Source organism: Chiloscyllium punctatum, chromosome 43 (genome assembly GCF_047496795.1).
Source record: "Chiloscyllium punctatum isolate Juve2018m chromosome 43, sChiPun1.3, whole genome shotgun sequence".
In the NCBI taxonomy this organism is placed as follows: Eukaryota; Metazoa; Chordata; class Chondrichthyes; order Orectolobiformes; family Hemiscylliidae; genus Chiloscyllium; species Chiloscyllium punctatum.
In genome coordinates, this window is record NC_092781.1 from 59,513,280 (window position 1) to 59,657,458 (window position 144,179).

Here is a 144,179-nt window from a genome sequence, read left to right on the forward strand (position 1 = left end):
GACTTCCATTCCGTGTCATTAAAAAGGTGCAAAAGTAATGTTCATGAAATTGGAAACAATGCATTAAAATGGATGCAAAATTGGTAGGAGATCGGACATATGTAGTTATAATAATGTGCTGTTTAAAACAGTTTAGTGGGCTTCAAGAGGGATCAGTATTTGGACAGAGACATTTTGACGGTCGCAAATAATATGTATTTAAGGCGAGTATTTTGTCATTTTATTATAAAAAAAGTGGCTGGACGAGAGGTGAAAAGCAATCTGGTTTAAGCAAGTCGGCTAATTACTTTGGAGTTGAAAAATGTGGCGCTGGAAATGCACAGCAGGTCAAGCATTATCGGAGGAGGAGGAGGGTCAACCTTTTAGGCTGAGCTCTTCACCGGTTTTAATGAGTTGACACATTTTTATTTTGCAGGTTGGAACAATAGAGCAACTTGAATGGGTGGGGTCAAGATCCTAAAGAACGAGGACGACTGGCTTTTGATTTCTGCAGATGCAAGGGATTTCAAAATTGATGTGGAAGCTCGTAAGCCTCACTAATTTACACTGAAGAGGTTTAGATCTATTCTGCTGCAGGAATGGCGTGTGAAGCAATGAGTTTTACAGAATTAGCCTTTGCCAACTGTATATGCATGAGATTTTATTGGAAGAGCTCTTTGGTAACAGTTCAGATAATAAACATGTGTTTTTCTTGGCTAAACTTCGAAATGTTTGACCAATCGAATTTCGTGTGGAATGCAATGCATTCAAATTAACTTTAAAATATGAAACCGTAAAGTATAATGTCTCGCCTACGTCCTGCTGGTATCTTGAGTCGATTTGGTTTGATTCAAAAATAAACTTGGGCCCTGGCGTCTTCAGAAAGTCGAATTCCAGGTTGTGTTTAGGATTATTGGACACAAATGCATTGGATGATAACTGACAGAGTCATAGATTCATAGAGATGTACAGCATGGAAACAGACCATTCATGCGGACCATATATCCAAACCCAATCTCGTCTCACCTGCCAGCAAAAGGCACATATCCCTCCAAACACTTCCTATTCATATACCCATCCAAATGCCTCTTAAATGTTGCAATTGTACCAACCTGCACCACTTCATCTGGCAGCTCATTCAATGCACGTACCACCCTCTGTGTGAAAAAGATCACGCATAGGTTTATTTTATATCTTTCCCCTAAAACCCTAAACCAATGCACACTAGTTCTGAACTCCCGACACCAGGGAAATGACTTTGCCGATTTACCCGATGGATGCCCCTCATAATTTTGTAAACATCTATGAGTTCACCCCGAGCCTCCGACGCTCCAGTGAAAACAGCCCCAGCCTATTCAGCCTCTCCCTAAACCTCAAATCCTCCAACCCTTGAAAGATCCTTGTAAATGTTTTCTGAACTTTTTCAAATTTCACAACATCTTTCCGATAAGAAGGCGAACAGAATTGCACGCACTATTCCAACAGTGGCCTAACTGTACAGCCGGAACATGATCTCCAAAATCCTGTACTCAAAACTCACACCAATAAAGGCAACCATACCATACGCCTTTTTCACTATCCTATCCAACTGCGACTAATCTTTTAAGGAGCTATGAACCTGCATTCCAAGGTCTACTTGTTCAGCAAAACTCCCTCGGGCCTTACCACTAAGTGTATAAGTGCTGCTAAGATTTGCATTCCCAAAATGCATTACCTGGCATTTATCTAAAGTTAACTCCATCTGCCACTACTCAGCCCATTGGCACATTTGTTCAACATCCTGTTGTAATCTGATTTTACCGACTTCAATGTCCACTCCACCTCGAATTTTTGTGTCATCTGCAAACTTTTTGTTTGTTTGTTTAAACTTCGAGATTTGCATTCAGTCACTTCAACAATATCTGTCCTTTTCAATAATGACTCCTTCAGCCGTGCAGACCCTGGGAGTGGAAAACGTCACTTTGGGTATTTTACACGATGGGGGCGCGCAAAGTTTTCAGAATTGTAGGTGGAGTTGCCAATCTCTGCCAGGAATGGAGAAATAACTGCAGAAATGGCTGGGCCTTTAATATTACTTTCTGAATCATTGAAGATGACTACTATTCAATTGCAAATGCAAGAGCGTGAAGTGGAGACAATGGTAAGGGTAAACGTAAAAGAAAGTACACGCCCGGCATCACAAATAGAAAGTAAAAGGGGATATAAAGAAGCTTGAAAACAAAGAAAAAGAGAGAAATAGAAAGGGCGGCCAAAACAGAAGTAAGGTGGAAAGAAAGAATTTTTTACTTCGCAGTTTGTAACTGAAAACAATTCATACAACTGAATGCGGCAAAAGTAGGATATAAAGGTAAAGGTAGTGATGGAAACACTGATCAATCGCAATTCTGTCATCGCCATATGTCAGGCGGCGATGGGATTGGATATGTCTAACAATTGGCTAAAATTCGGAGCAGGTTGTGGGAGCCTTATTCATTTCATTTGACAATGTAGTTGAGCAGATGAATTGGCCCATGACCACATGGTCATTGTTAATTTAAGATAACTTTCATGAAGACCAAGCGTTGTTTGAATCACTATTACAGGAGAAATCTGGGAAGATCAATGAGGGATGAAATATGATCTTAAGTGCATATTTGCTAAAGCAAGGAGTCAAATAAACCATGTGGATCGATAATGGCGTTGAAAATAGATCAAAGGTCTGATGCTTTCTGAGAAACAATGGTTTTGCAAGAGTTCAAAAATTCACTTTCTGAAGGAATGAGAGTTCATATGGAAGATTTGAGAGATTAGATTGCAAGCTTAGCTGCGGAAATATCAGGTGACTGTATGTTCATTCAGAAAGCAAGGCTTGACTTCTGCCATTGATTTCAATCTGTGACGGATAGAAATTATGGAAAGGAGAAATCCTCACGTGGCAAAGGAAAATGAGATCCCATTTAAATAATAAAATTTGCTGTAGGGGAAATAAGGAAACCCGCGAGGGAAAAAGACGACTAAAAATCATAAGATGTTTCCACGGTAAGTCAGTAAATCACATGAAAAACCGATGTTGGTGTTTTAGACAACGCAGTGGTAAGGTGAATGTGTAAAAAATAAGATAAGCCAGTGAATTTTATTGAATGTGGGAAAGGATAGCATAGTCACACGGAAAAGCAAAAATAAAGTCACGACTTGGCCAGAGGATGTTCAAGAAGAATGTGTGAAACCTCTAACAAGGATTTATTTGTGTAGGTAAGGTTAACGTACGAATGACAAATGTGTAAAAAAAAGAAATTGCGATTTTAGCCAAAGAGGAGCAAGTCAGTTGTTGATTGTGAGAGATTAGGAGATACGTCAGTTCAAAGCGTATTCCAAGGAAAGGTAATAATATGTGGAATTCCTGATGAGAAGAGCATTGAGGAGATTGGGAGTCCAGTGAAATGAGTTGATGTGGCGATACGAGTATGTGAGAAATTTCTGGTTCTGGATATGCAGTTGATACTTGGCGAGCTGACATTTGGAAGTGACGGATTTTAAAAGTCACACTAAAGAAGACAAAGGTGGTACGACAGGAAGAAAAGCACGAAGTGCAAAAGACCAGGACAGCACAGGATCAGGCCCATCGAACATTCTAACTGTGCCAATCATCATGTTCGAACGACACTAAAAAAACACACCGCCTCCTCTTATCCTTTCCAAATTCTCTATCACCTCCCTCTTCACAGAAAAATCCAAATGCCTCTGAAATATTACTTATGTTCCTACTTCCACCACCTCTTCTGGAAGTGAGTTCCAGGCTCCAAACACTCTGTGTGAAAAATAGCCTGGCACATCACCCTTAAAATTTCCTTCTCTCATCTTGAACCAAAATGCCGTTTATTAGCCATTCTCTATATGCAGTTCATAATCTTGTCGACCTCGATCAGGTCTACTCTCAGCACCCATCTTTTTAGTTACAAGTATTCTAAACTTTTTAACCTTTCTTCTTAGGCAATGCCTTCAAGACCAGTCAACATCCTATTGAAACTTTTGTTCAATCTCTCTAAATCTCCAACGTCATTCTGGTGGTGTTGACAAAAATGCACGCAGTACTCGTAATGTGGCCTAATAACGTTTTTTGGAGCTGCAACACTGTTTAACATGTCGTCCATGTCCCAGCTGATCAAGACAAACGTGCCATATACCTTCTAAATTATGCTGGCCACATGCGTTGTCACTTTTAGAGAACGGTGGACCTACACGACGAGATCCATTCATATGTTAATGTTTCTCAAGGTCCTGCCACTTACAATACAAATCACACCAGTTTGATATTCCATTATGCATCATCTCGCACTTGCCTGGAATAAAATGCCTCTGCAATTTCTATGCCCAATTCGCTAATCTATCTTTATCATATTTATTCTTTCTTAACAGTTGGCTCTATCAGCAACTCCAATGAATATCTTATCGTCTACGAACGTATTGACCAGACCAGCCACAGTTTCCTCCAGATCATTCATACATACCACAAACAGATTGGAAACTAAAACTGACCCGTGCAGAAGACCACCAGTTCTCTGTGTCCACTCTGATAAATCCCCTTTCACTCATAATCTCTGTCTTTTGTCACCAAAACAGTTTAACATGTGTCTCGATTGCCCATTCAAAATATCATGTGGTATTAGTTTTCCTACCAATCTGCTGTGCGACTTTATCAAATGCCTTACAAGATTCCATACAAACTATATCCACAGCCCTTATCTCATATATTATCCTTGTCGCCTCTTCTAAAAACTCTCGTAGGTTGGTGAGGTGTGCCCTTCCCCAAACTGCCTGTGAGTAACCATTCCATTTTCTTCCAAATGTACACACATCTTATTCCTCTGTATTTTCTCCAAAAGCTTCCACAACACTTACCTCAGGTTCACGGTCCAAGAATTTAATCAATTATGAATAATTCTTTTGTTAAGCAAATGACACGAGCTAATCGCCAGTTGTCTGCAAACTCACCTGTTGCCAAAGAGGCTATAAAGTTATCAGCGAATGCCCCAGTTATTTCTTTCCTTGCCTATCGCAGTAATCTGGGATAACCCCCATCTAGACTTGGGCAGTTGTCTATATTGATTGAATTTCGGAGAGTCATCACTTCCTTCTTGAAAATATTGCCGATTTGTGAGATTTCCCACACTCTTCACTGATGTCAACATGAGTCATAACCTTCTCGTTGGTGAAGACTGATATAAAGATGATTAAATATTTCTCCCTCAATCCTTGGCTCCACGCGTAACTTCCCTCCTTTGCGCTTGTCTGGTATCCTCTTTTATTTTTACCTTCTTACTTTTATTGTAGGCCTAAGAAGTCTCGGGATTCTCCTTAACTCTGTTTGCTAAATACATTTTATGGCCCATTTTAGGATTCGTAAATCCGAATATAAGTTCCTTTCTCATTTTTCCTTCTCTTCGAGGGTTCCGTCAGTTTGTCACTGCCTAGCCCTATATTTCGTTATTTTTCCAACTTTTGACTAAACGTACAATTTCACTTATCATCAAAGGTATTCGAAAGCTGCTTTTCCTATCCTTCTGCTTTGCAGGGGCATGCACGTCTTGCACTTTTATGAACTGGTCCTTAAACGCCTCCCCTTCGCAGCCGTCGATGTGCTCACAATTATTTACTCCCAATGCACATTATATAGTTCCTCATGAAGGACTCGTGCCCGAAACGTCGATTTTTCTGCTCCTCAGATACTGCCTGGCCTGCTGTGTTTTCCCAACACCACTCTAATCTTGACTTTAATCTCTAGCATCTGCAGTCCTCATTTTCGCCCATTCTCCAGTTCCTGTCTAATTTCGATAAATTGGCCCTTTCCCAAATAAGAACCCTCACCCCTTTGTCACTCTTGACCTTGCCAAGACGAGGCAAAGTCTTATGGATCTGTGGTCACTATGTATATGCTGAGAGTTTTCCTCACTGTGGGATAACAAGGTCTAAAATCAAAATGAAGAACATGAGGAGAAATCAGACAGGTAATGTAAAGATTTTCATGCTCAGATATTAGAGACTGCAACTGATCAAATGCTTAAGGCAAAAGAAAAACATTTGGGGAACAAAGTTGATATTTTTGTTCAGAATCAACAGGTTTTTAATGGACAATGGAAAGTCTAAAGCAGTTCGATTAGAACGCAGAATCGTAATAAGACTGTGGACGGATACTAAAGTTCCACTACGATGAAAACGAAGCCTTGGTGAGAAAGTGGAGATCATGCATTGAGACCACCATGAGGATGAGAAATAGGTACAATCCATCAAGTAGCATTAAGGAAGTGTGGCAGAAAGAAGGTTTTGCGAGTAATACATGAATCACAAAAACAGGTCATTTGGGAGTAATGAAAATACAAGTTTAAAAACAAATGCATTTTTATTGTCTTGGACAATGAAAGGATCTACCGTGATTATTGCTGGGCACGCCATATGTGTGAGGTATTCGGGAACTTTTCGGCAGTGTTACAATCGGCATACTTAATACCTTGTTGCATTTGCGAAACGTTTTTTTGGAAAAGGCTTAATAAATACATTAGACTGAACCAGACTGCAGAAAGTGGCATCGATATTTAATAAGAATAATGAATGTGTCTCCTACAATTCTAGTGACCATTTCATTATACAGTATCATGGCTAAAAGTAATGCAGAAGCGTTAATCACGATTTTATTTGCTTAACTCGATACAGACTACTCACAGGAATACAGGTGCATCAAGGATCAAATTTTACATCAAAGTTATTCAACGAAGTTATGAATATTTTTGGAATAAATCAAGTTCCTGGCGTTTGGATTGGAATATCAGAACTTATTTGTAGACGTTACAACTGGGCATGCAACGATTGAAACAACTCGATTCAGTCCAGTTGAATTATACTTTGGACATGAATTGAAAGGACCACTGGAATTAATTCAGAAGGAATTGATAAGGCAAGTTTCACAAATCACATATTTTGGCATTTTGTCAAATGTTTGCTGAAGATTAAATAGAGCGGATGAGTGAGCTGAACAGTATTAGAAATTAACAAAGCATGCGATGGAACTGGAAACAGGCAAGAAATCATAAATTCACAATTTTCCTAGCGTAAATAAAGTGTTAGCATTGCTGCCAGTGAGAGGTAAGTTTTTGTGTGGCTTATCGACATGAAAGTAAACTTTTGCGAGATTAATTATTTGATAAGAGCGCATATAGGAAGAAATCTATCAGATTTGCTGATGTGATTATGCTCAAAGGATTCTTTGATTGTGAAAGAAATCAAAATGAGAATGATGTATTGGTTACAACACAGACTGATGAATTAAGTTCAGACGATACTTAATTCGACATTCCTCGAGTTAAATTGGACAATAAAGAAATTGCCAATACACGGGGAACATATTTGATTATTCCTCCAGAGGAAGTTCAAAATTACCTCAAACTGTTATATCAATTTCATTATGAGATATGTGAGAATAAGCTGGGAAGTATCAATCTAATAAAGAATTCGGTATACATCTATGTATAGAAAAAGGATTTTTTCTGGTTATTCAGAATCCGAATAGACTTCACTCTCTAAAGTTTGCAATGGTTCAAAAAGAAAGTGAACACTTGCTGACAGCCAGAAATATGAAAGTTTATGTAGCAACTGGAGCTCACCAGATTAATGGTTCCAAAATCAAATCCAGAAGGTGGTTCCCAACTGTTCTATGTGGATTATCGCAACGTAAATGCAATTACAATGTGTGATTAATGTCCTATACCACGATTGGAAGAACACATTCAGAAGCTAAAACCGGTTACTTTCCTGCAAGTTGGATTTCCTCGAGGATACACGTATGTACAACTTTTCTGAAAGAATAAAGATAATTTCAGTATGGTGACACAGAATGAACTGTACAATTTACAGCAATGCTATTTGCTATGAATTGTCAGCCACGTTTCAAAGACTGATCAATATATTTATTTCTTGATTATCACATTCTGTGCTGTATATTTGTCGTGATTTTTAGTCGCATACGCAAGGAACATCTCTAACATTTGTGGTGTTTTGTGATAAATATGGCTGAGAGGAGATTTTGGAAAGCACAAACTATCATTCCCTGGGCCATAATTTTTGACATGGACAAACGTGCAAACAGGATGTACAAATGAAAAGCAATTCGGGAGTTTCCGATGTCATCGACGAAGAGTGACGATCTATGATTCCTGGGACTGAGTGACCTTTTTTAACGGAGGTTTACACCAAATTTTCACAATGTGTTTGTTCCACCGAGTAAGCTGCTGACGATGTGCAGAAAATTTCAGTGATCTAAGAATAGTAATAAGGCACAAAACAGCCTGCAAATTGTGTTATTCAGCCCTGTCTACGCAAAGTTATTGAAAACGATTTTCGATGTAAGTGACGTGGATGTCTCTTATACTCCCTTGCAAGAAGAATTAGAGACATAAGAAAGACCTTTGGTTATGTTTTTTCAAGTAAATTGAATAATTATCCACAGAAATATTCCACAATAGAGAAGAAAGTCTTCAGTTTATTATTGGTATTGCACAATTTCAACCTATTTGTTTTTCATAATTTTTCTAAGACATTTTTATTTCCTGATCATAAGTATTTGGAGAAAAAACTTCTGGATGAAAATCCCAATCCTTTAAAATGGAACTTTTTATTGCAGCTATTAAATAGGAAATTAATACACGTGGCAGGATAAGACAATATAATTGATGTCTAAAGATGGAGGTGTGTCATGCTGGGGAAAAAGTGTACTGAAAAACTGTAAGAGTGAATGCGCACTTATAGTCAAATAAAATTATCGTTATTTATTGAGTAATCATTTTTTTCAATGGGGCATTTAACGATAGTATGGCTTTAAGAATTCAGTCTTCTTGATCCTTCAGAATACTTCATACATTGGTTACAAATTGTCTTCTGTATGCCATGAGGGTCAACAACGTGTGAGGCCATGGGGCACTTATTATTTACAAAACGTTCGAACAATAGAAGGAGACTGATTGATTGAGGTCAAGTACAAGCAGAGCAGGTAATTATAGTTACTGGCATTTTGAAGCTGGATGTGGAATCAATTATCCCCTGCTGTGTTACAGTTTAAACTTGGGGCCCTATTTCTGCTCGTTCAAATTGCGTGCGAGATCATTTCTTCTCGTGAATTTACCTTTGCCAAACATGTGCTTATGGGAAGTTACTATATCGGAACAGGTACTCAACAGTACGTAATATATCAATTAACCTGTTCAGAATTTTGCACTTGATACGCACACATACAATGTTTGAGTGAGAAATTTTGGAAAATGAACTCAACATTAAATGTCAGATCAAAGCCTTGTTTTTAGTGTGTGAAATAAACGTACAAACCAATATAGTTAATGGCCGGGCGTGCAAGCAGATATGAACCATTCGCAGTCTTCAAATTCCAAATCATTCCAAAGATAGAGTTGATATCTCGAATTATGCATCCATATTTTCTTCTGAATTACAACTGAACAATTGTGACAGTGTAATTTTCCCATTTTCCAAATGATCTCTACATTTTATATCAATAATCCAAGGCTGTGCAACTGACTGAAGTGTTAATGGTGGAGGACATTGAGACCAGTGATCATAATTCATTTAGTTTGTTCGAGGAGATGGCCTGGTGATACTATTATGAGACTATCTATGTAGAGACCCAGGTGATGACCCGTAGAATCGGGTTCATAGCCTCCATGCTAGATGGTGGAATTTGAATTGAGCAAACGTCTAGAATTAAGGGTCAACTCATCAACATAATACATTCTTAATTGTTGGAAACATTTACGAATAAAACTTAGGGAAGGGAAATGCTGGCACACCTAATCTATCTTAAATGTGACTCGATATGTGTGATTGACTCTTAATTTCCCAATGAAAGATTAGTGATAGGCAATACAGGCTGACCTAGCTCGAGGCATCCATATCCCATGAATGAATAGGAAAATGAATTAAAATCAGTTTGATAACCAAAAGGAATCGCATAAAAGTTACATTTCTTAATTACAGTATATTAGCATGTGAAGGGATGTCTGGTAAATGGGAGGCTTTCCAACGTGAGACAACGAGCGTTGAGGACATTATGTTCCGCTGAGAGTGAACAATAAGGAAGAGTAGTGAACAATGTGTGAACAAAGATATCGTGACTCGAATCAAGAGTAATGGCGAGTGATACAGCAGGTGCAGACAACTAAAGTCAAATGAATCTCTTCAAGAATATAAGAGCGTTAATAAGTGGGAAATTAGAAGGGCAGAAATAGATATGAGATGACCTTAGCAGATAAAAAAAAGGGCAATGCAAATAAATTCTACAATACATCAAGAGGAAAAGTGCATCAATGGACAAAATAGTTCGCCTAAAAAAAAAGGTAATGCATGTTTAGAATTACAGGAGATGGGAGATATAAATTTAACAGTGGACAAAGAAAGGATGTCCAACCAGCGAAGGTAAATAAATTTACGTGGCTTGAAGACAGCTCACAGTGCAGACGAGCAGGTTCTGTAAATCTTAAAACAAGCATGAAAGTAAATACATTTCCAGGAACTGCTTAGTTGTATCCCAGAACGTTATGCATAGTCAGGTAAGAAATTGTGGGGTCCTCGCAGAGTTACCTGTACGATTTATCGCCAGAAGCAAAGTTCCTGAAAGCTTGTGCGTAATCAATACTGAGATTATTCAAAAGAAGATCTGCAGGTCACATGCCAGAAAAGGCTAGTGTTGCTAATATACTGATTTTTATTAAAGAATGTGTGCAAAGAAGATCCTAGGAACTATCGATCACAAAGTCTGACATCAGTCACGGTTGTTTCTGGGGGTTATCAGAGGTAAGATTTGCATGCAATTGGAGAGGTAAAGACTGATCAGGTGAAGTTAACATAAATTTGTTTCTTGGAAATCCGGCCTGACAAAGTTGGTAGATTTTATTTGTGGACATAAATAAAAACGATTCTTGAAAACATAGTGGTAGCAGTGGTATACATTGAGTTTCGTGCAAACTTTAACAGGGGTCTGCATTTGTAGATTGCTTAGTGAAGTGAGATCACGTGGACTTCAGGAGAGCGTGCCAACTTGGAAGAAAACTAGCTTGACAGTAATAGACACAGGGTGATATGGAGGGTTGTTCTGCGGACTGGAATCTGTGAGGAAAGATTAAGAATGGATAGGTGCTTTAATTTTTATTTACATCAACAATTTGGATGATAATTGAGGAGGCTTGTTTAACTAGTTTGCAAATGACATTTGGCAGTGAAGAAGGTTATCAAAGATACAAAGAGACCTTGAGCGTTTGGGCTCATGAGCCGAAAGTGGATCAATGTGACGTGTTGTATTTTGGTGAAACAAACAAGGACAATGGATATACAGTCACCATTAGTGTTACGGAACGGGGTTAAAACCCCCTGCTAATTCAAACCAGCAGCACAGAAACGATGCACCCCATAATGTAATCTATTAAAGTTCAAGAAGCAATGAACAATCCCACAGGTCAAAATTTAAATTAAAGTTAACAACATTATTCGTTAATAATAAAATCAAAACTATTTACAAGTCCTTTCTCCTAAGACTATATTTTTACCCTCCCAATCTACAAAACTAGTCTGATAAAAAAAGCTTTTGATAAAAATTTAACAAAAAAATTCAAGTTTCAAAACCAGTCAGCTTTTTCTACTCTCCTGTGTAGACTGCCCTCTGTAAGGTCGGTTTCGATGTTGTCCTGTGCAAACCCCCTTCCATACATCGTTACCTTTCTGAGAGCTCTTCAATGAGCAGTCTGCTTGTGTTGGTATTTTAGCAGTTCCCTCTTTAGCTCTTCAAAATTGCTGGATTTGTCACCCACTTTTTATGGAATGTTTCATTGGTTTTAATATTATCAAAATACTAAATTCAAATTTGATGGGAATTTGGTATTTGGGACATTACTGAAACCGATTGGCCGAATTTGAATTTATTTTTTGTTTCATGGCAACTTATCTGCAGATATTAGTTTCAATAAAGTGGTGCATTCTTACATTATTCAGGACTCTGCGCTTTGTCCGTCCTTGATCGCTTTTCAACTCTCTTAAAGGTACACCATCTCTACACGTACATAACACTCCTACTCTCCTCTCTCAACCCCATCCTTCTTTCTTCTCCCCGATAATCTCACTGTCCATACCCAACTCTATCTCGGCCAGTCCCTCTTTCTCTGCACTCCTTAACGTTCCCTCGCGCTCGTTCCCTTCTCTGTCCGCTCTACTCTCTCTCCTTGACTCTCTATACCCAATCCCTCCTCCCCTCTTTCTCTCTCGTTTAGCTCCTCTCTCACAATCTCTTCCGCCCTATCCCCTTCTCTATGCCCCCTCTCTCCACCTCGCTATCTCGGTCTCGTCACTCCCTTTTAGCCTCTCTCTCCGCCTCGCGTTTCGCTCTCTCACTCACTCTCTCCCCACTCTCTGCAACCGACTCTCTCTCCCTCCATACTCTCACTCACATTCTGTCTCCCTCTTCCGATCTCTGCCTCTCTCAATCTCTTCCCTCTTATTCTCCATTCCCTCTGTCACTGACGCTCCCACTGTCTCTCCCTTTCTCTTTGTCTCTCCCCATTTCTCTCTTTGTCTCGCCCCATTTCTCTCTCTGTCTCTCCACCTCTCCCTCCTGTCTTCCATCCATCTCTCTCTCCGCCTCGCTATCTCTCTAATTCCTCTTTAATCCCAGTGTCTCTCTCCCCTTCCTCTCTCACTCTCTCGCCGCTCTCCCTCTCTCACTCCTTGTCTGTCTCTCCCCTTTCTCCCGCCAACCTCTTTCTTTCTAAATCTATCATTCCTCCCCTCTCTCTCCCCCTTTGGTTCTCTTCCTGTTTCTCACCAGTCTCTTTATCAACCCACACTCTTTCCTCCACTCTATCTCTCTTACTTTTCCAAACTCCCAATCTCCCTTACCACCACTCTAGCTCTCTCTCCCTATCTCTCTTGTTCTTCCCCCTCCCTCTCACTCTTCCATACTTCCTACCTCACTCTCCCCTCAGAATACGTCTCCTCCCCTCTCTCTGCCTGTCTTATTTCTAGCCACCTTTACTTTATCTCCTACACGATTTCAGTCTTTCCTCCCTCCCTCCTTTCGCCTTTCTCGGAAACACTCCATCTCTATCTGTCCCGCCCATCATCCACTCCATCTCTCACTCCTCTTCCGACATCTCCCTTTGACTCCATCTCTCCCTGCCCCTCACTCCACTTCCCTCTCGATAAACAACCCATTATATGTCTTTCTACCCGAACTTCTCTCTTCCCACTCCATATCTCTCTAGCCCCTCCTCCTGACTACATCTCCACCTCACCGACTTCCATCAAATCACTCTCCCCCCTCTCCCCATCTCTCGCTCTCTCCCTTCCTTCCGTCAGTCTCACTCCCTTCCCCTCTGTCTCCCCACCCTCTCGCAATGTCACCCCTCCCTCTCAATGTCTCACTCACATCCCCACTCTCAATACCAACTCTCTCTCTACTTCACTCTCTCTTTCCTCTCGCACTTTCCCAATCCCTCTTCATCTCTATCTCGCTCTCCCATGCATTCACCACTCTCTGACCCCCTTCTGACATTCTCTCCCCGCCCTCTCCCTTCACCCTCTCTTCTCCTCTCCCACTTCCTATCTCTCTGTGTTGCCTCTCACACTCGCTCTCTCCACATTCCTTCAAATCAAAGTCTCTCCCCCAACCTCTCTCTCCCTAACTCTCTCTTGCTTTACCAATCCCTCTTTCTCCCACCATCCCACTCTATTTCTCTCCATTTCAACTCTCAATCTCCCTGTCTTCCTTCCCTCTCTGTCAACCTCCCTCTCTGTCCCCCACTCTCTCTCTCCACTCCCTCTCTTACCGTCACTCTCGTTTAAAGACCACACTCTTTCACACTCCTCTGGCTTTCCGTCACTAGCTAACTCGCGCTCTCTTTATGCGAACTCCCTGTACCCCTCCCTCTACCCTTCTTTCTCTCACCGGCTCCCAGGCCTTCGCTTTTCCCCTCTCAGGCTCACTCCCTACATTTTTCTCTGTCTCACACCTTCCATCTCCCTCTCTCTCAAACTTCATCTCGCTCTCCTTCATCTATGTCTGTCCCCCTGCCACCTCTCTCCTTCTCCATCTCTCTGTACCCCTTCTTCTCTGTCTGCGCTTCTTTCTCACTCTCTGCTTTCCTCACTCTCTCTACCCCTTTGTCTCGGTACCATTGCAACACGTCTCCCTCTCCCCTTCATCCCTCTCCCCATCCCCTTTCTCTCCCTTCCTCTTTCCCTCCGCTCGCTTCTCACTCACCCGATGCCCTTACGATTTCTGTTTCACTCTTTCCTCACGCTCTGCTCTTCCTAACTCCAGTCTCTCGCCACGCTTGTCTCCACCCTTCCTCTCTTCCTATTCCCCTGTCTCTCACTCTCTCCAGATCCCACTGTCTTTCTTTTCCTTCCCTCTCTCTACGCCCCTCCTTCTCTCTCTGCACCTCTCCCACTCCCTCTATTTTCTCACGGTCGCTACCTGCTCCCTCTCTCTCGCCCGTCTCCTTTCCATATCTCCCTCCCTCTCACCTGTCCTCTGTCTTCCCACTCTCTCTCCCTTTTTTCTCTCTTGTCCTCTCTTTCTCTCCTCATCTCTCTCATCCTCCTTTCTCTCTGCCCCCCCGCTCTACTCTGTCCCAAATTCTGACTGTCTGCCCTCATTCCCTCTCTGTGCCTACTCTCTAATTTTCTTCACTCTCCCTCTCTCTCTCTTTCACCCTCCCTCTCCCTCTCACACAATCCCACTCTTTATCCCAATATAATCTCTCTCCTTCCCGTCTCTCTTTCTCTCTGACTCCTACACAACCAATTTCTCTATCTCGCCCCTCTCCTCTCTCCGCGCCATGGTTCTATCAATCACTCTTACGTCTCTCTGTCTCACTATCCCCCTCTCTCTCTCTGACTCTCCTTCTCTCTTTGTCTTCCTCTTTCCCTCCCTTCCCATCCCTCTCGCCCCACCCCTTCTCTGTCTCTGATATTCTCCCTCCGTCCGACTATCTCCCCCTTCCTCTCCCTCTGCTTGACTCACTCTCTCCCTCTCTGTGACACTCTCTCTCTCCCTCCCTCTGAATGTCTCTCTCATGCTGTCACTGTCTCTGAAACCCTTCCCTCTACCTCTCTCATTTCCTTGGTATCTCCCTCTATCTGCCACTTTCTCTCTCCCTTGTTTCCCTTTCCCTCTGACAAAATAGCATTCCCTCCCTCCTTCTCAATCTGAAACACTGTTTCTCGCTTGTTATTCTCTCTTTCTCTGAGTAACAGACCGGAGATGGCGGGAGAAGCTGAGCTGATCTGGGTGGGTCGATGGAGGATAGAAAGACGTGCGTAGTGGGAGGAGGGAAAGATGAGGGAGAGAAAGAAAGGAAGGAACACGTCAGCGGCAGCAGGAGAGTGAGGGAAATGTTGTGGGATAGAGAGAAGAGCGGAAGTGTGATACACAATGCGTTGTTAGAGAGAGAGAGGAGGAAAAAGAGACTGAAAGGGGGAGGGGAGAGAAAGAGATAGTGTGCAGTAAGAGAGGGAGAGAAATGAGGAGACAAAGAGTACGAGAAAAAAACATGGGGGAGCGTGCAAGAGAAGGAAGGAGGAGGGAGGAGTTGAGAGTGGGAGATGGAGAGACAGAAAGACATCGAGAAACGGATGTAGTTTTTTAGCGATGGGGGAATATTATAGAGACGAATTCTGCCGAAGATTAAATCTCACTGTGGGAAACAGAATTGAAAGCAAGGACATAACTGCATCGTAACCACTGAGTTCAGTCCCCGGTCCCCAACCCTGCCCTGATGACCTGGGCCTAAGGCTTTATATGTCCAGCAGAGTTTCTTCAACTCCAACAACCATATTGTCCAGTTTTCTGCTCGGCACTTTTCTATTTTATATTATTATTGTTCACAAATTGAAGTCATCGATACAGTCAGTGGAACGGTATCTATTCCCACCCGATCCCCGATTTGAAACTATGTCCCTGTAACTATGAACTATGCCCCTGTAACCCCACCATCATAACCCCCACTACCGCCAACCTGTGGGAAAAGGTTAGCCAAATAAGCACTACCATCAGGTTGTTATCATAATGACAGGCGAATTCATTGCTGAAACATTGAACTGAGATGAGAAAATCCCGGATGGATTCATGAATGTGTGATTTTCACTGATTGAAGAATTTGGTTTAGAGGATATTTCAGCATATCTTTGAGCTGCTGTCTGAACTTAGTCTGGATCACGACATAAATTGCGGTATTTGTGCAGCAACTGAGGAGCAGCAGCATGAAGCCCAATTCCTGTACATAGAAATCTAGAGACACAGACCTAAACCCAAATTCATGCATCCGCCTCCATATAGAATACACCATTAACGTCGACCACAGCAGGATAAAATTGGCTGAGACCACAAACAGTAAAATGATGGACTTTCTTCGGTTTCTCATTTCCGTGTCAGTCTGTGCATCATCATTGGTGTGAGCCCGGAGTCTCCTGCGGGCTCTGCTGGTCAGTAAAATGTATCTGACGGTGAAAACATTGAGCAACAGAATCAGGAGAAATGGGACACCCGGGGTTAGAATGTGGTGGAGGAACTCAATTGTGATCCAGACAGGGGAGAAGCGAATATCGATTGTTACATGACAAAACCAGGGAATGTTGCCCAGCACATACCGAGCTGTGAGCATAAAATACCAGAAAATGTTCTTTAAACAGCTCAGCACAGTCACTGATCCTAGAACCACAGACGACGTTTGCTCACTGCAATATTTACTTTTAAGCTTCTGGCAAGAAATGGCCACAAACCAATCAAAGGTGAAAATGACGGTGAACCAAACAGAACAGTCAATAGCTGTTAAAAGCAGGACGGCATGGATATTACACACAGGGATGGAGGACAGGAAATAGAATTGTTCCTCATAAACGATGGGAATATGTCTCAATATCAGGTCGAGGATAATGACCAGTAGGTCTGTCACTGCCATCGCCCACAGGTAACGTTTGACACATGGAGATAATCCACAATCTTTATAAAGTAGGGCGTAGATCGTCAATGCATTTACTGTAAGAAAGAAAAACAGACATTTTGTAATCACCTTGGAGGCAAAGTTATCAGTTTGATTGATGACCCGGTGAGACTTTCAAATGCGTCACTTCACTCAGAGATTTACTGAAATAATTGCAGCAAACAAAAAACAAATGGCAAGATTAGAATTCCTGACAAAAATGTGTCATGAAACACAGGAAACCATCTCTTCCTAAACACAGAGATGCATCCATAAGAACAGATGTTTTCTCATGTATTGCGACACACTCGTTTACACAACAGTAGAATTGAGGCTAGAGTGGTGCTGGAAAAGCACAGCAGCTCAGGCAGCATATGAGGAGCAGGAAATTCGACGTTTCGGGCAAATGCGCTTCATCAGCCCTTCATTAATACCACTCTAATTTCGAATCTGATCTCCAGCATCAGCAGTCCTGACTTTCGCCCATTCAGGAGCAGACTCGGGTCAATCTTTACGGTTCCTAATGCGGAGGGTAAAAACGTTACTGTCCTGAAGATAAACGGATGTTGGTAGTTTCTGTTTTTTAGTCTCAATTGTCCTCAATCCTGTGTCGTGGACAAATGCAAACTCAGGGATAAAGTCTTCACCCCTTGAACTGCATGAGGAGACTTCGGAACAGTATTTCCTTCTCCCTGGAACGGGTACTATTCCTTCGGGATTTTATCCGTTGTTCAAATCAGGCCGTTCACAAATTATTTAAGTAATTGAATATTCTGGAGAATGTCAGTTGTGGAATGCTTCCAGGAATGTCAGATATAGAATGTTCCGGCAACGGTGGGGTATAGAATTATATGGAGAAATTTGGTTACAGAATGCTCTAGGGAATATCAGGTAGAGAATGTTTGGTACAGAATATTCCGTGGAATGTCAGTTATAGAATATTTCTGGAAATGTCGGATAGTGAATGCTTGCTATAGAATTTTCTGGGGAATGTCAGTTATACAGTGTTCTGGAGAATGTTATGTATTAAATATTCCATACAATGTCGGTTACAGAATGTTCTGGGAAATGTTGTTTGTACAATATTGGGAATGGAATGTTCTGGCTAATGTCAGTTATAGAAAGTTGAGTGCAGAATATTGTCGGGAGTTGCAGCTACAGAATGTGGTGTATAGAATGTGCTGGGGAATGTCAGTTATACAATGTTCCTGGGAATGTCAGGCACAGAATGTGATATCCATTCATTCGTTTCTATAGTTTCAGAGTGTCGACACGGATGCCACCATTACATTTAAGCACACCACCCACCTTGTCGGTGAAAGGTATTCATGTGAGTTGATGAACGTGGTCTATCTCATACACTGCATGCAAGGATACCCTGATCATGGTACATTTGTGAGATTGAGCAGAGGCTGCAGCAAAGAATGATTGGACACTGCAGACCAATCACAAGGCTTAGAGTGTTCCCTCCCAGTCACGAAGCACTATTACAGCGAACGGCATTTGGCCTCGGACCTTCGGGTGACTATCCTCCAAGGCGGACTTCGGGACAAGCAAAACGCAGAGTGGCTTAGTAGAATCTGATTGCCAAGTTTGGTCCCGATGGGGATGGCCTCAACCGGGACCTTACGTTCATGCCACACTACACTGAACCCACTACACTGTACACACTCTCACACAGACACTCTCTCTCACACAGGCTCTCTCTCTCATATGCTCACATATGAGAACCCTATAGTAACACCCACACGCGCACTACCTCACAGGCACTCACACACAGGCACCCACTCGCTTAAATCTACACCGAACCACACCCCCCCACACACACACACAGACACCCAGATGCACACACTCACAGGGTCTCCCCACGCACCTGCACGCATATCAGTTTGTGGGGTGAATTTGTACTTGCACAATTACGTTTTACTTTGCTCAAAACCTGCATGAATCCGTTCCTCTTACTTTTAGGTACAATCAGTCTGACCTAATATTGGGACACAGACAAGCTTTAACTTCATATCTTCAGTGCACTGTCTGGACTGAGATATCACCTATTGTTAAAACTTAGCACGAAATTGCAACTTCAAAAAAAGTTCTGATGTCTACATAAAGTCATAGAGTCATAGAGATGTAAAGCATGGAAAGAGACCTTTCGGTCCATCTCATCCATGCTGACCAGATATCCCAACATAATTTAGTTCCATTTGCCAGTACTTGGCCCATATCTTTCTAAACCTTTCTTGATCATAAGTCCATTCAGATGCAATTTAAATGTTGCAATTGTGCCCATGTCTGCCACTTCCTATGGCAGCCCATTTCATGCTCGCATCACACTCTGTGTGAAGATGTTTCCCCTTAGGCCCCTCTTCTGTCTTTCTCCTGTCACCCTACACCTATGACTTCTCGTTCTGACTCCCCCAATCCAGGGAAACGACTTTATCTATTTATCCTCTACATGTCCCTCGTGATTTTTATAGTCCTCTAAAAGGTCACCCTCAGCCTTCCACACTCCGGGGAAACAGCCCCAGCCTCTTCAGCCTTTTCACATATTTCAAATCCTCCAACCCTGACACCACCCTTGTAAATCTTTTCTGAACCATCTCGAGTTTCACAACGTCTTTCCGACAGGAAAGAGACTAGAATTGCACGCAATATTGCAAAAGTGGCTGAACAAATGTTCGACACATCTGCAACAGGACCTCTCAACTCATATACTCAACATTCTGTCCTCGAAAGCAAAACATACCAAATGCCTTCTTCACTCTCCTATCTTTCATGGAACTATGAACCCGAACTGCAAGGTCTCTTTGTTCAATAGCACTCCCTAAGACTTTACAGTTAAGTGTATAAATCCTGATAAAGTTTGCTTTCCCAAAATGAAACACATGGGATTTTTTTAAATTGAACTCCATCTGCCACTCCTCAGCCCAATGGCCCATCTGATAAAGATTACGTTAAAATGAATGTTAACATTTGGTATCTTCTGAAAACTTACTAACTATTCATCCTGCGTTAATATGCATGTCAATTGTATTAATGACGAAGGGAATTGTTCCCACCACCGGTCCATGTGGCACTGTATTCATCAGAGCGCTCCAGGTTGAAAAAGAAAAACTAACCGTCCGCCAACAACCTTTGTCTTGGATCTTCCATCCAGTTCTGCATCCAAGTGTCTAGTTCTCCCGACATTCCATGAGATCTCTCCTTCCTAACAAGTCTCCCATGGGGAACCTTGTCGAACTTCTTACCGAATGTCATTTGCATCACGTCTGCCGCTCTGTCTGCATGAATCGTCTTTGTCACTTTTTTGAAAAAAAACTCAATCCAGTGCGTGAGACATAATTTCCCACGCACGAAGTCATTTTTACTATTCCCGAATCCTTTCTAAATGCGTTTGGATCCTGTCCCTCGGGATTCTCTCCAACAGTTTTGTTCACCACCGACGTCAGGCCCACCGGCCTATAGTTCCCTGACTTGTCCTTACTATCTCCACACAAAGGCAGTCTTGTTAAGCTTGGAGGGGCACCATTCACTCACGACTTACCCTTTTGTCTATAATGTATTTTTATATACTCGTTGGATTCTCCTTAACCCTAAGTGCAAAAGATATCTCCTGTCCATTTTTGCTCGACTGATTTCATTCTTTGCCTTACTCCTTCTTTCTTTATACTCTTCTCAGCATTCTCTCGATCCCTCCTGCCTATACCAGACAAATGCTACCTCCTTTTAATTAACACAAACCGTGATATATCCAGTCATCCAGAATTCTCTGCACCTCCCATTCTTTCCTATTACGCGAACAGCAATATTCTGTCTCTGGACTGTCGTTATCGCATTTCTAAATTCTTCCAAGTGTACAGCCGTCACTTCACCTGCGAACATCTGCACTTCATCAGTTTCTGGAAGTTCTTGCAGAATACTGTCAAAATTAGATTTGCTACAGTTTAGAGGTTCAACTGTTAGATCTGCTCTTCCCTTTTTCATCACTATTTTAAAGTAAATAGAATTATGGTAACTGGCCATAAGGTAATCCCCTACTCACATCTGGTTCATCTACACTCTCTTATTTCCCAAGAGTAGGTCACGTTTTGCACCTTCTCCAGCAGGTACATCCACATAATGACGCAGAAAATTTTCTTTTTCACTCTCAACAAATTCTTCTCCATCCAAATGATTCACACTATGGCATTGTCAGTCGATTCTTGGAAATTTATAATCCTTACCATAAATGCACGATTATTCTTGGAAATAACTGAAATCACCTTACAAATTTGCTTCTCAATTTCCCGCTTACTATTTGGGAGTCGATAATTCACTCCCAATAAGGTGATCATCACTTTCTTATTTCTCAGTTCCGCCTAAGTAATTTCACTGGAACATTTCCAGCAATATCATCAGTACAGCTGTAATGCTAAACCTTATCAAATACGTCACTCCCTGTCCGCTCTTGACTCCCTTTGTATCCTTTATATCACATTTGTATCCTTGGAGCATTAAGGTGGCAGTCGTGTCCATACCTGAGCTACGTTTCTGTAATGGCTATAAAATCCCAGTCCCATGTCCCTAACCATGCACTGAGTTCATCTGGCTTCTCAGTTAGGTCTCTTGAATTGAAATAAAGTCAGATTAATTTATTAGTCCTACTTTGTTTTCTGCTTTGTTGCTGCCTCTCTTGAGTATTTGGCTCGTTTCGTTTCTCACCTGCACCAGTCTCAGTTTGATCACTTTCCTCAGTATCTACCTTCGTCTCACCACCACACCCCCTTTCTATTTTAAATACTCCCGAGCAGCTCTAGCAAATCTCCCTGCCAGTATATTAGTTCCCTAGTTCAGCTGCAGTCCGTCCATCTTGTAAAGGTCACTTCTTCCCCTGAAGAGATTCCAGATATCCAAAAATGTGAATACTTCTTCCATACACCATCTCTTTAGCCATGCATTCATCTGCCCTTTCATTCGATTCCTACCCTCACTACTTCGTCGCACCGGGAGTAATCCAGCTACCACGACCCTCTCGGACCTCTTTCTAAATTCCTGCCTAACATATTATGCTCTCTTCAGAATCTCATCGTTTTGTCTTCCTATATCATTGGTACCAATGAGTTCATTGACCTCCTCCTTGTACCTCTCCACTTTGATACCATTCCACATCCTTTCTGAGACATCCTTGATCCTGACAACAGGGAGGCGACACACCGTTCTAATTTTTCCCCGCTGGCCACAGAAACGTCTATCTGTGCCTCCGATTATACAGTCCCCGAACACAATCGATCGCTTGGAACCTAACGTAACACTCTTTACATTAGTGTCTGTCTTAATACCAGTAACTTCGTACATTCCCCGGAAAGTCCATCAATACCTATATTTTCAGAAACAGCTTACTTGTTATTAATGGGAATAACCACAGAAGACCACTGTACTGCCACCTACATCTCCTACCTTTCCTGGAACCCACCCATCTGCCTGACAGCATGTGCCCCTTTCTCCCTTCCTATAACTGCCATCTATCACATCCACTCGCTCTTGTAAATTGCATCTACCGGACGCTCCAACTAGTCCTTTCCTTCTAACAGGATTCTCAACCAATGACATCTCTTGCAGTTATGATCCTCAGTAACACCTAAACCCTCCCGAAACTTTCACATCCAATAAGAAGTATGAAGGAACCGAAACTACAATGGTCATTCTTAAAGTTTAAAGATTTAATTTGCATTCATTCAATATTACATTCCGTGACATTGCAATCCTGGTGCTAGAAAGTCTGTATCTTATGATTCTGCTCCACAACAAACTGCTGAAGAAGCAGCGTTTCGAAGGCTTGTGCTTCCAAAATAAATTGTTGAACTACATCCTGTTATTGTGTGATTTTTAACATTGTCCACCCCAATCTAACACCAGCACCTTCAAATCAAAAATATCCACACAGTTTGTCATTCTCCTTTCCATACACTTTGAGTAATTTTGTTTTGATTATCAACACGTTAAATTTAGCAGATTATAGAAACGTGTTGACTTGATCCAAAACTGATCCTGACGCGTCTGAGACCTATGTCACATCTGTTGGTGTGACCAGTGGAGAGGTGGGACTAGAAATGGAAACAGGAACAGGAAGGGAACGATCGACTGTTGAGCCTAACGTCAGTGATGGATAAGTTATCTGAGGCCATTCTGAGGGTTAGGATTTATATGCCTTTGGAAAAGCAAGGACTGATTAGGGGCAGTCAACATGGGTTGGGCAGTGGAAAGCATATGTCATTAAATTGATTTAGTTTTTTGAAGGGGTGACAAAGAAGATTTCTGAAAGCACTTTGGCAGACATTGTTTAAGTGAACTTCAGCAAAGTGTTCTTAAGATTCTGATTGGTAGACAGATTAGAAACGATCGGTCACACAGGATCCGGGGAGCGAGCTAATGGGATTCAAAATTGGCTTCAAGGAAGAGGGTCGTTTTTCTCAATTGAGGCCTGTGACCAGGGGTATTCTGCAGGAATCAGTACAGAGTTCACTGCATTTCATGTTTCATGTCAACTATTTGAACATGAATATCGGAGGCATGGTTAGTAAATTATCAGATTACATCAAAATGGTGGTGTAGCGGACAGTGAAGATGATTACCTCAGTGCAGAGGTAATCACATGGGCCAATGAGACAAGGAGTGGCAGTTGAAGTTTATTTTCGATAAATATGAGGATTTATATTTTTGAAAGGCAAATTAGAGGAGGAATTATACACTGAATGCTAAGGACATGAGGAGTGTTGCTGAATAAATAGAAGATGGCTGCAGACGTACAGTTCCCTGCAAGTAGAGTCGCAGGTCGAGAGAGTAGCGATGAACACATTTGGGATACTTGCTCTAATTGGTGAGAGTACTGACTATATGAATTGCTACGGCATGTTGCACCTGTATAGGACGTTCGTGAAGCCATTTTAAGATTATTTCACACAATTAGGTTGCCTCTTCTAAAAGAACAATGTTATCATACTTGACAGGGGGCAGAGAAGATTGAAAAGAACGTTCAAGAACAGGAGGTTTTGAGCTACAGGGAGAAGCTGAATAGGCAGAGGTTTGGCCCCTGGAGTATCGAAGGCAGAGGAGTGACGTTATAAAGATTTATAAAGTCACGACAACAAGTTTTGTTTCCCAAGAAAGTGGAGTCCAAAACCGTATGCCATAGGTTGAAGCTGAGCACGGAAAAATTTAGAAAATATATTCGAGAAACTTTTTTCATGTCGAAAGTTGTGCTTGTACGGAAAGTGCTGTCAGAGGAAACAGTGAAGGTTGACCCAGTTACACTTGGAAAAATGATTACGACAAATGCCCCACACCTCTCTCGGCGCCATGTTCACAAGCCTCATTCCTGGAGAAAGGTTTTTGACCGAAACTTCGATTCTCCCATTGCTCTGATGCTGCTTGGCCTGCTGTGTCTTTTTCAGCACCACACTCTCGACTCTTATCTCCAGCATCTGCTGTCCTCACTTTCTTCTATCTATTCGTCATGCACAGGTTGGACGAAAGGATCTGTTTCCGTGTTGTATGCAGTTCGGATTCTATCAGAGGGTTACAGTGAAGTTCTAAAAGAACCATTGGAATACAATTCTCTTCCCGAGATGTTTATCTTGCATCTGTGCTAAGATTGATTTAAAACTGCATAAGTGAAGTATTTGACATGCAAGTGAATCGCGGATTCACACAAGAAAGCTGGCTGAGCGCACAATCTGATCAGCCACGATCTAAGTGCCGAGTTGAAAAGGCGGAAAGTGTCAAGTGACCCACTCCTGCTCCTCTGTGTTATGTTCCTGGTTCCATTCAGCTGCGCAATCCTGCTAGATGGGAGCAGTTGGAGTCCATTTAGTATTATAGTCTGATGCACATAAACAGACCACTGGACAACTGAAGACTGTAATGCACGGTTTAGGGTGATTTATAAAATGTATTTGGAAAATCCAGTCTGAGAATGAAAGAAGCGTCTCATCTCTCCTGACAGAGCTTGCCCGTCCGAAACTTGTGCTTCGTTTGTTGATCATACTGTGGATCCAGATTCACGATTCTTGCAGCCATCATACGTTGCCAACCGATGGCTCATATAATTCACTGGTCTCCTTGATTTCAAAATTCAATAATAGAACTTCAAGGAAACAGCCCCCACCAAATTTCCAAAATGAAAATACGAGAACATCAGAAACAGGAGCAGATCTTTTGACCCCCAAGCCTGCATTTCCTATTAGTAAGATCTTTACTAATCCGCTCAACACCTCAAATCCGTTCTATTGCCCCATTTTTATGGTCCGCAACTCTCTGACAAGTCAACATCCATTTCCAACCGCTTTACGCATTTTCAGTGACCGACCTACACTTAGAATGTGGACTAGAGAATTCCTGACATTCACCACTGTATGTTTTTGAAGAAAGCACTCCCTACTCCTATACCATGTGTTACTTCTATGAATAAAAGCGGTGTACACAAGGGTTCGGGTATGAGTGACTGGCCCTGACATCAAAGCAGTCGTTTACTGAAGCTGATGTCAAAGAGCTAAACAAAATTGGAATGAATGGGAATCAGTGTAAACTCCCCACTTTTTGGAGTCAATCGTGGCACAAAGGAAATTGTCCATGGTTGTGGATGTCAATTCTCCCAGTCCCAGGACATCTATTCAGAACACCCCCAGGGTAGCATTCTCAGCACAAACATCTTCAGCCATTTCATGAACGTCTTTCGTCAACAAAAAGATCAGACGTGGGGCTGGTCACTGAAGATCACACAATGTTCAGAACAATGTTTTAACCATGAGCTCCAGAAGAACTCTGAGTCCAAGTGCAGTAAGACCGGGGCAATATTTAAGCTTGTGCTCTTAAAGTGCCGTTAACATTCATGTAACAGTGCTGCAAAACACAGCAACATACCACAATTAAAAATGTAGAGTTTAATCAGCACACTGAAACCATTCGACAAAAAGAGCAGTAGCCCATTCAGTCCCTGCAGTCTATTACACAGGAAGAGAAAAAAATCTATTGTTATCGATCACAGTCCCTTAAAATATTTTATGACGGTAGTCTAGAGGCGATTTGATTCGTATTTTAAAGGTAAACGTGAAGTGGCTGTTACAGATTCAATGTGACTGGTGAAATGACTCAGCATAAAGCAAAACACCATTTATTTAAGTACCACAGATAAAATGCAAACAATTAAATAGTATTTTAGATTAAGGAATTTCGATTGGAAAACGTAATAGAATAACGGATACAGTATCTATTACGAATAAAACTTCCAATCAAGGGACCTCCCCTAAACACACCACTTCGCAAAAAGAAAAACTCAGGGACGTATTCTCACAAACCGTTTTTCAATCCAGGAGGGAAAAATTCAAAAGTAAATTCAGAGAGAGTAGCAGCCAGGAGACATTAACAGATAATGGAGCAGAAGCTGCAGAGAGAGACTGCTCCACGTTTTTTTTTTGCGTCTCCAGTGTTCTTGGTGCACACATGGACTTTAACGTGGTTTCCTGGCTGTAAGGAGGGAAGCAATATTTTTTGTGTGAATCCTCTAGGAGGTATATCCCCCGAGAAAACAGACTGGTGATCTCCATGTCGGTCAGAAGCCGGTGGAAATGGCTAACTGTTTCAGAATGAAGTTATTGTGGCTGCTGTCAGGACTGTGAAAATACATGATGCTCATTGCAGACTGACACACACTGAGTGCATATTAATGTGGGGAGAGTTTAATCAGAGCCTCTACCTCTCTCAATAACCATGGAGCTCACAGAGCTACATAATATTAGGAAATCCGATTTAAACTGATGAATGAGACTCTAATTGCAAATAATGATAGTATTGTTCATGTTGATCTTGTCTAGTGCACGTTTTTGCAGTGTAACTATGTGCGTTACTTTGTTCAAATTTCTACTCACCCTATGACCTATATATTTTTGCTGACCATGATCTTCCTATCCTGCTCACAAGCAATGTACTTTTATCACGGCATTCGGGTACATGTGACAATAAATCAAATCAATCATCCTCAGAAAAGTATTGAATTTCTCATCGTATCAATGTCTCTTTTGGAAATACATGATCCCCAGCAACACTCAACATTCAAAGTATCCATCTCTTCTTCTCTCACAGGGCTACAGGTGAAGCATTCAGTTTCTTTCGTCTCTCCTCGTGGCACGAATATCAGTGACGATGGCAAGGAGATAACTGTTACAAACGTGATCAAAAATAAAGTATTCGCCACTTGGTATTCATGACAGCCTAAATCCCGACAACTCACACGAACAAAAAACCCCATACCCATCATGTGCAAGACTATTTAAAAGATACCATGCAAAGACTGCACGAAACACTACAAAGGGTAAACAGGTAGGTAACGAGCAATCCGCAATCACGGTGAGCGACGAGCGACTAAACGCCACGCTCAGCTGTCCCGAGTCACCATACACTCAGATGACAAGAACTACAAATTAGATTAGAGTAGCAAAACAACTGTAGGACGAGCTAATCCGAAAACTGCCAGAGAATTCCGAAAAACACGGCACTCATCCACGGACTCCATCAATAAACACAGACCCATACCCATTATACTGGCAATTACAATGAACAAATGGAACCAGCAACAGGAAGCAGCGGTAACTTAACCAAATAAATTCCAGAACACACAACACAGTAGTGCTTCACAAAAGGCGGCATCTCGACAAATATATGCACAACCATGGTAACAAGCACACGAGCGACAAATCTTTGCACAAAACCTGAAGTCAAATCTGTGTGCAGTGCCCCAAATAAACGCTCATCAAGGTGCAACAATTGCAGGAATGCCGCTTGACGTATGTACTTCAACCATCTTACAATGAAGGACAACATAACACATAATGTAAGGTTTATGAAGGTTTGTAGCTCAGGTTGAGGTTTAGGGGGTAGGTTTGCTTGATGAGCTGTAGGTTTTGTATCCAACTGAAGCGAAGTTGTTGTCTCCTGCTTTCTATTTATATCTTTTTCCTGGATGGGATTCCTAGGTTTTGTGGTGATGTCATTTCCTGTTCGTTTTCTGAGGAGTTGATAGATGGCATCTAGATCGATGTGCTTGTTTATGGCGTTGTATTTTGGAGTGCTAGACCTCTGGGAATTCTCTGTCATGTCTTTGCTTAGCCTGTCCCATGATAGATGTGTTGTCCCAGTCGAAATGGTAATTTTTTTTCATCCGTGTGTGGCTATTCAAGAAGAATGGATACTCAAAAAATACAGTGCGCAGATTCCTCAAGAACAAACCACGGCAAGCAGACAAAGATCAGCCAGAAACCCTAACCACCTTACCATATATCAAAGAAGTTTCAAAAATGACAGCCAGACTACTAAGACCCGTCAGAATCCTAGTAGCACACAAACCCACCAACACTCTCAAACAAAAACGAACAAAAGTAAAAGACTCAGTACAACCCATGGACAAAACCAACGTCATCTACAAAATTCCATGCAAGGACTGCCACAATCACTACGTAGGACAAACAGGAAGAAAGTTAGCCACCACGCTACACGACCACCAGCTAGCCACAAAAAGACACGATCCTCTCTCCCTCGTAGCACTGCACACGGATGAAATAAAAACACCATTTCGACTGGGACAACACATCTGTCCTGGGATAGCCTAAGCAAAGACGTGCCAGAGAATTCCTAGAGGCCTGGCACTCCAGCCACAACGCCATAAACAAACACATAGATCTAGGCGCCATCTCTCAATCCCTCAAAAAACGAACAGGAAATGACATCATCACAAACCCCAGGAACCCCATCCAGGGGAAAGATATAAATCGAAAGCAGGAGACAACAGCTTCACTTCACTTCGAGGTCGCCACTGATGATGTTACCTAACCAGGTAATGAAACGTCTGGATATCAAACCTACAGCTGAGCGAGCAAATGTATACCCTGTACTACATAATGCACCAAATACTTACAACCCGATCTGTACGGTTTTTTGATGACTCATGATCTAGGACATGCATGTCCATTTGAACAACACTTTCGAACCTCGCACCATTTAATCAATACGAAATGAGATGGATACTATCTGCTGCTCACAACCAAATAATGCATCTGCCTTTCAAATTGCTGCGGCGCCAACACTGATACATGTGATATCCAATGAGTAACTGCTTTCAGTCCTGATCAGGGTGCTGTTATCTGTAGTTTCCCCATTAAATAATTCTCACTTCCTTTCGTATGTTCCTCCTTACCCACTGGCTTTCTCTCAACTGTCAGCAACCATGTGAACGTATTCTGTAAATTCAAATGCAGCACTCCTACTGCTTTTCATTTGTTGATGATGGAACTACGACAAACTCCACGTGTTTCTGAAAGATGATTTCCGTTTTGTGTAGTTAAGCTGACTCTGCCACGTCATATCCTGATTGTCCATGTGTCTGTTTTACATATTGCTTCGAAAATATTCTAATATTTTGCTCATAACTAACATCAAGCTGTCCAATATTTAGTTTTGTTCAGCTTTCCCACCCATTCCCGTTTAAAATATTTCAGGATACAACATCTTGTTTACTTTTTTCTGGAACACGAATTTCCAGAATCTACAGCTCGTTGAAGGATGTTCCACAATTCTTTCTTACATCATTAAAAACAAACATTTGGATAAGTCAAGGAATCTGAAAATTTTGGAGGGATAAAGGCCAAGTGCAGGCAGGTTCGTTTAGGATTATGGTTATTATGAACTGATTGGATTAAAGCGTCTGCTTCTGTGCTGTGTGAATCTATTACTCTGTCGTTAACTCAATTGCCACCTCCCTGAACACTCGGCGATGGGGTGCATGCGGTGAGTATCTTACCCAAGCTTGAATTCAATTAGTTTTTGGACAGCTTTTCTTTTGTATTTCTAATCTCACAATTTCTAATTTTCACCAGTCACTCTATAGGGTCAAACTTCTGGCAGATGTGCTGTATCTTCCTTTGCGGAGCTAGAACTATTGTTTTCCCGTCAGAGAGGGGCAGCAATAGACATCGTGACCGTGTGAATACATCAAAGCACTCCATCAGCAAGATAATGTCCATGATAACCACTACTGCTCGGAAAATTCCAGGATCTCAAAAGTTGAATGAAACTGTTACTTCATGGTCGCTGACAGTACAGTCGTCTGCCTCGTCTGAGGTCACAGTTAATGCTGAAATAGAAGACACAAAGCTGTGTCATTGAAGAAACAAACCAGCTTCACAGTTTCCAACTGGTATTGTTCCAGGGAGAGACATGAATAAGTCTGTGATCAAAGTATTTAAACTGGGGGAGTGACCAAAAGAGAACTGCAACAGCAAGTAATAGATGATGATTTACTTACGAACAGCACTGAAGCAGTAGTGAAGACTGGGAATATTGTGGCGGTAGTAGTGGACAAGTTGAGTGATGCAGGGAATATGGAGAAATAAATCAACTCAGGTCCAAATTGGCCACGGTGATTATGAACATTTTTGTTCCTCTCCAGGCACTTGTAAGTGAAGGAAATGCATCATATGGAATTGGCATTGACTTTGTGATTCAAAGCGAATACAATAGCTTACTTTTTTGCCAAATATAGACAATAGACGTAATGATCGCGTTAAAAATGATTTACAGAATTGATACATGCAATGAGACAGACTTACCTGGAACACCAACAATAGCGAGGATGGGATAGTAACATGCCTGAATAATCATCAGTACACATTGTTTCCGAAAAGATAACCATAACCAATCCTTAGAAATATAGTGAAGACCCCAGGATAAACTCCTGACCATTGTTGGAACATTCCAGTCTAATGTTATCAGATTATGATCCATTTTGGAACACTCCAGTCTAGTTCTCAGATTCTGATCTCTCCCACTCTCTGGAGTTGCTGATCTCAATCGTGTTGATGATGCTACTGCTGCTGATACTATGGGATAACACATTGAAACAAAACACCTTTTCATAAAAAAAAGTAAGTACTCTAGTGACACAGTTGGGTTCCATGGAGACTGAAATCAACCACAGTCACTGAACAAACAGTTCCAGTTAACCCTTTTCACAATAACACTTATAATGTAACCATAATACCTGGTCTGGGTGGGATGATAACATCGTCTGCTATTGGTCTTATTGGCCTTCTCCATTTATTTTAGCAAATGTTTGAGCGAATGGAGAAAGGTGATGCTTTCTCTTCACAGGCTGAATTCTTTTGCTGCGTGATCCACATGCATTGATCCATGTAATTGTATTCCTAAAAGCCAATTGAAATGCTGTCACTATACTGAAATCTCGTATATCACAACAGCTGTCAATGTAAAAACTGCCTCTTGGCACAACTACCCTGAACACATATAGAAATACACAAGTGTGTATTTCTCTGAACTTCCCTCAAACTGCTTCATTAAGGCAATATTGACTCTTTAACACAATGAATTTCCATAATTTGCCTGTAAAGCTGTAAACATCATATTGCACGGTTTGCATATACTTTGCTCAGATTTTCTGACCTTCGACCAGAAGTAAATTTTACATTTGCAATCACCGAGTTCATGAGGATTTAAGAGTCACAGCCAGAATGTGTGTGTCATTGGTTAAGGGACAGAAAGGAATAGGAGATAGTGGCTGTGGAGAATGGAAAGTGATAAAGTGCCTTCTCACAGTCACCAATATCTTTTTGATAGACAGAATCAAATAAAATACAGGGAGAGAACAGAACAAACTTGGAACAAGGAATGGCGCGTGGAAGTGTAAACAAATCAGGTTAATTTGAAATAGAATGTAGGAAAATGATTTAATGCAAACTGCTTAATGTTTTTTTGCAGATAGATAAATTTGTGCACATGTGCACAAGACCGTGAGAATGAACAACAGAGATACAGTCACAAAAAACATGATCCATGAGATTTACAATATTTATAAAACATTAAAACATCCCTTAATTCTGTGTTGATGCCTTAACGTTCCCCTTTTCTGGGATTCCATACTGGAAACTCGCATTATTATTAAAATGTGTCTTGTAAATTCTTGCTTCTGTTATCTGAAGCTATTTCAGTTAATCCATTTTTTACCTGGTATGTTCTGTCAACAACTGCTGTTTGTCATATTATTCCAGAAAATGTTGTTGCTTCAAACACAACACTTGAACATGTTACCCTGTTGTGCAAACACCTTCCAAAACATCACAGTACATGGTCATTGCCAAAAGGAATAGGAAGTCTGTGGAATTTTGTCAATAACCTCGTTTTTTGATATTTTATTTATTTTCTCCTCGTCTATATTCTGTCTCTTTCTTTTTCTCTTTGTACGTAATTAATTAATCTTCTAATCGTTCTCTGTATCCCAGCTCTGAAATCTCCCCCTCCCAGTTTAAACCTGTTGCTAACTCTTGGATGAGAAGTGATTATACTTATTCAAATTAAAGACAAGCACAAAAGGGAGCAGCTGGCCAGTGTTAACTGAAAGAGGGAACAGAGCAGGGAAGACGGTGAACCAGAAATGGCAGGAGTTGCTCGGGATAAATCAGATGCACAGCTTAAATTCATCCCAAGGAAATAAAACATACTCAGGGGAGGACAAGATAATATTGAGTGATAAAGGAAGTCAGAGACAACAATTAATCAATCGCAAAAGCATACAATCTGCTGACGATTATTAGCAATCCAGAGGATGAGGAAAACTTTCAACACCAGCGGACAATAATAAATGAAAGCAATGGGGGAAGAGGATGAAATAGTATAGCCAGCCTGTTAAGAATATTACAGATATTTGTAAGAGGGATTTAGATAAATAACAGAGAAGAGAGGGAAGTAAAAGGAAACAAACCGTTGGAAAATTGGTCTGGAGTACTTATGCGAAATAATGAAATGGCAGAGTATTTGAATAGAAACGTCTGCATCAGTTTTCATGGTCCAGCCTGACGGGAGTGCGAGAGCGTCAGGAGGCAGAGGTGAGTTTATAGACGATGACTAAATAGAAGGTGTTGAGGAATCGCAAAGTCATGAAGGCAGATATATCACCAGACCGGATGGTCAACACGTTCGAGTTCTGATGTGAAAGCTGAGGTGATCATCTAGGCATTGCTGATGATCATTCTGGAATCGATGGAGTCATGGAGAGGCCCAGAGGACTGGAAAATTGAACGAAAACATCTCAGCCCGATTAAGGAAGGTGGGACGCAGAAAACAGGATGTTACAGGTATCTAAGAAATGTAAAACTGTTGTTAAGAAGTAAGAACCCCAGATATTTGACTCACACTTCATTTCTTCACAGCCGAACAAAGACATTCCGGATGAAGCATCATTTCACTTGCACCATTCACAAGTGAATTTGCACCCAATTTGCAAATGTTTCTCTTTCACCTCAAATAAAAGCTGGTTTGCGTTTTGCACTCTGCCTCCCGGCCAATTGTTTCACGTCATCGCTCCTCCAACTCCCTAAAGGTATAACAAGTCAAATTTCCTTTCATTTTCAGTTCTGAAGAAGTATCACGCTGGACTTGAAACGTTAAGTCTATTCCCTGTCTCCACACATGTTGGCAGACCTGCTAAGTTTCTCCAGAAATTGATTGTAGAGTAGACATATTAAGTCAAACAAAGAAATGTGGACCATATAAATCTGAATCAATAGCTAAACGTGCTGGAGAAACTGGGTGATTTGAATCAGGGTCACTATACCGAAAGATTAAATCTGTTTCCACTCCACAGATGATACCAGGCCTGCTTACTTCTCTAGCAATTTCTGTTTTTCAACAAGTTCCAAATGTAAGCATCAAAGCTGCTCAAACCACTGGTGCAACAAAAGCGCCATCCACCGGGAAGTGAACAATACCACAAGTGCACATATACATTGGTACTGAAACGACGTAAGACTGACATCACTGCCACTACTGAGCTTTTAATCATACTCAGGGAGAGAAACAGAGGGAAACACCTTCCCTGTATACAGCAAAAATAGCACTTCTGGAAGAGATAATAATCAGAAGATTACGTTAAAGTATTTTGTGCAATGAAAGAAACTGGTAGTGTTACACCATGGAGAGATCCTCAGCGGTGAATATATTAAAATGAAAGTTTGGCTATATCAGAAACCAAAGTATATCACTGAGTACAGAGCTGATGGGTAAACGGATCTCAGTGTGAATTAACGACAGGAAGCAGAATTGCACTGCGGAGAATGAACCTCAAACTGTGTATTAATGTGGTGCTGTACACCACAGCAGCAGCAGAAACAGAATTGTGTTCAATGATACCCTGTTCTTTATGCCTGGGATATTCCATCAGTCTACCATTAGCATCAAGCCGATCTATGGTTCAGTGATGAGTGTGAGTGAACATGCCAGAGTCAGGAACATGTGAACCTGAAGTTGATGGCAACCCGTTAATGTGACCGCCTTTAAATGCATACATTCCAAGCAGCAGAACTGACATCTGACAGAGAGGGCGAAACGTTTCCACAACTAACAGATCAGCTCGAAGCTCGCAGTTGTGCCACATCCAGTCGTCAATAATGCTGAAAACTTTTAAAATCTCATTCGAGAGGAGGGCTGCACAAATATTCCCAACCTATATAATGTAAAAACCCTGTACAGCAGTCTAAAGGATGAGGATGTAGTATCCGCACCACCCTCAGGAAGAAGCCTTCATTGGATGATTCACCTCACCCCTGTCATGATGTCCACAGAATCACAGACTCCTGTCTTCACCCAATTCAATGCACTGCACACGACATGACAAAACAGCTGAACACAGCAGATACGACAATATAATAGGGCCTGACACTGTTCCTGCATTAGGGCTGAAGAATTATGTTGCATAGCAACTCATGCCCCTGAGGAGTTTGTTTCCTTCCATCTCCAACTCTGCCATCTACCTGGTAATGTGAAAAATTGCTCAGCTATGTCCAGTCCGCTAAGATGAGAATAATTACAATTCCACTAATTACCACACCCTCAGTCCCATCACGACAGTCAAATTGATGGGAGTTCTTTTTGACAGAGCTGTGAAGCAGCACAGAAATAACCTGCTCAGTGTTGTTTCCGACAGGTCTCCATTTGGAGATGTCGCAGCTTTGGAAATGTCACTAGATTCCTAATCCAGACCAGGCGAATACTTTACTAGTTGGTGAAAGTCAGAAAAAACAATCGGCTTTCGAAATCAAAAATCTGTTGTCAGTAATATTGACTTTGATACAAATATCGATTGAGAACAATAATTTGCTTCAGCAGTGTAGTTTCAGGAAGCAAATTTCCAGTGCTTCTTGTTCTGACCAAAAATTGAGGCAAGACAGTCAGACGTGGGATAATCTCTTCAATGGTCTCTGAAACGGCCAACAAAGACACTCAATTGTATCAAACTGCTCAAAGGTCTTGTCAGACAAAATCAGACAGAGCAACTGGCACCAGCCTCAGTCCCAAAAGGAAATATGAAGCACAGTCCTGTCGACCCTGCAGAGACCTCTTCCCTTATTTCTGACAGCTTGTGACAACATTTGCAGAGCTTTCCTACAGACAACGCAGAAACATCGGAAAGAAAATAGACGAATCAACATATTAAGCCTCCCCACTCTCGTTCATGTTTGAACATCTCCTCAATGGACTTTTCGGACACGATGTACAATTCCATTAATATGATTAACAATCAGAAACTACGAAATAGGATCAGCTGTATTTTATTTAGTGTATAAAATGTGCTAAAGGATTCAATTTTGCAATGGCCGATCCCCATCTGTGTATGATTGTCGTCGTCGCTCCCATCCCTTTCGTGTTTAGACATCCTTATTGTATTCAGTTCCTTCGCTCTACAACTTTACGTTGCAGAGAATTCTCCAAGTTCGCCAGTCTCTGAGTGAAGACATTTATTCTCATCTCAATGCAGTGTAGCCTGCCTGTACCTAATACCATGACCAGTTGTTTTAGACGTCTCAGCCTGGGGAATTATCATCTCTGCTACCAATCTTCCTCACCCTGTCAGAGCTTTTGGTATTTCACAGAGATCACCACTCATTTTACTCAACGCCATGGAATATAAGCCCTTTCCACCCAAACACTGCTCCCAAAACAAAACTGTCATTCTGCAGGTCCAGTCTGGTCATTCTTCAGTGCACACCTTCAATGCCAGATTTGTCTGTTTTGGGTTCGGAGACCAAAACTGCACACAATACTGCACAATGTTCGAGATTAGGTCTCACCAAAAGCTTGTAAAGCTGCAGTAAGCCATTCTTAATCCTGTACTCAATTCTCCTTTAAATGAAGGTTTTAACCATTTGTCTTTCTGACTGATTTTTGTCCCTGCAATATTAATTTCAGTGACTGGTGTTGAGGGAGATCCATATGCTTTTCAGGTTAAAAGCGGCCCACTTGGTGGTCTATGAATATTGTCAGTATCGACTTCTCGATTCAGAACTCGCTGCCTTGCATGTACTTCAGATGCCTGCGCAGAGGAATCTAAAAATAATCGGGTATGTAGGTCCCATTATAGATCAAAATTTCCCACCAATTCAGTTTTTCAAATGGTAGGCTGCTCTCATTTTTTCTTTTTTTAAAAAATGCACAAAGTCACATCTAATTCCGTTGTTCTTCATCTGGCATATATCTGCCCATTCCCTCTAATTGTCTCAGTCACCTTCGAGCTTTTTTTTAACATCTTCTTCAACCAGTCATAACCCCAGCTGTGTCCCATCAAACGACTTGGATATATTACATTTGTTTCCATCTGCCAAATGTTTGGTGTGAATTGTGAGCAGACGAAACCCTAGCACCAATCTCAGTATACTCGTGGAGCCTTCCACTCGCAAAAGCACCCATTTATGCCTTCAACTGTTTCCTGTTAGGTCTGCCATTATAACGCCATGTTCATATGTTGTCTCTAATCACATATGCTTTTATTTTACACAGTAGGTTTGGGGCTCCATCACAAAAAAATCCCGAAAATCCAAATGAATTCCATCGATTGTTCTTCCACAATTTGTGTAAAGGATGGTTTCTCAAAAATTGTACCCATTTCATAAATTTATGTTTACTTTTTATATGCACGTTAATTTCAGTCCCAATTATTTGTCCAAATCAGTTTACTTACTAAAGACACTGTATTTCATTTTTCAACAAATTTCGATGTTCTCCTTTTGCTGGGTTTTTTTTTAATCTTCATATCGGTTTCTGTTAAGACAGCACTGAAGTAATCGCTTCATAGTTCTGCAATTTTCTGTTCTCCATTATCCTTTGTCTGGTTTCAAACTATCAGGAAGATGCAATTAATTTCTTATTTTTCCATTGACATACGTTTAAAAGCTAGTACAGTTATCTCTTATAACCTTTGCTGACGTACTGTCCAGAAACACAATAATTCCTATCTTAAACTGATCAGTGAATCCCTTTCCACAATCATAGACTCACAGGAGCATAGACCCTGTACAATCAATACTGCAGCATGGTCTACAGTAGTCGCAGTTTCCTACACGTGTCCCGTAGTCTTTCATGTCATGGCACGTCAAGTGCTCGTCCTCGTTTTTTTGTTTAACGTCTGTGAAGTTACATATGACAAGCCCCTCTCTGGAAGTTCATTCCTGACACCAACATTCTCTCGGTGAAAAACAATTCTCCAATCCTCTCTAAACCCCAAATCCTTTACTTTAGAAGTGTACTCCCTTGTTCGTGGTCGAAAGACAAAAAGAGACAGCTGGTATTCATCGTTGGCTACTTGTCGAACATGTCTGCAAAGTGATCTCTCCTTGCCTGTTCATCATTCAGGCTAGTATAAACTGGCTGACTGTCATGATTCTGATCAGCTGTTTGGCTTGGGAAAGGCGAGGATCGTGGGAAGAGATTTGCCTTCCCATCTGAACTAGGCTTACACTGACGTAGTCGCAGTGGAGAGATATCAACTATTCTGACTGCAGGAAAGGATGCTAATACGTAACCAATACTCTAACACACCGGCAGTTTCACATTGAGAAGCGCCAATCTATTACACCCGTTTAAAGACTTGAATCAAACACTCATCTCCACTCATTGTACAGCAGTGTTTTCACACTGGGAGAGAGCTGGGAAGTACCGGCCTGTGATGTCAAGAGAGCACGAGGTGGAATACTTGAACAACGGATGGTAATTGTGTGTACTGGAGTCCAATAATCTCAGACCTGTAACATCACTGCAAGTTTCCTGAGGATGGTGCCTTGGTCTCAAACATCTTCAACTGCTTCATCAGTGAACATGACGACATCAAAATGTTAGAAATTGGGATATTCCCAGATGATTGCACAATGCTCAGCACAATTCACTATTCCCATTCACTAAAATTATCGATGTCAATGTGTTGCAAAACCTTGACAAGATTCAGTTTTGGGACTGATTACTGACAATTGCTAGGCAATGACCATTTACAACAGCAGATACTCTAATCATCTTCCATTGACATTCAAGGGCATTTTCATCACTGAATTTGCCACTTTTAACACGTGTATAGTTACATCATCCAGATTCTGAAATGGACCAGCCTTAAATCCATATCACTACAAGAGGCCAGAGGCTCGGAATTCTTCAGTGACTTCACAAAGTCTGACGTGGACGTGCCAATATTGAACCCGCTTGGACAACGTCGGAAGTCAGCAACACCAGGCTATTGTTCAACAGGTCATTTGAAATCACAAACTTACTTAGCGTTATCCTTCAGAGGGTCAGACGCTGCTATCACGGGACATGATGGTGTGGGGAGAGACTCATGTATTTTTTCTGCTTATTAATTTGCTGTTGGAGTAATCTTCATTCCCTGTGTTCTCCATCATGCTTCCCCTGGACCAGAGTCGTACCATTGCCCCCATTCTGCTGTCGACAAGTTCGTGGAGGTTAGTGACATCTTGTAAGGACACAGACACATTATTCATTCACGAACAAAAAATCGAAATTGCTGGAAGAGCGCAGCAGATCTGGTACAATGTGTAAAGTGAAATCAGTGTTAACATTTCGGGCTATTTCGAGTCTGATTCTTCCTCAGAACCGTCAGTAATTTTCACAATGTGAACCGAATGGTGCCAGCCTGTTTGCAGATGTCCTCGCTTTTGCTACTCACTGTAAAGCCAGTTCTAGTGCAGATTGATTTCTGGGTTTACGAGATATGTGCGAACCATGGAGGAGAGCATCTCGAACATTACTTCCCTTCTTCAGAGTGAAAACTCACACTCACACCTGAAACTCAGAGACACAGAAAACAGTGCGGGTGGTCCAGTTCACAATGGACCCAGCTGGCTCTTCCGAATCGGAGAAAAGGTGCGGGGCTGGAGGAATGGACGGCAGAGGTTGGTCCTCCAAGGAATTGGAGCGTCGGTGCGTGGCTCCATGTTCACACGTCACTAAGCTTACCGCCAGTGATTAAAAGCAGTTGCAGCACGACAATGATGTACTGATGAGTGCACTGTATGCAGGAGCCGGTAAAGGGGGACACAGACGGATATCGGAATGAAACTGATGTCAGTGCAGTCTGTGAGGTTTTATAGACAATTGTGTACCAACATAGATCAGAATTTGAACTTTCCACCTCCGCCTTTGCAGTAAACGGGAAAAAGGGTCCCGTGGCTCAGCAGGCGTGTGGACAAGGTCACTGCATCACTCTTGTTTGTGGACAATGCCTCGGGGGGTTATGGGAGAATGGTCATTGATTTTCATCAGAGTTGGAGGATGGGGAATGGGGTTGGGGCAGGAGGATGGCGCTGGGGATGAAGAGTGGGGATGGCTGTTACAAATCATGGAGTGAGCAAAAATGTTTCATGGGGTCATGTGCAACATGGCACATGTGCTGTTTTCCTTTGTCAAAGGAAAGAGTAATGAGATAAAGATTTATCTCTTCTGTCAGTGATGGACTTCTTTATCTCTAATCATCTTATAAAGTGTTTGAATTTGGAAGGATTTGGAAATTACAAAACAGACATCACGCAGACACTCTTTACACCAAGATATGAACATCATAACACTTATGACTGTGGAAGGAAATATGTTATTTCAGCTATTTCAAGTGACTTAAGGTTCAACACAACTACTGTTTGTTGCCCTCTGAACGCAAGCAATCAGTCAGAGCTATTAAGGATAGACAACAAACACGGGCATTGCAAATGATGTCCATGACATAGAAAGAGTTGAACTGTTTCGAACGTAATTTCTGCTTCAGTACAAACTAAGTCTGCGTTGGCCTCCCTCAGAAAGACAACACAGGGAGAGTTCATGCTAATCCAAATGTAAAGCATACAATATGAAGTACATGGGGAATTAGGTCGATATACACTGCTTTGCAAAAATGGACAAAAATATAGTTCCTTTGTTCATCACTTTATTTTGAAAATGTATCTGCGAAAACACAAGATCATTTTGAGAGCTGAAATAGTAGTGTGGTGGCAAAGATTGGAAAATAGAATTCGAATTTGGTTTTATTGACATGCGTGCTCAAGTACGGAAGACAGGAGTAAACTGAACAGTTTGAAACGTCCACGTTTCACACTGACATTTTAGGTACAAGATACGAAAGTACAAAATGTTAGATTAGAAGTCGAGAAGTTAACAATATAAAAGTGATAACTGGATGGTTCTTGTCCCTAATAGAAATGAGAATCAACGAATAAAAAGCAAACAATCCAATTTCATTGTGAAATCTGTAAAACATAGGTCAGAGGATGAATGAAATAGTAATTCCAAGTATATAAGTTCGGATTTGAATCCATGTTTCCAACAGCTTAGATCAGGTGGTGTGCAGTCGCCACAATTTCCAATGCTTCAACTGAGGAGGTTTCTGGGTAATCAAAGATGGAGGACGGAGGAAAACTTTGGCTATAAGAGTTTTTCCTTTATTAAGGTTTATTTCATTGTTAGAGTTCATTTCTTCAATTCTTGATGTAATAATCTCTGATGTATAAGTTGTTGGCTTGAAGAAACTAATTATGAATGAAATAAACTAATATTGTACATAGTTCACACTACTGGGTTGAGTAAAATAAACCATCCTGATTAGTTGTCTGTTGCCGAGTTTTATGTTGTATGCACTCAGAGATCTGTTGCTCTACCCGCCATCATGCTGCCATCCATGAACATTTCCATTTCTCTCACTTTCCCATCCTCATGCAACTCCCCTGCCCCCTGGTACCTCCAGGATTCAACTCCAATGTGTAAGTGTCCAGACTTGTAGTTTACAGATTGGTCCAATTAATGGCTCATTCGGAAGACAATATTGTTTTAACTTGACACCTATAATGTCAAGGCTTACACGGCCGTGGGCCAAGTTTAAGCAAATTGGGATCAGAATAGTTAGGTGGTTATTTGCTTTACTGGCAATGATGGAACGGCAACACTTGGTTGTCTTGCCAACATTGCCCGCATATTTGGAGTTTATTTTGGAAATTTCGTCTAGCTATTTATGGTTCAGTATAAACCAGTTCGAATACACTTGTTACGATAAGGCCATGACCCCATCCATTAATTAAACTAAACGTCTGGAAACGCTTACCGCTCCTCGAAATCTGTAAACTTATGAGTGATAGATAACATCCAATTTCCACAATTTAAAGAAAGTAAAGTCAATTGGTCAATAAACTACAACTATTTAAAACTTTACGCATCTTTTCTCTAAACTGCTTTTATCTACTTCCAACTCGATAACAATATATTGTTAGAATTAAAGAAATATGCACCAAGTTATTTTCAAAACCAAATAACGGTTGCTGTCAGGAGTACCATTCTTCATTTGGCTGGTCGATCTTCCTGGGTCGTCTTCCTTTTTTTTACAGGGAAGATATTTCCTGTCAAACAAATACATCTGACACTGAGTGTTTTTGATTGACCGTCTTCCGCGACAGCAGTTACTCTCTTGATGACAGTTAATCTGTCTAACTTCGAACATTTCCTTTTATTTAAATGTAATCAAGAGTGTGGTGCGGGAAAAGTATAGCCAATCAGGCAGTATTCAAGAAGCAGGTGAATTGACGATTCGGGCATACGCCCTTCATGAGAAATGAGGCTTGTGGGCTGGGTGACTTAGAGATAAATGGGACGAGGTGAGGCTGGGACGAAGGTGCGACACTGCTAGAGGCACAGCACAATTTCTGTCGAATGTGGATGGATACTTTGGGGCCTTGGACGAAGATGAGGGAGTGGTGTGGGCATAGATTTTCCAATTCCTGTGGGGGCTGGCGAATGTACCAGGAGTGGGGAGTGGGGTGTTTGGGGGCGTGGACGTGACGGGGAAGTCGTGAAGGACATGGTCACTCCAAAACGCTCATAGCGGTGGGGAGCGAAATATATCTCTGGTACCAGGATCCGTTTGGAGATGACAGAAATGGTGTAGGTATATATGGCATATATGGGAGGTTGGTGGAGAGCAAGGTGAGGACCGGATGGTGTTCTGTCCTTGTTGCAATGGGCGGGTGGGGTACAAGGGCAGTGGGGCAGGAAATGGAGGACATGTGCTGGAAGGCATCGCTAACCAGATGGGAAGGGGAATTGCAACCTTGGAAGACGACGGTCATCTGGGATTTTCGAAAGTGGAATTGGTCACCCTGGACACAGATGCGGCGGACGTGGTGGAATTGGGGAGAAGGATATCGTTTCTACAGGACGTAGTTTTGAGGATGGATACTTTGTAGTAGTATCTAGGTAGCTGTGGGAGTTGGTTGGCTTTTAGGAGATGTCCATGATTAGTTTGTCTCTGAAGACAGTAATGCAGAGGTCCAGGAAGGGGAGGAAGATGTATGAGATTTGCCGGGTGAATTTGCTGTCTGTGTAAAAGGTGTTAGTTATATTGATGAACTGTCCAAACTCCTAGTTCGAATTGGCGCTGCTGCAGGTGGTGGCGGTCTAATTGCAGATGCTTCCTGCCCTGCTATGGTTTCCCAGCAAAACACTCGACTCTGATCTCCAGCATCTGCAGTTCTCGCTTTCTCCTCAAATCAAGCCTCAGTCCATTTGCTGTTTCTTCATTATTCATTCACAGGATTTAGTTCTTATTGGGTTTTTTTGTCTGTTACGATTTACACTTGAGGAGGTGTTGATAAGCTTAAATCACTGAGGTCCATGTGCAGTCTGAAAACGCACAGTGCTGTTCAGTTGTGTCATGCAGGTTTTGGAATCGGTGATACTGAAGGAACCGCAATACATTTCCAAGTCCGGATGCACAATGGTTTGAAGGGGAATATGCAGGTCTTTGTGATCCTATGTATCTGATGTCCATTTGCTTCCAGTTGGAAGTGGTCACGGAGTTTGGAGTGTATTGCCTCAGGACCTTTGGAGAATTGCTGCAGTGCATCTTGTTGTGACAGAGCATTGGTGGTGGATGGCATACATATTGATGGATGTGAGCCAAACACGAGGCTGCTTTGTCATAGATAGTTTCAAATTTTCCATTATTCGAGCGTTTTGAGGAATTGTCACTGGACCCAAACACAGATGCTGCCAGACCCTCGTGATTGCACCATTTTTTGTTTTTATTACTCAGTGTCTTTGAAGGTGCACCTATACAGGCAAAAGGGAACAGTCCATCATAGGCCTGCCTTGTCTATGAGATTTTGGACAGGTTTTGGGAAGTCTGGACGTGGGTTATTCATTGTGAAATTAGCGGCTATGTACAGCTCTTGTAGTGATAGTGTTTATATGCTTTTTGTTGAATGTGGATTAGATCGAGAAAATAGTTCCTGATGGATTAGGAACATAAACTGAGTAAAACTAGTAAAATCAACAAATATTCCATCTGCAGATGAGGTATTCTGAATGGATGAAGTTCTTTTATATTGACAGTGCTTCCGCACTAACAATGATTACCTTTGGTTTTTAAAGCTTGTTCATATATTTAATATCAAGGATGACATTGGCACTGTACAACTCAGATGATCACGCAGCGTCTGGTGACACTCAGTATCCCAACTGGATAAATTAACATGGGTTTAATTCGGGTTGAATTAAAAAAAAACTTGACTTTGTCAAGGTAAACTTGAGCGAATGTTTGCATTGGAGTCCAGAGTGAAATGGTAACCCCAGAATAGAATCGTTCGCTTTCATTGCTGTCTGAGTAACTGTGGCATTGCACAACAGATCAATCTTGGTCTTTGAAAAACCAAGATTATTTTTGAACGAATTTCCATTGAATCAGAAATGCAGAGGATGTTTCTCATTCTTCGTTTATATTTTTCTTCTCTGTTGTGAAATGTATCTTTTACTTCAACTTTTATTTGACTCTGGTCTGGAACAAAAATAACAAGTCCTTTGCTCAATCACGGCTCTGGTAGTTATTTCACAAAATGAATCTTAGGCTTTTTTTTTAAATCGAAGTGACTTTGATACAGAAAAAAATAAATATAGTGTGCAGTGGGAAACGCAAACGCAAACAATCACCCGATGAAGGAGCGTTGCTCTGAAAGCTAGTGTGCTTCCAATTAAACCTGTTGGACTAGAACCTGGTGATGTGTGATTTTTAACTTTGTACACCCTAGTTCAACACTGGCATCTCCGAATCTGGAACATGTGTGTAATGGATAGTTTAGACATAAAAGATCGAAGAAGTTTCATGAATACAGTGACAGTTACAATAGTCTCAGATTCATTTAGGAGGAAAACTATCATCGAACCTTTTTTTTCCATTACTCTACTTTATGGGGAAGTTCTTGCGTTGTTAATTTATACCTTAATCTTTGTTCTTTAGTTTTGTTTATTGGCTGGTTGACAGCTGATGGTATCCGCACAGAGTGATGCAGATCTGCTGGCTTTCTTGAATGAAACTTTGGTGTTTTGGAAAATCTCTGGTGACGGGGTCCTCTTATGTCCTTTTCTCCTGCTACTTGTGTGAAGTTGTTGGTGAAGGAAAATGAACTTTTAAATGGAAAACGTTATTTAACAGGTCGAGTCAGAGTCATTGTGTGGAGATTTAATATCGAAACATAATGTGAAGATCTTAATTAGTTCGTTATTACTCCTACCCAAATTTTGCATGGATTGAGCAAACAAACAAATGCAGGTTGGAATTACCTCATACATCTCTTTGCTGTCACGCAGTTGTAATTTGTAGTTCTCAGGTGCAGTTTTGTAGTACATCTGAAATAGTGTACAATCCGGAGATTTCGGTGAGTAAGGGATTTTAGACGCTAGTTTCCTTTAATAATTTGTCACTGTACAGCTGTGCAGAAGTTGAAAGGAAATTGATGTGTGCACTTCTCTATCAAAAAAAAGATGTAGATGAGATAAATAGCAAAGCATCTCAGAAAAAATGGTGATATTTATCTTTTTTAATCTAAGATATCTTTTGACAATTTTAAGGCTTTGTATATATTGGTTAAGTTTAAGAGATTTAATAATTCTCACTAACATTAATAAGGCCTATTAATTGTCCATTAAGCAACAAAATTAAAGGTGGATTCAAAGATAATGGCAGTGCAGTTAATGGGTGTGATTGTTAGGTGTGGGATGTCTTAAATACAGAGCAAATGAATCTCGCAATATTCATCTTAGAGTTTATGAGCTGTTGGTCAATCGGAAGACACTGTGGTGCCCCAATGTAGTATTACTTCGATTCATTATTTGAATTGGCATTCAGAGAATTTAGAACAGGGTCTTCCAATTTGGTCAGTACCGCGGTTCTGGAATGTGCAGATGTCTTCGGTCTGTGAACCCAGGAGGTAGAGGAGACCCCGCTTTTGCTGGTGTCCAGCAGATCTTTGGTATTTGCAGCATATTTAGATGAAGGCGAGGACTGCAGGATTGCTCAGCGGACACCCACTGCGCAATAATATCGGGAGGCTTTCACATCTGGTGCAGAATGAAGTGCAGTAGCATTAGGATACAACATGGTGAAGGGTATTGACAATTTATTCTGTGGGAATTAACAAGAGTCCAGAACACACTCTTGCCTTCTCGTTGACTAGGCTTGCGACAACTGCTCAGAGCTGATGAGCAACTTCCAGCGGAAGGGGAGAATTCAGTCATCGTGAGGTTGACTGTATGTACGATGTCAGCATGTACAATGAAGACAGAACAAGGAAGATGTTGTGCACACTTATTGTGAGAAGTATGGCACGAAATTAAATGGCCGGATCTCACAGGTAACATCCTCATTTTGCAAAAGTGAAATCTGAAAAGACATGGAAGATAAAATGGGCAATAGTACAAAATAAAGTTAAGAAAACTAAAAAAAAAGTTAACAGACAATTGTGAAGACTTTGTGAGAATTGTGGTGAACATTTATAATCAGTCAAATTAATTAGCAATTCAGTGCAGTCGAATGGCCTTCCAACGTCGGATGGATAAAGAGAAAATAAAGGATTCTGGATGCTGGAAATCTGAAACAAAATCAGAAATCGTTGGAGGAACTTAGCAGGCATGGCTGTATCTGAGGAGAGGACAGAGATTTAAGTTTTTAAGTTCACTGATGCCAACACTGGTTTTCATCCACAGATACTGACAGAACTGTTGATTTTCTCCAGGTATTTTATGATTTTCTTCGTTCGATTCTGTGCTTTCATTAAAACTGGAGAAAGAAAATATATAATTGCATTGTTCAGTGCGATCTAACGACCACCGAATAGTGGGAAGGATATAGACGAAGAATATGTCGGAGCTTGTAGATAAAATTTAATATTATCGGCTAGATAAAATGGAGCACTTCAATAACTCAAACATTTCCTGGGATAGTAATAGTTAATTTCCTTTGTGAGCTGCACAATCACCCTGAGCTTCCTCACACAATGGACATTGTGCTGACATACCAACCACCGGTCTCGGGAAGTGAATGCCATGCACAGATTGTGGGGAGCCACGCATCAAATAAAAGGTTAGAGGGAGTATCAATGACATTATCAAAGGAAGTGAGGGATTAACTTTCCAAGTATATATTCAACAGAATAGCCTATCGTCGGTAAAGGAAGCTTTGCAAAATGATTTGTGATAAATGGATTAATTAGGAGAAAGTGAGGACTGCAGATGCTGGAGACCAGAGCTGAAAAATGTGTTGCTGGAAAAGCGCAGCAGATGAGGCCGCATCCAAGGAGCAGGAGAATCGACGTTTCTAGCATGAGCCCTTCTTCAGCCCTTTCCTGAAGAATGGCTTACGCCCGAAACGTCGATTCTCCTGCTACTTGGATGCTGCCTGACCTGCTTCGCTTTTCCAGCAACACATTTTTCAGCTCTAAATGGATTAAGTGACAATATGGGAATGTTTAATGGAATTCAGAATGATGGGAGAAAATGAGGATGAGCATTTACGATTAAGAATAACCAACTAAGGGTGAATAGACATCATTGTCTCAAGAACGTAATTGTGATGGTTAGAATGGAATGTGTCGTTAACAGAAAAAAAAACAGCTGTTCAGCAAAGGGCTACCTTGAAATTTGAGATGAATTTGTTACATTCACGGTATAATATCTCAAAAGGGAAAAAAAATGAAAAGAAATCCACACACCAGATGATGAAGAAGCTACAAATCATTTTGGAGAAGGAAAGGTTATAATCACGACCAATGAAGACTACATTTCACCTGGTGGACTTTGTCTCCAATATTCAATTAATTTTCCAGATTTGTTCTGATTGGTTTTACAATGACAATGTCAATGCGAACATACATCACATGCAAACCTCAGAACCACTGAATGGAGAGAAATACTCTATTCTGGCTTATTTCTACCAGTTCTGGACAGTGGTCATCCTCACCCAGTGACTGCCATTTCTTTTATACCCACCCTCACTTCACATGCCCTATTTTGGGAGAAATTATGTGGAAAATATAATTTCCACATATAAGCACTTCCGGTGACTTGGTCTTCCAATGATAAGCAAACTCAAACAAGAGCCGTCCTGATACTTGCAATTGCGAGATCCAATCAATTTCTTTTTAATTTGGGAAAGACAATGATAACGTCATTGCACGTTTAGGAATCTGAATTTTGGCTTTCTGCTCAATTACGTTCCCTCCTTGATTAGAGATTACGATAATTTCCCTTCAAAGCTGTTAAGTGAACTGGTCTGGAATTCCCCGATTTTCATCTTTCAGCCTCCTTTAAAAGCAGAGTAATGTTTGCAATTTTCCATTCCAGACAGACAACTCATGCCTCTAGGCAATTGCAGTGTCGAGTTACATCCATTTCCTGCTTTTTTTTATTTAGAAATTCAACGTATCATTTCATAGATATGCAGCTTCCATCGTGGTTTCCTTGTCCGAAAATAGAACCACCCGAACACTCACTACCATGAGTTTATAGTGCTCCTCACTGACCAGAAGATGGACTGGAGCACCGAGACTAACACACTGATTGTCGACACAGGACAGAGGCTGAGGAATCTGAGAAAATTGTCACAACTCGTGACTTTTCAGAAACTCCGCGAAACCAAAAATCTTCATGTCAGCACCATGGTGGAATAAACCACACTCATGCTGATGTCGAAGCCACAACAACACAACAACGTCCAACACAGAGCAGTTCACTTGATTGAGGTTCCCGCTCCTCGATTATGTTTCTCCTGCAATATCTACTACCCTGCAGCTGCAGTATGTACTGTCTACAGGATGATTTGCAGTGAGTCACCGAGCTTGCTTCTTCCGTTACAAACTCCATTACTGAGGAGGCGAGAGCAGCACTGACTTATGTACAATCCCCAACTTCACATTTCCCTCCATACTCTACACCATTCTGGAAATATACTGCTGCTCTTTTGTCAGTGTCATTGTCTCCAGAAGCCGTAAGACCATTGTGGGAGCACAGTCCCCACCAGTAAAGCAGAAATTTCCATTGATGATTCTAGACCAATTTCTCAGGCCAGTATGTGGAGGCTGATATATACTGAAAATACAGCATCTTCGACATCTAATGGCAAATAGTAAAACAAACAGGAAAAAGAAGCCCATTTAGCTGGTGATGTACAATAAGTTTTATCATTTGTCCAAAATGCTGACACTGAAGAGTTTATGCCCTGTTAAGTCTGAACATACCACAGCGAATGAGAATTGATCTGTCCCTTGTCTTCCAATTAATCAATGAAGACCGGAAGGTGAGTGAGCGAGTGAATGCGTGAGTGCGTGAGTGAGCGAGTGCAGCTCCAGCAAATAAAAATTGGACTCCCACATTATGTGGACACAGTCTTCCAGGAGGGTCCACATATTCAGACCTGTAATTGGGAATGTAATGCACGTGTCAACAGCGTTTACTTTAGGATACTTCTAAAATATCCAATTCCTCCGAAAAACAAGCATGACCAGCAGAACTTTTTGAAATGTTAAAGATTATTACATTCGCTTCCCTTTAGTTTCTGAATTATATGTCATCTCAGGTAAGGACAATGCACAGTTTCACAGGAACACAGATCTAACATGTAATTGTTACATTAGGTACTCTCTTTCGTCACGATTTTGATTCGTTTCCATATCTGGAGAGATAATGTCAGCACTAGGAAGATTGTGTAGACAGGTTACACTTGAGTGTCAGCATTCAACAAGTCCCTCATAGTCCTACTGTTAAGTAACTATCCACTGGCCTACAGCAACATTCGCAAACAACCCCGTTTAGTAACACAGGTGTAGATGGAGGCCATTCACCACATCTCGACTGTTCCACCATTGCTGAGAGTAATTCTTATTGGTTATTGTAGTTTACAAGAGACTTCAGAAAGATAATTAATTGTCATTGGTCACACTTTCAAACAGAAATTTCAAAACCAAAAGGAACATACCATTCCATTCTGTTACAGAATTTATCTTATTTTCATAACATGATCGCCAAGCTGCAACTTACTCTGCGTTGCATGCTCGCATCTGTGCTTATCATGGGATTCCGAACAGATTTGACCCTTTCAATGATGCTTATAGATTTGGTTGACTGAGTTTTTCCCTAAAAACAATGCTCACGGAATAGGATCTGACTTCATCGTTCGCAACCTTAACGAAGTTTCAGAGACTCATACAACAAGGAAACAGGCTCTTCAGTCCAACTAATCTATGCTGATTTGAATCGCAAACTAACTTAGTCCCATTTGGCTGGCCCACACCCCTCCAAAAAGTTGTATTCATGCTCTTATCAATGGAATATTTGGATAGAATCCAGAAGTTAAACTTTTAGTAAGCCTGGATATCAGGATATCCTGCAGAATCCAGACGACTCTCAGTTTACCATTTTAGCTTGTCAAGTGCATACTGTCTTGGGCAGAAAAAAATAACATTTTTTCCAAAAATTAGAACTCTGTTATATCAATAAAAGGTCAAAAGGGATGAATTTGATTTTGTCTGCCATATAGTCACCACGGACTCGATCGGACCCATGCTGTTTCCTCTCTCTCATATATTGTGCCGAATTGCTCACATCAACCAGAAGTTTACAGATCCTGATATAATGGGGATGAAGCAACCGAAAGCAATGTCGCTGAATTCACAGATGGCACAAAGATAGGTGGAAGGATATGTCGTCTTCAGGAGGCGGGAAGTCTGCAGGTGGACTCGGACAGCCGAGGAAAGTGTGCAAAAAGTGGCAGATACAAATTAATGTGGGAACTCGTGAGGCTGTGGACTTCGGTAGGAAGAGTAGAATATAGGATACGAGTGAATACTCTTGTCAGCTTAACATTCACGTTGACTTCATAATTCGGAAAGCAAATGCAACGTTAGCATTCATTTGGAGATGGCTAGAATAGAACATAGAACATGAAACAGGAGAGGCTTTTTGGCCTTCATTGCGCAGAACTGTTGAGTGAACCTGAAGCTTATCTGTCGTGTACTATTTCATTTTCATCCACATGTTTATCCATTTTCAGCTAAATGACCTTTAAGTTGGCGAGTCGACTGTTTTCACAGGCAGTGCTTTCCATGCCGCTACTTCACTCTGAGGAAAGAAATTACCTCTGACATTTGTCCTAAATCTATCACCCTTCAATTTAAAGCTACGTCCCATTTTGCGAGCCATCAGAATCAGAGGGAAAAAGGCTCTCACTGTCCACACCAACTGAATCTCTCCTTATATTGTATATCCCTGTTAAGTCACCGCTGAAACTTCTTCCATCTAACAGTGTCACGTCCCATATGATCTTCCCTCCATACTAGGCAAAATCCAAGTAATCCGAGTAGGATTTCCTGCTGGAAGACTGTGGTGAATCCGTGGAACAGATTTCCGCCGAAGGCTGTTGAGGTAACGTCATTGAGTGGAGTGAAGACAAAAGTAGATTGGTCTGTGAATCGCAAGGCCATCTAAACTGATGGAGTCAGGACATCAGGGTCGAGACTCTCTCAGCAATGACTGAATGGTGCAGCAGACCTGATGGGCTGAATGACCTACTTACGTTCCTATAGCTAACGGACTTGTGGTCTAATGCGATAATGAGGCAATACACACGTGCCCACTTGCAAATATATTTTAAGAAGTCACCCGACTGCGAAACTTTCTTTAAAATGTAATCTTGGCCCTTACAGATTGGGCGAGTCATTGTTCCAATTCCAGCATTAGACAAAGGACTTCTTTTTAAAAACTAGTCAGTTGTTTACAAGCAAACAGAGAATGATTACAGAAAATAACCACCTCGCAGTTTCCATGCTGTGAGGAACTCCCCAGCACGAATTTTCTGAAGGCCAACTGTTAATTTGATTTTATATCTGTCTTCGACTGAAATCGGTTGTCCTGTGATACATGAAACTAATAACAGAGGTAGGCAGCTCTGAAAATTCGCTGCCTGATTCCTCAGATGTGCACGGTCCTAGTTACAATTAAGGAGGTGGCAATGAGCTTAAAATACTGCAGTCTATGTAATGTAGGGAAACCCGCAATGTTGTTCGGCAGTGTCATCCATGATCTTGACTGAGCAACACGAAATGATCCTGAATTTTTCTACTCTCATATGGCCCCTGCTCCCTCTTTTGTTTTAAAGTAACTTGCTCTGATCTTCTTTGGAGGTTTGCAATTTTGAGGAATGATCACCCGTTGTGAAACGTTAATTCTGATGCTATGATATTTGCTGAAGGTTTTCAGCAATGTCTGTTTATATACTGATATTCTTTTGCGAACCTAATAGACCAATGCAAAAAAATTATAAAACAGTGATTACTCTTCCGAAAAAACCGAGGAAATCAAATCTAACATTGACAAATGTCTCAAAGCTGCAGCACTGACAATCATATATTCTCTCGCCCTCCATCTTTGATTACCCCAAAGCCTCAGGTGATACCTTGAAAATTGTGGCTACTGCAGTCTATCTCTTTCAGTTTGGAATATGGATTCAAAAGCCACTTCTATAACCGATGGATTTTCAATTCAATCAGTTCTAAGACTATGTATGAAATTATTTCTCCAATGCTAGTCTCATTCGTGGTGATCATAAAAGGAATCAATTCCTCTCGTGTAAGTTTCCAGGAATGTAGTCTGAGTGTTGGTCAGTTTCAGGGGTCAGTTTAAGGGCTCAGTTGGAAGCCAACCTTGTTTTCACTTGGTAATTATAGTGTCAAGGCTTACAGGACTATGGATGAAATGTTAGAAAATGGAATCAGAATAGCTCGGTGGTTGTTGTTTTCTTTTACTTACAGTTTGGAAACAGCAACAATTGGTTGTCTTGCCGATAGTGTCGCTAAAATTGGATGATTAATTTGGAAAACATGCCAAGTTGTTTACTGTTCATTATGAACTTGGTCTGTCCTCATAATTGCGGCATAGCGATGTCACGCTGCCCCTGGTAACACCATCCTTATTCACAGGGGGATCTAATTGAAGGTTGATGCAGGGTAGAAGGAGATTTAGTCCACTTTTGGATCCATAAAATAACATGTTTGTTGCTGACAGTTAGGTGACACTTCGATCAATCTCCCCTTTGCAATGCTGACGATCCTCCCTCATCAGCAGTGGTTTTTGAGATGGCCTGGTGGCTCAGTGGTTAGCAAGGTATCTCCAAGCGTCAGTGATCCTTATTCGATTACAGCCACGGGAGTTTTCACGTTCTGCCTGCATTGGCCTGGTTTCTTCCGGGTGCTTTGGTTTCCTTCCACAATCCAAAAACTTGCAGTTTCTGTAAATCGGCTATGCTAAATTGGGAATAGAGTTTAGCGATGTGTCAGTTCATTGCATTAGTCAGGGATAAAGTGATATGTGGTAGGGGAATTGGTTTGGGTGAGCTACTCTTCAAAACGTAGTTGTGGATTTGCTGGGCCAAACGGCCTGTTTCCACCTTCTGGGAGTTAAACCATTTGTGGAAATTAAAAATGATAATAAAAAAAGTGGACATATCATATGATCACATTGGAACACAGTGTTCTTTTAAAGCTTGCGATGTTGGAAAAATTCTTAAGCACCTCTCCAAATGATTTGCACTAACAGATTTCAGCATTATTACAAAAGCACATAACACCAATTTATAGAAATCTAACATGTCAGACGTTAACCTGATGTTGTGTGATTTTTAATTTGGTCCACCCCAGTTAAATATCAATTCCTCCACGTCATCATTTGAGATCATTAATAAGATAATTTGTCCTATTTGTCAATCAGAGAATTGAAGGATGGATTTATCTTGGAAGATGGATCGATATAAAGTCGCACTACTGACACAAGTTCAGAACTCAACCTGTTTGAGGGAGAGCTGTAATTATATGGACAAGATCACTCAAAGGTGAGTTTACTCATGCAAGGTCTGACTTTCCTTTTGGACTACAGTGATGGGTAGGCAGATGGACCAGGACAGATAGGAAAAGAATTAGCTGTTTCATATGAAACATGGGATGGTGTCTATGAGATTTGTGATTTGAAGTGTATCCAGCCACGATAGAGTGGAATTGTGAGGCGTCCTCACCCTAACTGCCCTCAATTTGTTGAGGGCCTTTTCTGTTTTTTGTCTCTGTCATTTCTCCCGATCTGGGAGACGACTGAGTTCCAAATCCTGCCATTGCTGCTCTGTACTAACTGACAGTGGTTAGCAGGTCGCAAAACTGGACAGATTCATACTGCACAGGTTTAACATGGAAGTTTCAATCTGGATCCTTCAACATACGTAGCCTACTGATTTCATGTCGATATTTTCCTTGATAGTTGTCTACATTTAACAATAGTAATTATTACCTACTTTTTGACACATTTCCTGTTTGAATCTTTGTTTTCAAAGAAGATTTATTTCGATCAGGGTGGATATTTATGTCTAAGGGATGTTACGTCTCAGGTTGAATCAGCTTCAGCTATGTTCAGGTGCAACAATATGATATGTTCTGGCATAAGGTGCTCATTCACTGATGGAGTACAGGAGGAAAGACTTATGGTTAATGTCACGGTGACCAACATTTGCAATTCCCGTGAATATCGGGTCTCAGTCCAGCTGTTATTTCCTTAATACTCATTCACAGGATCGAGCACTTATTGATTTGGTTGATGTTTATTGTCCTTTCCTCTTTTAAACATCAGGAGGTGGTGATGACCTTGTGAAACGCACAATGCTATTAGGAAGTGTAATGCAGGTTTTAAACTCAGTGACACTGAGTTTATTTCCAGTGCTTATTTCCAAGTCAGGTTGTTGTGTGCTTTGGACGTGAATTTCTACTGGTTGTATCCATCTACATTTCCTGCCCATGTCCTTCTAAGTGGAAGTGGTTGTCCAGTTTGGAAAGTTTTGTGTCAGGATCTCAGGCAAATTTCTGCAGTGCGTCAGACAGTACAATTTGCTGGTGCAGAGTATCGGTGGTGGAAGGCATGCATACTTGTGGAAATGTTGCCAACTTAGTAGGCTGCTTTTGCATGAGTGGTCGCAAATTGTCAAATATCAGTGAATTCTCAAAACGTGTTATGGGGCATAAACCCATAACATGGATTTCACTGTACAGATGCAGCCAAATCTCCGTATTTCCAACAACTTCTGCTTCTTTTTTTTATTTAGAGATTAGATGTTATACAGTGTGGAAACAGGCCATTCGAGCCAACACCAACCCTCCAAAGAGGGATAAATTTATCCCTTCACCCAACACTTTCGAGAATTTAGCATGGCCAATTCACCTCACCTGCACATCTTTGGACTATGGGAGGAAACCGGACAACCCGGTGGAAACCCACGGAGACACAGGGAGAATGTGCAAACTCCACACTGGCAGTGGCCCGAGACGGGAATGTGAGGTAGCAGTGCTCACCACTGTACCATCGTGCTGCTGAGTGGATTGGAATTGCACCTGTCTGGACAAGTGGGGAATGATCCGTCAATAAGATTTACTTGTCCCTCTTATGTGGTGGACAGGCTTTGGGAACTCAGGAGGTGCATTCATAGTTGTAACATGACCAATCTCTGCCCTGCTCTTACAGTGACAGTATTTATCCGTTTTTCTTGAATGAAGATTTGTAAACTGAAATATACCATGATGCATAAGTTAGATTCGACCTTGATTAAAGCTAGAAAACAAAACAATTATTCCTTCTGCAGTATACACATTCTGAATAGATGAAGATATTGTATAATGACAGTGCCTCCCCACTAATAATGATTAGTGTTCCTTTTCAAAGATTATTGACATTCATAATCTCGGCGGTGACATCCGCACGCTGCAATCCATGTGATTATACAGACTCCGGTGGCATTCATTTGCCCTGAGTGGATGTATTGATAAGTTCTCGGGTTGTGGTAAAACAACGTTGACTTTCTAAAGGTGAGCTTAACTGAACTCCAGTCGCACAGCGCAATGGCAGACTCAGAATAGAATCTTTAGATCTCTGCTAGATACAAGTGTAGCACTGCACAGCGATCAGTCTTTGCGGTTTAATGTCCTGAGCGTGTTCACGTTTTTGTCTGAATCAAACTTATCTTTTGCGCTCGGCATCTTTTGCTGAAAAGTTTATTTTACGCTGTTCTGAAGCAGAAATATGAAGTCAGCTCAAAGTCAACCTTACACTTTTTAAAGGCCTGTTGCATTACACGAAGATATTTTGTTAGAGGAGAAAGTTAATACAGTTTTCAGTGGAAACCGAAACAGAAATTGCTGGAAAAGCTCTGGAAGTCTGCCAGCATCTATGGAGAGAAATCCGAGATAATGTTTTGGTGTCGGTGACCCTTCTTCAAAACATATGTGTCTTGGGTAGGCTTTATTCATAGATTGAAATGATCTCACAAGTTATAGCGAATAAATCGAAGACATAATATTGTCACATTCACGCGAGAGGAATACTGTCATCAAATCTCTTTTATTGTTCATTTTACTTCATGTGGAATTCTTGCATTGTTGACTTTTTCATTAGTCTTAGTTATTTGGCTCATTTGCTTTGTCACACTGACAGCTTGTCAGGCCATACAGAAAACGTTCCTTTCACCTTTTAATTTAGAAATCATTCATCTGGCTACACTGAGTGTTGGAGAGCTGCTGGATTTCATGGATGGCCATTTGGTTTGTGGGAAAGTCCCTGGTGACACAGTCCTCTTATGTTCTCCAATGCTGCTACCTCTCTCCAGTTGTCTGTGCAAGATGTGGGATTAAAACTGTTGTATAACGGGTGCAGTCAGAGACATTTGTGGGGAGGTGTAATGTAAAAACGTAATGTGAATATATTAACTAGTTAGTTATTACTTCTGCTCAACCATGGTGTAGATTCAGCAAACAAACCAATTGAGTTTAGAATGAACTCATAGATCTCTTTTTATCTCCCTACATTTGTAATCTGTAGTCCTCCAAAGCAGTTGTGTAATACATCTGAAACCGAGTGCACATTGGAGAGTTCGGTGAGTGAGGGATTTTAGACAATCTTTTGTTTTATTAATTTGTCACTCTGCAGCTGAACAGGAGCTGAAAGTTAGCTCTCAGAAGGCCATCACGAATTCAGCTCTGTGAACACGTCCAAAACCCAAAAGCATGAAGTTAAGAAAAAATAACAGGGAATCTCAGAGAAATGGGTCAGTGATTGAATGGCGATTGTTTGTTCACTTGCATTTTCTTTTAAAATCCAGGAAATATTTTCATACTTTTCCCCTAACATTTTTTAAGTTTCAGAGCATCAATACTTTTGAGTGAGAGTACTTAGTTTATTCGTTATCAATAACCTGAAAAAAATTCAAGTTTCATGAAATGGGAATGACAGAACAGGTGATGTGTGGTGACTGTCGAGTGTGGGATTTATGCGGGCTATTGGATAAAGGATAAGTTAATATTGAAGATATTCTCCTTAGAGTTCATAAGTTACCGACCAAGATGAAGACACTGCGGTGCACCAGTGAGGTTTCAATGTACATTTGATATTTATTTGAGGTGGCAGCCACAGTCTTAATGTGAGTCTTCCAATTTGATCATATTGATGGAAGGTGAGGGTGCAACTGGCATAGGTCTGAGGACCCAAATTGTGGAGGAGACACCGCCTTTCCTGTTATTCAGCGGATGTTTGGTTATTCCACCTTCTTTGGAAAAGTTTGATGATTAAGGGATGGTTGAGCTCACTAGCCACTGCACCACAATTGAGTAAGACATTACCTTCTTGAGAAGAATAATGAAACCTAGGATGAGGAGACAGTATAGTGAAGAGTATTGAAGTTTCTTTTTTCTGCAATATTGAACAAGAGCCCAGAACAGACTCTTGCCCAGCCATTGAAAGAATTAGTAAACCTGCTTAAGGAAGAAAAGGAACTTACAATGGAAGGGGGGATGTTTCATCAGTTTGAAGTTTACGTTTCAGTATCAAAGATGGCAAACTGAGGAATGCAGATGCTGGCTTTCAGAGTCGAGAGTGTGCTGCTGAAAAAACACATCCTGTCAACCCTTTCCTGATGGGGGATTTGTGTCCGGAATGACGAATCTCCTGCTCCTCGAAAGCTGCCCGAGCGGCTGCAATTTTCCAGCACGACACTCTCGATTTACGTACCAATGACACATTCAGGACAAGGAATAGGTCCTGCACAATTATTGTGTGGAACTTCGGACAAGATTAAGAAGCCAAATTTCAAATGTAACAGTTGTTCACGAAAGTGGAAAACTGAAAATACATGGGCTACTAAAAGCGGCCATTGTACAACGTAAAGCTAAGCAGATGAAAAAAACATTGAAAAGACAAGTGTGGAAACTTTGTGATGAGCATTTGCAGTAAAGTAAATTAAGCAGTTGCACAAATACATGTACACGGTTATAAAGTACTGGTGCTTACAAAGATATGACTGCAGAGTAACCAAATATAGGATCTGAATATCTCATGAGTCGTCAAACAAAAGTGGTAAGGAGGTAGGTTGGCAGTGTTCGAAAAGGCTTCAATAAATCCAACACTGAAGAAGGATATTGGTCAGGTAAATCATGATGCTAAGTTGACATAGATGAAGATGACAAACATATAAAATACTAATGGACAGGAATTATTTGGTGGGAGGGTTGTCAATCGGCTGTAATAGAGCATTGCATATGTGAGAGAAAGCATGAACACAAATAACAGTGGTGGAGTTAGGTGCAAGTAGTTTATTTAGCATATATGTGGATGGGTACATGAATAGGAAGGGTTTAGAAGGATATGCATCAGTGCTGGCATATGGGACTAGATTAATTGAGGCTACCTGGTGAGCACGGACAAGTTGACCGACGGGCCTGTTTCCATGCTGTACATCTTTGTGATTCATTGACCATACTGTCTGCTGGTGGCTCCTTCTTCAAGGAACTATGCATCTGCACCCATAAGTCTGTTGGTTCAACAACGCTCCCCAGAGCATATTATTTAGTGCATAAGTCCTGCCCTCGACTGCCTTAATAAAATGCACCACCTCACATTTACCGAAATTAAAATCCATCTGTCATGGATTATTTGACTCTTCTCATCAACGTCCCATTGTACATGAGATAGTCTTCACTCTCCACTGCATCCCTAAATTTGGGGTCATCTACCAAGTTAGAAAACCACCCAACCCTACAGAACGTTCCTTCCTGCAGCTAATCGCAGCACCACACCGCCCCACCTCTAATACTGACACAACGCCTCCCTTTGAGGCAACTGAAATCACCATCCTAAATCCTCAATAACCAACAAATGCTGCAGTTTCCAGCTTTTCTCGTCATTTTCAGACTGACTTTCGACCCTTGACACTCTTTAATCTAACACCGATCTCAAACCCATCAACGAGCCAATTCCTCAAACGCAGCTTCGACCTGACGTGCCTCTCTAGCTCCGCATCATATGCCACATGAACACTTCCCGCATACATTGTTTATACCCCTGCTCTCTATATCTCTGAAAATACGAGGAAGCAGAACAAGTGAGACAGAAAGGGGCATGACTAAGACTTCTACCACAGTCTTGTACAGTGATAATAAGCTCTGATTGAAAATATATTCTGCAGAATGATTGATTCAGAGATCTGTGCCTGAAATGAAGAGATTCCTCAGGACATACGAATTAAAGTGATTGTCATTTCACTCAAGTTTTGGTTTAACAGATTGTACTTTGGAATTAAAAGCACAACTTTTAAATTTGCGGACAGCAACGAAGTATACAACAGTAAATTCGGTGAACTTTTAAATAAAATGTGGAAAATGGACAAACAATTGTCAAATTATGTTCACTGCACATAATATTGTGACTGCATGTTTTGTTGCACAGCATGGATATCCAGCCCTTTTCCGTTCTGAAAATGTCAAACCAGACTCAAAACATTAACTCTGTTTCTCACTCCATAGATTCTGTCAGACTTTTTGAGTTTCCGCAGGATTTATTTGGGGCTTTCCTACATCCCTTCGTCCAACCACATTCTACACTCCATTTAATAACATTCTGCTTTCCTGCTTACCCAACTAAAATGGAGAATCAACCACTTTGCCATATTTTATTCCACCTGCCAAATATCTGCCTCCCGCGAAATTCTCTCTGTGCCTTTGAAAGCAGTTTGTGTCCTCTTCCAAATTTATATTGCAAACAATATAGCCATAGACTTGACTGTATTAGGCTCTGTTCATTCATTATGCCACCGCAACAGCTGACAGACAGATAATGTTCCATGTTCAATTGCTGCGGCATTCCACGCATTGCAACTTGCCAACTTAGAAGTTATCGGTTCATCCCAATTCCCTATTTCCTATTCGGTCGCTAATTCTCTGTTTCCATTGATATACAACTCCATCAGTGTGAGCTCTTGTGTCTTTCATTACTCACTATTTTGAACATTTTTAGATAACTAAACACAATACTATCCTGCTTCCTACGAGTTCCAACCTGCAGTTATATTCTCAAAATCGTTTGAACTAATGCAAAAACTTTCAGAAAACGGTGTTGATCGACCTTGCTAATCGTGTAATACTTAAAGGTGCTGTTATTCTTTACTTTCCATATCGCATACGGTTACCTTGAAAGTCCGGCATTCTCGACCTTTGCCCTTTCCTGAGGTATGGTGACCCCTATGGTTAACCATGACATACCATCTGTGTCCACTGAGAGAGAGGAAACCCATGGTCCTCAGGCATTTTGTGAACTTACTTAATATTTATGCTGTAATGGATTCCACCAGGGGAAGCCACAGGTGAGGATCGAACGGAGTTGAGAGTAGGCATTGTTATCCCATTGTTTAAGGAAGGTCACTGTGATATGTATAGAAATTACAGGCCTGTGAGCCTCACACTGGTTGCAGAGAAACAATAGGAAAAGATTCTCAGAGACAATATCTGTAAGCATTTAGAAGCAAATGGACTTCTGAGGGATAGACTCAATATATTTATGTGGGGAAGGTCACACTTCACAAACTTGATCAATTTTTTTTAGGGGGTGAGAAAGCTAATAGACAAGGGAATAAAAATTGATGCTGTCGACATGAACTTCAGTAAAAGCTTTGATAAGGTCCCTCAAGGCAGATTGGTACAAAAGGTAAAGTCACACTGTCTCAGGGGTGAACTGGCAAGATAGAAACAGACCTTGCTTCGTCGTAGAAGAAAGAGGTTTTTTATGGATGATTCACACTTTATTTCAAAACGGTGAGGTCTGACAAGTGGAATTCCACAGGATTAAGTGGGTTAACATCTGTCGTTTGTAATCTACATAAAAGATTTGGAGGAAAACATGGCTGGGCAAATTAGTAAGTTTATGGACGACAAGGATTGGTGGTTTTGTGGATAGTGAGGATGACCTTCGGAGACGACAGCAGGAAATAAATCAGTCACTGCATGGGCTGGAAAATGGTAAGTGGAGTTGTTGCATTAAGTCAGTTGATGCATTAAGGAAGGTCAAGTACAGATGAAAATTATATAGTGAATGGAAGAATCATGAGGAGAGTTAGTATGGAGAGAGAACTGGGTTTCTGGAAACGCAGATCATGGGAGGCAGCATCATAGGTAGATGGGTATTTAACGAAATGCGTTTCGTATGCTTGGCTTCATTGAAATTGCAGAAAATGTAAGGATGGAGAGACTATGCTTCAGCTTTACCGAACTCTATTTAAGGCCATACTCAGCATATTGTTCACAGTTCTGTTCACCACACTACCAGAAGGATGTCAATGCCATAGTGAGTTTACAGAAAAGGCTTACCATCATGTTGCCTGGTATGGGGGATATTTTGGCTATGGCGAAAGGCTGTCGAGAATACTGAAATGCAAGTTAAGAGACTAGACAGGACTGAGGTTCACACGTAGGAGGTGTAGAATTTCTGGGAAAGTCTGAAAATAAATACAAACCATGGACTGGATGGGATTTATCCTCGGATTTGCTGGGAAACAAGGAGGAGATTTCAGACACTTTGGCTTTTTCCTTATGTTGACATTGGCTACGGGAATAGTGCCAGAAGACTGAAGGAAGCAAATGTTCTCGCCTTGTTCAAAAGGTGAGTAGAGACAACTCTGATAATTATAGACCGGTGAACCTTACCTCGGTTGTGAGTGAATTGTTGGGACAGGGTATAAGCGACAGGATTTATGATCATCTGTCGAAGAATCCGTTGATTAGGGATAGTCAACACGGTTTTGCGCACGGGAGGCCCATTTTGCACAATCCTTATTGAGTTCTATAAGATGGTGACCAACGAGTTGGATGAGGGTAAAAGATTATGCGGTGTACATGGATTTCAGTAAGGCTTTTGATAAGGTTCCCCATGGTAGGTTATTCCACAAAGTAAGAAGGCATGGGATTCAGGATGATTTCGTGGTTTAGATCAGAGATTGGCTCGCAAAAAAGAAGACAGAGGGAGGCGGCTGACGGGAGCATATGACAGTAAATTTGTGGGTGACATTCTGGTCGGTGGAGTTGTTGATAGTGCTCATGCATGTTACAAGGTACAGAGGGAGAAAGAGAATCTGCAGAGCTGGGCTGCGGTGCCAAGTGTAGGTTAACTTTAGAGGGGGCAACAGGAATAAAGTTTAATCGGCGAATGGTAAGATTCTTGCTAGTGTAGAGATGAGCAGAGAGATCACGGTGTCCATGTACAGAGATCCGTGAAAAAAGCTATCGAGGTTAAGTAATTTCTTTATAAGGCATACGGCTGTGTTATCTTTTATTGGCAGATGGATTGAGTTTCAGAGCCACGAGGTAATATAGCAGCTTTACAAAGCTGTGGTGTGGCCATATTTCGAACATTGAGTACAGTTCTGCTCACCGAATTGGAGGAAAAATGTTTAAGCTTTGGAGAGGGTTCAGTCATGATTTACGTGAATGTTGCCTGGTATGGATGGAAGGTCTTATGAGGAAAGGTTGAGGCACTTGAGCCTGTTTTGGTCAGAGAGAAGAAGGTTGAGAGGTGACTTAATTGAGACATAAGAGATAATCAGAGAGGTAGACAGGATGGAAACTGACAGACTTTATTCCTCAAATGGCTAGCACGACGGGACATCTTTAAATTGTGGGGCTGGAGGTATAGGACGAATGTGAGAGGTAGTTTTTTTTTTCCTGAGAGAGTATAAAGTCTGTGGAACGCACTACTTGCAACAGCAGCTGACCAGCCAGGCTTAAGGGCATTTAAACGGTCATTTGGAAAACGTACGGATGAATTTGTTATTGTGTAATGTAGATGTGCTTTACTTTTGTTGCAGAGGTCGGTGCAACGAGGGCCGAAGGGTCCGTGCTGTCCTGTAATTTTCTATGTGTTATATTCATTATCACGGAGACTGGGTTTGCTTTTTGGGGGTGACCTGTCAGATAATAGGACATGGATGGCATGGATTAAATGGTAAGTCGGAGACCTTTTTCCCAGGGGGGAGGGGTCAGTTACTCAGGGAAACATGCGGAGCGGGCGTGCATTTTAAAAGAGGCAAGCATGTCACACAAATTGATGAGTGCCGAGAGTGCTTTCTAACAGAGTTGGTGGAAGCAGACACAAGGGCAGTATTCAAGACGTACCTGGTGGAAAACAAGAATAGGAACAGAGGTTGAGGATCTTGGTTCCTCTAAGTGAAGACAATTCATTGGTAACGGGCAATATGTGTCAACACAGGCTTGGAGGACCGATAGGCCTATTGCTGTGTAGTAACAGTCGTTACTCTTTGTTCTATTTTAGCCAATGACATCATATTTCATAACTTGCATAAATCTTCCAATTTGCTATTCTTCTCCTTTTTGCGAATTTCCCTATTTGCTGATTTCCATCAGCGAAAACAATTCCTGAACCGCAATGATATTGCCACTATTGTACCCATTATCACTGAAGTAGCTATATTTAAAACGTTCAGATCTAATCATTCAGATCCAGGTGAATGTTCGACTTTAATCTCATTTGCCTTCTGAGTAATTGTTCCTTCAGTGATCAAGGTAATTCCTTCCCTTTACTTCTTGATTATGAATCTTTTTGTTTTGTTGTTTTTAACATGAAACTGGATATTTGTTCAAATTCCCTGCTACTTTCGTCCTTTGTATTATTCATGGGCAAACCACATCATCGAAATAATCAATATTTCAGGTAGCTTCTTCCTTTAAATAAGTATTAAAATCCTTGCATTCACTTTCTATTTTTTTATTTGTCATTAGCATTCATATTCTTGTTCTCTTCATCAATATTTGTCATTTGTCAGTTTCTACTTTTTTAATCTCCTAATCGATGTTTGCACAGATGATGATCAATTTCTTTAGACGAGGCGTGAATTTGATATTTAGCAATAAATAGTGTATTCTTCTCTTACAATCTACATCATTCAATAGTTCCTTGATAAGAATACCTAAATGTTCCCTAAACAGTATCCCACTATTTATCCAGTCTCTTACCTCACCTTTTTTTTCCATCACCCACTGTGGTAAACGCTGTCATCATCTTCTTGTGCTTGATCTTCTTTCAGTTTCAGGCACTCACTTGATATCCAAGATTTTCAATTTTACATTACATATGAATTTCCGGAAAGCTGTGACCACCTTTGTTGAACGAATCATTTATTGTATGATTATTGATGATCCTGTCTCTTTTCATACATACCAGGACGAAAATAGTTTGTTCTCCAGTTGATTCTAGAACGTATTCTTCGAAGAAATCTTATAAGTACACCCCATGAATTCAACCGCAACGCTGTATTTATCAATTTGATTCATCCAATCAACGTTTAAAATTGTAATGACTAATTTGGTACCTTTCTTACAAAGTCCCACAATTCCTTGGTTTGCGCTCTCCATCTACGCTCTTAAGAAACACAGGAATAAGACCTACCAGAGACTTATTTTCCTTTCTCATCACCACACATATTCATCACAAAACCATTTCTCACTATTTCACTGACATCCGATGGTTTTAAACATGAAACAGTGCAGCAAATAAACTAGCCCTTCAGACCACCATGGTTGCACCTACCATGATGCCCTTCTAATTTAATCTAATCTGATTTCATATGTTCTGTGACCCTCCATATCTTGCCTGTTCATGTGTCTGCCTAAATTTCTCTTCATGTCGATCTTGCATCTTCTTCTAGCACCTCAACTGGCAGCATTTTCCATGCATGTACCAGCCTCTGTGCAAAAAAAAACAACAAATGGTTGCATCTCGTTTCAACTTTCCCTTTTCACATTGAAGCCTATCAAACGAGCTGGCCAAATTCCCTCCGACTTGGTCGTTGACTTCGTGAACATGAAGGATTCTTGAACACTCAGTTGAATGGTCCCTTCCGTGACCATTTTGGAACCACACCTCCGAAACTACTTTCATGTCATACCCATTGTTTTGTGACTTTTTACAGCAACATTTTAAAAATGCTGCACACATTCAATTTCAGAATTCTATCATTAATTCTATCTTTTTACTGAGGCCATACGAGTTTTTTAAGTTAGATTTTTTTTCCTGTATCTTTCCATTTTGATTGCATTGGTTCAATTTCTTCCTTCCCTTTCAACTCGCGATTTACATGTTGTGTTCAATTTTTTTTTGCAATGTCTAAAGTGACAGAAGATAACGATATAATATGTCCACCTGTTCTTTATTTCCTGTTGCTAATCCTACAGTCATGCCCTCTAAGGATTCATTGCTCAATGTAAGGTTGAATGCAATGAAATCATTACGACATGAGCTGTTGAATGATTAAACCTGTGGACCGTGAGTCAAATAACTTTCATTCCACGAAGGCAATTTATGGAAAAGTATGATTTCATTTTACCGTGTACTTTCCAATAATTGGTTTTAAATTTGAAACGTCATTAATTTGATCAATCTAGTGCTGGAATATTCCAATCCACTGACGATGCCTCATGAAGGTGAATTACATTAAACTTTCAGCATTGGATGAATTGTTGGAATTTTCTTGTTTGTATTATTTGTACAATTTATATTGTTCCTTCTCTGAATAAGGAAGCAGCTAACTTGAAAATTACAAAACTCCCTGTCTAAAGCCCACTGTTTTTGCCTATTAGATTGTCCATCATGAACTTCTGGCTCTTTCTGGGCAGTGTGGCGGTATCTATTCTGGCTGCAGCCTCAACAGGCATACTTGATTCGAAATTGGATGAAGACTGGAAAAATTGGAAATCACAACATGGGAACCAGTACACCAAGGTAAAAGGAGAGTCTGTAATGTTAAGCTCGCTTAGAATAGGAATGGTCTGCACACAATTGGCAGAGATTGAGAATATGTAGTTGCAGTCAACGAGAGGTATCTGTTGAGTGAAGTGACATTGAGAAAATATTGATCTTGAAATTCAATGGGCATTCTCCAAGTTTCTAACTTCATGAGAGAACTGACCAAACACAAAGTGAATCAGGAGCGACTTAGTGTATCTTAATTTACTCGGATCCCGTTGCAGTCCTGTTGAATTTCCTACAAATAGCACAAACCTGCCTCTCGAAGATTAAGATCCATTCTTGGTGTCGAAGAGGCAATTATAAGTGGGGAACTTGGAGACAGAGGGATGGGGAAGCCATCTGATCATCCCAAGCGGCCCATTCAATGAATCGTCTCTTTGCCAACACCTACTTTACTATGCTGGCAGCTTAAGACAGGTCTCTCACACAACAGATTAAGAAGGTTTATACATGCACAGTAATTGCCCATGTATTGGCCTCAGTATTTTCGCAAGGACGTGGCTTATTGAATTTCCTGCGTGCCACAGGCTTAATCTTACTTCAGACAGGGACAGGTGGTAGTGGAGAGAACGTATCCATTGTTAACGTCATTCATGACGGTCGATTTAACCATCCTGTTGTTCAGCTATTTGATTCTTAATATACTTTCAGCATGAATCTCTAGACTGGCCACTCGACAGGTTTTGCTATGGGTGGGTTATTTTGAGTGGGGTGAGGGGAACCTGATTAATAATTTTCTGATCTGGGTGGGAGGATGGACCCTGACAGCAAAATGTTATTTCAAGTTTCACAAGCGGATTTTTAATGCTTCTGTATAATTTTATAAATGAAAGATGCTCGAGCCTGATTATATTAATCTCTTTATTCAGGATGAGGAGAGTTACAGGAGAATGATATGGGAGGACAACATGAGATACATCGAACAACACAACATCGAACATTCATTGGGAAAACGCACATCTAAAGTGGGAATGAACAAATTTGGAGCTCTGGTGTGTGCAGGATGTATCGTCTGGAATCTATTTGATGGTGGTCATTGTGAAATTGTGAAGCTTTATAATTGTGAAGTTATATTCAGCTACAGGAGGAGCACTTGGACATTTGGTCCACCAAGCTGACTCACCCATTCAGTGCACTTAATGATTGATCTCCCTTTACTCCAAATTGGTGATTACTTCCTTCTCATTCCAGGTTTCCCTAACTCGTAACTCCTCTAGAAATCAAAATCACCTCTCTCAAATTTGAATACATTCAATGACTCAAGTCTCCATTTCTCTCTGCGGAAGAAAACTCTAATGACTAACAATCCCCTGATTCGACAATGTCTGCTTACTTGCACGATCAGATTCTGCACAACTAAATTGCACTAAACAACACTGGCTGGCTTGAGCTTTCTCTATGGATGGCAGTCACACAATGGATACACCTCTATGTTGTTGAGTCTTCATAGATGCTGTCCATTATGATGTCTGGACGCCGGAGTTGCATTCTGTACTGTGGAGGCTGCTCCCTTCGGCTACAATATTCTTCTTGGGACTGCTCGATCTCTGGCTCCGCCCTACCTTACACTGTTAAACTTTATCCCAAAGCAGTTAAACTAACCTGCTTTCCAAACAAATTGATGTACATGATCCTGCTCTCTGTATTATTGCTCCTCAGGACAGTTGGTCATTTCCCCTGTTCTTTGCATCTCAAACAAATGTAACTAATGACATCAGCATTACACCAGCATCCTATGAATTGAAAAGAAATTAATTAAATTGAATTGGATTGAATTGAACTGAGCTGAACTGAACTGAACTGAACTAAATTGAATTGAATTGAATCGAATTGAAATCAATGTGACGTGTACTGAGGCACAGTGAAAAGCTTTGTAATGCGAGCAATACAGGCAGATCACAGAGTTGAGTCGCATAGATAAGTACGTAATAGCGACAATATCTACACCAGGTTCTGTTCTCACCTTTCCCATCAAGAAAATCATCCTCTCACCATTAGTCCTGTCAATCTCCTTCCAATCTTATTTCTTTCAGTATGATCAGCAGTCATTCTCCTCATCTTTGTTATGGAGTAGGCCCAGTCTGTCAAAGTGTTTCTCTTGTGATAACCCTTTTCTTCGTAGGAATAGTATTGATTAACCTGCTTCAAATTTCCTTCCAATTATTTCTCCGTAACGAGTGAAATCAATGCTAATCACAGTGCCCCCTGTGTCGTCTGACTGAATTTGTCCAATCGCAACAAGACTTCCCCACTTTAATGCTGTCTTTGTTCCGCATTAAAGGCAAATATTTCTTTTGCCTCTTTAATAACTCGCTGGACAAATATTAATGATTGAACAAAGAAACAAAACTTTTTTTAACCAAAGGAAAGCCGATAGATTGTGTGCATTTGCAATTTTAAAAGACATGTCATGCAGTGCCACATCAGCTGTTGCTAAACAAAGTAATAGCTTATGGTTTAGTGCGTGACATATAGGCAATCGGAGAGGATTTATTCGCTAAACAAGAAACAGAGACTGGGATGATGGAAAGTGAAGACAGAAATAACCCGATTTTTCTTCTGGGATGGAGGGGAACAACTGCACCAAAAATTGTCTAGCGAGTAAAGACCAACCAGGCTGGGACTTTACTGAATGGGGTTTATAAGAATGACAGGTAATCCCTTTGAAATTTACATGTTCTTACTGGGTTTTACAGGGTGAGTGCACAGATGATGTTGACGCGAATGACAGAGGCTCGGACTTGACATCATCGAATCACAATAGATGGACAGCATTTTGAAATCGAGATGAGGATGAATTCATTCTCTCTGATCCCTGAATGTCTTGGCAGGAAGATAGGATAGTGAAGAAAGCGTTTGTTATTCTCACCTATATTTGTCATGTTATTGAAAAGAGCTGTTGGGAGGTCATGTTGCTGTTGTAGAGGACATTGGTTAGGCCACTGTTGGTATATTGGGTGCAAGTCTGGTCTCATTCCACTCAGAAAGATGTTGCGAAACTTGAAAGGTTTCAGAAACGATTTACAAGTATTTTGGCAGGACTGGAGTATTTGAGCGATAGGGAGAGGCTGAACAAGTTGAGGTTGTGTTCTCTGAAGCGTCGGAGGGTAAGGAGTGACCTTATACAGGTTTACAAAATTATGAGGTGCATGCATAAGATAATTAGACAAAGTATTTCTTTTCCCGGGGATCGCGAATCCAGAAGTAGAGGGCATAGGTTAAGGGTGAGAAGGAAATGATGTAAAAGAGACCTAAGGGCCAACGCTTTCACACAGTGTGTGGTACGTGGATGGATCAAGCTTCCAGAGCACGTGGTGGAGGTTGGCACAATTGCAACATTTGAAGGGCATTTGCAATGGGTACATGAATAGGAAGTATTTGGAGGGATATGGGTTAGGTTCTGGCAGATGGGACTAGATTGGGTTGGGATATCTGATCAGCATGGACGGGTTGGACCGAACGGTCTGTTTCCATACTGTACAGCTCTATGACACTAGGACTCTCTGTATGCCTAATCTGAGAGAGATTCCTAAGCGGTAGGGGAATCAAGGGTCACAATCAAAATGAAGGAACGGCAACATGGGCAATTTTGGGTCAATCATAATGGAATGATGGAGCAAGGTGGAGGGGCCACTAGTCTACTCATGTTGCTATTTGCTATGTTCTTATGGGGGAGGAAACAATTGCGCAAACTGAGTAAGACAGCTGAAATGCCTGTCAACGGCATTGAGAGGAGTCCTTAGGTAAGGAAAAACGAAGATGTTACAAACACCCCACTGGGTGGTGACTCCGATGAACATGCAGTACAGGTGGAGAACCTGGGATATGGAATGGAATCTTTGCAGATCGCAGGGTGTGAGGAGACGTAGTTCAACGTAACTGTGGTAGACAGTAGATAGTCTAGCCCTTAAATGGAAACACTAAACTCAAGAAAGGAAAGGAAGATTTTCAGAGATTCCAGGTGAAGTTGGGAGAAGGGTGGGAATTCGAAGTAAAATTGATTACTATTTCTAATTCTGGGTGAGAGTAGGAAGCAACAATCAATGGGTCAGAGACAGAACTTTGACAGGGATCAGGACTGGAACAAGGCATGCTCCATATAGCCTGCAAAAAGGCATGCGCACCTGGGACTTTTGCATGTACCTTGGGCCCCGCTTATTACTCAGAGGATGGGACATGTTCATTCCCCTTTCAAACCGACATGTATCCCTTCCTACCCACTGAAAAGAGACACCAGATGACTCACTACCAGTCTTGAAGCTGAGTTGGAGAGGCAGACATCCACATTTCCTGATGATACGATATTTGATTATAGATAACATCACATTTGGCCCTTTTATAACCATTCCAATCCAGTATCTTCATGAAAATTAACAATCTGAATTTCGCATCTAAATCTAATGGTCCAAGGGCCATGAGGCCAACTCAAGACCAACGTGTTATCCGGAAATCAGATCAGGCCGATGATGGAATTTGAAATCCTCCTGATTGGGAAGGTTCGTCTCAAACACCAATAAACCCCACCAATCTGAGTTGACTTAACCTATCCTTCCATGATGAAATTGAGCTATCAGGTTTTAATGATCAGAGACGATTATCGAAGTGATTCTTGCAAAATGAAACACATCTAGAAAGCTCCTGCCACTTTAGTTATTGAATGATCGAGCAGAGATATTTGAGCTGCTAGAGGCTTCTCACACAGCTTTATACTGGATTGGTACGAAATGGATGGCCACTTATTTGCCTGCTGCTCAGTCAAAGATTATACACGAGTAACGGATGCCTTCATTGCTTTCCCCGCACTTCATGCTAAAGTCAGCGAATATGTAGAATGTAGCTCTCTTACGTTATTGACACTTCTACATAATCACCACTAAAAGTCAATCATTTCACCAATGTGTTTGACTTTTCAGACTAATGAAGAGTTCAATAAGCTCATGAATGGACATCGCCGAATCGAAGCTGTTAACATGACTGAAATTGAAGCTGATGAAAGAGATGAAAGTAGTGAATCTGAGGAAATTCCCATTGAATTGAGAACGGCATCTGTTGACTGGCGAAGAGAAGGTTTAGTTACTCCAGTGAAAAACCAGGTAAAAATCAGAAAAAGCTCTCAAGATTATTAAGTGCAGACATTAATTTCTCAACAGGATTGGACGTTATGATCAGCTTGTAGGAATTGTTAGGAAAGGCTTCGTTTTAGTCGATCATTTTTAACCGAAATTGCTTCTCCTGTTTTCTTGTTGCATTTGTTTCCTGGTATTGATTATGGTCAGGCAAGGGAGCATGGTATATGTATCAATGATAATGTTCATGCTTTTACTCATAATATCGAGAGAAATCTTACCGCAAAAACAAATTCAATGTTTAGATCAAATTGTAAAATTGAAGTCTACCAGTACAATTCCGATGTAATAAATATAAGTTCAGATGTAAATTGGCACAACTCAACAATGGTAATGTTGCGAGCTGCAGTGCCAAGCTTCCTTGTGATACCATGTCCAGTCTTATTCAAAGAATATTCGATCATATTCTCGACACCCCAAATTTTAAAACCACATTCACTTCTGTTGGGCCTTGTACCTCTCTCAATCATTCTCTCCAACTGGACAAGGCTGATCGACAGGAGGGGAGAGCCTGCTGGTAAGTAATGAAATATTGTGTACAAATGGGAGTTATAAACGATCGGATTATACTGTAATTCACGAAGTGTCAGTTGCATTGTATGTTTCGGAGGGAAAACACCATGAGGCTCAGTGAGATTTCTCACTATCATTATCAAAAGCATCTCGGTAGCTACGTCAATGCAGCTATAACATTCCACATATCCACTCCGAGTCTAATCTTCCCACACATTCTTCCCGGAGCAATTCAATAGATTCCTGATTAGTGTCCGATATCCTGGGAGCTGACCCATCATGAAAAAGCTGCTGTGAACCAAAATGAGCACGAGCATGGTAACCTTGCCCTGCTCAGATAGGAATGTTTTCGAACAGCCAGAGAATGGTACAGAAAAACAACCAACATGCCATAAGAATGCTATGTGTCAGAATCGCTGTGACAACCCACCTTCCCCCTCCGACTCACTTTATCCCAGCCCCAGCACCCCCACCTACCCAGAATCATGCTGTCACTGACGTCTTCCTCATCTTCAAAACCAACATCGCATTGGCATTGCCAATTCACTACCGCGGAATACCTCCCGTCATGTACCAACACCAACGGCCATGCCAAACTTAAATCTCTCTCTCAATCCTTCCCTTTCTGTCATTCCAGGAGATGAGAGAACACTGGTGCACAGAAAGTTCTTGGATTGGTGAAGAGGTGTCTGACACCAGATTCCTCAGCCTGTGAGGAGTGAATCCTGTTTCTCACAAGAAAACATGATACACCCACATTCTACTAAGCGAGTAAATACCACTCATCACTGCTTTGTTAGCATTCTGTCAGTCTCATTAATTCTCAGTGTGTCTTTGCAATAGCCCCAGAAACTTCTGTCTTTCGTGTTCTGTCGGTTCCATCAGCATTTATTCTAGCTCTTCAGGGAAAGAAGACAACTCTTCGTTCTCTGAACATGAAAGTATTGCAGCCTCAGAGGAAATATCAGTAAGGCTCCGTCCAGCACACACCACCAGCTCCCTGGGAATGTGAGATATTGAGGATGTGGGAGCACAGTCTGGTAAGCACCTCACTGTGTCCTTTCCCACAGCACTCGGAGGGCTGCCAGCGACCCGGTACGGGCAGAAGAGACCGTGGTGTCGGCAAACATCTACATGTACAAGGGAGCAGCAGTTGCAGCAGACAGGAATGTACACTTGAAAGACGCCAGGGATGCAGATACACTGCGGGGACCCAGATTCCCAATCAAATGAATCAGCTAACCTCCAAGGATAGTTTGGGAGTTGCCATGGAGAAGCAGGCCCAGCACCCTCAGCGTTTGCTGGCCATGGTCACTAAGCTGTACCCCATCGCCAACTGCTCCACAGGCCTGTAGTAGAGGTGCCACTTTCTAATCACAAGTTTTAGGGACAGTGCCCTGCTGGAGGAGGAAGCACACACAGGTCACTCCGAAGACCCAGACTCAAGATATCATAAAAGAGGCTGAGCCTCCACCTCCAAACTGCTGCCCAGTTCTGCTCAGCATTGTCAGTGCTCCCTCACGCCCGCCAGGCAAAAATGCTGCGAGGCTGACTGAACAAACCATTGCAGGGCTCACAGGCTGCAACAATGAGTCCGATCCTTCATGCCCAACTCAGAAACTGGTATTCATTATTTCTGAGACAATGAAGGAAAAGGATGTTTAGTGACAAGCGTGACAAACCTCGTACGTTATTTGCTCCTTTTCGAAAAGTGGTATCAGCTTGTCCTTCCACTTGGCTGTTTCTCTCTCGGTGGAGAGAAGCCTTAATGAAACTGCACCACCATGATGCCTAATGGCATGGTCACATAGGATCAATGTGTGTACTGAGAGCCTGGTGTCGGATGTGGAAGGAAGAGGAGCAAGGTTGGCAGAGGTAAGGTTGTGCTGCTAACACTGTCACACCTCATCCGACAACTTTATGGAATCCCTTCCCATCTAAGATTCATTTTATTCACCATTGCACATAGTGTTATCACCTATCTTCGAACACAACTGCAATCTCCCAGACCTCTCAATGTACAGCCCTCAGAGGTGAAGAAATGCAAACTCTTCTTCCTGTGACAACAGTTCCCTATCCCCGAATTGGTCACTTTGTAGCCAAAGGATTGTTGAAACCAAGTCTCTGGATTGCAGACTCAAGGACAACTCCCCGCCCCAGCAGCAGACTATGGTCGATCCCCGGACTTGGGACCAGCAAATGTCAGATGCCAAAGTTCATCCGCAAAGCCCATACAACTGGAGCCTGTGCATCAAGCCCTGAGATGCTATTTGGTCTGATCGAACATCATGGTCGTTTGTAACCAATCGGAAACAGCTTTCATCCTGTCCCTCTCGGAGAGCCATGCCATGTTCCCTTGATAGTTTATGCATGTCGTGAATTTGTCAAGAGAGGAAATTGAATAATGAGACTAGTTTTGCTATTAAGAAGACTTTTCATAATCAAATAATCCTCTTACAAGTCAATGCTTCAAGTTGTTGGTCACTGCTGGAGAAATCAGATCAGTCCTCCTGGGAATAACCCTAACGACGCTGCTTGGCCCAAACACTGTCCCCGCCAGGCAACGCAGCTCCAGTGTGGTCCATCTAGTGGAAAATTCTCCGACATCTTCAAAATCTCTCTTCTACAAGCTGAAGTCCCAATCTGCTTCAAGAAGACCACCATCATCTTCGTAAGTGAGGAAACAAAACTCATGCATTGTTCCTTAATGAATACAGACCAGTGACCTGAGCACATTAATCATGAAGTGCTTCGAAAAGCTGGTGAAGGCCCACATAAACTCCATTCTCCCAGCCTGCCTCAGTCACTTAAAATTTGCCAATTAAAGTAACAGGTCCACAGTGGGTGAAATATCTCTCGCCCTGCACCCCTTGAACATCTGGACAAGGACACTTTTATCAGACTCCTGCTCATTGACAACGCCTCTGCCTTCAACACTTTTATCCTCTCCGCATTGAACACAAAACCCTGTGACATTGGTCATGATTCTATCCTCTGCAACTGTATCTGCAGCTGTCTGACCCACAGATACCAATCATTGAAGATCGGCAACTGCACCTTCTCCCGAATAACCTTCACCAATTGCGTCCCCCAATAATGAGTGCTCAACCAGTTACTGTACTCCCTTTACACCCACGATTTCCGAAAGAACACCATCTGTACATTCACTGACGACAACATTGTAGCAGGAGGGAAATTTGACAACGATGAATGACAAGTCAGAAGGAAGATAGAGGGAACCATTGACGTGGTGCAATGAGAATACTTTCTCTCTCTCTCTCTCTCTCAATTTCGGTAAAATTAAAGAACACATAATTGACTTCAGATTGAAAGGAGAACAATACGCTTCCATCTACATCAATGGGAATAAGGTTGAGAGAATTCAAAATATCAAATTTCCTAGACTGACCATAATGGACAAACTTTCCGGAACATACCATGTGTTTGTGCCGTTGGAAAATATACAACAATGCCTCTTCTTCCTCAGAGAGCTCGGATATTTTGGCATGTGCACAAGGACCCTCACTATCTTCGACAGTTGCACCTTTGAGCGCATACTGTCTGGGTCTGGAAGGCCAGGTGTGGCAACTGCGAAGCTCAGGTTCATAACAAACTTCTGAAGGTAGTGTGCGAGTCCCAGACCATCATGGAACCGAATACTCTATCTATGAAGTCTACTTACACATCTCGCTGCCATAAAACGGCAGGCAACATCATCAAGGACTTATCTCACCCCGGTAGTGTACTCCTTACATGCATTCCGTCAGGTAGAAGATACTGAAGCTTCAACACATCCACCAGCAGGTGCAGGAACAGCATTTCCCCAGCAGTTATGAGACGGTGATGAGACTCTAGCTCAAATCATACTGATCTCCCTGACATTGAATTTCCCCTGTGCCCACTCTCTACAATGCACCATTTGTCCAAGTCTTTTTTGATCTCATCATCCTCGCATACTATCATGTGCCTCTATTGCTCATAAACAAAGGGCCTCAATTTTGTTCGCAACACCTTACAATACATATATCAAATCAAATCCGAACCCAGGCACACCTGAACAAACATTTAGACTAAGAGCATTAGTGTGAGACTGTGTTCCAAATGAATGTAGATGCAAACTGGCTATCGTTTTTCGATCAATATGATTTAATGTGGTTATATTTCTGTCAACACTAGGGTCAATGTCGTTCTTCCTGGGCTTTCAGTGCAACTGGTGGCATAGAAGGACAGTGGGCAAAAAAGCATGGAAACCTGGTTTCTCTCAGTGAACAGAATATGATTGATTGTCGGGGATCAAAACTTGGATGCCATGGTGGAACCGCAATGCAAGGCTTTAATCACGTGATTGACTTTCAAGGCATCAACTCTGAGGAAACGTACCCTTACATAGGAAAGGTAAATCCCCAAGACTTCTCGTAAGATTGTGGTAGAGTTGGGGTTCATTCTCATTTCGTTTTATTTCATTTCTTCGGTCCTGTCTGTGTTCGCTTGTAAGTTTTCTTGGAGTTTATTTCAATTACCTCTTGGTGAAGAGCAACGAAACCTGTGAGTGTGTCGAGCAGCATGGACTCACAACGGAAATAGGCGAGAGAGTTTGGTTTCCTGATGGTTCCTATCCTGACGCCAATTCATGGCTGCTCAGATGGTGATGAGTCTAGGTCCCTGGCAGTGTTCATATCCAGTACAGTTTCGTGCAGGCAGCAGATGAGCTGTTTTTGTTCAAGGCAATGTCTGTACCAATCTTAGATTCACAACATTAGCTGTGCAGGTGAGTCTGGGATTTTGGCAGCACCTGCATCCAGCACAGATTCATGGAGGTGGGGTGCAAATGGGTACGTTTTCTGTCAGTGTCTGTATCCAGCAGAGGTTAATGGAGGCAGAGCGGAGGTGAGACTTGTTTCCTGTCAGTGTCTGTATCCAGCACAGATTCATGGAGATGGGGCGAAGGTGAGTTTGGGTACCTGTTAGTGCATTTCGCCATCACAGATTCATGGAGGCAGCAATGGAGCTTAGGCCCAGTACAAGATCCGGCAGCAACTGCAGTGACGGTATTATTCAACGATGTCGAAATCAGCCTCGTGGTAACAATAGAATAGTGTTTGGACAAATGTCGTGCCGAGCAGCATCAGTGCCAACTACTTTGCTGAGGTCCATCAAGGCCTCCTTTTGACCAAGTCATCAGCGGAGTCAAGATGCTGCCAAAGATTGGGCGACTTCCATTCCGACGGTGATAGAGGAGGGGACACATGCCTGACCAGCATGTCAATGATGGAGCACTTAGCAAGGACTATGAAGTTGGACGTTCTCTTTATATCTCCATATCTTTCTCTTTTATATTGTATGTTGTGATTTTAAATGTTTTTTTGAGATGGTGCTGCAGCGTGGCAACACGAGACAACACATTTCACTGTATGTGCCAGGAATATGCACGTGACAGTAAATAACTCAAATGAAAATCCTTAGGTGCTTTTCAAAAGCACGGACTTTTTATAACATCCATGGTGTTAGACCGTCGAATGCAGCGCTTTTCAAATGGGAGCTGCCATCCTGGATCTCTGTCAATCGTTCCCTGAGAATCTGCCCTCAGGTTTCTGAAAGTGTCACTGTACAAGCAGCATTAAGGAGGCTGAGAGAATATAATCTTTCAGCACTACCAGTCATCTCAACCTTATCTTGGAAAGCTCTCCTACATCTTGACACAACACCACGTACCCTCAGACAATGGGTCTGAGGAGTTAAGAATACTTCCATTTCTGCGAATTAATGCTCACCATTCCCACAGTTCAAAGATGTGGTGGTTAGGGGGATTGTCTATGTTAAACTAACCACCGTGCGCAGGGAATTATAGGTTAGGTGTGTAAGCCATGGGAGACGCAGGGTTACAGGGATAAGGTAAGGCCGAATGGGCATTTTCTACAGTCTGGGGATTCTATGATACTGTGAGTTAGCATGTGGATGTGACATTCAGCTGAATCAACGGAAAATTCAGCATGTTCTGTCCTTCAGACGGGGATGTGCGCCATCCACTATAACAGTTAACATCATAACACAGCGATGGACAGGTCTGAAGAGTCAGGAATAAAGGTAACTATTTTAGTCTGTCTGCTTCTCCCATGTACCCCATTGGGCTGGTCAGTCCCTCTAATATAACCTGCAATTTTACATGAAAAGGAGCAACATACGTTTGGAGTGTGAGCTATAAGAAGCTATAAACGTTTGATGAGAAATCTTCGAATTATGTGCTCATGTCGTTGGTAGGTCTGTGTGTAAATATGGTCCTTTGTTAAGAGAGGCGTTTACTCTTTAGGAATGTCATTACCGTGCAACTTGCTGGGTTGACATTTAGCATACTGTGGTGTAATTAAGAAACTTGACTTGAATCGATACGAAGGAGACGTTTTTGCGTAAGTTGTTTTACGATTGATGTTCTTCCTCCAGAAGCCGTTGTTGTCTGTCTACACGTCACAATTGCCCCAAGTATTGGATTTGATTGGGATCAGCCTCTTGCTTGCAAATCCCAGCTCTTTGTCTCAGTGTAACACAGTTTCACCTTGTTCTTCAGTTCATTCTTCAAGTCCTTACCCCAGTTCTTCCACACTCTCATGTCTGGACTCATTGTTGATGACTTGTGCGTGATTATCCAGGGCAGCAGTTGCTTTTGTTTTGAGTTTGTGTCAACACTGTTTAATTGTTCCTGTGGTAGGCTGAGGCCACGCTGTCTTTAAGTTCATTGTCTGCCCACGCACTCTGCTCTCCAAAATATAGCGTTTCATTGCCCAACCAAACAACTGAATGAAAGAAACACTCTCTTCATATGACAGGCGTACATGATCTGGTGACTGGGCATCACTCTAATCTAAACCTATTCTCTGGCTATGTTTTATGGATCTGATGGCCTCTCACTCACTGGCTGGCGAGTCAACATTAACAGAGTCTCCTCTTTTCATGAAACCCCAGTATAGGTATTGTCACTCAGGCACTGAGCTGGGCAAGAGAAGGGATTTGGACAAATGACAGCGCCAAGCAGTGGTCATTACCAGCCAGAGGCCAGTGGCCCTGCTCGACAGGAAAGCAGTAACATTTAGTACAACAACAACCTGAGGGCTGGTATTGATCTTGGATAACAGACCAACAGTAAGTGATTGAGTGAGAGAAGGGGAGGTGATGATCACAACACAGCTTTGTGGAGGAAAGCTGGTTGGGGGCATGAAATAGCCTTGGCGGGATGGATTTGGAAAACGCCAAGTGTTTTGCACACGTACATTAGGAATAAGAGAATGATCTGAGAGAGCGTAAGCTGGATCCAAGCCAGTGGAGGGAACTTAAGCACTAAGCGTGGCGAGATAGCGAAGGAGCAAAATGAGTTTTTTGCTATTGTATTCATCAGAGAGAGGGAGCTTGATGTTAGAGAGAATACTGGGGAAGAGCTTAAAAGGCTTGAGCAGATTGATGTTGTTAAGAATGTGGATATGGTGGAAATTCTGGAAAACATGAGTATGATTCAATCTCGAGGGCCGGTTCAGATATATCCAAATTTCCCACGAGAAGTGAGGAATAAGATTGCTGCACCTCTGGCAATGATCTTTGAATTCAGTCTCTCCATAGGAGTTCTTCATGTTTGGAGGGAGGCATATATTGTACTTCACTTCAGGGAAGTAACTAAGGAAAAAAAAACCTGGAAATTATTGTCTGGGTAGGTTTACGTCAGTGGTCAGCAAGGTACTGAAAAATGTTCGCAGATATTTTATTTTGGATCGTTTGGATAAAGATTTTTGATTAAGGATTGTTTTTTTTTATATAAATGGCTTGGCTAAAGAAGTGGAAGGTAAACAGAGACGTTTACCCAGGAAAAAGGCTGTCAGGAGAGGTCATACGTTTATGGTCACTGGAGAAAGTAAAGGGAAAATATCAGAGGTAGGTTATTTCCGCAAAGAGTTTTTGATTCGTGGACTGCACTGCTAGCTTTGGTAGTAAAGTTAGAGACATGAAGAACATTTAAGCGACCGCTGGTCAAGCACATGCACGTCAGCAATTGGAGAGTTGTGTATTTAGGTTGATCTTAAATTAAGATAAATGTTTGGCACAACATTGGGGTCCGAAAGGCCTGCACTGTGCTGCACTGTTCAGTGTTCTATGTTTTGACACTGAGGAGGTTTGACACCATCCAGGTCATTCACTCCATTTGTCTGACATCAAAGCCACAAATATTAATTCCCTTCAATGTCATCACAAAGCGAAAGCAGTATGTACAATCCAAAAGCTACAGCTGTGAAGTTGACCGATGGACTGTAGACAGAACCTTCCAAACCGAAGGCCACTTCCACCAATGACGGTAGTAGATACAGTTAACACCAGTCCCTGCAACATCCCCTCAAACCACTCACCATCCCGGCTCAGAAATGTATTGTCATTCCTTCACCAACTTTGGGTCGAAGACCTTGAACTCCCTCTTGAACAGAATAGTACCGAGCAAAAATTCTGCAAATGTTCTGGAAGGCAGCTCATCACACATTCTCCAAGCCAAGTTTGAATGAACGCTGACAAGTCTGCCACAACTACATTTTAATCTATTTTGGAATTAAATCTGGGTGTTTGTGGCAAACCGTCCTCCAACACACACACACCGTTTTCGATATCACTCCCAGTATCAATCTCACCCCAGAGTTGGCATCATGTTCTGCACTGTGTCCTGAAACTGAAGTAACTGCAACATTGGTGATAAGTAATTGAAAATTACTGACCAGAATCTTCACTCCATCAGAGAGGATCAAATTCACCACATTTATAATTTTCCAATTTTCGGTTAAACACAGGCATCGAGACCATACTTTAGACAATCAATATACTCCATCATTTCCAACATGCAGAAATTTACAGATAGGCTGAGGGTTGCAGGTGTATAATTCCTTGGAAGTGGAGCCGAGGATAGATAGGATGGTGAAGGAGGCACTTGGCACATATTGAAAATATTGACAAGGATGTTGCTGGGATTGGGTTTCAGTTATCGGGAGAGACTGAATAGGTTGAGGCTTCTCTCCAAGCAGAGGAACATTATCAAGGTTTATAAAATCCTGAAATACATGGATCGGGTGAAGAGCAGAATGTTTTAGCCATGGTATCAGAGTCCAAACCTGGAGAGCAGGGCCTCAAGATGAAAGGGGAAATATTTGAATAGGTATTCAGACTAATAGTAATTAGTTGCAATCTAATTACTCTAATGATGTAATTATTGATGATTTTGGGAAACGTTTATCTGCATGTGAAGACTTTAATGCACTACTGTATCATCACAAGTTTCAGATAAGTCGACTGAAAACTACGAAGAGGCTCAACTCTTTCGAATGTAGTTTCAGTATGAGCTAACTAGATGGTGAGCTTGATTGGGATATTGAGTTGTCAAGGCAAAGTACATTTTTTTTATTTTCTCACATTTCATTTCGTCTGTAATACCATTGCTTGGTCTCAGTGTAGAATGTTTCGAATACATTGAGCAATAAATCTTAAGCTTGACACAAGAAAACCCTAAAAATGATCTGAGTTGTAACTGTCTAGCGCCGAGGATCATGTATGTATGGAATGACCTGCTTGAAGAAGTGGCGGGGGCTGGTACCATTACAAAATTAAAAAGGTACGGAGATGGATATATGGATTGGAAACGTTCAGGGCCAAGTGGACGCAAATGGGATTAGAATACGTCAGGATGTGTGATTGGCGTGGACGAGTTAGTACAAACGGGTTGTTTTCGTGCTAAGTCGCGCAAAATGTGTCTTTTTCTAAACAAATAGTGAACAAATATCGCACAGGTTTGGGAAAATAAATTGGCTGCCAAAGTCGGAATGCAGAAAAGTGTCAAGCAAAGAAAAAAATAGCTATTATTATGATCTTAATGAGTATTCCTTTTGAAAATTTTATTTAAAATTTAGATTGGACCCTACTGCAGATTTGATCCAGATAAAATTGCTGCGAAAATCACTGACTACAAATGGGTTTGGGGAGGCGAGGCAGCATTGGAACAAGCAGTGAGAGAGATAGGACCGATGTCTGTTGTGATTAATGCAAGTCTGAAATCCTTTCAACATTATAAAGGAGGTAAGTCGCAGAGCACTGGATAATGTCTTTGAATCAGATTATCGACTGTTCAAGAAAAGGTATTAGAAATCATACATCTACAGACACTTTTACTGTCACTATTTTGGTATTAATATTACTGCAAAGTTCACCATGGACCATGACCCTTACCCTTGTTCCTCCCTGCACTCCTTCCGTGTTACATGCCGTCCAGTTCTGTCAGATATCATCGAGTTAAAGCGAGACTATGCTACAAGGTGAGCTCATGAATGGTAATGAGAAATGGACCTGCTCCCATTCGGAGTGATGCAAATAGCTCAAAACGTTGTGCTGTAGCTAAGAGAACTGGCAGTGAGGTGTAACTGTCCTGATGTGCTGCTGAGTACCTGCACATGTCAGCGTTTTATTAATTGTAAACTGAAGACGCTACACTCACTGTATCTGGATTAAGAGGAAGGGCGAGACCTTCGACGTGAAATCTTTTGGCCTCCTTCTGAGAGTCCTTCACTCTCTCCTCCACCTCTTCTCTCAGCAGCTGTTTCTATTCTGTTCTTGATCTCCTCTCGTGTGGCGACTCGAGATGACTTGCAAAGATGGTGGTCTGAACAGGGAGGTGGACGCCTGCACAGCTTCCTTGTGATGATGACACAGGTCGTCTCCATGTGCAGAACTATTCCCTATTGACTCCGTCGACATTTCAAATCACAAAGCACTTCTACTGTACAACCCACAATTGGAGACAAACCCGAAAAATACTGAATGCAGAGTGGAGCTCCTTCATTACCCCAGGTGTAGGATTTTGTACGTTAACAGAATGTGTTAACACACATGGCAGCAAACCGATATTCCACACGGTCAGGTACCATGGTCAGTGTCTTCTGCACATGTCTGGGAAATTATTTCTACACCGAAAATAATTTCAGCAAGATATAAAAACAACAGCAAAAATTATTAAAAAATGGAAGAATGCAATCAAGGTCGGACCTTCAATTGGAAAACAGATAGTCTGTGATTAGGTGGAACAAGGAAATTAAATAAGAAAAGGGATGGTGGTCCAGTGCCAGCCGGAATGGACAGGAGACAATTAAAGAAAGTAAATAAATGTATGCAGAAAGTTTCAGGGCCTGAGGGAGTGTTATTTTTAAAAAAAGAGACCTCGGGGCCCGCGTGCATAATTCCATGATTTTGGAGACACACGTCGACAGGGGAGTGAAAGCAGCATTCGTCAGTACATTGAGTATATGCTTTGCGATGTCATGTTCCAGCTGCAAAGGACATTGGTAAGGCCAGTTTCAGAATTTTATGTTAAAGTCTGGACTTTCTGCTGTAAGAAATATGTTGTGAAATTTGAAAGGATCCAGAAAATATTTACAAGAACTTAGCAAGGGTTGAAGTATTTGAGGGTTAGAGTGAGGCTGAATTGAGTCTAGCTTAGAGTTTTGCTGGAGAAGCACAGCAGCACAGGCAGCATTTGAAGAGGAGGAAAATCAAGTTTTGGGCAACAGCTCTTCCTGATGAAGTCGATTTTCCTCCCTCCTCAGATCCTGCCTGACCTGCTGTGCATTTCCAGCATAAGTCTAATCTGGACTCTGATTTCCAGCATCTGTACTCCTCACTTTCGCCCGAGGCCGAGAAGGCTGCAGCCTTGTTCGCTGGTACGACAGAGACTGAAGGGTGAGCTTATGGAGGTTCATGAACAATAATGGGTATGGGACGAATAAAGAGGAGGAGAGTCCAAAACTTTTGTATCTGTTCACCGTACATTTACGGTGAGAAGGAAAAGATTTAAACGTTAACTGAGGAGCAATGTTTTCACACAGAGCATGGTACGTGTCTGGAATGAAATACCAGAGGAAGTGGTGGAGAGTGATACAAATACAACATTAGAAAAGGCATCTGGATGGGTAGATGAATAGGAATGGTTTCCAGGGATATTGGCCAAGTGCTGTAAAATAGGACTAGATTGCTTGAGGATATGTGCTCAGCATGGACGATTTCCATCGAAGCATCGAAGCATTTCTACACTAAAAAGGTCTATGACTCTGAAGGATGTGCCGAGAGGAAGTGAGAATGGCAGAGGAGATGTCATTGGGAAACATTGATTAAAGTCAACAGACGTAAAGGTGAGGAGTGAGGACGATCAATTTGAAGACAGTTAGTAAAAACAGACATGTCAGTGTTCATTAATCAAAGCTAAATTAACACTAATTAAATATTTCACAGATAAACCATGTAATATGTTTCTCCTTACAGGAGTTTACTATGATGAAAATTGCAATGGATATGTAACTAATGACGTGCTGGTGGTTGGTTTTGGAATTGAGGATGGAATGAGATATTGGCTGGTTAAAAACAGGTCCGTACTCTTTGAAATAACAAACACCTGATCACAGACGGAGAAGGGACAGTGGCATGGAGTGAATTTCCTGTCTCTATGCTGCAACTTTTGTATCTGTTCAGCGAGCACGTAACTCTGTGTTTATCTGGAATTGAATGCTTAATGGTTGTGCTGTCTGAGATGATATCTAAAAAAAACGTCAGAGGCAGGTATCCCATCACCAAGTAACGCTGCACTTACAAGTGTACGGTTCTTGTCTGAAGTATTGCTTCGCACAGAGGCAGGCATCAGAGTGTCATTAGCCCTGAATCACAACCAGTTTTTAAACTTACCAGTACAAATTACAAACATATGGTTAAAATTAACAGCTGTACACAACAAAAGAAAACAATTTCCTGGGGAAGTGGGCGGCAACGTCATATCTCAAACCCAACTGTACAACCTGTTCACAGGGAAACAAGGACAAAGCTCTAATCACTTGTCACTAGGACACTGATGGGATCAGATTAACAGCCCCAATTCTGGAACGTAGAACATAGAACTTTACAGCCCAGTAAATGTCTTTTTACACTCGATGTGCAACCAATCTGAAGGCCATGGAGCAAATACTATTCCATTCTCATCCATATGCCTGACCAAAGACCATTTAAATTTTCTGAAATGTGGCAATACCTCCACTGATGCAGGCAGAGTTCCAAGCCCTGACAACAATCTGAGGAAAGAAACTACCACTGACATCTGTCCAACGTCTATCTCTGTTGATTTTAAAGCCCTCCTGCCAGCCATCGCCATTCAAGGAAAAAAAGCCTCTCACTATCCAACCTATCAAATATTTTAATTAACTTATGTGTCTCAATTAATTCACCTGAAACTTTATCCTTACGGAAACAGCCTTAACTCCCTCAGCTTTTCCTTTTGCTATCTCCCTCCATAACTGGCGATTTCCCAGTAAATCTCATCTCAACCCGTTCCAAAGCATGCACATTCTTACTGTAATATGGTGACCAGAAGTGTGCATATTACCCAGAATGTGGTTGTGACAGAGTTTAGTATGGCTTGAAGCATGATATCCTGTTTCCGAAACTGAATCCCCCTAACAATCAAAGCTAACACACCATATGCCATCCCAATAACCCTATCAACCTGGGAGGCAATATTCAAACATCGATGTACCTCGACACCAAGATCTCTGTGCTCATCTGCACAAGCACGAATCTGACCATTCGCCCATTACATTGGATTCTTTCCAAACTGAATCACCTCACACTTTACCGCGTTAAACTGCATTCGCCACCTGTCGGCATAGCTCTGCAGCTTATCTACTTACCTCTGCAATCCATACATCCTTAGTAACTGTCCACACCTCTAACGAACTTAATGTCATCCGCATATTAGTCCACCATCCTTCTCTTTCATTCAGTTCATTTCTATAAAAATCGACTAACAAAAGGAGATCCGAAACTGATCCTTACGGTACTTTATTAGTAACTGAACTCGAGAATGAATATTTTCCATCAAATTCCACCGTCTGTCTCCTTTCAGCCATTTATTCTTTGAGGCATCGCTGGCTGCCGTCATTACAATCACGGCAGTCAGGTTTATAAGAAGCAGTCACATCTTCAGGGCCAGATTGGATACAAAATGTTTGATTAAACAAGTCCAGTGGTTCTGGTGAATACACACACACACACACACACACACACACACACACACACACACACAGACACACACACACACACACACACACACACACACACACACACACTGACACATACACACATTTCTACTTGATTTCCCAGAAGAAACATTATGTGGGTAGCTTATAAGAACGTACACATTGTTGTGTAATAAGGTAGATAGTATTACAGTGTAATGGGTGCTGGAATAGTTTGGTAAAGCTTGGAAATGTGATTTGGGCAGGGTAACCGGATATGGAACAAATTCTAAGGCCGAAGTATGGTTGCAGTTTAGGAGACACGGGGTAACCTTTGCCCAAATCAACATATGCTCTGCACAGACTATATCCTGTGGCAGGCAACCTCAGAACGATGTTGGGTGAAAAAAAACCCTGAGAAAATCTCCTCCACCATAAGGCAAGAAAGAAATCTCCAGGAGGCCATATACACTTTCACTCGGCCCTATTCAATTAGAACTTCGTATCTACTCCAGCTGCAGACTATCCCTGATAATGATCTCATCCCATTTGAATTGTTGCAGTGAGTCTATACGTAGTATACAGAGCAGCAATTGATGTTAAAGAAAACAATTTACTCTTTCCACCCTGATGCACCTTATTCTTTACAACTCATTGTCTAGCTCAGTAATTCCAGAATTCAGTCCCGAAAATAATTCCAATTATATACAAGAGTGAAAACAGCTGCTTCTCCAAACATGTCTCTTTTATCAGCGTTTTGATTCCAACACCAATGGATTTTCTTATTTTGCAGCTGGGGAACAGACTGGGGTGAAGACGGGTACATCAAAATTGCTAAGGATAGAGGGAATCACTGTGAAATTGCCAGTTTTGTGCGGTACCCTATCGTGTAACGAGCCAACTGATAAGACAGAGCTTCATCAATCCCAGCTGAATGAAAACCCGGACCATTTCTGTTAATGCTGACTCAGTCAAGGACATTGCTTTAATTGTCTGCTGCAAAGTTAAAAAGTGAAATAATGACGATTTTTGCACATTTCTATCACTTCATATAAAACCAATGGCACTGTCTGATTGATACGTATAGCCACTGTAAATGATAGAGTGAATATATTCTCCAGCTTGGAGAAGACAATAATCTGCCTGTACTGCTGATGACCAACAATATAATAAAGGCTGCCAGCAATCATTTTCAGAGTTTGTTTGTCCAAACGAACGTATTTGTTTTTGTGCCTAATGAATTGCCTTGTCTGCTATGAAATCTATTGTCAAACCATGTTGTAGACAAATGCACAGAAAATTTGAAGAGTCTGCGTTTTTTTGACACCAGCACAGTTACTGAATAAATGCAATGGGGTTGTTGAGGACAATAAGGCTTAATTGAACAGAGTCTAACCAGAATCCCTCCTGGAAACAGGTTAAGCCGGTCAGACTGTAGACTGGGAGTGTCCCGATGAGATTCAGTTCAGACAAATGCGAATATGTCGTTTCATCTACTAATTGTCACTGAACAGAAAAACTGGAAAACCGAGTATTTTATGTATGGCAAAGCAATACTTGTGGAGAATCGTAAATGACAAAAAGAGGTCACACACAGATCTTGTGAAATAGACGAATACTGGTTTATTTCTGACGATATCATGGGCAAGAGAAATTGCTAGGAGTGGTACAGCATGGACAAACTGCACAGATAATTCCAGGATTCTATATCCCGTGCTGCAGATACAAATAGTGTGCATAGTGTTACATCCGTGTTCTGGTCGTGCATTGTTAATTCCAAGACAATATGACTTAAATTATATTGAATGGAAAAAAAATATAATTCTAACAGGGGTGTCCGTTCCTCGTCTAGTGCAGGTGCTCATCTCCAGTTTCCTCGTTTCAATGCTTATGCAGGGTGGTGTGCAATCTGCCGTCGTATCAGGTGTCACTCAGTCTCGGTAGGCTTTGTGGGGTTATGTACTTGAGGAGACTGGGGATGGCCTCACATCACAACGCTTCTATAGAGATGATGCTATTGTGAGCTAGGAATACTGCTGTCAGATCATCTCAGGAGGGGATTCATTGAGTCTGGAAGCTGTTCAGAAAATGGCTTGTTTTGCTGTTTTGTTACTGAGCTGGTTGTAGACAAGTTGAGGTATTTTGCGTATGTTGTGTTTAGTTAATAATCGACACGGCTTCTGCAAGCAATTAGTGGGCACGCAGAGTAGTTCATTTTTTTTCTCCGACAATTCCACCTTTTTTGTTTTTATCTGAGAACTGAGTTTGAGGTGAAGGGGGTGTGTCGCAAGAACCGGGGGGTAATCTGACGCGGTCGGGCGAGAATCAGTTGGTTAGTATTTGGAGTCCGAATCCAAAGCTGCATATTCCTTGTCGGTTGCAAAGTTATTGTTCGAGTAGGCCTTCATTGATGCATGGTAAGGCGGCGGGGGAAGCACCTTGGAGGACAAACGCTGGGGATTTAAACACATTTTAATAGCCATGCAAGTCGTGCGATGTCGACAATGATAGTAATGACGAATATGAATCCCTATAGCAAGGCTATGCTCCAGGTAAACTGTCGCAGTTCTTGCCCAGTTCCATCGGTCCCATTTGTTTTTGCGGTAGCACATTGGATATGCCAGGCTGGGTTACTAATGTCCACACTGGGGTTGGGTAATTAAGTGCAACAATCGGAAACGATGAGGGTGCATGCGCCCACTTTCTCGAACAGCAGATAATCCTGGATCATCCTGTTTTGCAGGGTACCATTGGGGATGCCAACAGTTTTGACATTCACCTGGTCGTTGGCTACCTCCTCCAAGGTGGGGGCCAGCTGATAAGTTTTTATTTTGAATCGAGTGGTTGCATATTTGGGTGAAAGGATAGAGAGAACCAGGTCAAGATCGGTGAGACTTCGCTTCCTGTGATATGGTGGTGTCGTAAAGGGAAATACCGGGAATGGTATGCAAATGAGACTGCACCGCATATACAACATAACAGCTCCTGGGTCAGGATAATGAAAGGTAGGCTTTGGGGCCACAAATAGCATAGATACCATTATAGATTCTCAAATTGTCGGTCTGGAACTCTCTCTAGGGTTTGGTGAAGGTGGTGTTTTGGCTGGTAACGTTGAGGACGTGAAGGATCAGTAAACTGTCTTCTCCTGTGGACCACCTTGCTGTGGGAGTGAGGACATACGAGTTTGTGCACTGGCGCCAGCCGGCATTCCATCCGATTGGATGGCTGTTTTTGAGGCTGACAGATTACAGGGGTTTGCACTGTCTGGTCGCGTCTGTGAGGGGTATTGCCGGGGTATCGTTGGAAAGGTTGCATAAGCGAAGACCCATCCCTAAAGTTTGTTTAATGGCTACCCTGCGGGTTTCCAGTGGGCCAAACATTTACACCCGTAACTTTCCATTCCCGGTGACAAACTGAGAGAGGTTACTTCGGGGACTTGTCGCGTTCCAGCCGCCATTGATTTCTGATTCGTTGAAGGGGATGGGTTTCAAGGGAATTCACTCTTGGGAGTGCATGGAGGCATGAGCGCAAACACAACATCTAATCTGCTTGACCCGTAACTCGTGAACACCTAAAATTTCTCACGACCTGCCCCCATTTCCAATCATCCCGTGGCAGGATGATCAGGGTGAGGAGATAAATGATTAGTATAGCGGCGGTCAGCTAGAATTTCCTCAGGGAGCGGAGCTGACTTTGGCTGTGTTTCCTGTTTGTTGCTGTTTGCGGTGGAGCTCGCTTGCAGCAGGTCTCATGCTGGTTTTCTATTCAATTTGACAGTTTTCCGGGTTGTCAGAAACAGCAGTTATGGGTCTTTCTAATTCGATGAGAAAATCTTTTTCCAGTGAATTGCTCATTATGTCATGAGAAAGGGAGTACTGCAGATGCTGGAGATCAGACCTGAAAATGTGTTGCTGGAAAAGCAGAGCAGGTCAGGCAGCATCCAAGGAGGAGGAGAATCAACGTTTCGGGCATGGTCCCTTCTGTCGGAATGAGGAGAGTGTGCCAAGCAGGCTAAGATAAAAGGTAGGGAGGAGGGACTTGGGGGAGGGGAGTTGGAAATGCGATAGGTGGAAGGAGATTAAGGTAAGCGTGATACGCCGGAATGGGGGTGAGGGCGGAGAGGTGAGGAAGAAGATTGCAGGTTAGGAAGGTGGAGCTGAATTCGAGGGTTGGGACTGATACTAGGTGGGGGGAGGGTAAATGAGGAAACTGGAGAAATCTGAGTTCATGCCTTGTGGTTGGAGAGTTCCGAGGCAGAAGATGAGGCGTTCTTCCTCCAGCTGTCGTGCTGATCCCTTGTGGTTGGAGGGTTCCTAGGCGGAAGATGAGGCGCTCTTCCTCCAGCCATCGTGTTGATCCTTCCATATCCGCCACAAAATCACCTGCACCTTCACACACATCATTTACTGCATCCCCGAACCCGTTTTGGCCTCCTCTATATTGCGGACATAGGCCGCCTACTTGCGGAACCTTTCAGAGAACACCTCTGGGACACCTGGACCAACCAACCCAACCACCCTGTGGCTCAACACTTCAACTCTCCCTTCCCCTCCACCAAGAACATGCAGGTACTCGGACTCCTCCATCGCCAGACCATAGCAAAACGACGCCTGGAAGAAGAGCACCTCATCTTCCGCCTAGGACCCCTCCAAGCACAAGGAATGAACTCAGATTTCTCCAGTTTCCTCATTTCTCCTCCCCCCACCTTGTCTCTGTCCCAACCCTCGAACTCAGCACCACCTTCCTAACCTGCAATCTTCTTTCTGACCTTTCCGCCTCCACCCCCACTCCGGCCTATCGCCCTCACCTTAACCTCCTTCCACCTGTCACATTTCCAACGCCCCTCCCCCAAGTCCCTCCTCCATACCTTTTATCTGAGCCTGCCTGGCACACTCTCCTCATTCCTGTAGAAGGACTCATGCCCGAAACGTTGATTCTCCTTATCTTTGGATGCTGACTGACCTGATGTGCTTTTCCGGCAAAACATTTTCAGCTCATTATGTAATGCCCAGGTTGGAACGTATGAACTGACTCACGGTGGAGTGTCGGCATTGCTGCCTTTCCCAAATCATGGTTAAGGTTAATGGCCCTATTAAGGGCTTGAACGTAATCCAGCAGGGTCTCCTGGGTCAGGAGTAGCGCTGTACCTGTGGGGGGTTTTGTGAGCCTGGTCACTGTCAGCAGGGGTCTTCCCGGAAGAACTTCGAAAGGCGTGAGCCCTGTGCTCCAGTTTAACTTGCCACGGATTGTGTAAAGGGCTAAAGCAAGGCATCTGGCCAGGACAGACCTGATTCCTGGATAATGTTAGTAGGATAGTTATAAGCATGCCATTTCACCTGATAACTGGGGCTGATATGGAACGTGATGATTCCATGATATTCCCAGGTCCACTCGTCCATTTAAATGTTAGCCTGAACTCTGAATATCGAAATAACACCGTTCGTCCAAAATTTACACGCTGTCCTCACGTCATCGTTCATGTTGAATGCTTTCACTTTCTTGCGTAACATTCCAATAATCACCAAAATATATTTAAAGCCTTGTTTAGGAGTTTATTTTTTTTAAAAAAATGACTTCCAGGTGGGTGAAGGGTCCCTCAGGAGTAGATAGGTCGTCATAATTGGCTTTCGGCTAACCCGCAATGTCTTGGAGCCAAATCATACCGCGTGACAGTAGGGTTGGGGCCACGGCAACAAATCCCATCCCATACCGAGATTACCTGTCCGCATGTATCGTCCCTCTCTTCGCTGTGTGGTCCATGCTTTGGGCTTCCAGATCTAATAGATGGACGTGGGTCTTGGGTTAGATAAGACCGCCTTATGAGGTGCATCCGTAGTTGTCGAAATGGTGATTCCCAAGCCCCCCGGCGGATCCAACTGTCCTTTTCCACCATTCCAGCAACCTGTTTAGCGAATCGTAAAGTGTCAGTGGCGTCAAAGTGATTCTGGAAATTCCCGTATCCTGCGGGTCTCCAGTACCTTTGTAGTGTAGTTAAAAATAGCTTCTGGAGCTGCTGTGTCAGCGGAGGTATCTCCGCGAGTGATGGATTCACTGGCCGTGATGTTATTAACACAATATATAACAGCCAGGACAGAGGGTAGGAAGATTGCTTTCAGCAGGTTGTCAATTAACTGAGTGTGGTGAAATGGCTGATGTAATAAATCCTTTGCATTCCAGAGATTGCTGAATTCGTGGACGACTCTGAATGTATACCTGGAGTCCGAATAAATGTTGGTTGAGGTGTCTTCAGAGATAATAAAGGCTCTGGTAAGAGCGAACAGTTCCACAGCTTGTGTAGATGTCTGATCCGGTAGCGCAGGCAAACAGGAGAGTCTCACAGAGGATGCAGATGGCGTACTGTGCCAGTGTCCGATGGTCTGAGGTTCTGAAAGAAGACCCATCTGTGAAGTGGAACAGGTCAGTCTTATCTCGTGGTGTCTCAGAGAGATCAGGGCACGGCTGCACTCAGTCCACACGATGATTGTTGTCTGCAGAGCTCCTGGGTGACCGAATGAATGTTTTAAAGCAGGGACGTTCTGAAGGAAGAGGTTGGTCCAAGGGAGCAAGATTACCTCAGAGCCTGTTCGCCCAGTGGCTATGAAATGTTGATTTGATGCTGTGTAAAACAGCAGGGAGACCAAATCGGGAAATAAAACAGTGCATCGATAGTCCAGCATAATTGGGCTGGCAGTCCCGAACTCTACCGCAGTGGTTTCCACAGCTCTCAATCAGGCCTGTATTCCCCTTACAGCTGGTGGCAATTATAGAAAGCTCTAGGGCGCCAGAGATCCCAATGAACCTTTTTCAAGATGGCGAACACATGTCCCACTTTCTCAGTGAAATGGCTGTGTTTAGTCAGCGAGCCCCAGAGCACGAACGGAGATTTGAGGTCTGTGAATGCCTCTTCCATCGCAGGTGACTAGCGCCCCTTTGCTGGCTACTTTGGTGAGGATGTCGTTCATAAGGGTGAATCAACGACACAGTAATCAGTAATCCAGTGCCTGCAATATTGATTCATCCCCAGAAAAGCTGGCAGCTGGATCCGTTTGGGGAGAGCTTAGTAATGGCTGTCACCTGCTCCTTAGACAGTGCTCTGATACTGTGTGACAGTTCATATCCCAGGTATTGTATTTTCTTCTGACAGAGTTGCAGTTTGTCCATGCAGACTCTGTGTCCATCCTGAGTCAGGCAATGAGATAAGAGAACAGTGTCCTGTCTGCATGAATCAGTGGAGGTAAAGACCACGAATAAATCGTCAGCACACAGAAGGAGCTTGATTTGGCTTGGCAAGTGGAGAGTTGCACGTGTCCGTTGTATGCAGAGGCATACATAGTGGGGTTCTCCATATACCTTTGGTCAAGCCGCGTGCATGTACACTGGCAGCGACGGTAAGTGAAGGAAAAAAGGGTCCGCGCTCTCAGGGGATAATTACATGGAGAAAAATGTTGAAAAGAAGACGATAACAGAGAGACAAGTGGCCGATGCAGTGATACTGTTGAGAATGACATTAGTTTCAGGAACCACCAGCGAGCAGGGAACAACGACAGAATTGGTTTCCTGTAGGTCATGAATGAAGTCCAATATCCCTGACCTCGTGGTTTTTAGTATAGGCAGCACAGGGATATTGCAGGCGCTGGTCGTAGGCACTAAGACGCCATATTGTAAGATGAAATCAATGACTGATTTGATTCCCACTGTTGCCGACGGTGATAGATTGTATTGCCGTACTGACGGGAGGACACTTCCCTGCTTGAGCGTTATGGTATGTGAAGGGGAAGATAGAACTTGAACTGGATGATTTGAGTTCTGTGTCCACACCGAGGTTGGAAAGTTGCTAAGCAGTATGGGTGCTTCGTAAAAGGGGTCAGGAACTGGGCTCTGTTTGTTGAAGGTGGCCAGCAACGATATCAGAACACAACCCTCGCAGAACTCATTCTGCGCTAGTTAGGCAATCAGAAGTGAGGGAGTTCTGACAGGGTCAATGGGGGCAAATTACAGTGGTCGCTGTTGTAGCCGCGCTGTCAAATATTACTAGTTTTTGGGCAGCGAGGGGCTCTAGACCATGGGAGGAACATGCAGAATCTCAGCCAGATCGTAACAGAGCAGTGCAGTCTGCTCTGCATTGAGCTGGACTTCTGCTGCACCCTCCTGTCGTCCTAACAAAATGCAGTCCAATCAGGGCCAGTAGGATTGTCAGAGCGAGATGAAAGTACACAAGCACACTGTAATGTGATGTCTGCTCTTGCGGGCCTGAGGCAGTGCAATTCAATTGGCAAAGGCAGCTCTGTCAATACCACTGGGCTGATGCAGGGTGCAGTGGGGGATAGAAAGGTTGTTGGCAAGAGGGAAAGGAGGGGGTCAAGGAGGTCACGTTCAGGTGAGTGTGAACATGATCAGGCACAGATGTATTCTGAAGGCGTACAGGACACTGGGCATTTGGAAGTGGCAGCCTGAAGCATGGAAAGATGTGTGTCGTGGATTTCGAGCGAGACACCTTGTGGAGAGCAATGAAATGCTAACTTTACATTCACACAGTTTGCAGGCCCAGGAAGGCTACTGGGCATGATGCAGATATTGTTGGTGTATCCGGGACTGTGACAGAATCTATGCAAAAGTTGACAAATCAGATAACGACTGTAAAAAGGGTACTACAGAAATAGCCATGGTGGGACCAGTTTGCGAACTAGAGGAAAGTTCCACAGAGGAAGGTGTAGATCAGTCGATGGCCCCAGAGTCAAGCAAGACTGAAATGAGAATCCTCTCCCCCCCGAACTCCGGGTGCATCCTGCCTTTTCCTGACAGACACTGGAAGAGGCGTATCGAGGCAGCCTGCACCCGCTCCTTTGCGAGGCAGCCCGAGGATTTCGGAGTCTGGGGAAATGGCTCAGCCACAGTGTAGGCAGCCGTTTGAGGCTGCCACGATACAGGAATCCAGTTTTGCTCTGTATGGGAGGGCTGGGAGAGAGTGGACCGATTTGTGTATTGCTGGCTTGAGGCTGCTATATATTCGTCTGCCCAGTGGCCTCGCTGAAACTGATCACTAAATCTGTACTGATTGCGCTGCACCTGTCTGGAGATTTCAGGGCAGCAGTACCTCCCTGCGACAGGTGTGAGCGGGTTTGGGTGCCGGTGTTAGATAAGGCTGCTCTGTGATTGCCATGCTCTCTATGTGGCTGAAGGTAACCAGCAGACACCTCGTTTACCAGTGAGTCCGGTTCTGGAGTCACCAGCGAGAATTTACAAGGAGACAGTGAGATCAGCAGATGCTGGCGATCAGAGTCGACAGTGTGTTGGTGGAAAAGCACTTCAGGTCATGCAGCATCCGAGGAGCAGGTAAACCGAAGATTCGGGCTGGAGCCTTTCATCTGGAGGATATGGGAGAATTGGAAGGAGAGACTGTTGAGAGTGAGGACCAGTTCAGCAAAACGAATAAGAGTGTCAATGGAAGGATATTGGTGAGGAAATCGGGAGAGGAAGAGACGGAGGGCTTGAAGGCTCTGGTCTTGGCGGATGGAGGTGCAGCAGAACTGATTGTCCATGGTGAAGATGAGGAGTTGGGGCCGAGGAAATGGAAGTTTTGGAGGAAATCGAGGGGATGGGTGGTGTCCCGAATGTATGTAGGGAGTACCTGGACCAGGGGGATAGGAGAGCATCGGGATAGGTGGAGGTGAGCTCGGTGAGGCAGGAAAAGGCTCAGATTAAAAGTCAGCCGGGGTACTAAGACTTGTGAATCTAGGGTAGGAGGTTGAATCAGGTGGTGTGTGGATCCCGAGCTATGATGTTAGAAGCTTTGGGTGGGAGATACCGGGAGGTGATGAGCTTGTGTATGGTCTAGGAAATGATGGTTTGGTAATGGGGCTCGAGGGCATCGTAAGGAGAACGCGAGGAGAATGTGTCTTCGAGTTGGCGCCTGGCTTCAGCGGTGTAGAGGTCAGTGTACCAAACTACTACTGCACCCCCTGTGTCCACTGGTTTGATGGTGAGGTTCGGGTTGCAGCAGAGGGAGTGGAGGGCTGCGTATTGTGAGGGTGAGAGCTTAGATTTACTGAGGTGGTTGGACAAGTTGAGGCAGTTGATGTCACGGCGGCAGTTTGAAATTAAGAGACCAAGGGCAGGTACAGATCAGCACGGGGTGTCGAGGTAGATGAGGTGTGTTGGAGGTGGGAGAACGTGTCTCGGTTATAAAAGTGGGCACGGAGGAGGAATAACTTCAAGGTCACAGCGTGTTTTCACCTCATTAATCTGGACCGTAGAGGGGCAAACGTGCAGCCTTTACTGAGGACTGAACATTTATCCCCTGTGAGGGTGATGTCCAGGGGAATGGTGAAGGCATGGCAAGGATGGGAGCTGGGATCTGGTACTGGATTAGAGTTGGGACCAGAGCTCGGACTTGCGGTGGGGCTGGATATCGAGGGCTGTAGCACGAAATGTCGATCTTCCTACTCGTCCCTCGTATGCTTCCTGACCTGCTGTGCTTTTTCAGCAAAACACTCTTGTAGCAAGAGGATCTCCTATTTGAATTGAAACATACGTTTTACTTTGGCAGCTTTGTGACCTCCGTGAAAAAAAAAATCAGTGGCTGTGGTCCATTCTCACTGAGGGAGAAAGGCAGAGCTGTGCCTGTGGGCTGTCTGCTTTCGCAGAGTCTGGGGTTCTGTGCACTCATATCCCCTTCAGTGACCGCAAGCAAGGCAGGCTGCAGCACCAACAAAGCCAGACACAAACAAGACAAACAAGTCAGGACCAAACACACACCGGTAGGACTGATGGACAGTACAGGACACTCAATAAATAAATAAAAATAGCAGGGCTCCTCGTCAACTTACCACGATCTCAGAACATCATGGTCAACAAATTCCAGCCAGCAGTCTTTCCAATTGTCTGTCGTGCAAGGCACGTGACTAGTCTGCAGACCAGCATTTTAACTCCGGTCGGGATGACGCAAAATAGACGAAATGTGAGTGAAAGTTAGGTTGAAAGATGTTTTAGAAGGCGCCCATCTTCCCTTGCCATCTGTCTCCAGGAAGGGCGAGGCTCATGGTTCAGGTGAGGAATGCAGAGTCTATATTAGTGTGGTGCTGGAAAAGTACAGTAGGTCAGGTAGCATCCGAGGAGCAGGAAAATCAACGTTTCGGGCAAGAGCACACCATAAGGTGAGGAAAGCAGTTGTGAGGGAAATATAGGACAACTTATTATAATAAGAATCCTGGCCCCCTTCAGTGTCTACCTTCAGCCTGATCTCCACACTTACCTTTCAGCCTGGCCTACTGAGTTAGTTAGGAGCTGAAAATGTGTTGCTGGAAAAGCGCAGCACGTCAGGCTGCACCAAGGAACAGGAGAATCGAAGTTTCGGGCATAAGCCCTTCTCAATTCAACTAATAAACCCAGAAGTAAAGGATTGAGGGCAGAGATTTGAAGACTCTTCTGACAGGACACATGGCCCGAACAGCCACGATAGTCCACAATCCTCAGTAAACTACTGGAGGGTTACCTCTCAGAGGGAGAAACGTTGAAAATGAAAGTCCCGTTATTCCAGAAAATTGTCATTGATTTGCACATTAAGTGCACGAATTTTCTCAATTCACTGATCAATTGGACTTCGTTCGACACAGAGAGCGGAACAGATGCCTGGAACCACAAAGAATTATTTAAAGACCTGTAGCTGCAGCTAAGTCTTCATGACCCGTCAAAATATAAGCATTAAAATGAAAACACGAACTCCTGGATAACGACCAGCGTATGTATTGGAGGCAGGGGTTGCTCATTTGCGTCAGTGACTGTATGTGGGAGAGACTGAGCGGGTCTTTCTGCATGTCTGATAGAGCACGCATGTGACTACATTTGTGTGTGTGAGAGAGAGACAGAACGAGAGAGACAGCGTGTGTGACTTTGAGTTCGTGTATTTGATACAATGAGAATATTTGAAAAAGTTTGTGTGAGAGTATGTGTGAAAACACGTGTGCATGAGTATTCGTGTGTGTATGTGTGATACAGTGGTTCTGAGAAAGAGGGTTCGCATACTACTGTGTCTGAAATGAGATTAACTTCTTCAAATGCAAAATAACTAACTACTCAGTATTACGTATAAAGCCTTAGCAGTCAATTAAACAAGTATCGCCAACTTTCTCTGAGGATTTCGTATAGTCCTTCTATTTTGCTAATTAGAACCTGGACCAGTACAAACAAGGATTAGCACATGAACCAATCCAACTTGTCTTCTGCCGTTACTGTACAGATAAATATAAGGCTGTCTGGTACAGCATAAGGGTACAGTTCACCATGTATACCAAAACATGATGATAAACCAGCAAACCAAATGCAAGGAAAGATAAAGCAAATCAGAATACAGGAAACAATTCAAGAGAATAACGGAATTTTTAGATATTGGCGTGGTGGGGAAATTGTAGGGAGTCGTGTTTCAACGTGAGACAGCCATTATCCTACCCGATTGTCAACCTCGTTGATCTGCATAAGAAGTCTGTGATCAGAACAGGTGGATGACCTCATTATGAAGGCATATGGTATACGTGCCTTTGTTAATAGGAGCGCAAAAGTGATGCTGCAGCTGTATTCAATGCTAGCTATGTCACAGATGATGTAATATATGCAGGAGCGAAATCAACATTATTATGAAGTGGAGGTTGAACCCGAACTACGAACTAAAAGTGTTACTAATGTTTGGAACAAATTTCCTGTCGAATCCACTCAATTGTAAAACTCGTAGTACTTCCTTCTTTGAGGATGGGTTTGCGAATTCCTCGATGGCCTTCAACTTCATGTTCCTCAGTGTTATCACCAACTTCCGTTGCTGTGCCCGAAGAATGCCATTTCCATTTTCACAATTCCTGGTTTTGCAAGTTTATGATCAACGTCCCCTGCCATAGACTTTCATGGAACATTTTCAACATCTTTCAGAATTGCTTGATTGACCTGTTGAGGCAGGTTTGTAAATTTGCAAGTCACATTCCTGGGCCATATCAATTTGTTCAACATTCCTTCTCTTTCTTCGGATTATATTCCCTTACTCCTTACCCCCTCCCTCAGTCTATCTTCTGCAGATAAGCTGACCGAGGAGCCAACAGTTCTGAGGAAGCATCAGTCGACACGAAATGTTAAACCTGATTTCTCTCCACAAATGCTGCCAGACCTGCTGAGCCTTTCCAGCAACATCTATGCTTCGTGTTTCTGATTCACAGCATCCGCAGTTTTTTTAAATCGTTTTTTATTCAATGATACCATTGTCATCAATATTACTGATGCCTGGTTCATATCTCAGAGTTATAAAGTACATTTAAGCCTCCTCTTTGATATGTATATATTTACAATCAGCCTGCCTTCAAAATTAGTGTGGACGGTTGGAATTATATTGCAATTTCACAAACCTATATTTAAACATTGTCTCCAGGCCTGTCAAGTTCTGTTCATTCCAGCAATTTGTCCTCTGAGGCAGCAATTTTCACAAAAGTGCAAGACGATTGCAACCACATAAAACAAACACTCTTCACATGCACACACGGAAACATACACTCAATTGAAAATCTGAATCTACTTCTATGACATCAACGCATTCAGTATCTCTACCTCATGCAGCACGGTGCCTCAGTGGTGAGCACTGCTGCCTCACAGCTCAAGGGACCAGATTCGATTCCAGCCTCAGGCAACTGTCTGTGTGGAGTTTGCACATTCGCCCTGTGTTTGTAGAGGTTTCCTCTATGTGCTCCAATCTCCAATCACAACACAAAGATGTGCAGATTGGATTAATTTACCACAGTGTTCAGGGATGTGTATGCGAGATGCATTAGGGGAAATGTAGATAAATGGGGTCAGGAAATGGGTTTGAGTGGAATACCCTCCAGACGGTCGTTGTGGATGTGTTGGGCCAAATGACCTGTTTCCACAGTGTAGGGATTCGACGGAAGTTCGAGGCAATAAAACATTTCAAATGAACTTCAGTTCCAAGAAGCACATGTTGCAAACAATGCAGCGTATTCGACTTTTGAAATAAGTGCAATTAACACAAATGATCCCAACACATCATATTGTAAGTTGAATGCCCAGTCCCTCAATCTAATATATAATGAGTAATATCATCCAAAAAACAGACACTCTCCAACAAGTGCTTGAGGTTCAACTCCAGATTATCTCCCAATCTGTAATGATTCACCGAACAGTAGAGATTCATCAATGGTATAAACTATTCTACAAAGAAACTGAAATTGAACCACCTTCACCTCGAGCTGACATGGTTCTGTGAGGTATGAATTCCAACAATGGGTTAAAGTTCAACAGACATATGGCCGTCAACGAACCCGGTCCTCCGAACAGATTGTGCAAATCCAGACGTTATAAATAGTGCAGGCATGTCATCTAATGCAAAGATCTATCTTCCAATGGCTTCAGACCTGGCAGCAGCAACTTGTATCAATCCCATTGTCTAAAGTATTGTTCAGGGTGACTTGCACACTGACCAAGTCTGCACCAGCGCATTGCTGGGGAAAGATGACAATTACTTGATAAAGAACGTGACAAGATCAGTTTGTCCAATTTTTTCCCATTAGTAACATGATCGGAGGTCTCATCAAAACAGATGTGACATACCATCCTCTCAACTATGCTCAATTTCTGCAGACCTTGCTGAAAGGAACAGATTCTGTTCCATTTGGCTGATATCGATGAGCGAGATCAGGAAATGCACATACTAGGGCTAACGACCCATGATCTGGAGTAAGCTATTGAATAATCACAACATCGAAGAATCCAAATGCATCTTAAATCAATTGCAGCCAGCAGGAAGTCTCAGGACTGTCAAAGCAGGAATCAAACAAGATTGTTATTCTTGATAGGGATTACAATTATCACACCTTGCCAATTCAGGTGTTCCTCAGCCCAATGTGCTCAGTCCAACCATACCAAGTGACGCATTACATCTTAATAAATGAGGAATTATCACATTTGTCCATCTCGACCAGTGATGTTCAAAGGTTGTACGATATTAGTGACATCTCAGAACCCAAATCAACCATGTCCGCGTGCTTAATGAGCTGCACAACTTCCAGATTAGAAGTGATCATTTTCAAATAAATTTCACACGACAAAAGTGACAGAAAATAATTATTTCCGACGAAGCCAATAATGCTCTATATACTATTGATTATAAGTTGCGGCTACGATTGTTAATCATCCCACTATGTTGATTCTGACATTTAACTGTGACCGAGAAATACATTGATTTTTATGTTTATACGCGTAGGTGAAATGTATACATTACCACACACTAGAAATGAATAATTTAATTTTCAATGAGTAACTCAAAACCTATTATAGTTCACAATTTTCTACACACATGACTGGCTTCCGAAACTGCTTCAAAGACCATTTCAGAATCAACCGGAATGTTTATATCTCTTTAATAACATGTAGACCACGCCCGGTAAGATATGCAAATTTCCTTCGAAAAAGTATGTTCGTAAACTAGATGTTATTTTCAGCGGTTTAAATAGTTACATGATATCCATCAAACTAGTTTAATTTTAATTAAATCTAAACTAAATTGTAGATTTTATTGAATTCAATTTGACGCTTTCCAAACTTACTTCAGATTTCCTTTTTCATTTTGGATGAAGTATTAGATGGGATAAATACCATTTGTACCTGAAAGTGATAACACAAGTGCATAAGGTGGTAAAGAAGGCAAATGCTATGCTTTTTGACATTGGTATGATCCTTCACTGCGATAGTTGGCCAGTCATATTGCAAGCATCTAAGATTTGAGCTACATTGGAGTATTGATTAGATTAGATTACTTACAGTGTGGAAACAGGCCCTTCGGCACAACAAGTCCACACCGCCCCGCCGAAGCGCAACCCACCCATACCCCTACATTTACCCCTTCCCTAACACTACGGGTAATTTAGCATGGCCAATTCACCTGACCTGCACATCTTTGGACTGTGGGAGGAAACCGGAGCACCCAGAGGAAACCCACACAGACACGGGGAGAACGTGCAAACTCCACACAGTTAGTCGCCTGAGGCGGGAATTGAACCTGGATCTCTGGCGCTGTGAGGCAGCAGTGCTAACCACTGTGCCACCGAGCCGCCCAATTGCGTGCAGTTCTGTTTGAAATTTAGGAAAGGATATGAAGTCTTGGTTTCGCGTGTGAAAGAGGTTTACCAGGATATTTCATGGATTGGAATCCATTAGTTATCAGTAGAAGAGGGATGTACTTGGATTAATGACCTCAAGAGGTTTCAGAGGCCAAATGGAAAACCTGATAGATATGCAAAAGGTTGGGATGAATTAATAGGGTCGATAGTCAGAGCCTTTATCCCAGGGTGGAAATGTCACGTAATAGTCTGCATACTTTTAAGTTAGTGGGGGAGGGGGGGGGGTGGAAGACGGTGTATGTTTAGAACGACGACATGGACAGCACGCACTCAATGGGCTGAAGGGCCTTCATGTGTTTTTGTACATTAGATTCACTGTCGTGTGGAAACAGGCCATTTGGCCCAACCCTCCAAAGACAAACCAACCCAGACTCATTTCCCTTCATTTAATCCTGACAAATGCACCTAACACTACGGGTAACTTAGCATGGACAATTCACCTGGTCTGCCCATCTTTTGGATTTCGGGAGGAAACCATTGCAGCCTCAGGAAGATTGTGTAAACTCCACACAAATAGTCTCAGGAGAGGGGAATTGAACCCAGCTGCTAGGCACTGTGACGTAGCAATGCTAACCCCTGAGCCATCATGCCAGCCCAAGTTCTATGTTTTATATTCTTCTGTGGAATAGGCCATGAATCTGTTGTTTTGTTTCAGAACTTACAAATTTTTGGGAGGAATGAAATGACGAAAACTTTGATGAAACGGAGCTCTCCGTTGACCAAGGAGGAATTATTGCCAAGTGACTGCATGGTATCTGTAGAAAACCAAAGGTTATGAAAAATGTGTTTTTGAAACTGGATTTTGAACATCTCAAACATTTTCCTGTTCTAGTGGGGATTCATCAAGCTGAAATGCAACTTGATATATTTTATTCACAACATCACTGAAATGTAGTGTGCTGTTCCAAGATGCTGGCCAGAGTGCTGGCCACCTTCGCAAGATGTTGTAATGTCAACTGTGTGATATGTATTACGTGTTGAATAAATTATGTGCTACATTAAATATGAAGTATGATACATAACTTCCGTGTGAGCTTGGGTTGCTGTGATTTCAACGAGTAATATTGTAGTTTTCCACATACCTGAAAATATAATTGACTTGTAACAATTTTTATTCTTTTGCAATCATTAATGACGTGAGGGGTGCTGTACCTTTAAGACAGTTGAAAGCTAGCAAGGAATCAGAGAGGCACAGAGACAAGAACAAGATAATAATGCAACGTTTGTTCAGAACAACGAGCACGGGCTGACCTGCTGTGAGACAAAAGCAAATGCAAATTCAACCAGTCAGTGTGCATTATGCCCAATACACCAAATTCTAATCAAATTTGAATTTAGTATTTTGCCAATATTAAAACCATGAAGTGATCCCATGTTTTGGGGTATAAAACCAGGAAAAAAAAAGATCAGTTGAGAGAGAATTGCCATAATACCAGCAAATGTAGGCTGCTGTTCAGAACTCTCTGAGAGTTACCTGTCTCGAGATGGAATTTGCACAATAAAAATAATCTACACCGACCCGGAGAGCAAACCTACAGAGGAAGATGCCAAGAGAAGATTCAACAGCTGGCTGTTTTTTTGAAATTTGAATTTTTCAGCAAAGCTTAATCAGGTGTTTTTTCAGACCAGTATTGTAGAGGGGAAGGTAACCGATAGGGTAAGATAAATGAGTTGTAATCAGTTGTTCGTTCATATTCCCTGATAGACATTAAAAAAAGATGCTAATTTTTCCTTGAAATAGTGACTTTTGGGATAGTTCTTTGCACCTCAAATGTTCATATTAACGCATGGGGTAAATCTTATCTGTCTTGCTCGTTTAACTTATCGAGCCGGAGGGGTGTGTGGCGGGTGGAGGGAGGTTTACCGAGTGTCATAAGACATAATCATCGAATCACCCACTAAATAATAAGGCCTTTGGACCATCGAGGCTACTCTGTCAAAACTACGGTCAATCAACTCTTCCCACGTTTGACCATGTGATCCATAGACTTGAATGATATGGTTTATCTGATGCTCATTCAAGAATCCTTTTTCTAAGGATTGTACAGTTGGTCGGCTGTTCTACTAGGATGGATATTCCCCCGACCATTCTCATCAACCCCCCTCTGATCTCTCACATCCTTTGAATTTCTTTGTATTACTCATGGATTTTATTTATATTTGTCTTAAATTGTTTTGCAAACCATGAAAGCACATCATAGGTCTTTCACGATAAGAATAAATCTTGCTTTTGTTTTTAGTCTGCATGAAATTTGTCTTGATAATTTTGCTTTCTGGGACATTGTGACAATTGTTGGTCAGGTCGTAGCAAAGCCATACTAGTTGTACCTTAAGCAGAATGAGAACTGAATCCCTCCGGTAATGATTGCTCATTCTGTTGGTGCAGGATTAAACTAAGATGGTTGGGGGAGGTATCCCGAGGGATGAGTCATCCGGGGAGATACAGATTAAGATCTAGAAAACACAGTCCGGAAATAAATTAGGAGGTTCTAATAAGTAGAAATCCAGTCGCGGTGAAGCGAAATTGAAATTGTTAAGATTGAATGATACATATTTTCAAGCAATGTGTCTGAAGAACAAAGACAGAGGATTTGATATCACAAGTTAAGAGAAAGGGATTGAAGTCATTAATGTCACTGAAGGCCAGCAGAGGGATGGGTAAGTCAATTTTCCAGAATGTACAGGCTTCAAGCGATACAGAGAAGCAGTAAAAATTGGAGGGCAAGTCATAATAGTGATCAGTGATCAATTTGCACGAGTACAGAATGATAAAGCGTGAGGAATTTCCTCAAGTGAAGTTATCCAATTAAAAGTAAATAAAAACGAACCCAAAATGAGCGATTACATCACTATGGAATGTACTATATGCCCTCTATTACTCCAGGATAAACAAATGAGTATATATGTCGGTTATTTTCCAGGAATTGTCAAATTCATATGGAGCTGGTTTGGCGATTTCAACTTTCCGATTATTAATTGGAATAATGATAACGTGAATGGCTTAGAGGCAGGAGAATTCTTAAAGTACATCTACTAGTTCACAGATCCACTATAATCAAGGAGAAAGTGAGAACTGCAAATGCTGGAGATTAGAGACTCCGTTTTAATCAAGATTTATATGGAAAACAAAAGACGAGAATCGGTTTGGAATCGAAGTTCTAAATGAGGGGAATGCCGCATTAAATAAAGTCATGTGAGGTTTGGCCAGAGAGGACTAGAAGAAGACTTTTTCTCGACAAGTCTGAAAGTGTCAGAAAGTTTGCACATTCAAGAATCCTTATCGTCAATACTGTGCGCTGAAAATAGCAGAACTTATAAAGGAGTACAGAATGAACAAGGGATAACTTAACAATAAGATACGAGGAAAACACAGACATGAAAGAACAATGTTGAGAAAATAAAGGAAAATCAATGAACTTTATTAGAACTTTCAGGAGACAAGCAAAACCAGAGAAACACAGATTGCATTCAGGACCACAGTGATAATTCGTATCTGAAACCAGATGATGGCGGTAGTGGTCTCAATGGATGCTTTGATTAGCAGTGGTCAGATGCACTCATCAAAGGTCTCATTGTCATTGTCTTAAGTGATGAAGATCTCATCACTTTTGGTCTCCTTAATTGAGAAAGGAGGTACTAGCGCTGGGGAGGGAGCAGAGGAGATTCATTTGTTTGATGCTGGAGTTGAAGGGATTGACCTATGACGTGAGGCGGAGGTGACTGGGAATGTATAATTTGCAAAGAGGCAAAAACAATGACTGCAGATGCTGGAAACCAGATTCTTGATTCTGATTCCGATTGAAGGGCTTTTGCCCAAAAGGTCGATTTCGAACCTACTTGGATGCTGCCTGAACTGCTGTGCTCTTCCAGCACCACTAATCCAGAAATATATAAATTGCAGCTTAGAAGAATAGTGGGGGAATCGAAGAGAAACATATCAAACTATGAGGTGAATAGATAGTATCAAATTAGAGAGAATGTTTTGCATGGCAAGTGAAACTGGAACAAGAAGGCATAAACCTCAACGTTAGGGGGAGCAAATTTGGGACTGAATTGAGGAAGAACTTCTTCATCCACAGGGCAGTGAATCTATAGATTTCCTTGCCCACTTAAATGGTTGAGGCTTCCTCATTGAATGTCTTAAAGCGAAGATAAATAACGTTTTGGACAGTAAAGGAATTAAGGACTATGGTGTGAAGGTGGTAAGTGGGGCTGAGCACCTGAAAAGATTAGACATGATCTTATTGAATAGCTGAAGAGGCTCAAAGGGCCAATTGGACTATGTGTGCTCCTTGTTCTTAAGCTGTTATTGTGGTTTGCACTGGATCTGAAAATGGTAATGGGGCAGGTTTAAGGGAGGACCTCTGAGTAAACGATCTTCTCAGATGCTGCAATTATATCATGATAGAATATAATATTCAGTTTGGGAGTGAGCTATTTGCATTAAAATCAATTGTGTTCAACATATATAAAGACAATTATAATGAAATGACTGTCAGAACAGCGAAGGTAAACTGGGCAGATAAATTAACAGGGAAGGTAGCAACTGAGGGTCAATATTGAAGGAATGCTGCATTGTTGGAGGGTCATAACTAAGGAATCACCGTAGTTTTGGAGGATCAGTACTTAGGGAGTGCTCTACTATCGAATGTTTAGTACAGTACTGTCTCAGGACAGGAGAGATGCAGTGCCGCACTGTCAGGTGTTAGTATTGAAGAAGTGCCACAGTATTGGAGTGTCCCTTTCCATTTTTGTCGAGCTCTGCTCCACAGGTTCCGGATTGAATTTGCTTGCACTGCTTTTTCAGGGAGAATGTTCGAGACTCCAATCCCTTCATCAACCCTGCCTCCCTCACACACTAAGGCAGCACGTTTCAGGCCTGAACACCTCGATGGACCCTGTCTTACCAACACTCTCAGGCAGCATGTTCAGACCCTAAATCCTCGATCGAATCTGCTTTCCCCACATTGTCAGGCAGCATGTCCAGACGCTAAATCCTCGATCGAATCTGCTTTCCCCACATTGTCAGGCAGCATGTCCAGACGCTAAAGCCTCGATTTCCCTGCCTTACTCTCAGGCAGTGTTTTGTGAACCCTAAATCTATTATTCCATCAGGCAGCATGTTCAATCCCTCAATCCTTGAGAAGCAGTCTCATTCAATGTGTTCAATACCTTAACCCTTCAATTGACAACATATTTTTAAAAAGAATTTGAACAAATACATGGATAGGAAAAGTTTACAAGGATCCGGGCCTGGTCCAGGGAAATAGGGTAACAATGGATGGACAATTTGGTCGGCATGGACCAGTTTGTGCTGAAGGACCTGTCTCCGTGCTGCACAACTTTATGAACCTGCCTCGGCCACATTCTCAGGCACTATCATCCTGATCCTAAGCCCTCAATTGACCTTGCCTTCACCACACTCTTAGACACATTGTTCCTGTCCCAAAATCCTCAATTCACCCTGCCTCCTCACCCACTCAGGTGAAACGTTCCAGGCCCCAAAACAACAATTGATCCTGCCTGGCCCACATAAAATGAAGCTATCTTACTGAGACTTGGTGGGTGGCACTAGACTGGATTGATTTGTTTCTACCGCCTTTACTGCCATTCGCTTTAAGTCTGTTGCTCAATGCTCTGACAGGCAGACACATTTTAGTGATCAGTCAAGTTTGCAAGAGGCTGACGGTAGAGAACAAGGAGAGAATCAGAGATCCAGAGGTGGAAGGCAGAAGGAAGTCTGTGATTTTGCTCTTCACCATATCTCGGAGCTTCAACTACCTGTGTTTAATCGATCATTTACATTTCTCATATTATGTCTTTCAAGGATTTAATCTTGTCGATTACCTGCTGATTCCATATGACTTTATTGTAGTTGGTTTCATGTCATGAAGCGTACGTTGCTGTACAAAGACATGATTGTTTAGGTGCACAACGAAGAACGGTCATGAAATAAAATAACTGGTCACATGAATTCCTTGAATTATGACTAAACGAAACTCCTCAGTGTAGTCCACAGGAGGTCCCCAATTTTTCCAGATTTTGAAATAATATTTTTTATTCATTCGTGGGATGAGGGCATCACTTATTGTGTCCAGAACATATTACACTTCCCTAGTTGTTTTTTTTTTAGAACGTGGATGTGAGCTCCCTTCTTGAACTGCTGTAGTCCACGTGCTGCGGATAGACCCACAATGTTGTTAGGTAGGGAATTCCAGGATTTTGATGCAATATCACCAAAGAAGATGTGATATATTCCCAAGTCAAGAGGGTCAGAGGCTTGGAAGGGAACTTGCAAAAAGTTGGTGTTAGAATGTGTTTACTGCCCCTGTCCTTCTTTAGAGTCCACAACACATTCTAGATGGAAATGCACGCGTGGTTGTAAGATACTGTCTGCGGATTTTGCATGCCAGTCTGCAGTCCATCTTGTCGATGGGACACACTTCTGCTCATGCGGGTCAGTGTTGGGGGAATGGATGTTTGTGCATGTGGTGCCAATCAAGCAGGCTAGTGTCAAGCTTCGAATGTTTGTTGTAGTCGTACAAATACAGGAGTATTTCATCACATTCTGACAGAAAGTTCTTATCCCACTTTAGAAGTAGAGTTTAGCTTGAAAAACAATGAATTTCCCATCATGGACAATTCATTTGGATTGTACAACGGAAATGGATTTTCCTGCCGGGTAATTCCTATCAGCTTGGAATCCTCTGTAAGTGTCCAATAACATGAAATCCTTTTGCGGTTGTTGATGAAATTAAACAGAATAGTTAATCAGAATATGCTTCACTATTAAATGCATTGTCTCACTCCCCAGTAATAATTATCAGAACACACTGACCAGCTAAATGATAAATAAATGTCTGGGCTCCTTACTTTTCAGACATTAAGTTTCTCAATTCCAATTTCAATCCAAATGCAGTCTTAAAAGCAATTTCCTGTCATACAGTGAACGTTCGAAATAGTGCAAACAAAACTCTTGTGTTGAAAGTGACTCAATGTCAATCTCTGCTGGCCAACACACTATTGCAAATGGGGTGTTGAAGGATGAAAACACTCAAAGATTCAGTCAGGGAGGGAGAGGAGGAGGGCAGCAGCTCACAACACCATCTAAACTTACAACACTGTTAATGCAAATACACATACACACACACATACACACACACTCGGAGACACACATACAAGACAGTTGTGGAGAGGTTTGCAACTCGACGTAGACGTTTCAGTGTGGAACATGGTCACTGGGGGAAATGTTGTGCTCCCTCTTCAATTGGTAAATGATTCGTGTTTGTGCAATATTCATGACATTATACACATTATATAGAATGCTTCCACTGCACCCGATCCAAATAAGAATTCTAAGTTTTCTTCACAGATGCTACCAGACTGCTCTGCTTTTCCAGCATTTTCTATGTTTGTTTCTGATTTATGGCATCCACAATCTGTATGATTTTTAGTTTGCAATGTGAGATATACACAGACTCTGATATTCCCGCCTCAGAAATCTGCTACTTACGCAGTGATGTGGCTGTCCAGTACAACGTGGTATTTTATCACTCCAAGCATAAGCTGGACAGAGAGAGAACATGAGAGAGGCAGACAGGATTCAGTCCAAATATAATCGAGAACCCATTCACAGAGACACTGACACGGAGAAACACACAAATCTGAAAGAGGGAGAAAGGAAGGATAGAGAGAAAAGATGGATAGAAGGACAGAGAGAAAGGATAGAGAGAAGGACAGAGATGGCGGGAGAGAGAACAGAGAGAAACAAGGACGGCAGAATGAAGGATGTTTCTCGCTATCCCAGTTACTCCCAGCGCTTTTGATATTTTCTGACACTCCTCCTCTCCTGGGGTTTACTTCTGCCTGGAAATGTATCAGCGTGTCTCTACGTTTGTCACAGAGTCATAGTTGTACAGCACAGAAACTCTGAGGTCCAATTTGTCCATGCCGATGTAATAACAGAAATTACTCTTATCCCTTTTGCCAGCACTTGGCCCATATCCCTCCAAATCCTTCCCGCTCACATTCCTATCCAGATGCCTTTTAAATGTTATCATTGTACCAACCTCCACCACTTCTTCTGGTAGCTCGTTCCATAGACACACCAAACTTTGCATAAAAATGTTGCCCCTTAGATCCCTTGTTCGTTTTCCTCATCTCACCTCGAAACATGCCCTCTTGTTTTGGACTCACCCACCCAAGGGAAACGACTTTGGCTAATCACCCCATCAGTGCCCCTCATGATTTTTCTAAACCTTTATATGACCACTCCTCAGCTTCCAGTGCACCGGGGAAAATAGGCCCAGCCTATTCAACATCTCAATGCAGCTCAAACCTTCCAAATCTGACAATATCCTTGTAAATCCTTTGTAAAACTTTCAGGTTTCACAACATCCTTCCTTTAGCAGGGAGACGAGAATTGCACACAGTGGCCAAACCAATGTCCCCAAATATTATGCCAAGCCCACTCCCTGAGGTAGAGTTAAGTGAGTCTGCGTGGACTTTAATGCTAAGCAAGACCCGAGTGCCAACATTACGGAAGCTCACGTCACAATGGCTGTCCTCTTTGACTCCTCATTAAATGATTCTGGTCCCGTGCGATTGCTCAGGATTTTCCCCGAATAGCCTCATTGACTACTCTTTCTGTGGAGACCACTCCTTCATCCTGTCCTACATACTGCATCTCGTGCTTTCCCCTCCATCTCTCCCATACAACAGATCCTTCCTTCCTCCCTCCCATACCCCCATAAAACACTCCACTCTCTCTCATTCCGATCCAGCCGTTTCACTGACCACATTAATTCAGTGCAATGTTCCAGGCTTCAGCCGTCCTGGGCACACTGTCATCAGGAGGTCACTTCATGCCCCTTCCACTCCACCATCCACTGTTTTGGATAATAGTGGTGGCAAAACGTGGGAAAGAGGCGCTTTAAGGAGGATCCCACTGGATTAACTGCACAGCTCTATGTGTCACTGAGTTCAAGTCTTCCCAATGCTGCCTGTACAGACAATGGGACAGAGCAGAGGAGTCAAGGGAAAAAAGCGTGAGAAAATGCAAGGAGAAAATGAGAGAAGGACCAACAGATAGAAGGAGGGAGTGCGAGACTGAGAGAAGGGCATCGAGAGAACGTGAGTGAGAAACCGACAGTGAAACCCGTGGGGGTTTATTTGGGGAATGAAGCATAATGTCAGACAGGTATAGGATTGAAGAGGGGATGGAGGGAGGGAAAATACAGGAAGAGAACGAAAGAAGGTAAGACAGAGAGCTGGACAGAAATCCCAAGGAGAAATATAGAGCAGTGAAACAGAGATTTGCAAACACTGAGAGGTCGAGCTAAGAGAGTGGGTGAGCCACTGCAGTGCAGACAAAATGGTCTACAGACACAAACACCAAGGTTCCATAGAGCTGAGAGAAAGATGCAGAGAGAGATGAGCAAAGATGTTGGTTTGGAAGGGATTGAATGAATAAACATTCCTGAAGAAAAGGATGGCGAGGTGACAGGGAGGCCATAATTTGTAGGAAATGAATCTGAAAGAAATTTGAACAATGGTAGAGAAATAAAGACGGTGGGGTAGGATGGGGATTGAAGAAAAGATGCAGGAGAGACTCTGGGAAAGTGGAAATTGAGATGAGAGCTGTAGTGACAGAGGGAGTCAGTGATAGCTGTTGGATAAGACTCTGCAGCAGCCCCTGCACGAGCTTTTTTTGCGATTTAACTCGACCCAATCTAGAGCTCACCCTTGGGGGTAAAATCCCAGAGACAGCCTAAACCCCTCATTTCTCTTCGCTGTGTGTTTATGAACGACAAGGAAAGAGGAGGTGTTCAACTATTCTCTCTGGTTCCATCTCTTGTCTGATGATTCTCTCTTTCGCTGTATTGTCCGAGTTTCAACTCCAATATCTGGCCTCTTGTGTTTCAATTTGGAATGGTCTGATGTTCTTAATGCAATCTTCCAACTCTTGGCCAAAAGATTTCTGCACTCTTTTTAGAGTTTAGGAGTGAACCAACCTTTTCGGATTTGAGTTCAAGATTTTGAGTGAGAAGTGAAATCTCTTCGAAGCTGCCCTTAGTCTCTCAGTGCAAGGTGGAGATAGCCAGTCACGAGGAAAAAAATAGCAGGCCCGATGTGCTCTCTTCTCCAGCGCAGTTTGGGAAAGACACATGGGAGGGACGAATTTCCCTCACTGGCTTACCCTGCTCTCCCTTCTGGCTCAGGCGGGGCGCTAATGGGCTTGCTCCTGGCTCCAATCGAGTTGAGAGCTGGCTATAATTGTGTTGTACAAGGGAGGCCCCCTGGAATGAAGTTGGTTAGCTCTGTTGGACAGAGAGTTCGTTTGTAATACAGTGTGATGCCAACAGTGTGGGTTCAATTCCCACAGCCAGGGGTTATCAAAAAGGATTCGCCTTCTCAAACTCTCCGCTCACCTGGGGTATGCTGACCCTCTGATCCACCAGCCACCATATGAAATGTTGTTAGACCAAACAGGAGAACGGTCACATTGATGGGAGTGAGTGTGGACGGTTCTTGTCCCAATGGAACAGGGATCATCATAAAATGGAACAGCAGAAGGAAGTGATTCACTCCCAAATTCCGCTCCACCTTTAAGTCAGACCATGGCTGATATGATAATACTCAACCCAAATTTCCTTCCCCTGTCCCCCATCTCATTCCTGAATAAAATTCCTATCCTTCTTGTTCGAAAATCACATTTCCAGTTCTCAAAGACGCTTACTTGGAGTGGTCACAAAAATAAATGTGCTGGGAATTTTTCAAGACATTTGATTTGATTCTGTATCTCTCAAAATTATACTTTCCTTTCCTTTTCTTTCCACATCATTAGGTTTCTTTTTAACCTGTGGGAAACAATAAACAGTGTTCCTACTCTTTGTTCTTAAGTGTAGGATCTCCCCTTCGCCCAATTTCTATCCCTCACAGGATGCAAGTCTTGCCAGTAACTAAATTTTGCCTTCTGCACCAATCTGCCACGTCGTCTCACTTCTTGAGCTTTCTGTTCATCCACATGAATTCTTGTTGTGTCGGGACCTGAGTTTTTCAACTCTTCCAGGGGAATAATCTCTTCTCGATTCTTATAGGTCTTAACTATTTTTAAGACTTGCACCTATCTATGAAGATGACTATTTTAATTCTCTCAGTCTCAACATAAGCCTGTTCCTGGTTTCTTCATTAAGTTTCTGAACTTCTGTCTATGCGCATCTGGTACCAATTCATAAGCACTCAAATTAACCTGCTTCACCTCTTCATTCTCTCTTGATCACTCAGCTGACAGCACTGCACAGACCTCATTGGCTCTGCCTACGAAATTAGACAGAACTAGCATTACCCACAATTCCACTGACCACTCCATTTGCCTCGCCAATGATTCAAATAAAATAAAGAAGTCTTCGACATCTTTCTCATCAAGACGTTACAGTATTTTGACATATTCGTATCTGTCACTAATTTGCCTCTCCATCTCCATCCTGTTACTTGACTTTCCTGAATAAGTGATAATTTCTGAAGTTCAAATTCTTTCTCCTTTTCCATTGTTTCTATTTTTATCCATCACTTTTTTCGCTCTCTCTCTTTGCTCAGCTCAGAAGCTTCTCTTTCTTTTCGTTTCCCGCTCTCTCTTGATACATCTGCTAACTCCATTTTTCTTAATTATAATTTAGGTTTATTTTTCTAACTTTATTGTACTTGTGTGTTTCTCTTACACACCTAAGTGGTTGAATAACTCACTTACAATTTCAGTTTTACATTTGTCCTTGATAAAACAAAATTCTACCTTCTTCACTAATTCTAAAAGTATGCTATTTTCTTTTGTTTCGAAACGTTCTTGGCAAATTTGGGAGCCATTTTGAAATCCCGGAATGTCTTTCGCAATTTTCTCAAGAGCCATTTCTCTCACTTTTAATGTAACCAATCACAAGTAACAGAAATTTAAGAAATTATCTCATCTACCTTTTATTTATGATCTCGGACACTAATTAGCATATGTTTAATTCTGCTGCGATCTTTCCTACCACATATCTATCCAAATCTGTCCAAATCTCAGACAGGATCTGATTATTCCGTACAGTACACGTACCCAAGCCCCCAGGTTGTTGTGACGCGCTGGAAAACCCTTCTGTTAATTAAAGCAATTACACACACTCAACCTCACTTCGCCTCATAATCTGCTAAAGTATGAATGACAATCGATTTGTCCAAAATTCAACCACTTCACAAAAGATATTGATTTTATGCTGTAACTCTAAAAGTGAACGTTAATCAAGAGCAACTTGCAACTCTGTGTCTCATTTTTCTAAATTATTTGGTATTTACTTTGAAAGCGATAACAATGCACTGGTCCAATAAAACCCCTACTAAATTTATAAATACTCAGTTTTCAACATCAGACAAGGGTTGTCATTCCCACTGTCGATCTTCCTCTGTTTATGTATCTGCCTGAGTCGTCCTCAGTCATCTGATGCTGCGGTGTTTCATATGAAAAAGGTACCTTCGGCACAGAATTTGGTGAAATCAATACGACAAGTTGTCGATACTGTTCTTCCTGGCTAACTGTCCAAAACGACTGCTTTTTATACTCCAAGTATTGGATCGTCTCATTGATTCAATATTGTTAAAATAGTAAAATTCGAATTCAATTTGATTTTTGTTTCTTGGGACTTAATTTATACTGATTGGCTAATTCGAAATGCTGCCAAAGCAATTGAGGTTTCTAGGTTACAGCCAAAGTTTTCCTCTTAAGTTGCATGTTTCAATTATCAGTCATATGACAGGTGCTTGCCAGCTTTCACTCTCTCTTAAAAGTACATTACACATCTTTAACTTCATAACAACAAAGTCTCTGTCTCCGAAACAAAAAAATCATTTGGGGAATCGGCTACCTGTTCAGACTCCAGGCAAACGTTCCCTCTGCAATCATAGATTGGCCCACTCTACCTCTCATCATTTTATTATTCCTCACGTCTGTGTCAAACGCTTTTGGCTTTTAGCAAATCCTTCCCGCCAAGGCTTTTTACTGCTCCCGCCTGGATCTACTCAATCCATTTTTCATGTTTTGTTCAGATACCCTAAAGCTGTGCCAGATCCTTGCTTCCTCAAACATAAGTAGGTTTCCTTCTTCCTTTTGACGAAAAACTCCTCTGCTTTTTTCATTCAAGGCTTCTTTCACTTAACATTCCTTACCTGTCTCAGTGGGACAAAGATATCCAACACTCGCAACAAGTGTCCCATAAACAGCCTATACAGTTCTGTTGTACATTTCCGGTAGAACAACTGTTCCCAATTTACACTCCCAATTTATACTTGTTTAATAAAGGCGGAATGTTCCCTACCACAATTAAAAACATTGCTGTACTGTCTACTCATATCCCTTGCCATCGCTATGATAAACTTGACGCAGTTGTGGCTAGTTTAAGTGAAATGGTCTCTCACTGATCGATCTGACACCCGGCTCGGCTCGGGGCCTAGCACCAAATCCAACATGGCCTCCATCATCGTCGACCTATGTGTATATTGAGTCAACAATACCTCCTTGACAGACTTGGAAAAAAAACGGTTTCATCCCGGCCATCTGCACTCAGGAGATTCCAAAAAATATTGGGGAAATTAAAGTCAGCTGTAACAACAACTGTGTTACATTTGTATCTTATCTAGTTCTACTGTCCAATCTGTTCTTCCATCTCTCTCTCTCTCTCCTCTTATTAGGGTGTCGATAGAAAACATAAAATAAAGTGATTGCTCCTTGCTAGTTGCTGATGTCCACCTATACTGACTACGGAGACAAACTCTCCTCGGCAAACTTTTTCAATGCAGCTTTAATGCACTCTCTATTTAAGAGTAGTTGCTGAAGAGATTTATCAGGATGTTACCGGTGATGGAGAGATTTTGTTTTAAAGTAAGATGGAGGCAGACTGACGTTGTTTACTGCAAATTAGAGGGGATTAGGGTGGTTTAGATGATTAGATTTCCTACAGCGTGGAAATAGGTCCGTTGGACCAAACAGTCCACACTGACCCTCCGAAGGGTAACCCACCCAGACCCCTTTCGCTCTGCCTAATGCACCTGAAAGTTTGGGCAACTTAGCATGGCTACTTCACCTGACATGCACATCTTCGGAATGTGGGAGGAAACCGGAGCACCCGCAGGAATCCCATACAGACACGGGGAGAACGTGCAAATAGCACACAGACAGTCGGCTGAGGCTGGAATTGAATCTAGGACCTGAGTGATTTGAGGCAGCAGTGACCAACTTTTACACTGCAAGCATTGCTCATTTGCAAACTTCGGCGACACGCTTGGTCAGTGGGGGATTGAACCCACTTTGGCATTATTAGTGCCACCCTCCAACAATCTGAGTGCAAGTTGAAGGTACGAGCAGCGTAGACGGGGAGATCGAAATCCATGAAGAAGGAAGCAGTGAACATGGGGTCTTGATTATATCAGGGTGAGGAGTTTTAGAGGATATACGAGACAAAATGAATCCATCCACAGAGTTGTAAGAAACTGTGAGGCACTGCCTGCACGTGTTAGAGGAAGAAGTCCTGAAGACCTGTAAGCAAGTATTGGGAAATGCACCGACAAGGGCAATGCATGCAGCACAATGGCTAGGCCTGGAAAATGGGATTCGTCTCGTTAAAATATTTCTATGTTTATTAACTACCAATATAGTGGAAGCTTTATTTGTATATGTACATGTATATATTCAACACAACTAAAACAACCGACATTTAAAACAAAACATTGCTTCACGATGTCAATCACATGTTTTATTAGTGATGATTATTCGTTTGGAATGGATATACCATCATACATATCAGGCAAATTATAATCGTCTTTATGCTAGTGTTCATTTTTTGAACTTCTATTTTGAAACAGTAGCGCATGGGAGTGGATTACAATTGTGCAGTATGGTAACATATACTAATATGTCAAGAGAGGATGGGCGCTTAAAGTTTTAAACTTGAATCATTTATATATTCCATGTTTGCCACAGGGTGTTCAGGATAATTAAATTTCCATTTTCGCTCAGAGAACAGGAGATTGAAGCGTTTTGGGGTGTTTTGCAAGAGACATAAAAAAAGGAAATATTCAATATAACCACATTACATCAGGAGAAAACGCTTGCCCTTGTTCTTGTCAGTTCCCGATTTGGTGTGTGTATATAGAAATCTACGGGATATTGAATTGTTGAGAATGTCTACGTTTTTAGACGTGCAAGCATTAATATCGCAAAACCTGTTAACTCAGAGAAGACAGCAGGAATTATTGCATATGGAAAATGCAAAGATTTGATATAGGACTTTAATTCTCCAGAATTGATTTGGTGAATAGTGCTGGTGTAAAGCAATATTTTGCTTGCTATTATAAGATTCGAGCATTCATATTTCTAACTTCCTTTATATCTTTTTTTAACTTCTGCGAAGCAACCTAATTTTTTGTTTTTAAAATGATGAGACGAACCTTTCCGTTGGATTTTTAACCTCCTGTGTTTCTTGAAGAGGTGTGCTGTCAACCTGATACTTTATTTAATTGTTTTAATATCTCAGTACTATCTGATTATTAGCATGTTCACATGTTGATTATAGAAGGCACATGAATTGATTTTCTTTCATCTCATCCTTATTCACTGTCCAAGGCTTTTAACATTCTTTCCAGGAAATTGAGAGCTTTATTTATCCTTAAGCTGCTGCATGCGCTGCTCATTATGCAGTATCCTCTGCACTGGGGAAACAAAAACAAACAGGTGTGACCACTTGACAGAACACGTTGACTTAATTGCAAGCATGAACGGCAGGTCTGTTTCTTCCTCTCTCTCTCTCTGTCGGACCACTTAGCTTTTCCAGGGTGTTGCATTTTTATTTCAAATTTCCACCAATGTCCACATTAAATTGTTATTCAGCAGAGATCATGTAAGAAGATACAGAAAAGATAATGCCAGATATCATGTTTGTATTCTGTAAGTTACAGTCACAATGTTTGAATGTGAGGACGGGTGAGACAAGGAATGACAAAAGCTCTTCAAAAGGAGTGAACTTGATTCCGAGATTTAAAGACCGTCAAACCATTGGATGTACAATAAGACATCTGTTGTATTTGGTACATAACTGAGCTGTACTCTGTTAACAGCAACAGAATCAGCCCCACGACCATAATTAAATCCGGAATTTAATTCGCTGCAAGCAGAGGCATAAATCTAATCCCACAGTGAAAAATACCCGTCAGCCTTGATTGTTGATTTCCTATCAGTTTCCTCTCCCAACCACCATGGAATTTGAAACCATGCTCATAGGAATACAGTGAAACAGTTCCAAACATGACACTGTCCTGAGAAGAGTTACTCGATCCGAAATCTGGTTCTCTCCATGAATGCTGCCAGACCTGCTGTACTTTGCCAGCAACTTCTACTTATGACAACGTTGGTAGCGCAGCTTCACGTGGTTGATTGGTCAAAGCCATTAGATTTAAACATGACTTTTTTAACGAGTTGAGGGTTTGAATTCCACTGCTGCCAATTCCATAGTTACGCATAGCAATAGCAGTTACCGTGAACGGGCTGTGAAACTTTAACACTGCATTGTTTTCTTTCCTTCTGGGTCTTTGCGGCCCCTCAGGCCTCTGGCATCCCCCTTGATGAGACTGGGAAGATGGGCGACGAGCACTGAAAATAGTGAGAGCTCTAGCTGTCCAATGGTCCTTCAGATCCCCGATATCATCGTACTTTGAGGGATTTTGCAAAACTTGATGGCGACTGTCTATATTGTTCAATTGGTCAGTATTCATCCATAAACTGGACGCTCAGTGGTTCGAGACCACCAAGGGACTAATTTCAGTTATTTCAGGTCATTCAATTGCACCAACTACAGACTAACATCTATCTGGCAAATATCAATTAAGACATTGGATACATATACCATCAACGACTCTCTGTTCCCCACTCCACACGGAGTGAAACAGGGACAAGCTGCAGGTTCTCTCCGAAGCCTTGCTGCAAAAGGAAACGGGTCAAATCAGCGGCTTCTGACCCAGTCCTGTCACGCAACGTGTTCCTCATGAACGGTCTTCTCGTATGGATTGTGCAACGATCTTTTTTCAATTTCGCAACGGCTGCAATCGATTCTTGTTGCCGTTTGAACATTTTGCTTTAATCGAACTCCTGTCTCCTAATCAGAAGGCGACAGTGTTATGAAGGTGTAGAAGTGTACTGTACATTTAAGAGAGTTATAAAGCTAGCAGAACTTCCTGACACAACACAAAATGTCCTGAACAAGGTAAGAAATGTAACATTTGGTCGAAAACCTAGCAACGGCTCCATTGCTATGAGGCAAGAACAAATTTCAAATTCGGCCCCAAGGTACGAAAACTGATTTTAGTTAAAAACAATGAAACGATCGGACGTTTGTGGGCATCTGACATTTTGAACAGTTAGGTGGACCGGTAAAGACATCTGCCAAAAGACGCACAGATGTAGGCTGCTAGTCCGAGCTCTCTGACAGGTGTCTGTCTGGAGAAGGAGTTTATGCACAAAAAAATCTAATCTGACCTGGAGAGAGATTCTACACATAAAAAAACCTACAAACGACACTCGGCAAAGCTGAAACAAGATTTTTAAAAAATTATTAATCGGGGTTTTATTCGACCAGTATTGTGAGGGGAGGTGGGGGATATTGAGGGAGGGGGAGAAGAGAGGTTTAAGAGAAAGGAGATGCAAATACTTGTTATTTAATATTCTCTTTCAGATTTAAACAACAGCGTTCTTTTTTTTAGTTTAAATATTGACTGTGGATAGTTATTTGACTCTCGAATTTTAACAGATTACAGTACGGGGTGAATCTTTTTTGTTTTGTTGATTTAAATTAGGAGAAGAGTTTATCCCATGTCATAAGTGTTTGAGTGCTCGTACGGGATTTGAACAGTTCGGGGTTCGTCACCAGGAACATTTTGGGTTTTGGATGCGTGGTTTGAACATGTTTGGACAGCTCCAGTCTCAGATTTGGACAGATTTAAATAGATTTGGTCTACGGAATTGGACTACAGTGTACGGATGCAAATCATGCCCTTCTTTCAACCAAGCCTCTGTGATTGCAATAATGTCATTTTCCCAGGCACCAATCCAAGCGCTAAGTTCATCTGCCTTCCACACCTTGGTCCTTGCATTAAAGTATATGCACATCAGGCCACCAGTTCTTTTGAATTTTGCTGCTCTCTGCCTACTCTCCCCCTTATTAATGCTAACTTCATGATTCTTACAGTCTCCAGTTTTCACCTCGCTGTCTACTTGTCTTCCCTTCTGGTTCCCAGCCCCCTGACACATTAGTTTAAACCTCCCCAATAGCAATTACAAGAACTCCCCCCAGAACATTAGTTTAAGTCTGGTTCAGTTGTAAACCATCGAATTTGTAATCGTCATTATGACATTTCAAATGCGTATCCATGTACTATTATTTTTTCGAAGGTGAAAGGTCACATAATGAGAATTGCACTGAGAGTTGCTGTACTCTATCAGAAGGATGGTACTAAAATACGATCAACGCATCTCCTGTGCCTCCTTGCGTCGACAATCCTTGACGATTGCTGGACAACCACCAAAATGCCAATCACTCCATTCTCCATCTGCAGTTTCGAATATACAATCACAATGCTGTGTTTGCCTCCCAGACCACAAACAAAAGTTGAAACGTGAGGATCCCATGCAGAAAGTAATGCAGTGCTGGTCTGAGCAGGAGCTTAACTTCTGAGGACGTGTGTGAAAGTGATGGACTGGTCAACACTCAGGAATTTCACGGGAAACGTAAACCAGTATGGTCCTCTCATCACCAATCTTATTCACAAGTGCGTCCTGGATACGTACCAGATATGTCAAGCCGTATATTCCCCCCACACCTCCATATTTGAACATTGAAATCCATTGCGTACTCAAAGTCATTAGCGTTGTGTTCAGCTCAGACTAACTACAGCTATAAAGGAACTCCAGACACAACCTCATTAAGTCCATAAGGGATATCAAGATACGATTGTAAGAGAATGAGTAAGAGACTTCAATTAACCCGACATCCACACATTGTGACATGGTTTACATGACATTACGGCCTACAGAGTGAAGATGGAAAGATTAGTGGACAAAATAAAGAACTGTCTGATGCGTTGATTGCACTTTGCACTGGGTTCGAACAGAATTCAGTGAAATAGTTCCACCTGCTTTGAGAGGTGCTGATAGATCTGTTTCCTCTGTCAACGCTGCAGATTTCAGATTGACATTCATTAGATTCACCCAGGGAATCCAGCCAGATGGACTCCCTGGTCATGCACTCGTGTACGATGTGAACTACCTGACGGAAGTTTTCAATGACATTGCTCAATTATCTTTGATTCAGTCTAAATTCCCAAACTACTTAAAGAAGACCACCATCATCTTAACACCAAACAAGACACATACAACCCGCTGCAATGATGACGTTCTTTGACTGTGCGATGAAATATTTGAATCGGCATTAAAGAACAACATTGGGTATTGGGAAATGAGTTAACTGTCGTTGATTTTTTTTTTGTGTGTACATCAAACTGAATGGATTGCAGATAATTAATAAGACTGACTACCGTGGTTAAGGCAGGAAGGGCATGATTTCGAGGATGACACTGAAAAAGGATCACTGCTCAAGAAATGTCAATTCCGTTTTTCTCCACAGAGGCAGCTTAGTAAGATATGCTACTTCCTCCAGCATTTTCTGCTTCTGTTCGTTTTGGAAAAAGGGTGACGTTTCTGGATACCAAGCAACAAACGGTGATCAAGTGCACAGCTGCAGAAGCCTATGGTTTTTTTTTTCTCCTGTTCGTTTCCCTCGCTTTATTTCCCTTTTGCTTTGGAGCATTTTTCCTCTTATTCTTTGTGTCATCCCCCCACTGCAGCAAGACCAGAATGGTGGACATGGATTTTCTTGGCTTTCGCTACCTTTGCTACCAGCAGCAGGATTGTTCTTCGCTGTTTGCGACCAGAGGAAGACAAGCTCATCCTGCGATGTGGGACAGCAGCGACGACGGCAGCGGACGCTTCCAAATAGTGGTGTCAGCAAATGACCATCTGCAGTCACAGCTGAACATGTGGTCTCTCCTGGCAGCGGTGTGAAGGACATCTTGTTGCGGAGTGAATGTGAGTTTGGTGGTGCCAAAGAAATGGTCCAAGTGACGAAGGGATGGTACCTGAGGTGGGGCAACTCCTATGTATTTGGTTCCAGCGCACGTCATAACGAAGTGTTGGAGGTCTCCTGTGAGATTGTTTCGTGACATGGACTAGATCAGAAAGACTGAACTTCCTGGAAGAAAGACCAGATCTGAACTGTTTACATCATCATTTTTTTCTATTTTATTCCCATGGCGTATACTTTTGAATTTTGTTGTCTCTTTACTTTTCTAACATTTCTTGTTTCCTAACAATTTGATCGTTAATATCCGTGCCTAGGTACCTTTATCCCTCCGATGGCGCTGTATTGTGACGACTGTAAAATTATCACTAGACACATTTCATTATGTAAGACACGAAAGTCAATCGATTCAGTTCAGTTATATTTGAAATTCTCAACTGAATTACATCCATGATTTGAATTTACAGTTTTGTGGCAGTAAATTGGAATGTTTAAAGAAAACAGAGCATTGTAACGTAGAGTTGATTAATTTTAGATTTGCAAATACAGAACATTGTACGGTTTTTGTTTTATCTCAGTTGCACATAAATGGAGATCTACTGCAATCCAGCGACTAAACACAGGGGGGACAGTTCAAATTAAATTTGGCGAAGACTTCTGTTTGGTACCTTTAAGGATCACAAAACATGTCATTTTAACTCTGATTTCAGTGCAGAGATGCTTTCGAACTTGCTGAGTTTCTCCAACAATTTCTGTTCATAAATTTACATAAATGATGTTGCCGAGATTACCTCTCTCTGTCGTTCTCTCTTCCCACTGGAAAACGATAATATCCAGCACCAAACTCACGTGCAGGGTGCCCATTCGTCTCTGAGAACCTGTTACTTTCTTTATAAAGAACTATCATACCTGAATGCTGCTGCATAAAACATATAATTCGGTCTTCTCTCGGTTCTCTAGCACCTTTTGTAAAACAGAACTGTCAATCCTCAAGCCATTTTGGTCATTCTACCATTTATTTGTTGTTCGTCATTGTTGGTTGTATGTCAACAAGGAACAATTGAAGGAATTTTGTTGCTGAAGCACTTTTCTTGAACGTTTTCAAAGGTATTTTTCAAGAAAAATGCCATGTTTCCCATAATGCAGACATTTGCTGATAAGGTACTTCTAATGCTGTCTAGATTTATTTTTAGCTCTTCAAGCTGAAGGCGAGCTTTTATGTTATTTCATAAAAGATAAAAGATTACAAGACCTTTCTGCACCATCACTACATGCATGCATGCCTACAAGTCACAACTTTTGTCTTCCTGGAATCTCCGTTTGGTGTGAATTTCGAAACACGTTAGTCCAGTTTTTTTTCCTGAAGTTTTATTCATGAAAAATGTACCTTCCACCGTGCGACTCTTTATAGTTGGACTGAACTCTACGACTTCAAATCAGGTTTTGCTGAAACATTCACTAAAGATACCTTTAAAAGTGGTCATACGATGCACATTTCTTTAAATACTCAAACGAGAGTTTTTTCCCTGTGTCAATATGTAGATGGTGCTGCAATATACTGTGCAGCGTTGGCCCTATCTATTCCGAATGGAGCAAACAAATGCTCAAGGGAACACGCGGCTAGCATTCGAGTTAAGAGCAAGCACAAAAACGGCCTATTTGAGTTTCCATTTGAAAAGGATAAATCTTATCTATACATATTGCTGTCATGGAGATTTTATTAAAGTAAGACAGGGCTTAGCTAAAACATACTGGCGACAGTTACGTGAAGGCAAATCATCAGAAGAGCAGGGGTGTGTTCAATGATTACTTGCAGCAATTTCATTTACATTAAAACAAAGAAGCAACAAGCCCAGAGCTGCATCCATTACATGATATTTTCAGGGGAAAGTGAAAGGGGAGCCGCAGGTGTTGGAGTATCAGAGTTGAGAGCGTATTGCTGGAAAGGCACAGCAGGTCAGACAACATCCGAGGAGCATGAAAAATCCACGCTTCATGCATAAGCCCTTCGTCAGGACTTCAGGACTGGGAGAAATGGGAATGATGGATGCATCCCAGGAACGAAGGGAGAAAAACAACGGGGTACCAAAAAGAATGCAGGTGGTGCAGGAAGAATTAAAATAGATAAGTCCGACTGGCCAGATGATATCTACCTCTGGTTAGTGAGGGAAGCATGAGAAAAGATTGCTGATGGCTTGACCAAGACCTTTACAATCTTGCTCGCCACCGAAGTGGTCATTGAGGAGTGTCGAGCAGCTGATGATGTTTCTCCGTTAGCTTCGCGACATGGTGATAATCCAGGCTACCATCCACAGGTGAGTCTCACATCAGTGATTCAAAACCATTTGGAGAGAATTCTGAGAGAAAGGATTCATGCGCGTTTGGGAACGCATAGCTAAATTACGAACAGTCAGCATGGCTTTGAGGAGGGCACCTTATATTTTACTGCCATGAAATAAATTTTCGAGGCGCTGCAAACATGATTATTGAGGACAGAACAGTGGCTATTGTTCGTAAGGCTCGTAAGCTCGTAAGGCTTTTGAAAGGTCCTCACCGTAGGCTTATTCAGAATAGCAACATGCATGGGATCCATGGTCACTTGGCTGCTTGCATTTCCAGTAGAGTGCAGTTGGTAGTGCCGGATGGCTGTTTTTCTGGTTGGAGTCGCGTGACTCATAGTGTTATGGAGGGACCTGTACTGGGACCTCTGCTCTTTGTGATACAGACACACGCACACATGCACACCTATGAATGCATTGGAAAAAAAGTGGATGCGTGGATTAGTATTTTTGCACAGTAAAAACTTTCAGTTAATTTATGAATAATTTAGAAGTTGATCAAAGTATCCAGTGGTATAAAGATCAGTTCCAAATATTGGCGGAGAAATGGCAGACGAAGTTTAATACAAATAACTGTGTGTTGCTGCTTTTCTACAGATGAAATCTTAAGTAAAAGTATACACTTAATGGCAGAATTGATTTTCAGGGATCCGGAAAGCACTGATGTGCAGGGATCTTCTGGTTCATGACTATACCTCCCTGAATATGACCACAGCGGTAAAGCAGACTTATGGCTTGATCGCTTTTAACGTTTGGGGAATTAACTAGAGGATTCAGATTTGCATGTTGCAACTTAATAAGAATTTGAATTTGTCAAACTTAGAGTATTGGGTTCAGTGCTGACCGTTTCATTTCAGGAAGATGTGAGAGCTTTGGAGTGGGTGGGGAAGACATTTGCCATTATGTTTCCTGGATTTGAAAATATGAGCTTTATGGAGAAGCTAGAAAAATTGGGGCACTTCTTCTGAAGCGGTGGTGGCTGAGGCAAGACTTCTTAGAAATCCATAAAATTATGTGATGCATAGATAGAGTTAATGGTCAGAATCTATTTTCCAGAGTCGACAGATCTAGCATGAGGGAGGGCACTTTTTTACAATAGAATTACAGGAATGTGCTGCCAAGGTAATGGTGGAGGTAGGTCCACTTGGGGCATCTAAGGGACTTTTAGATAAGCACATTAATATGCACGGAATGGAGTCATATGGCGCACAGACAGGCAAAAGAGATTCGTTTCATTTGGCATCAAGTTCAGTACATGATCATAGGCTGAAGCGCCTTTCCTTGGTGTTTAGTTGTATGTACCATGTTGATGAGTGAGGAACATGGGGTTTGAAAGCTCAAGGACACAATTAGAAGAGAAAATTGCGATCTGAGAACATCCTGGCAGAGAAGATTAGGGAAAAGCAAAAATGCGTTACAAGAATAAAAAAGGTTAAAAACTAATGAGGGAAATATGAATGTCGATGAGGGACAAAGGCCTACTCTGTGGGTGAAAATCAACGACATTGGCAAACTGCGAATTGCATACTTCACACATGTCTTCCCTCCGGACAAGGAAGATTTAAGTGCAAACCGTTACCACGTTACGTGTGAAGGTCGTGAGCAGATTCAGAGAAAAACACGGAGTTTGAGGTGGTTTTGGTGGATTTAAAATTGAACAAACATAACCATCTCAACACGAGTTGTATCCTCGACTATTGCAGGAGATAACGAGTGAAATGCTGTACTGCTGACACAATTTTGGACTTATTTCCTGCAAAAAAACAATGGTAGGAAAGACTGCATGTGATTGGGCCACTGGGAAAATACACCCAAATTTCAATTTGAATTCCATTTAAATTTCAGGATTTGAATGCTAGTCAATATGGAATAGACCTGAGGATCCTGATGCTTGAACGGTATTGCTACTTTGGGAATGTTATTGGTGAGGTCTGGAAGAACCCAGAGGAATTGCTCTTTATATTTGATGGTTTGGAAGAAATAAAAGACAGTATTAATATTTCTGATGTTCTGAAAAATAGACACTCAGTTCAGGTGCACTAATCTTGAATGCTGGTGTGAAAGTGTCTGACCCTGTGTGTAAAGTTTAATACAGCACAATCTGCTCCAGGGATCTTCTTGGTCAGCTGTCCCATTTATTGGAAATAGCTGAGTTCAGTGCCTGGCCTGAAATCCTGGGATTAGTTTATGATGAACGGAATGAATATTTCATCAGAATTATTGAAGATCAGCTGCTGGCAGCGGCTGTTTTCAAATACGTGAAAGAGAACAAGATCCAATATACCATGGGTTACAACCCTTCGTACTACTGGATCCTCGGTCTGTTATTGAGTCCCTTCTTCAGAGAACAAGACGGGAAACTACAACAACTTCCGAAGACCATCACCCAATTATATTGTGACTATAGTTACAACATTGTGGAAGGACCCCTGTGCTGTATTACTGAAGCTTGGTGAGATGGCTTTCACAGGATTCCGAAAAGGAAGGTTGTATTCAGGAATATACTTCCTGTCTGGTTTCCAAATGGAACTATTGGAGAGAGATTAAATAGTGCACTGTGTGGTTTACACGCTCCCACACGTCGCCAGCCAAGAGTTTGTCGCTGCACTCGCACAATGCCAGATCTCAGATCCCAGGGACATTGGGAAGCTCCGCAGTGAGGCCCTTGGGGAGGAAAAGGAACCTGTTGGATTGCGGCTGGCTCCTGGTGGACTGTGGAATGTCAGTGAATTCTATGACACAATTAAACACTGTTTGGTATTAATGTCCTTCCTAATACGGTTAAACTTGATCACTTTTTATTAAGAGTACAGTTTCAGATATCTAGTCATTATAAACATCTCACATTCTGCTACTTACTCCAGTCCCTGTATTGCGCAGTTTTGTTTTCTCGGAGCCACAGATGTAATTTTATTCATGAATCTCCCGGGTCATTGATCTGGAAACTAAACAAAAAGTTGCGAGACACGTATTTGGTCAAACCAAAATTTATGCAAAATGTGTGTCTCTAGTTAAGTAATATCTGGCAGAATGATGACGACTGAGAGTTGCTATTTCATTAAAAACGCTACATTATTTTTCGTCCTAGTAATGATTTATTAGTTAAACTGCCCACTATTTGAAATAGTGATTGTACAAATTGAAAGTAGTAGTGGCATTAAACAATCTCACAATTTGTATCAGCAAAATTGTCAATAATAAAGGTTTTGTACATTATTGTTAATGTGTAATAGAACTATTAATCAGCACTACGTTACGAGTAACAGAGCTTTCATGAATTCCATAGTATTAATGTCAGTAACAGTAATTAAAATATTTTAAATATTCCATAATAAAGTAACACTGTACATTATTGTGATCAGTCATAGTGTTGTAACACATTATACATTGTATCACATTGTACATTATTAACACATAAGTCCATAAGAAATATGTAACTCCTAATTTTCTCAACTTCTATCAGGTCTCGTCTCAAACTCCTATGATCCAGTGGAAATAAATTCCAGCCTATCTAGCCTTTCTTTATAACTTAAAACTTCCACACGAGGCAGAATCCTGGTAAATCTCTTCTGAACCCTCTACAGCTTAATAATATCCTTCCTATAACTGGGCGGCAAGAACCGGACACAGTATTCCAGAAGATGCCTCATCAATGTTCTGCACAACGTTAACATGACTTCCGAAATAAGTAGTTGGCCATTCAGCCCCTTCAGCCTCCTCTGCCATTCAATAGGATAATGGCTGATCCAACATTTCCACTTTTATGCCCTTTCTCCATAATCCTTAATTCCCCGACTGGTCATGAATCTTTCTATCTCAGACTTAAATACAGAAAAGGGGACAGTTAGTAAGTTGCAGGGTGACAATAAAATTGGTGGCATAATTGCAGTGAAGAAGGATTTGTTAGATTACAAAGGGATGTTGATCAAATGTGTCAATGGTCTGAAAATGGCAAATGGAGATCAATCTGGATTAATCCAAGGTATTGCATTTTGGTACACCAAACAAGGGGTGGGCCTGGAATGAAATATAGGTCCTTGGGTAGTATTGCAGAACACAGGGACCTTGGAGTACATGTACATAAAGCTTTGAAATTTGCCTCACATAGATTGTTAAGAAATGCGTTTGGCAGGCTTGCCTTAATTACTGAGCCTTTTGAGTAGAGGAGTTAGGAAGTCATGTAACGTTGTCCAGAACATTGATGAAGCATCTTCCGGAATACTGGGTCCGGTTCTAGTCGCCCAGTCATAGGAAGGATATTATTAAGCTGGAGAGGGTTAAGATGAGGTTTTCCAGGATGCTGAAGAGTATGGGAGGTTTGAGTTATAAAGAATGGCTGGATAGTCTGGGATTTTTTCCACTGGATCACAGGAGGTTTGAGAAGTGACCTGATAGAAGCTTATAAAATAATGCGTTAATTTTGTAGGTTTTTTCCGAGGATGGGGGATCTCGAGACTCGGGTGCATATTTTTAAGGTGAGAAGAGAGATTTTATCAAGACTTAAGAGCATTTTTTTTCCCAGAGTGGTTGGTTCCCATGTGGAATTACTTTTCTATGGAAGTTGTGGATGTGGTTGCAATTGCAATGTTTAAAAGACATTTGGATACGAAGATGAATTGGAAAGGCTTGGAGGGATTTGGGCCAGAAGCATGAAGGTGGGGCCAGTTTAGTCTGGGATTACGTTTGGCATGGGCTGGTAGGTCTAAAGTGTCTGTTTCCATGCTGGCTGACTCAATAATTCGCCCCACAGCTCTCTATGGCATGGAATTCCAAAGACACCCCTAAGATAGGAAAATTCTCCTCCTCTCTGTAATAGAAAAAGGTGCGCTAATAGAAGTCTATGTCCTCTGGTTCTAGACTTTCCCATGAAGGGAAACCTCCTCTATGTACTTACTCTGTCAGTCCCGTTAAAAATCCTGTATGTTTCAATGAGATCACCTCTCATTTATCTAAACTGCAGCAATAGTGTCCCAGCCTGTTAAACCTTTGTTCCTAAGGCAATCTCCCCACACTGCAGATCATCCAAGTGAATCATCTCTGAACTGCATCCAATGAAATGAAACTTTTCCCTAAATAAAAAAAAAAGCAACGCTGCTCAGAGCACTCCCGATGTGGTCTCACCAGCATCTTGTGCGACTGCAGTAAGACTTCCTGACTCTTGTCCTCCAAGCAACTTGAAATTAGACCAAACATTCCATTAGCATTATCTACGGCACCCTCAGTTTAAATGTTGCAGCTTTCTGCACCTTTCCCCTATTTAAATAATACTGATCTATTATTTCCCTTCAAAAATGAACACTTTTATTTGTATCAGAGCGCTCATGTTACATTTCACGTCTGCTTCACTTTAATTTCAATTTTCCATTTTTCCACCTCTCTCCGTCTCTAAACTCAAGCCCGACAAATACTTGCCCCTCATATTCTGGTGCTCAAGACCTTGTTTCCGCTCTCACTACAAATCCGTCACTAACATTTCTGAAGCTGATCAATAATAAACTGGGAAGTTCAGTAGTGGAACTATTTACCCCAAACTGAAAAATACAGACATGTTGGTGGGGGCGGGGGTGGGGGGAAAGGGAAAGAAGTACTGGAAATTATTCATAACAACTAAGTGGCTACAACTGTAGATTAAGACTTGAGCCATATCATTTGCATCATTGAACATGTTACTAATATAACCTTGGAGAGATTACTGCAAAAAATGGTGCCATTCAGAAATTGTGCATAGTTTTATTTGTCCCCTTTCTCGCTTTTCAGAAAATAATCCATTGTCGTCTTGGATGCCTGAGTTGAATCAATCTCAATACACTCTCAGGCAGAACCTTCCAAATCCTACCCATTTAATGCAGGAAATAACTTGCTCATTTTGCCATTGCTTCGCTTACCAATTACCCTAACTAAATTGCTTCCTGGTTCCCAATTCTTTCACCATTGGGAACATTTCTACCCAATGTAATCTGAGTTAATGGATGCACGAAGTTCGGAAAATATTTTATGCTATCTACTTAATGTTAGAACTGGTTCCCTTCACTATGCACAGAATAATCAAGAAAATTGAAATATTCCTATGAATTCAATCTGACAAGATTTAAGAAAGGTATTGATGTAACCTTCGTTACATTGACTTGGCCGTCAATGTTGACATTTCTAAGTTCTTTACTGTTGATAAGGTAGACATTTTCTGCACTTAATCAAATATTATCTAATTTTGATTTTAACACTTTGAGGATAGAGAACTAAAGCACTTTCTGCAAGTGGGACTGAGGGCTAAATATCAATCTCAGTACATGTGTCTGTAACCTTGTGCACTTGATTGCCACCTACAAGCATCCCCAGTCCCTCTATCACCAATGCTCGGTAGCAGCAGTGTGTATTATCAACAAGATGCACCGCACAAATTCATCAAAGATCCTTCGTTAGTATCTTCTCAATACATAACCACTTCCATCTAGAAGGACAAGTGCTGCAGGTACATTGGAGCACCTCCCCTGCAAGTTCCCCTCCAAACCATTCACCATGAGTCGGAAATATCACTGTCAGTGAGTCTGATTACTGGAATCTCCTCCCTAAGGCATTGTTGGTCAACCCACAATGGACAGTTAGACAGCAGCGGTTCAAGAAGCTCATCCCACCTTTTGCATTTGGCAAGCAGGAATGAGCAATAAATGCTGGCCAAGCCAACGATGCCCGATTCCCATGAATGAAAAAAATGAGAAAACCTCAATGAGCAATTGTGATTTATTGCTCTTGATGTCAGGGAAGGCACTACATGAGTTCTGATGGGATGCTCCCAGACTTCTCATTGTCATCTATGTCATTCAGGACCGAGGAACATTCCATCTGCTTCGTGTCTCCAGTTTACTGGAACAGAATATCCCATATTATACAGTTACATCTGTGTCAGAAATACTTCTGTTAAAAAAAAAAATTGGTTCGTGTTCTTTTTATCTCCCCCTGGCTCCGTACTGCTGCCTTCTCTGTGTTTTGTGCTGAGAATCTTGCCCTCACTGTCAGAAAAAAACAGTCACTGATGGAGTTGTCCATCTGATTAAACATCGTAACCAACAATTCTGTCCCCTCATTGTTCCTCCGTGTACAAACTGAATCATCTGCAATGGATCAAGTGAGTCTTTATGAGCTGCTTTAGTATTAGATATGCAAAATCGATTAGTTTCAATATGTTTCTATATTTTTTATTGAGCGCTAACACCAGTCTTCCCGTTATTCACATCGTATTTCCATCTCGTTAGTTTCTGTTTAATCTTCAGCGTGTTTCAGATTGTGGGGAAATTAGTTCACTCCAAATGGTGAAAGAAAAGAGTCTTGAACTCACTCTGATCCAGACTGAGGGGAACTTTGTCAATCTTGGAAGTTAAAAGCATCACTGCGGTCTTCACGTGAACATTTTTGGTTGATTCTGCATCCCACCCGCACATCTTTCAACCGGCTGTGCTCAAGGTTGAAATTCAATTAACCATTTCCCAGATTCCACTCCAGCTGAGGGAGGGCCATCTCTCATTGTGAGGTCAGAGGGTCACGACACACATTTGCCTGTTCACACAATGTGGTTTCTACAGGATATCTCTGCCTCAATGCTTCCTACTGGGTACATGCACAGGCACGAAGGAGCCAGAGTGGGACTCTGTCTGTGCTGCATTGGAACAGTGACAATTACACTCAATATTCATGGGTCTGTGGGGTACATTACTCCAGAAAGCTGGAGGTTCAGATACCAGTTCCCAGTGAGCCTTCTGAGAGACGAATCTGTGTAGGAGGGAAAGGGGACTGTGCCTTTCAGCTGAGAGGGACTCCTCTGCCAACAACATCCACTCTCTCTGGGTTCATTCAGAGTAACAGCCCTGCTTTGGATATTCCTGGGCTTCTGCTTTCCAGGAATCAGACTCCACAATCGAGCAGCTCCATGGAGAGAGAAAGAAAGGATACGTTTGTGAACAGAACAGTGAGCTCAACATCCTTGGTAACTGCACAAACCAATGTGTACACAGGAGTAAATTGCAGGACTTTCCTGGGAGCATTCCTACCGAGCCCATATCCCTCCAAACCCTTCATATTTATGTACTCATCCAGATGCCTTCTAAATATTGCAATTGTACTAGCCTCCACCACTTCCACTGGCAGCACATTCAACACCCGCACATCCTCTGTGTGAAAACAAGTTGCCCCTTCGGTCTGTTTTTTGTCATTCCCCTCTCACCTTAAATCTATGATCTCCAGTTCTAGACTCCTCATCCCCAGGGAAAAGACCTTGTCTATTTAGCCTATCCTTGGCCTTCAATATTTTATAAACATCTATAAGGTCACACTTTAGCCTCCGACGCTTCAGGGAAAACCACCCCAGCTTTTACAAACTGTCCATATAGCTCTAATCCTCCAATCCTGGCAACATTCTTGTAAATCTTTTCTGACTCCTTCCAAGTTTCACAATATCCTTCTGACAGGAAGTAGATCAGAACTGCACATAATATTCCAAAAGTGGCCGAACCCACATCCGGTATATCTGCAAAATGACCTTCGAACTCCGATACTCAATATTCTGACTAATAAAGGAAAGCATACCAAACGCCTTCTTCATTAACCTATCTGTCTGCGACTCTACTTTTAAGGAACTATGAACCTGCACCCCAAGGTCTCTTTGTTCAGCACCACTCTCTCGGACATTACCATTTAGTGTATAAGTCCTGCGAAGATTTGCTTTCCCAAAATGCAACATTTCTCATTTATCGAAATTAAACTCTATCTGACACTATTCTGCCCATTGGCCATTTGATCAAGATCCCGTTGTAATCTGTAAACATCTTTGCTGTCCACTACACCTCTAATTTTGGTATCATCTGCAAACTTACTAACTATACGTTCTATGTTGACAACAAAAGTATATATATACATTTTGAAAAATAGTGGACCCAGCAGAGATCTTTATAGCACTCCACTGTTCGCAGGCCTCAGTCTGAAAAAGAACCCTCCACCATCAGGTCTTCTACCTTCAAACCAGTTATGTATCCAAATTGCTCGTTCTCAATGTATTCTATGAAATCTCAACTTGCTAACCAGTCTCCCATGGGGAACCTTGTCAAACACCTTACTGAAGTCCAGATAGATCACGTCCACCGCTCTGCATTCATCAATCATTTTTGTGACTTCTTCAAAACCTCAAATAAGTTCATGAGACATAATTTTACACGCACAAAGACAGGTTGACTATCCCGAATCAATACTTGCCTTTCCAAATACGTTTCAATCCTGTCCTTCAGGAATCCCTCCTACAACTTTCCTACCACCGAAGTGAAGCTCATTAATCTATAGTTCCCTGGCTTGTCCTTATCAACTTTATTAAATCGTGGTATCACGTTAGCCAACTCCAGTCTCACGGCAACTCACCTGTGACTCTTCATAAGACAATTAGACAATTATCTCAGCAAGGGGCCCTGCAATCATTTCCCTAGCTTCCCATAGAGTTCTAGGGTACATCTGATTCGAAGAAAGTGAGGACTGCAGATGCTGGAGATCAGAGCTGAAAAATGTGTTGCTGGAAATGCGCAGCAGGTCAGGCAGTATCCAAGGAGCAGGAGAATCGACGTTTCGGGCATAAGATTTCCTGAAGAAGGACCTATGCCTGAAAAATCGATTCTCCTGCTCCTTGGATATTGCTTGACCTGTTGCGCTTTTCCATCAACACATTTTACAACTGATTGGGCCCTGGGGATTTAATTATGTATATTAAACTCTATTTGCCATTTGTCTCCTCACTTGCCCAGCTGATCAAGGTCCTGCTGCATTTTCTATAATCTTCCACACTGTCCACGATACCACCCTATTTTAGTGTCATCAGCAAAACTGATTACTCATGCCTTGTACAGTCTCATCCAAATCACTGAAATCGACAGCAAACAGCAATGGACCCAGCAACCACGTCTGAGGGACTCCAATAGTCACAGGCCTGCAATCAGACAAGCATCCTTTGATTATTACCCTCTGCTTCCTCCTGTCAAGACAATTGTGGATCCAATTTGCCAGCTTGCCTGGGATTCCATGAGACCCAGCCTTCCAGAACAGCCTACCATGTGCAACCTTATCAAAGGCCGTAAGGCTCTATTTCTGTTTCCCAGGTAGTTTGTCCTTTGTGGGAATCACTTCAAAATTTCATCATCCCTTTGAATTCCATTTTATTCCCAATTTCCGAGAGGATCTCTTACTGTGACTTGACTCATTTACTCAGCTTCATGATGCAATGCTGGATCTGAAACAGGTGCATCTCCAGTCTGTGAACAATGTTGTTGTTCCAACAAAAACTGAAAAACGTTCCACAAACTCCATCCAGAGTATGTCTGCCGCCCTGCCCTTCTCAACCTTGCTGGTAAATTCATCAAAGATCTCAAACAAATTTGTGAGTCATGATCTTCCATCCACAAATCCTTGCTGACTGTTCCGAATCAAACCCTATCTTTTCAAATGCATATACATCTTATCCCTCACAATCCTATCAAGTAATTCACACACCATAGACGTTAGGTTTTTTAGTCTATAGTTCTGAGGAAATTTGTGCCCTGGAATTAGTAACTTTCTTTTTATATTCCACCCAGAAATTAGAGGAAACATTAATGTAATATCTGTTCCATTTCCCCTGTGCTTCCATATCACCAGGTTTGGAGGAAGGCTGTTGATTGGGGGAGGTCTGTGTGTCTATAAACCCCGACCGTCCCCCTGGCGATGTACAGGCGTGCCCCTAAATCCAGGCACTCCACGTCACCGCGGCTCGGGGGGAATCCCGCGCGCGCACATTCGAACTCCCCACCGTTGGCCACCAACCGCCGCAAGTCGTGTGTGTGTCCGTCATAACTCACAATTCCCATGAGGCCCCGCGTCCCGATCCTCCACCACACCAAGCTCACCAGCCCTTACTGCGCAGGCGCTGCCTACCGGGCAGCATGGGTAATGTAGTCCACCCTGAGTGTTCTGTGGGAACTGATTTGCTGAGGGAGGTTTTGTGGAGAGAGAAACAGTTAATGTGGTGAGATTTATCTAACTCTTGTTCAGAACTGGAAAGAAGTTCCCGGAAAATGCTGGGGTTTCTGGTGTAGAACGAGGGGACCAGATGGTGAGAGTGAACAGAGCTAAAGAATATACCTTTTTGTTGTATATTTGAGGCTGTTCCTGCACATGTTTGTCCCTCATCATTTGCAGCCAGACATTTCACTGTTTCCCTGTTAATCTCAGGCAGTGTTCCCTCTCAGACTCAACTCATGGCAATCTGCTTCTGGTCCCCACTTATTGCTTGTCCTTTGTGGGAACACTTTAAAACTTCGTCATCCCTCTGAATTCTATCTTAATCCCAATTTTCTGGAGGATCTCTGACTGTGACATGACTCATTTACTCAGCTTCATGATGCAATGTTGGATCTGAAACAGGGACATCCCCAGTCAGTGAACAATGTTGTTGATCCAACAAACACAGACAAAAACATTCTACAAACTCCACTTCGGGATCACTCTTGCCAATGTGACTGACCCAGACAACATGAAGATTGAGGTCCCCCACAATCGCTTCCTTGTCTTTTCACGAATCCCATAAGTTTCTGTTTAAGTCAGTGTCTAACGATGCAGTGCTATGCAGCAGGCGCTAAACTGTTCTTCCCTTTGCAATTCCTGGCGCATAGTCTTCCAAATTGCTTTTCTACTGGCATTATTTCATAACCTGAAGATAAATAATTTGTCAGTCTTGCTTTTGTTATTCCTAACTAAAATATTCCTCCCAGCTGTATTCCCAGTCTGTTTGCAAAATTAGTACTCCAGAATATTTATGTCCCACCTTTGGTTCACGTTAATCAAATCTCCCTGGTGATCAGATCAGTCATTCACTGATGTCCATTTGTCTTATTGCAGATACTATGCACATTAAAGTCGAGAAAGTGTAATTTTTACTCTTAACAAAAGTTAAATTTGTCCTTCCCGTTCCTTTCTGCTTAGCTTCAGCCACATGATCATGTTATTCCCATATTTCAATCTTTCCCTTTGTTTTCGGAAATATGCACTGACCTGACACCCTGCTCCTGTGTCACCTCTGTCAGCTTACATCGCTATCCATAATCGAATTCATATGATTGACCAGGACACTGATCCCAGCACTGTTCTCGTGGAATCCATCACACAGGGATATCTCGCTTTTCCTGAATACGAATGCCACACCCCCCCGCCCCCCCCCCCCGATGAATCAAAACCACTTCTGACAGTGTTGTTGATTTCCGAAATCTTCGTTCAAGCTTTTGGGAACACTCTGCATGTGGTATCGATCACGGTGTGGGTGTAGCTGCTGCGTGCTGGAGATGAGAGTCAAGATTAGGGTGGTGCGGGAAAAGTACAGGAGGTCAGGCAGCATCCGAGGAGCAGAAAATCGACATTTCGGGCATTTGCTCCTTCTCCTCGGATGCTGCCTGACCTGCTGTGCTTTTCCAGCACTACTCTAATCGTAGCTGCTGCCTCAGTCTGCCACTTTCTGTTGCAGCTGCTCTGAGATCCTGGGCCCGCACAGTTTTCCACTTTTGAGAGAAGAGCAGAAAGATGATGTAGTACAGGCCAGGAATGGAGATTGGGGTTTTCCAGATCTCCATGAGACTCAGTATCATTCCATCAATGTAATCCTCACAACGTCAGTTTAATTTCTGAATCTGTCTATTTCTGCATCTCCTGTCGCTGCTCGGAATTCCTGACTTAGCAGAATTTCCAACTCTTGTCTCACCCAACACCACATTAAAGGCATTCAACCTGCCAGAAAGATGAAGAAGAGTGAGATCTGCATCCTTCAATAAATCCTACAGGTAACTTCCCTTGTTTTGGATAAAGTGGAGATGAATTAGAAGGCTCAAAACTGTAGGCCCACAAATGTGACACTGCTAGAGGGATGAAGTGGGAGCACAAAGGCTCCACTGTGATCCTGTCAAGAGAGGCCTGCTTTCACCACTGCTTTACTGAGTTGAACTGAGACAGCACATACCACAATTGAATACTGGGATGTTCACAGGGTGTTTTAAAAAAGCCCCGTTCAACAGGTGAAAGCAGGCCTCTTATGAGAGGTTGGTAATAAAGTTTGCGATCTTTTAATTCTATTCTGTTCTCTGTCTTCAACCCGGTATTTATGTTATGTCTTTTAGTCCTGTTTGTTTCATCTTTCAAAATTCTATAACAGCCCTAATCTCTGTCACCTCCTCCAGTGCCGATTACTCTCCCTATCTCTGTACCTTGCGCCAGTCTCTAAACCGGGACCGATCTCAGCAATCTCATCTTCCAGTCATGGCAATAGCAACTATCTTTCCCATCTCCTTCAGTCTCTGCAACCTCCTTCAACTCTCCTCATCTGTGCACCCTCCCCCAGTCAATGGAACACTCCTTCCCCTCATCCTACAGCAACTCACTACTTCTGTAATCTCCTATCATTAATACAAACCTCCAGACCTCCTTAAAGTTCTTCAACACAACATCCTCCCCTCCATGTGTAACTTGCTCCAGTCTCTACTGCACTCATTATTCATGTGACCTCTTGAAACCACTTTGACCCTCCCCATGGCTGTCACCTCTCTATCTTTCACCTCCTCCCGTTGCGAAAGTGTTCCCTATCTCTAGTTCCTCCAGTCATGACTAGCCTTCCTCACGTTGTTATCTCCTGCAGCCTCTTAAACTATCCATGCTCCTGTAACATTCTCTTGATTGCTTTAATCACCTCCAGTCCCTACAGCTGTCTTTTTGTCACCTCCTTCAGTCCTCCATTGTCTGCAGCCCTCCATGTCGAGAACCTCATCCAGTCTTGACAACCATCCCTATCTCTGTAATGTGCTGCAACCTTCCTATTGAAATAACCTTCTTCCATCCTTCCAATAAACACTAATTTATTAACTTCTTGCTATGCTCCATACTATGTCTGCCTCCTCTTCCTGTTCCTGCAACCTATGTGAACTCTGTAACCTTATCCGGTCTGTACCTTTGCATCTAATTGTCATACTGTATCGAAACAGGTCCTTGAATCCATGATGTCTCTGCAGACAATCAACAGCAAACTCCACCAATCTCATTGCCCTGCACTTGTTGCATAAGCTTCTTAACTCTGGCATTTTAATTACGCATCCAGATGCTTCTTTACTGCTGTGAGACCGTCTGCCTCCCCCACCCTCTCAGGCAACAATTCCATCTATCTACCATCCTCTGAGTGAAACAAAGTACATCTCAAAACTCCTACAACTCATCTGCTCCTCACCTTAATCTTATGCCCTCTTGTGTATGACAGTATGCAATGTGGAAGAGATTCTCGTGATCTACTCTGTCTGTATGTCTCATAGGTTAGGAAACATCAATCAGATCCCTCGCTCAACCTCCTCTCCGCCAGCAAAATAATCTCAGCTTATCAGTCACCCCTCATAAGCGAACCTTTCATCCAAGGTAACATCCCAATGAATCTCTTTTTCACTCTCTCCAATGCAATCATGATTTTCTGACATTGAGGCAAACAGATCTGGGAACAGTGCTCCAGATGGTGTCTCACCAATGTTTGTAGAAAGCTTCCTTACTCATTCATTCCTGATAAAGAGCTCATGCTCGAAACGTCGACTCTCCTGCTCCTTGGATGCTGTCTGACCTGCTGTGCTTTTCCAGATCCACACTCTCGACATTTGATAATGAAGACAAGCCTCCCAGACGCCAGCTTTGTCAACCTGCATTTACCCCCTTCATGGATCTATAGACTTGGACGCCACAAACCCTTCGACCTCCACAGGAATTAAGCATTCATTGTGTCTGCCCTTAATTTCCATTTGCCAGTGCCCTGCCCAATTTACCAGCTGATCAGTATCTGACTGGGACTAACCTCCTCACTATCAAAAGCACCAACGATTTTTGTGTCTTCTGCAAACTTGTGAATTCCACAGTCTGTATTCACACAGAGTCAGACAGTAATACAGCGTGGAAACAGGCCCTTCAGTCTAAACTAGGCCATGCTTACTGTGACGCCCACAAAGCTTATTTCAAGTGCCCACAATTCTTCCATATCCCTCTCAACTCTTCCCATTCCATGCACCTACAAAAATACATTTTTAAAAATATTGCTGTGACACCCACCTCAACCACTGCCTCTGGCAGCCCAGTCCATGTCCGCACCACGCTCTGTGTGACGAAGTTACCCTTCAGGTTCGTCGAAAACCTTTCCCCTCCCACCTTAAACCAATGCCCTCTAGTTTTCAGTTCACCATCCCTTGGAAAACAACTATATGCATTCATCCTATCTGTGCCCCTCGTGATTTTATACACCTCAGTACGGTCACCCCTCATTCTCTGACATTCCAAGGAATAAAGTCCTATACTGGCCAATCTCTCCCAATACCTCAGGCCTCCTTGTCCTGGTAACATCCTCAGACCTTCCTTGCATTCTTTACAGTCTTCCAAGTCATTCATATAAACAACAAGCAGCAAGCATCCCAGCGCTGAACAATGTGGCACACTGCTGGTCAGAGACTGCGTTACAAAGACAACGCTGCACCAACATCCTTTGTCTCATAATTGTGAGCCAAGTTTGAATCCAGTTTGCCAACTTGTTTTGGATCCTTTGGCCCTTAATATTTTGTACCAGCTTTCCATGTGGGACCTTGTCAAATGCCTGACTGAAGTTCATGTCAACCACATCAACTGCATTACCCTAATCAGTAGGTTGAGACATGCTTTCAAAAACTGAATTAATTTAATCTTCCTCCAGTTCTGTCATCCCTCTGTTTCACTTTAACTCGTTCCTACTACACTCCCTTCCTCAGTAAATTGTGTAATTCTTAAATAGTTCTCGTCGATATGAACTTCTGTTCTTGCAATCCTCCATATGACTGTAAACTCTTACCATCCAGAGAAACCTTTATGAATCGAACATTTGTCGTTCATTACAGCATTCCCCATTCACTGTGAACTGCAGCAGCCTGTAAAACTGTCCCTGTCTCTCTCAACCGCATCGAGCTTGTACGAATCTCCCGTTGGCTGCAAACTTCCCCTCAGTCTCCACAAAGCTGTCTGTCTGAATAAAGTTGTCATGTCTCAATAACCCTCTTGATCACTGAAAACTTCCCATCACGACAGCACTGGTTATCTCTGTAACCTCTTCCCAACTCCACAAACTTTGCTGGGTCTGTAACCACCTCTAATTCATACACACATCCTACCCCTGGAAGCTTTTTCAGTCTCTCAAATATTCAGTTTCAGAATAACTTTATCGAGTCAATACCATCATTCCTATCTCTGCAAACACCTCTGCCAATACAAACTTCCCTATCCGTGTATTCACCTTCAGTTCCTACAAACTTCCCAGTTATTAGTGGTGTGCCACAAGAATCTGTTTTGGGACCACTGCTGTTTGCCAACTTATAAATGACTTGGACGCAGGCAAAGGTTAGTAAGTTGCAGATGACACTAAAGTCGGTGGAGTGGTGGACAGTGTGGAAGAATGTTGCAGGGGGTTTTGATAAACTGCCGAAGTCGGCTTAGGAGTTGGAAAATACAGTTCAATGCAGATAATTCCGAGATAGTTCAATGCCGGGTTGCTGAGGGAGCAGAGCGCATGGGGGCGGGGTGGGGGAGAGAGAGACAGACAGACAGATAGCGAGTGAGAAACAGCGAAAGAGAGCAAGACAGTGTGTGTGAGACTGAGAGAGAAACAGTAATAGAGGGAGAGAGAAATAAAAGAAAGAGAAAGACTCAGAGAAAGATAGAGAGAGAGAGAATCAATGAGTGAGTGAGAGAGAAAGTGTGACAGAGAAAGACAGAGTGAGAATGAATGGCAAAAGCAGAGACCTGGAGAGAGACAGTGCGAGAAGGAGGGACAGTGAAAGAGAAAGGTGGGGGGTTGAGAGAGTGAAAGAGATACAGATAGTGAGGTATAGACAGAAAGATGTCTTCAGAGACAATGAGAGTTAAAGAGAGAAAGAAACGGAGATACATAGAGATTGACAGAGAGACAGTGAAACAGAGAGTGAGAGAGAGACACTGAGGGAGACAGAGTCGGAGCAGGTAAAAAAAAAAGCAGAAAGAGTGAGAGAGACGGGCAGAGTCAGTTAGAGAGAGAGAGAAAGACAGTATTGAGCCACTGATAGAGAGAGAGATCTAGGAGAGAAAGACAGAGAGAGACAACAAGATAGAGAAAGAGACACAGTGTGAGCGAGAGAGAGTGAAAGTGTGAGCGAAAAATCACAGAGAACAAGGCAGGCAGAGAGACAGACAGACAGAGTTATGATGACAGTGACAGACAGGCAGTGAGTGATATAATGAATGAAAGAACAGGAGAGAGTGAGAGCGAGATAGTGAGAGTGGGAGAGCAACACAGAAAGAGAGAGAAGGTGTGAGGGACATTGTATCAAATAGAGACAGGCAGAGAGAGAGAGACAGAAAAGTTTCACTAACCTGAACCACGTCTTCTCTGAATTAATTACCGACTTTGCCCTTGAGCCCTCAATCGATGTCACTGTCCGTGCTGGCACACTCCTTCATTTGATTTGGAAACACATTTATATATTGCAAAACAACCACCTTGGCCAGGCGAACCACGAACATCCAGCCAGCTCTTGTGTCAACAGAGTTCGAAAGCCAAGAGTAAAAGATAATTTAGATTGCAGTTGTATATTAAATTCCTTCTGACCCATTTGATGTCAAGAATCTGGTAACTGGTTGCAGATCACGCTAAACCAATACATTTGTTCATTGTTCATTCAATGGAAATAAGATGCCTCTGTATAAGTACTTATCAAAAGGCAAGTATTCATCTGCACAAATAGTTTTATGTTGATCTTTCCACTGGAGCATAACCTTCCCTCATAAGATCAGCGATACTGTACACTTTACTCAAAGGCACAACCCAGCTGACATCTGGCAAGTGGACAACCTGACAGTGAAGCATTGCCTGCCCCCGCTCCTGATAATGAGACAGTCTGTATATGCTGTAGTCTGGTAGGCCTCCATTTAAATTGAAAATTTTCAACATTTCATTATTTGTAACAAATTTGAATTCCAATCATGAGCAAAAGCCTGAAAGAGATGCAGTCATGGAATACAGGGGAAGGTAAAGAGTATTGTCAATAAAAGGAAGAGGTGTACCAAGCTGATGGTGGGTTGGGGGGAGCGTTTTGTGGTGCAGTGGGAATGTGCTAAATGTATAAAATATATGTAAAGCTGACGTTAAACACCAGGCCTGGGGACTCGGAACATTTTCTAAGTCCATAAAGAAGGGACTAACAAAATAATGAATTCAGAGAGAAAATAACATGGAATTAAACCAGCGAGAGATAGAAACATGTGTTTGAAACCACTTTCTGCCTTTTGCGTTTGATCCCTGTTGATGCAAGAGGTGGCTGGATGTTTGTTGTTTGTCTGGCCGAGATGGTTGTTTTGCAATATGTAAGTGTCTGGCCAAATCAAAAGAAGGAGTGGGCCAACAGGGACAGTGACGTCAATTGCGGACTCAAGGGCAGACTCGGTAATCAGTTCAGAGAAGCAGTGGTAAAACTTTTCTCTCTCTGCGCCCTTTCTCCATTTGATACAATGGCCCTCAACCTTTTTCGCTCTTTCTCTGTGTTGCTCTGCCATTCTCACTATCTCGCTGTCTCACACTCTGACTCTGTGTTGTTCTATCACTCTTTATATCCCTCACTGTCTGTCTGTCTATTTCATCATCACTATGTTTATCTTTCTCTCTGTCTGCCTTGTTCTCTGTGTTTTTTTCTCTCTCACTTTCACTCTCTCTCTGTGTCTCTTTCTCTAGCTTGCTCTCTCTCACTGTCTTTCTCTCCTAGCTTTCTGTCTGTCTCTCTCATACTGCTTCTCTCACACTGCGTTTTTGTCTCTCTCACTGACTCTGCCAATCTCTCTTTCTCACTTTATCATTCCGCCTTCCTGCTTTTTTACCTGCTCTGACTCTGTCTCACTCAGTGTCTCTCTCTCATTGTCTCTTTATCACACTTTCTATGTATCTCCCTTTCTTTCACTTTTACTGGCTCCTTCTCTCTGACTACCTCTTTCTTTCTATCTATCTCTCACTATCTGTATCTGTTTCCCTCTCTCTTCCGCACCTTTCGCTTTCACTGTCCCTCCCTCTCCCACTGTATCACCATTCTCTCTCTCTCTCTGTGTGAGGCTTTCTCTTTCTTTCATTTCTCTCTCCCTCTATTGCTGTTCCTCTATCGCTCTCTCACTGTTTTTCTCCCTTCCTCTCTGTCACACACAGTCTTGCTCTATCTATCACTGTCTTGCTCTCTCTCACTGTTTCTCTCTCGCGCTTGCCGTCTCTCCCTCGCTCTCTCCCCCCTCACCTCCCCGGCATTGAACTATCCCGGAATTTTCTGCATTGAACTGCATTTCCAACTCCTCAGCCCACTTCTGCAGTTTATCCAAGTCCGTCTGCAACTGCAACATTTTTCCACACTGTCCACCACTCCACTGACTTCGTATCATCTGCAAACTTACTAACCCATCCACCGATGCCTGCGTCCAAGTCATTTATAAAACTGACAAACAGCAGTGGTCCCAAAATACATCCTGTGTCACACCACCAGTAAATGGGACGTTTGGAGGAACTGAAGGTGAATGCACGGATAGGGAAGTTTGTGATGGGAAAACATGTTCACAGAGATGGAAATGAAAATATAGACTTGAAAAAGTTATTCTGAAACAGAATATTTGAGAGACTGAAGAAGCGTCCTGAGATGGGGTGCGTGTATGGACGAGAGAAGGTTACAGAGAGAGCAAAGTTTGTAGATTTGGGAAGAGGTTACAGAGGCAATCAGTGATGTAGTGATGGGAAGAGTTTACAGCGATCAAGAGGGTTGTCGAGATATGACAACATTATTCAGATCGAGAATTCTGTCGGGACTATGGGGAAGGTTGCAGCCAAAGGGACGTTTGTACAGCCCAGATGAGCTTGCAGAGGCAGGGACAGGTTTAAAGGTTGGAGTAGTTAACAGTGAATGAGGAATGCTGTAATG

At 42.2% G+C, this 144,179-nt stretch overlaps 2 protein-coding genes across 2 annotated transcripts; both read left to right on the forward strand.

Annotated features, from left to right (window-relative positions):
• Positions 1-65,649: 65,649 nt before the first annotated feature.
• Positions 65,650-75,874, forward strand: LOC140466550 (procathepsin L-like). The gene is made up of 4 exons (XM_072562024.1): positions 65,650-65,789; positions 66,686-66,808; positions 70,730-70,909; positions 75,632-75,874. Exons 1-4 carry the CDS (start codon positions 65,658-65,660, stop codon positions 75,872-75,874), a joined length of 678 nt encoding a protein of 225 aa, XP_072418125.1. The 5' UTR covers positions 65,650-65,657.
• Positions 75,875-76,391: 517 nt separating this feature from the next.
• LOC140466551 (testin-2-like) lies at positions 76,392-86,690 on the forward strand. The gene is made up of 5 exons (XM_072562025.1): positions 76,392-76,402; positions 78,843-79,002; positions 81,379-81,544; positions 83,777-83,879; positions 86,309-86,690. Exons 1-5 carry the CDS (start codon positions 76,392-76,394, stop codon positions 86,406-86,408), a joined length of 540 nt encoding a protein of 179 aa, XP_072418126.1. The 3' UTR covers positions 86,409-86,690.
• Positions 86,691-144,179: the final 57,489 nt, after the last annotated feature.

Bases quoted from the DNA above. Each gene is read 5' to 3' on its own strand.
- LOC140466551 (XM_072562025.1), top strand. The intron at 81,545-83,776 runs GTAAGTCGCAGA...TTCTCCTTACAG, and splicing joins CTTTCAACATTATAAAGGAG to GAGTTTACTATGATGAAAAT. The intron at 83,880-86,308 runs GTCCGTACTCTT...CTTATTTTGCAG, and splicing joins TATTGGCTGGTTAAAAACAG to CTGGGGAACAGACTGGGGTG.
- LOC140466550 (XM_072562024.1), top strand. From the start codon at position 65,658: ATGAACTTCTGGCTCTTTCTGGGCAGTGTGGCGGTATCTATTCTGGCT. The intron at 65,790-66,685 runs GTAAAAGGAGAG...CTCTTTATTCAG, and splicing joins ATGGGAACCAGTACACCAAG to GATGAGGAGAGTTACAGGAG. The intron at 66,809-70,729 runs GTGTGTGCAGGA...TTGACTTTTCAG, and splicing joins TGAACAAATTTGGAGCTCTG to ACTAATGAAGAGTTCAATAA.